Genomic DNA, 118,402 nt, shown 5'->3' with positions numbered 1-118,402 from the left:
AGTTTAATAAAAAAAGAGAAAATAAAACAACTGCCAAATTAGCTGAGGAGGAGCTTGAAACGGCCTTCCGAACCAAATGAAAGATTGCACAAAATAAGAGATTCAATAAAAAAGTGGGGAAAAACTGTCAAATTAGTTGTGGAAGAGTTCAGGTGAGCTCCAAAAGGCCTTCCCAACAAGTTCAATGAAAAAGGAGAAAAGACAAAACTGCCTAAATGGCTGAAGAGCTCAAAACATCCTCCCAACCAATCGTGAAACAAAGAATCTTCAAAAAAAGGTTGTGAAGTCCAACATGAAAGGATGAAAGAAAAATCTACTAAATAGTCTACGAAGGAGCTCAGGGATGCTCAAAATGTTCGTCCTAACCAAACGAAAAACAAAAATTGTATACAAAACGCTATGCAATTCAATATAAAAAGGGAGAAATTACAAAATAGCATAATTGGATGAGGAAGAGCTCAGATTAGCTCGAAAAAGCATTCCCAACCAAACGTGCAACAAAGAATCGGACAACTTATAACTTTAAAATTGTGGACAAGTTCAAGCTCCTTGGCGTCATGTTTGATCGTAAGCTACTATGGAGAGATCACATCAATTACCTGGTTGATTGCGAAAAAGCCATAAACATAATCAGGTGTGTTACTAAAGTTCGCTATGGCTCACACCCTAGCATTGCACTTCTTCTCTATAAAGCACTGGTTCTTTCAAGACTGGATTATGGATCATTATTGTATGGAGATGCTGCACAAATTCATTTGGCTAAATTAGACAAAATCCAGTATAAATCCCTCAGAGTGATCTTGGGAGCTATGAGATCCACGCCAACTAACGCTCTTCAAGTGGAAGCTAAGGAGATGCCCCTCACCCATCGTAGGTTCCTAGTCACAGGTAGATTTTTATCCTCTCGTATGCTAATCGAAAACCACCCCACTGTCCTCCTCATCCGCCAACTTGCTACTGCCTCCAATACCAGCAATTTCTGGCGGAACAAAAAATCCTCCTTGCTATCTACTCTTTTTTTTAAACTTTCCCACTTGATTATCTCTGTTCCTCCAACGTCCAACCACCCGAAGTTCCTCACAAATCAATTTCCACTACTGGTCCCTAACAAATTTGCTATACCCGATCCCCTTTCTATTTCCAACTGGTCCTCCTTCCCTCTATACATTGAGGAGGCATCTGGTAGGGGCTATTGCGAAGAGGCTCTAGCCATTTATTCAGATGGTTCCAAATCCGACCACGGTGTGGGCGCAGCCTTCCATATCCCAGCTAGTTCCTTCTCAAAACAATTCAAACTTTCCCGCATTGCCTCCATTTTCACCGCTGAAGCCCTAGCAACCCTAGAATCCCTAAAATATGCCCAATCAATTAATCCCCATAATCTAATTATCTTTTCCGACAGTCAGAGTGTCCTATCCGCCATTTCCAATATCCACAATTCTAGCCACCCTTTAATATCTCATATATTTAACACCACCATTCAACTAACCAATAGAGGCACCGTAGTGCACATAATTTGGACTAAAGGCCACAGCAACAATAAATTTAATGATGAAGCGGACCGGCTGGCCAAATCTGCGGCCTCCGCTGGCATTCCCTGCTCTATTATCTCCCCTAGAGATCTTAGAGCCCACATAAACAGTTACTGCAGGCAGCACAAAAGGAAAATTTTATAAATTCATCCAACCTATCATTCCTACCTTCCCTTGGTTCCGATCTTACAATAGTCCTCGCCATTCTCTCACCTCTATAATTCGGCTTCGCCTAAACCACAATTGTCTTCCCTCCCACCTCTATAAAATAAATATCCTAGACTCTCCTTACTGTTCCTGCGACCCCTCGTGCATAGCTGATTCCAACCATATTTTACTAGCCGGTCCCAATACCTCCATCAACCGAGAGTCCCTCTACAACACTCTAATTTCTAATAATATCCCCCTTCATACCTCAATATCCGTTATACTCTCTTTTACCTGCAATCCCAAAATAATTTGCTCTCTCTCTAAACTTTTATCCCAAAATAATATAGTAATATAATACAACAAAAGTATACATTTCAATCTTGAAGTTTAGAGACTTGGCCAATATGCTAGACCATAAGGCCCCAAAAAAAAAAAAGAATCGGACAAAAAAAGTTGTGAAATCCAACAAAAAAGGGAGAACGAAAAAACTGTCAAATTGGTTGAGGAGGCGCAGATAGAAGCTAAATGCTAAAAACAAACGTGAAATACACGATGTATAAAAAAAGCTTCGATTGCAATAAAAACGGAGAAAGGAAAAACCTACCCAATTGACTGACTAGGGAGAGTTGAAAAAGGCCTTCCCCACCGTATGTTAAATAAAAAATTTATAATTTCAATTCAAAAAATAGATAGGAAAACTGCCAAATTGGCTGAAGAGGAGATCACGGGAACTGAAAAGGCCTTCCTGACTAAACATGATTTTAAAAAAATGCATAGAAGACTGTGGAAATGCAATAAAAATAAATGAAGAAAAAGTGTTAAAATGGCTGAGGAGGAGCTCGGAGGAACTCGAATGGCCTTTCCAACCAAATATGAATAAGGAATTGAAAAAAGGTTATGACGTTCCATAAAAAATAAATCTCTAATTAAACACCGAATTAAATAAACACCGAAAAAGGATAAAACAACAGTACAATATTACTATTTGTCATAAGAGACAATTTGCTTTTGAAATTAGTCTAAATCTTAAGATATATGATTTTTTTAGTGTAATTTGGTCGTTACCTAGTTTGACCGACCTTTGAAGATATACAGACCAAAATGGTCGGTAACGACCAAATATCAGGTTCACCGTCCCACAGACAATATGGAGAAATCGCCCTTTACTTAACCAAAATTAACAATCGGCCGAAAATAACTGCACGCAATATTTTTAGGTAAACGTTGCAATTTGGTGTATGTAAATGTTTTAGATGATATTATATTGGTTAAACTCTGAAAATTTTTTGTATCCTATTCTTTGACCAAAACAGCAAGAAAAGCCGTCCTTCCAAGAGGAAATCTCACAATATTTATTATTCTAAGACTTTTCCTTAATATTAGGATGCTATAATCAAAGATTAAGCCAATATATGCTGTGGAAAATAGTGAAATATGTTTATGTTCTGTTTATTTGTCAATTCTTTACATATTCACAATTTTTTTTTGTGTTTCAGAATGGAGTGGAAATCATTTGAACCAATATTCACTAAATGACAACTCCACACATTTTAACCCACTTGGAATTAGTGAATTGTCTTCAGAAAGTTATACCAATTGCGGTTCCCATGAAAAAGGGCTGGCGGCCGATATTATAAAAGCAAACTCAAAACCCGACGATGTCGATGTGGATGAAGTTTATCTGAGCTCCGAAATACATGAAACCCGTTTGCCTGTTAGTGACATCCAAGAACAAACCACGGAGACTGATACCACAGAAAATGAGAGCACGGAGGAATACACTACGGAGAAAGTTGTCACAGGAAAAGATTCAACTGAAGAAAATCAGTTGATCAATTTCCTAGAATATTTAAGACTTTTGTTTAACAAGACCGATAGTAATGATACTGGACTAAGTTCGCTAGAAGTCACAAATGATCTAGATACAGAAAATATTTATAGAACCAAAGACCATTCATCTGAAGATAATGATAGTAATAGACAAAATGACCCAGAATATGGAATCTTAGAAGCATCTAAAACAGAAAATTCTGATGAAACAGCTGAAACTAGCGACATCAGCAATGAAAAAGACCATTATCACGCCGCTGCATCTACGATTAAAAAAATTATCGTTTCTAATGGAAACTCTGTCAAAAACGAAGAGAAATCTGAAGAACTAAATTCTGCAAGCTCACAAGTTGATAAGGACGATGGGAAAGAAAAAACAGAGAGTAATGAGAATGTTGAGTCTTCTAAAAAAGAGGAGACACAACAGAGATCCGAAGAAGATAATTTAGAGAATTCTAACCAAAAAGAAGAATTGAATTCTCATCACAGTGTTGACAACTCTGAAGAAAAAAAGAATAATTTTGAAATCGATAGTTTAGTCGCTTCAAAAGAAAAGAATTCTAACGAATTGACTGAAAGTAGAGACAATAGTGAACAAAACGATGACCTTACAGAAAATGAAGAGCCAGTTGATTCTTCAAAAAAAGAAGAAACATCAAATTCTCAGCATAGCGCTGAAACATCTGATGAAGTAACAACATCTGATTATGAAAGCATGATCAAAGGAAATTCTGCTGAATCTGCTGGTATGGCCAAAACAAGCAACCCGAATTATACAAGCGAAGAAAAAGTTCAATATGATATTGCAGTATCCACGAATGTATTATTAAATGAAGGCGATCTTGGAAACAACACCCAAAACGAAGAGAGTTATTTAAATAATAAAAACATAAACGAAGTAAGCAAAACTTATGATCTATCAAAAGAAGAAGAATCATCTCGGCCTGAAGATGGCAATACTGCTTCAGAACATACTAACAAAACAGAAGAATTAAATTCTTATTACATATCTGAATACCCTAAAGAAAAAACAGATCTTGAAATTAATAGCTTAGTCATTTCAGAAAGTTCTGATCAATCGACTAGTCTGGACGAAAATTCTGGCAACGAAAGTAAACAGGAAAATAGCTATAGTGAATTAAAGGAAAAGAATTCTCATGAAGTTAATAAAGAAGAAGACCATTATGCCACAGCAGCATCTACAAATGTATTAAATAATGCTATTTCTAGTGAAAACGATAGTACAAATAATAAAGAGGATTTACACGAAGAACAAAAATTTTCAAGCTCACAAGATGATGGAGAAAGTAAAGCTAATTTTGATTCTCCTGAAGAAGAAACCCCACACGAATCCACAGAAGAAAATAGTATAGAGCATTATAACAGAAAGGAAGAGTTAAATTCCTATAAGAGTGTTGAAACCTCTCAAGAAAAGAATAATTTAGAGACTGCCAATAGTGATATTCATCAATACGATCAATATTATTCAACATCAAGGACAAGCCATAACACAGAAAATCAAGAGAAAGATTTACCCGACGAATATTATTCTGAAAGCTCCAAAAATGGTTACATGGACGATACAGGAAAAAACGAGGAAAGTACAAATGTTTCGAGCGATTTAAAGGAGGAGAATTCCATTGTGATAGTAAACACCAAAGATAACAGCGAAGAAAATTACCATTACGACACAGCAGCATCTTCAAACGTACTAATCGTCCATAAAGGAGAAAACGAACATAAATCCGCAAGCTCACAAGAAGCAAATACGAATGATGATTCTTTGAAAGAAGAACAGACACAGCATGGCTCTGAAGAAGGGTACAATCACTATGGCATAACATCACATGAAAACGATAGCACAAAACGTGGAGACGATCAAAATAAATGCGCAAACACGCATGACAAGAACAAGGACGCTGAAGATTCTTTAATTTCTGGATCTGAAGATGGATACGTTCCCTATGGTACAAGTTGTAATGACAACGATACCACAGAGGATGAAGATGATCAGAATACGTTGTCTGCAAACTCACAAGATGAAAACTCGGGCTACGAAGATGAAACAAGAGAATGCAAAGAGAATGTTGATAGTTCGAATGAAGAAGAGACACAACATGGATCTGAAGAAGGATACCATAAATCTAGCTCAATTTCTATTGAAAACACCGATGATAAAGACAATCAACAAAGCCCTAGCTCACAAGATGAAAACAAGGACAGTAAAGACGAAAAAATAAAGAGTAAAGAAAACATTGATTCTTTGAAAGAAGAAGAACCACAAAGATCCGAAGAAGGAAACAGTATAAAGTATTCTAACGAAAAGGTAGAAGAATTAAATTTTGATCACTTTGGAAACTCTCAAGAAAAAAGGGGTGAATTTGAAATCCATAGTTTAGTCACGTCAAGAGAAATGAATGTTTACAGTAGTAGCAATAACCTGCAAAACGATGACCCTAAATCTAGTAAAAAAGAAAATGAAACGCCTGTTGATTCTTCAAAAGAAGAACAGGTGTCAGAAAACTCTGTAGAAGAAAATGATAGTACAGACGATACGGAAGGAACACAACATAGATTTGAAGAAGACACTTCTAATAAAAACTATAACACCAATAGTGAAAATAATAACGCTAGCATTAGCAGGGAGCCTATAAACGAAGGGACATCTCAGAAAACTCAAGTTCATGACAGTATCGAAACAGAAGAATCAAATTCCAATCACAACGATGGTAAGTCTCATGAAAAAATGGATTTTCAGATCGTTTCAAAAGATTCCAATCATATTGAAACTGTTGCATCTGCAAGTAAATTAAACGTTGCCGCTATTACAAACACCAATGATAACAATTCAGAAGGTTCTCACAATAAACAGGAAATTAGCCTGGATTTTTTAAAAGAGGATAATCGTGAGAAGGATTACAGCCATGCTGCGTCCAACAACGAACTCGTCACAGTGATGTATGTGGCAGAAAATAAAGAAATTATTTCTGACGATACCGACTCGTATCAAACCACACAGGAATTAAACTCAACCGAAGAAATAGAAAGCTGGAGTCCCGACGAACTGACAGTCAAGGAAAATACGGAAGAAAACAAAGAAGGAACTAGCACTGAATATACGAAAGAGGATTTCAACGAAAACGAATCTGTGACAGAAGATGAAACAAATGAGGCGGAGTCATCTGGATCCTTCAGTTTTGCCATTCCAAGGCAGAACTATTTTTCATTTACATTCCCGGACCGGAGAAGGTAGCGATTAATACAAACAATTAGTGAATAAATTTTACCGAGATAATGATTAAACTAAACATGCACAAGTACGATATCAGCTATTCTGTACAAAATATATACAATCTGTCGTAATTAATTTAAATATTTCGTACAAAATTAAGGAGGTTTTGTATTTAAAACAAAAAATCAATATAGGCCGTTATTCCTTCATCCTCCTTCCCACTGTTAAAATTATTATACCTTGTTAATTAAAAACATTGAAATTATATGTAAATAAAAAATTGTACAATTTTAAATATACTGGATTCCCTTCACATATACGTTTAAATTATTTGTTTAATGTTTATGGTTTCTTTTTATTTATTTTTTATACTAAGATTTTTACAACAAGGATTTACTTTATAGATAAAATAACAGACTTAGTTCGTTTCGTGAGAATGTATTTATAAGTGTAGTGCAAGAACGTACGAATACTATGTGCCACATCGACCTACAATTAGTCTAGTTAGTGTGTATACAATTTAAGTACTTTTTTAATGTAGCTTTTTACCTTTGTTGTGCATGTATTTCAAGGTTGTCTTCTTTTAAAAAAAAATGTAAAAAAATCAAATGACTATTCGGAAATCGTGAGATGCGGTCTGGTGTGACGTAGGTTTCAGAAAAACATTTTCTTTATCGTGACATTTCCATCTTTATTGAGATCATCTTCAGGGCCTGGGATTTACAAACATTGTTTACATTTAAAAAATACATGTAGGATGAGGAAAAAATTGAATTTATACAATTAAAATAAATATATATTTTTTACATTCAATCAAAGCATTTCTACTCACTTAAAATGTTTGTTTTCTGTGTAGATGTGTCATTCTTGTGTGTCGTGTTGAGAGTACCAGTGAGATATTGCTGTTTTAGGTACATACACGTTGGATTTTGAAGGGGTGGGGAAGGAAGTCGGGATAGAAAGATATTTTTGTACAAGGCGTCGGCTTCTTTGAGGTGAAAAAAATGGGAAAAATCCTTTCACGATAATCTGGCCGAACCATTACCAACGTTTTTACCATCTAGAGCTATTTTCAACTCAAAGAAGCTGACGCCTTATACAAAAATTTCTTTCTATCCCGAATTCCTTCCCCACCCATTCAAAATTCAACGTGTATATACTTAAAACAGCAATATCTCACTGGCACTCTCAACACGACACACAAGAATGGCACAATTACGCAGAAAACAAACACTTTGTGTGAATAGGAATACATTGAGTGAATATAAAAAAAAATTTTTTGCATTGTATAAATTCACTTTTTTCATTGTATTTGTTATATAGTATTTGTTAAATTTAAACAATGTTTGTAAATCCCAGTCCCTGAAGATGATCTGAATAAAGATGGAAACATTGGCACGATAAAGAAAAAGTTTTTCTGAAACCTACGTCACACCAGACCGCATCTCACGATTTCCGAATAATCATCGACTAACGGTCACTAATCACCACACACTTTTTTTCAATTAAACCAAAAAATTTGGATTTGAAAAAACACTATCCGATTAGTATAAAACAATTAGGTACGAATTTTTACAGCAATAAAAAAATACTTTGTTTGGCTAGATTAGTCAGGGGCTATTTTAAATCGATGTTCCAGACTTAAAACTTTACAACTCCACTGGATTTTATCCAAATTCAATGCTTTTACAAAAGTAAAAAAGCTGAACCCTTCTGCTTTTAGCTATGTCGACAAAGTTTAAAATTACAAAAGAAAAAGTAAGTAATACGTACTAAATGATATTAGATACGTCCAGCTTTTCCACTCTTGTAAAAACGTTGAATTTGGATAAAATCCAGAGTAGTTAAGCATTTTTAAGTCCAGAACACCGGATATCAAGAAAAAAGTTCCTCCCGGTTAATCAGGCTTAAAAAATTTATATTTTTGTTTACTATAAAAATCGTAAATTAAAGGCTTTAAATGGTGTTTTTAAACGTCTTGGAAGTTTAGTTTCATTAAAATCGATGATCTCACGTCACAAGGCTTCCCTTGTGAGTTGAAAAAATTATCTAAAACTATAAAACGTGAAGGCCACACAAACCTATTTTATCTTTTGTCTTTTCAAGCGTGCCGTCGTCCTCCAAATTACCGAGGTACTTTTATCTCTTACTCGAAAGATTCTAAACAGTTTTTGTTGCTTAGCACTTATTTGGGGAGGGACGCTTTGTCCGTTGTTGTTCAAATAAGGGCCCGCAGGTAATCAGTTTTCTTCAAGTCTCTTTTTTTCAATTAATCTTCTTTTACCTGTATCTTTAAATAAATTAATGTTGCAATCGTATAATGAATTTACCGATTTTTTTTTTAAATATACCGCGGTTTAAAGTTGAATCGAAAGTTGTCCTATTTTTTATTGCGTTAAATGTGGGCCTGTTTGAGCTAAAGTTCGTTAAGTTAAAATGCAAAAGTTTAAATGGGAAGAGGGTCATAGGCTATAACACATAAACAAAGAAACATTGTGGAGGCATATTTTTTTTAGAACTCTCTCAGTTTACAAACACCTAAAAGTTTCGCATGTATTTAAACTCTTCTAAAAGTTTCTTGATTCACATGTTGAACTGAATACTTATCTTCTGAAAAACTTTGTTTTCTTTAACACTTCAAACCTGACGAACACATTTTTAGAAAACGTTAGACATTCCTGCTGAATTTTAATGATAATGTATTAACATCTACGTAGAGAATATTGGAGTTATTTGTATTTATATAAGCTCAGATCTGCACATGTGTGTACTTGTATATATACATGAACAGAGTTGAGCCTCACTTCTCGCAGAATCGCCCACCCCGGGTGATCGCAGTCCAGGGTCAGACCACCGTTCCTTCCAGCCAATGGGGTTGGGCACCGGGTGCTGTCGACGGTCAGTCGAGCAACTAACGCATGCAGTTCCTAGATCTAAGTCCATTCACACTGTCAGACATTCTTAAACATATTCTTTCCTACTTACAAACACTTCACTCAATAAGGGTGTACTCGACATTCCTCCAACACCCTCCATACATATTATATAACTAACCTAATTGAAGGTCGATGGGGTACTGAACATTCCGCCATGGATCCTCTCACACTGCACNTTTGGCGTTATGAACTATGCATATTAGCCATGTGACAAATTCGTATATGTGTGTTCAAATTTGGGGGGTTATTGGGAAAAAAGGGCCAGGGGCAACGGTGGGAATCGAACCCACGACCGCGGCGTGAGAGTCTCTCATGCTAACCACTCGGCTACCGCGGTCCCCCACACTGCACATTCACGCCAATAAATACGTTAACTCTCAAATGTGGTGGTACACAAAACTATCAGTACTATATATAATAAAACAACCCTGTTTCCTCCAAAAATCGGAGACCCAAATATTCGCTGCCGAGCTCGAGCACAATTCTATGTGTGGGGACACATCGAGCAACCTTTCTCCGCATGCCGAATACATACTCGAGTTTGGGCCCAAATGTAAGTTTCCATGTGTCAACTGCGTTCCAATTCTAAATCGGGTTAGGATGAACCTAGTTCTCTGATGTTGGAGTTATGGTTTATACTTCTACAGTCACTGGCACATAAAATCGTCTGGACGTTTAAGAAGAGTGTTTAAAGAAATCAATTATGTAGGAAATATAAAAAAGAAATAATTTTACATACCCTATAGGTTAATTACAAAATATATTCAAAATGCATTATAAGAACGTTTATTTGATTTATGTTCTTTCGCTACGAGGAAAACCTTCAGAATTTAGAAAAAGTAAGACTTTATTTTAGCGTAAGAGATAAGATGTAATTTTCAAACTTCTTTCTTTTAGTGCTTCGAAAACATAATAAATATAAAATGGAGCCGGGTTGGGTCCAAACAGATTGTGTATGGGTCCCTGGGATGTTGTGATCGGATTTATAGCACCCGTGGGGTTCTGAAAATCACTTGGACTGTATTGGTCTCTTTCCACTCTGAAGAAGGCCTGCATTAATATTTCTTCTTACTTCTACCTACATGGAGAAACTCATTTAGTAGCTCGTTTATTCAATGCTTTATTTTCTCGGTTGAAGTACGACCTGAGGAAACTCGGAAGAGAAGGAATTTCATCTTTCACAGGATATCACAAAAGCGACATATCTCGCCAATTCCACCTTACACTTTTGCGAAAATCCTCTTTTCGCGAAAAAGTTGGATTTTTTTTTAACATAGCCCCTACCTAAACCAACATTTATTAATAATTTATATTTTATTACTTCAACCTACATTGTGTAATGTAACAACCTTTTGCTGATAAAAGTTATATTAATAGATATATTAATTAATCAAAATTTGCCTATCAAAATATTAGTGCTATGTATGAAATGTCAGTAATTGGGGTAATATTATAAAGCTGGAATCAGTACGATAAATACCTCTTTAACCAATCAAAATATTCTCCATTAGTTGAAATACACTTCTCCCAACGTGCAGTAAGATTTTTTATCCCCTCCTCGTAGAAGTTTGGGGTTCAGATGTAAGGAATTCTTCGATTTCTGTTTTGAGAGCATCTCCAGTTTGAAAAATTTTGTTCCTTAGAAAACGGTTCAGGGCACAAAAAAAGGTGGAAGTCAGTTGGCGATAGGTCAGGTGAATATGGTGGTTGTGAAAGAATTTCAATTTTTAGCTTTTGGAGTTTTTGCATTGTCAATCTAGAAACGCGAGGGCGAGCATTGTCGTGGAGGAGTATAGGTCCCTTTCTATTGACCAAATATGGATGTTTTTCTCGGAGTTTCTGATTTAAAAAAGTCGAACTCTTGGCAATACGAGTTCGCTGTGATAGTTTCACCAGGGTTTAAAAAATTCACATGGATCAAACCACCCATTCCCCATCAATCAGTCAGCATAATTTTTTTGGGATCACAGGTAGTACTTTGCCATCTGCTTCGGCGATCTTTATAATTGAGCTAACCTAGTCTGAGTTTGTCTTTCTGTGGTTCAGGCAATTCGTGTGGTACCCATTTATTCAATTTTTTTCGTTTTCCCGTTTTCTTTTAAATGCCTTGAAACGGTCGTAGCATCTACTCCCAGTTCTTTGGCATATTCCCTACTGCTTTTTCAAGAAGGGACAAGACTCAACCACTGACCTCAGGTGGTGATTATCCAGTTTGGCTTCCGGCCTACCTCGTTCTTCGTTGTCAAGTTCAAAATTTCCACCCCGAAACCGTCAAAACAATCCTGGCATTCTCATAATCCTCCTCAAAACCTTATTCATGTTACCACACCCCTCAGCAGAGATACGGCCAAGTTTAAATTCATACCGAAAATTTATGAGTGATTCCAGTGAGATCATTGTTATTGATAATAATTTATATCTCAGAGAAATTTCACAAATGATAGCAACCAATGACTGAAGAAATAAGATGAATAAAAAAATTCGGTAAGAATGACAGCTATGTTTGTAAACATTGAATTTACAGGATGAAGAAAGAAAGTAAACAAAACTGACATTTCATACGGTACAACCGGATACTTAAATCTGTTCTAAGGAGAAAACAATTTACATCTTTATTTCACTAATTTCGTGGTCCGCTTGACCAATTAATATATTACAATTAATTAAGGTTTTTAGTTCAAATAAAAAAGTCAATGGCACGAGCGGGATTCGAACCCACGATATTCGGCCATCCCAACTTCCCATCTCAATCGTACCTTTTTGAATTTTCCCTCCTTTTTGCCATTTTTTTCGAATCCCGCTCGTGCCATTGACTTTTTTATCTCAACTAAAAACCTTAATTAATTATAATATATTAATTGGTCAAGCGGACCACGAAATTAGTGAATTAAATGATTTAAAATGAAATATACTTCACTAAAGCTCTCCGTGGCCATTTCATTTGTCGTCGAGAATCCAATCCGATTACACGACATTTGAAAAATGGCAAAAAGGAGGGAAAATTCAAAAGGTGCGCTTCTCTCACTCTCACTCTTTCTCTCACTAACTCACACACACACATTCTCTTTCATTCTCTCTCACTCCCACTTTCCTCTCACTCACCACAGGCACATATTCTCTCTCTCTCTTTCTCTTTTATCTCCCATCAAATTGTTTTTTGCTAGTAGTATTTTTGATTGCCTCGTGGCAGGTATTCCAAGTGTTTGTTGTATTTTTTAGTAAAACAAGATTCCTGTTATTTTTTATTCTGGCTTTTATTTATCGAAATTAATTAGGTACTTTAGATTGTTCCGAGGCTTCCTTTTTATCTGGAGTGTCTATTGCCTGGTTACCTAAAATTCCCTCATAACCGACCAACCTTAGCGTCAAGCTACTTGATTATGCCAACTTTTTTGGTAGGGAGGGTTATTTGGGCGGTTCAAGAGCAGTGTTGAGTATATCTCGAAGGCTAAAAAGAAACATGTGTTAAATTTTTGTTTATTGATATATTTTCAAAACTATAATGTATTTATACAAATAAATTTTTCTTTATATTTTTAATATATTCTAATAACTGCATTCAGTCAACATTGTAAACTTCACGAGCTATAATGTTAAAGGGTTCCAAATAAAATTCAATCGGTGATCGAAGCCACTACATTGGATTCAATTTCTTAACAAACTCCGCAACTTCTAATTTTGCAAGTTTGCCTACACGAAAATTATGAATTTAAATTGAAATAGTGATTACGGTTAAGCTGGGTGGTCCAACAGAGAGGATGTGGAATGCAGACAATGGGAGCCGTCACACTCAACTGTAGACCGTAAATCTATAGGGATAATGGGGGAGAGAAGCCGTTGTTTGTATTGCCTAGTTAGCCTACCTTGCCACCTAGACAAATGAAATTATATCTCTACGTCAACTCTCACATGCACTCCTTAATTCAACCAAGATATCGCTCCCTAAAACCATTACCAGCTCTCACCCCTTCTTCAAAATGCTTTATGTCATTACCTCAGGAATAAGTTGGTCGATTAAATATGTAATAATTTGCTTCCCGCTTTTTACTCGACTTAGAAAAATAAAAAGGACAATGGCTTTCCATTTTAAAGCAGGTTCGGAATTAGATTAGAAATGGCTGTTACACAGAACAACTACAACTCAACACTAACACCATCCACTATTACTAATAATACTACATCAAATCTATCAAATACAAACAAACCAACATACATTCTCATGCCATTCATTCACGGCCTATCACATAAATTAAATAAATTTCTCTCGTCCGATAACTTTAAAATAGCTTTCAAAAATTATAAAACAATTCAAACACTTTTTTCTAAAATTAAAGATCCCACACCAATAACAAATAAATCTGATGTAATCTACACAATCAATTGTTTAAACTGTCCGGCAACTTACATCGGTCTTACATCCCAATATCTGGACAAGAGAGTTAAGCAACGTATCTATGATTGCAAAAAACCCAAGCAAAATCCTACAGCACTCACTACCCACCATTTTGAACACAAACACAATTTCGACTTCAACAATCCAAAAATATTACACATAAAACAAAGCAAACATAAACGTAACTTTTTAGAAATGGTTTACATCAACAGAGATAAACACAGCATCAATTACTGAACAGACACATGTAAACTCAGTCGCAGCTACGCCAATATCATTAATCAAATTCAATATCGATAACATACATATATCATCACATCACACAAACCATATAATATAACATATAAAACATACATCACATTCCACACATCAAACATTTTTACATAGTCTAATTTTTCAACAATTTAACTTTCCTTTTCGTGTTTATCCCCGTCTATATAATCCTGAAAGGATAATCTGGCTGAACCATTACCAACGTTTTTTCCCATCGTCGACTCTTTTCTCCTCAAAGAAGCTGACTCCTTATACAAAAATGTCTTTCTACACCGACTTCCTTCCCCACCCCTTCAAAATCCAACGTGTATAAACATAAAACAGCAATATCTCACTGGCACTCTCAACACGACACACAAGAATGACATCTACACAGAAAACAAACACTTTGAGCGAGTAGAAATATTTTGATTGAATAAAAAAAATATTTTTTGAATTATAAGCATTGTATAAATTTATTTTTTTATCTAAAATTTTCTAGCATTATATAAATTCATTTTATTTAATTATTTATTTTTTCTCTAAAATTTCTAGCATTGTATAAATTCATTTTTTCACATCCTACATGTATTTGTTAAATTTAAACAATGTTTGTAAATCCCAGTCCCTGAAGATGATCTCAATAAAAGATCGAAACGTTGCCACGATAAAGAAAATGTTTTTCTGAAACCTACGTCACACCAGACCGCATCTCACGATTTCTGAATAATCAACGACTAACGGTCACTAATCACCACACACAACGACAAAATTATATTGAACATAGTTTTTTTTTTAATGGTTTGAGATTTATTATTAAGGATATCATCTATTTATTATCAATGCTATCCAGGGGTCGTAGGTATTTTATTTAAAATACATCACTTCCGACAGGTGATGCAACTGGCGGGAATGTATTTGGTATATATACACCTAAAACAAAATAGATATTTTTTATTTGTGTTGAACAATTTATGTAATGGAAAGGTCAGATTCAGTAAATAATAAATAAATAAGATACTTTTTTTAAGAAGTGCTTTGAATTTTTTGCATTAGTTTTCATGAACGTCCTTAGAACTTTTGAAATTAAATTATAAAACTTAGTATCAGGTACATCACTGTTTTTTCAAGCCTGTCAAATTTGTGACATCGTCTCTTAGACAGTAATTATCTTTTCCTCACTAGTTTTAAGGCCCGATAATTTCACATGTACTCACAAACTTTAACAAAAATGTAGTGAATAAATGAATAACATTTTATATTTACAGAATAATGGTTAACGTTATTTTGTTCACTAGTAACCCTGCAGTGGAGAACTTTATTGTTTTTCTTTTACCCTATTCCCATTTTCCCATTATGATTTCAGGTTTTCTCTCACTTTGTAATCTGTTTGATCAATATCTTCTTTGTTCTTTACATTTAACTATTGTGTCCAAGATTGTAATTTTATTTACATTAGATTCAATAAATTAATTTGTTATGATACAATTGACGATAAGTGTAAATCCATTATATTTAGTGGCCTATTGACCAAATTACTTCTTTCAATTAATTAATCTTTTCATGTAAGGAGCAATAGCTTCTATAGTCACGATAGCTCAAGTGGTAGAGCAGCGGCGTATTTAGCCGAAGATCGTGGGTTCGAATCCCGCTCGTGGCACTGACTTTTTCATTTCAACCAAAACCTTACATAAAAAGATTAATTAATTGAGATAAGTATAAATTTTTAGAATGTTCAATGAATTATCGAAACTCAGAAAGTCTTCTTTGTATTGGCAGATTAACAATCATCTGACCCTGTTCCTCCACTAGTCAGAATGTGTGGTGTTTAGTGACCGTTAGTTAATGAGTTTTTGGAGATCGTGAGGTGTGGTCTGGTGTGATGTAGATTTCAGAAAAGCATTTTCTTTATCATGCCAACTTTTCGATCTTTATTGAGATCATCTTCAGGGCTCAAAGTGTTTGTTTTCTGTGTAGATGTGACATTCTTGTGTGTCGTGTCGACAGTGCGGCACACCCAACACGACACATTCCTGAAGGATGTGCGTCCATGACAGTTCCCCACCTCCACAAGGACAGTCTGCATTTTCGCTGATGTGCATGGGTTTCAAATTTGCCCTGTTTTTTCCGTGTCCCGAGGGTGCCATAGTTGTCTTGTACGTGTGGTCAAAGATGGTGACACCAGTTCAAAAGGTAGTTGAGGTGGGAAGTTGGTGTCCTGAAGTCATGATAGCTCAAGTGGTAGAGCAGCGGTGTGTTTAGCCGAAGGTCGTGGGTTCGAATCCCGCTCGTGACGCTAACTTTTTCAATTCAACCAATACCTTACATAAAGATTAATTAATTGAAAGAAGTTATTTTGTCAATCGGACCACGAAATACATTGGATTTAAAAATAATGTCTATATCTAGAAAAAATAAAAGTTGTGAGATTTTTTCGTGTGATCTACGGGTTTTAAGTTACCAAAAACTTGTAATTTTGGTCGTTATCATTTCGATCTGCCTATCCTCGCAGGACCTTTCGTCATATTCAGTGGTGAATCTACAAAAACACTGAAGATGACGAAACGCGTCTGAATAACGACCCAGGGAAAATAGGCAGGCCAAAATGATCGGCAACAGCCAAATTCAAAAAGTTTACTCGATACGACAGATAAAAGGCAAAATAATTTGAATAAAACTTAAAAAGATCTCGGAATGGATCATTTTTCAATCAGTTGAACTGGTCAATCATGGGCTATTTTTGAAATACCTCTTTGTATGTTGCTAAACGCTTTCATTTATGAGCGCATTATTGCTCACTTTACACCGTTCGACTTCCTTCATCCCACGAAGAAAAGGGAAAAGTTGTTGATAGAGGGGGGAGGGCGAAAAATTCAAAAGCGAGACACTAGGTTTGATTCAGACTGGGAGAAACAAAAGAATAGGGCCTTGGACATTGTGCTCTGTTTGGTGGTAATTTATATTACGAGGCCGGAACATGCCATTGTCGTCGACCCAAAGTGATAATTACAACCCCCTTCTTTTTCAAAATCCTACAATACCCTCCGACCACAACTTTATCGCCCCATTTAATTCCATTTTAAGTTATCCTTCTTAAACAGTGTCCCTTTTGTAAGTTATCAGCCTCTGGGTAATCTCCACTTTGAATTTAATGTCAGGAAGATGGTCTAATTTATTATACTTTTATTCTTCTTTCTTATTACACCTTTTTTACTTTCAGGCTTCCCCCATGTGTTTTTTTAAATAATAATAAAATAATTATTTTTAGCTTGATTTATATAACAAAACAAGCCAAGTCCGTTTATATTCGCTGTACGTCTTTGAAACCAGACACAATAAATAATTAAAACTTAAAGAAAAGGACAAACATCAGTGCAAGATCAAGTTGATGGAGAAATCAAAATCGTCTGAGCCCGTTATGGTTTCGTTTGGCTCTACCTTCTTTTAAGCCATTTAATTTATTTCAAATCAGTAGGATATCAGCTAAAAAAATTAATAAAACATAACATGAGATCTCAAGCTATATGCGAAAAACAAGGAAAGCTACATTTTGGTTATAAGAAATTAGCTATTTTACACGTTTTGAAAAGGATCAGTAGAATCCCAAAAGCAATACAATCACATTCCGAACAAGTGGTAAAAGCTAGGAAAGTTCACGAACTATACAGATGCTTAGGAATGCGCAGTATATAAAAAATGCCAGAAGGGAAATGCAAGAAGGGGTGCCAGCCTATCTATCTGGAAGCTAAAAATTAAAGCTATAAACCTGTAGATTATACCAGACTGTTGTATAGCTCCAGGATTCTAAAATGGTCATATTACTCACAAGATATGGGTTAGAACCAATTGACGAGGGCTCGGTTGCGATATCCTGTAACAGAGCCGAGCAATTGTGCTAAGAGGAGAATGAATTACGACGCAGTTTTCGTGCGAGTCGTTCTTTGCACTTTGACTGAATTGGATATGGGATTAACTGCATATCTCATCAATCCCAATGATCCACTGGATGCCAGGAGAGCATCAATGACTGGAAAACAAAAATCTATCGGTTCTACCTCTTCAATGATCCACATGTTGACAAACCACATTTGGTACAGATGCCCCTAGGGGACCTAGAAAGAAAGGATAGCAGGAGATTTTACTTGTCTCATCCCCTGACCCAGTGAGGCGGTGCAATGAGGGGTTCAGAGGTGCTCCACGGAACACATCCCATACATGTGCCAGAAAGGCAATTTTATGGCTTCCAGCTATAAAGCAATAAGAAGGCATCTCCGGTTCCGGTTGACCTGGCTGGAGCTAAGATACAAGTCGTTCACAAATCACAACTACTACTATTCTAATCCAGCTAAGAGCCGCTTGGAATTTCTATTCCCATTCTACCCCTGACTGTTTGTTTCTGTTGCCTGAAGGGCGTAGGTTCAGCCAGCACCAAGGAAACGTTGTTACGTTCGTAACATAGTATGCGTGTATTGTTATTGTTTGGCTAGGGATGCCTCCTGAATTGTAATGCCACCTAAACTGGCAGTGGGTTAAGACGGCCTAGGATAGGCTTATGAGAGAATAGAGGAGGGAATAAAACGGAGGACAGTGTGCGTCGAGACGGATATCCCTACGGCCTGGCCGGATCATAGAAAATCATCAATTCATTGATCAACGAAGGCGATCGCGGACCCACTCAACTTCAGAGAAGGTGCTCCACATTCCCAGAAGCGGGGATTTTCAATCGCCTGGAAAAGAAGCATATCTTGACACTGGTTCCCAGGAAAGTTTAGTTTTTAAAGAATGTTTATTTAGATTTTAAGATAATTTAGGTTCATTTAGTGTGTAAGTTTGTTAAAATATTACCCGTAGGGAATTAAGATTGATCTATGTTTAATATTTTAGGTTTCTTTGTAATAAATGTGTTTATTTTTGTTTCCTTATGTAAATATTATGGTTTTTTTTTTAATTTTAGTGTTATTGAATTTTCTTGGATTTATTTCCTTTTCTTTAGGGTTCGCTGTTTCCTTATATATAAACAGCGTGGCACCAATTTTTTTTTTTTTTTTTTTTTTTTTTTTTTTTTTTTTGTTTCCTTATGTAAATATTATTTTTTTTTTGTTAATTTTACTGTTATTGAATTTTCTTGGATTTATTTCCTTTATTTCTTTTTCTCTACGGTTCGCTGTTTCCTTATATATAAACAGCATGGCGCCCATTTTTTTTTTTTTTTTGTTAATTTAATATTAAGTTCATTATTCTTAATTCATTAAGTAAACCCGCGAAGCCGGCGAATTCTCGGCGTAAGATTTTGGAAATGAAAATTATTGAACCTATATGGTGCAATGAAAATTAAACTCTCTCAAACTTTTGTTCAATCATTGTGCAAACTTCATACTAAACTAAAAGCTACTAAAGCGCCTCATAGACGATCAATATTATTGCACAATATTTCGGGTTGTGCAATTTAATTGAACGTGTGTAGACGATATTGAAAGCTTATGCAATACATTGCATGATTGACGAAAAGTTGAAAATATATTGTACAACCTGGAAATATTGCACCATCTGTTGGCATTATTGCGCAATATCAGTCAGTTTGTGAAGTATCAACAGTGCACAAAATATTGCACAAACTTCAATATCGCCTTCATACTATTCAAGTTCATTGCACAAACAAAATTTTGTACAATACAATATTATTGAACGTTAAGGGGCAACCGTCAAATTATTGTGCAATCTATATTGTACAATAATATTGACCGTCTATGGGCCGCTTAAAACTGTGCAATTCATAATATTGTGCAATATAATTGATTGTTCAGAGCCTGCCTAAAGGAAATCATTTCTTTTTGTTTATTTGTAATTTTTTTTGTCAATAAACATCTTTATTATTATTACTTCCTCACCAACTTGAATTTTATATTTTAAAATTTTCTCTCTGTCCATGTCCTACACAAGGTTTTTCTTTTTTTAACATTAATGTTAAATATGTTATTTGTCTTGTCTTGTTATTAATGTCAATATGTTTGGACTTGCTTTCATTGTGAAATGTCTGAGATCTTTAAAGACTAGAACATAGAACCATTGAAACATCAAATTGAAAGTCTGACGTGAAGTTTCATTATCACATTTTCCATGGTTCCCAAAATGTATGAACACCCAGTTTTATTTACTATTTTAAAGTCTAGTAATAAACAAATATGTGTCACATAACATATTTATTTGCGTTCATTGGTGACAATTAATCTTTAAGGAAAATTTTCAACATTTTATAATGTCCAGCAAAACTAGCTAAAAATTTAATAAATAATAAAGGAAATTAAATCATATATACAATTTTATTTGCTTAAATTATTAAAATGATTTTTTTAAAAATACTGCAGAAGTCAGCAATAGAAGTGCAGTATAACACATGTAAAAAAACTATCCAATTATTCTGCAGTGAGCATATCTGGACTGAGCATCAAGCGTACAGAAGAATCCAATGTGCTGATCCCAGCCTTTAAGTCCGCTTCTGTATGAAGTCTATTTACGACTACTTTAATCGCTGGTGGTTGATATGTATCATTTGGAAGGTAAGACGGTATTGCAAACGCTACTCCAAGTGTAAGGCACTGCAATAAAAATTACAAATATAAATCTTAAATTTTCATAATACGAGTCATATTTTTAGAACTTACATTCTGGACAATTTCATCTAACTTTTCTTTGTTTTTTTTGTCTTTCAGCTCCAATATTTTAACGGGGCTCAAACTGGAGCCATTAATTTTAAAATGTTTCTTTATGTTTTCACAATCGTGCAAAAGTTCATTGCACAGTTTACATTTTTCTTGAAGGCTGGTCACTAAGTGTGGTTTTTCTTTTAGGATTTGTAGTGCTTCAATAGCAGCGGTAGTCAATAATGGTGGTAGGGATGCAGAAAAACAATAGCCTAAAAGTATATGTTAATAATTACCATTGTCATTATCGCAAAATCATTCAATAAGAGGATATTTTAAAATAAATTTATTGACTGAATAGCCCAAGATAAAATAACATTCTTTCCCTTACTTATTATACACTTGATGATAAAATGTATTACGAGATATTCTTGTTCTTTCATATATTTTACTGTATTTAAGTTATTTTTCTAAAGAAAATGTAATTTAATAGTGTTATTTTTGTCATATATATTACCTAAGCCTGAAAGACGCTGGTGTTCCACAATAAATGAAGTACCAACACAGAATCCACCAACAGACCCCAATGAATTTTCTAGGCTGCCAATAATCAAATCTATTTCTGAAGCCTGTAAAAGAAAAAATGAGAAATAATATAATTTTTACCAAAAAGGAATGTTTAATAAGAATTCAGTATAATAGTAGTAAAATACAAGTACTTAAAGAACTATGAAAATTAATACCGCCTTGCAATTGATTTAAAAAAATGTTTTATTATAAAATCTGACAAATAATATAAAATTGTTGGAATGTTTTCCAAAATTGTTTTTCAAGAAATAATCTATGACACAAAAGAAACTGAAATATCACAAAAAAATGTAATAGAAGGTAAGAAGGAAAATTTTAAAAAAGAAAATCATGAGCGTAACTTAAGACTTCAGTTAAATTTAATTTCATTTCAACCAAGACCTTACATAAAGAGAATAATTAATTAAAATTAGTGATTTGGTCAATCAGACCACTAGACATAATGGAGTTAAATTTAATGTGACAGATCTTGAAATCTTGGGTTTTAATAAATTTCATCTACTGTTTTATTTATTTATTTATTTTTTTTTTTTGAATACCAGGAATTAGAGGAGTTCCCACTGAGCATTCTAACTTTACAGCTTATTGTACTCCTTCCTGGGAGACCATAACAACATGTGTAAAGTGAGTCCCCAGTGTACTGGTGTTTCTACCATTTTCCATTTTTAAAGGGTGTTGGGATCAAATTCAGGGTCTCTGAGACCTGATTTTGCTGGACCTTCCATTGATGAGTACCATGTTAACTTTCATTGGAGTCACCACTCTCCTTATGCATTAGAAAAATTCTGAGGCAAAGGTGGGCATCAAACCCATGACTGGAGCATCTACTAGCCGAGAGTCTGAAGCCTTAATCACTTGGCTACAGCGGACTGGCCACGAGTATTGCTTATAATTTAATTTAATTACAATTTAGCCCTCGAGCTGATGTACTTCAATGTAGTTTGAGCTTCTTCTCGCATCTAGCTTGTTCGCAGTCCTAGTTTGAAGTGCTGGAAGTCTCTTTGGTGCCTAAAATACGCCAGTGCACTTGGTCATTTGAGTGCAATTTACTATTTTATTATATGACTAATTCTTTATAGATAACCATGTAACAAACATATACTTCTATTTTCATTACAATTATTACACTATTGTGCCCTATTTATTATTTATTTATTGTTTGCAGTTTGCTTACGTACATATATAATATATATATATTTTTTTTGGTACAAGAACAAATTCGTTCAAGAGCAAGATTATGAAAAATACTTCGTGAACTTTCTGATTAAAGGGAAAGTTACAAAAAGTTGTTACACCAAAAAAATACATAAAGCTGTTTTAGTACTTTCATCAACAAACAACGCAGGATTGGTAAACAATGCATGATTCTTGACTACAATATCACCAAACAAGGAGTCGATATCACAGATCAAATGGAATCAAGATATTCCGGACCAAGAGTCTCACAAAGATGGCTGTTTTTTTTAACTTTTTTTTTAATATGAATGTCCAAAAATAGCATCCTTACTAAAGGCATTAAAATATTCTTGTCTAAATCAAAAAGCCGATAAACAATATAGAGAAACAAAATGCTGCATTAATCAAAGGAGATGAGGAAATATAACATGCTTTCTTCCGATCTGCCATAATTACTGCTTAACTTATAGTTCATGAAGTTTTTCTGTCTCTGACTCATGAATTGGGTCAAATGTCCTGAATATGTGTACTATCCAGTTGATTAATTTTGAGATGTTTACTGGCATTAAATTTCTTTATTTTCTAGTATCTGTATTTTGTAGTATGTATTTAGTTCTAGTTCTATTATTCTAACATTAATAGTAAAATTATTAGTGTAAAATTTCTACTATTCCCTACTGGAAAATGGCAGGATTGTAATCTGGGTCATAATATATATCCCAGTTGAAGGAATAGAGACTGGGAGTTTACGGTTAACTGGCGTTCCTAAGAAATGTCCCTTGAATGATCTCTTTCCGGTATCGTGTCTAATGGCCACTGGATCCTCTCATAAAGGGAGTATCGCTTCCCTGTCTCAACTCCTAAGTTCAGTGTGCTGTGGGGTCCCTCATTCTTCAAATAAAATAAAATAATAAGGAGTCAAGAAAGATCTAAGTTTTCCATAGTTTATTCGGAGATCGTGAGATACAGTCTAGTGAGACGTAGGTTTTAGAAAAACATCTTTATCGTGCCAACGTTTCGATCTTTATTGAGATCATCTTCAGGGCCAGGGATTTATAAACATTGTTTAAATTTTACAAATACATGTAGGATGTGAAAAAATGAATTTATACAATGCTAGAAATTTTAGATTAAAAAAAATGAATTTATACAATGCTAGTAAATTTTAGATTAAAAAAAATGAATTTATGCAATGCTAGAAAATTTTAGATAAAAAAATAATAATTTATACAAGGCTAGNTTTTTTGAATCTAAAATTTTCTAGCATTATATAAATTCTTTTTTTTTAATCTCAAATTTTCTAGCATTATATAAATTCTTTTTTTTATCTAAAATTTTCTAGCATTATATAAATTCTTTTTTTTAATCTAAAATTTTCTAGCATTGTATAAATTCTTTTTATTATCTAAAATTTTCTAACATTGTATAAATTCATTTTTTTTAATCTAACATTTCTAGCATTGTATAAATTCATTTTTTCACATCCTACATGTATTTGTAAAATTTAAACAATGTTTATAAAACCCAGGCCCTGAAGATGATCTCAATACAGATCAAAATGTTGGCATAAAAAGAAAATGTTTTTCTAAAACCTACATCACACCAGACCGCTTCTCACGATCTCCGAATAATCACTGACTAATAGTCACTAAACACCACACACTTTTTCATAGTGTGGCTTTTCTTCTAGACAACAGTACCTGGTGGCCCGGCCTGGTAGTTGGTAGTCCTAGACATTAAAGTTTTAACATTTTAAAGTTTAGACCTTTCGTGCAAGTTCAATTTTTGTTCCTAAGATTTCCTTCTCGAATTTGTCCATAAAACACAGTCTGTCAGGCCTAAAGATTCTGGAATAAGAACTCTCATTGTGGCAAAATTTGACTTATCCAGTTTTCCCATTGGGTGAAGAATTGATAATAAAATGAAGAATGTATTGTTTGAAGAATTGATAATAAAATGAAGAATGTATTGTTAAGTGGTCTGACACCTCATCCAGGAATAAATCTTACTTTTACCTTTATTATTTATTTATTATCATGGATATGTTTTTGGGCTGCTACACAACGTTTTGCTTGATGGTTAGGATGTTTTAGGTTATGGTTGTGACATGTTATGTCAGGGAGTGTAGAAAATATGTTATTGCAAACAAAACTAATAATACCTTAATTCCAAAATGTTCCCGTAATCCTCTTCCTGTGCTACCAATTGTACCAATTGAAATACTTTCATCAAGAAATAATCTTAATTTATATTTCTTCCGTAATTCCACCAACTTGTCTAATGGGCACATAAATCCAGTTTTCTGGTAGATACCTTCAACGACTAAGAACTTCCTTGCCCGTGACGGTTTCTTCTTCTAAAAAGAAAAAAAGCAGGTTAAAAATAAAAAAAAATATAAAAAAATTATTTGCTTACCTTCTGCGTTTTTTCCTCTTCTTGTTTAAGAAGCCTTTCTAAATCCTCCATATCATTATGTTTAAAGTAGTGGATTGTACTTCGGGATGCATCAAGCCCTTTTTGAATAGGGTAGTTGGCACATTCATCCCTTCAAAGAAAAAATGAATATATGAATATATTAACAAAATGCAATTACTAATTGAGAATATGGTCCCATTAACCCTAATAACTGCCATTAAAATATTTTAAGTGTTAAAAAGTTGTAAAACCATTTTATGACATGCAATAAATAATGCTTCATTTAAAAGTGTTCTTTTTTTTATATAACTAGTATTATTTTCTTAAACAATACAAATATGTCAAATTTGAATTTTAAATTTTCGATAAAGTCAGATTTAAAAGTTTTGAAAGCTGATCCTATGTAAATAAAATTAGTACACATACACAAAGATTATATCGTTCTTTTTTGAGTAGGCAGGAATGGCACTAGCGATGGTAGAAAACCCATATGAATATACAACTACCTCTTCTGAATCTAAAAACTTGGCTAACTTTTCTTCTAATTCAAGATGAACATCTAAAATACCACATAATAACATTAATGAAAAATACAATATACAAAAATTGGGTATTTGTCAATGTACCAACTGTTCCATAAAAGCCTCTTGGACCACAAGAGCCTACACCGTACTTTTCTATCGATTGAATTGTTTCCTTTTCGATATGTTTATCTTTAGCGAATCCGAGAAAATTTTGAGTAGCCATATTTAAACAAATCTGGTTATCTATTGTGATATATTTTCCTTCCTGCAATGTTAGAACTGGACGATTAAGTAGTCTGTGTTTTGTATCAATGTCTTCGACTAGTAGCCTCGGAGTGTATTTTTCAATTATTTCTTCTTCCTCCTAAAAATAAATTTTTATAAAAATGCCACTGACTTCCTTCTATATAGTGTCACTACACATGTAAATATTAATAATAATGAAAAATGATCTGTGAAAAGTGTTGCCATGTATTATAAGCATTAAAATAAATTAAATGACAATTTTGTAAAGTAAGTACCTTAGACGGCCATGATTCATCAATAGGTGTCGATTTTTTGAACATAATCCATAATACCATCACAAGCAAAATTAATTCAAAATATATAGAAAGGTGGGGAACCTAGAAAAAACAATATATTGCTATTTGATATTACACATTATGTGTGGTGATTAGTGACCGTTAATCGATAATTATTCAGAAATCGTGAGATTCACATCACACCAGACTGCATCTCACAATTTCTGAATAATTACACATTACCTCAATTCATTGAAAAAAAATGAATGTAGATTAAGAAAAACTAAAAGAAATTTTTAGTTTCATCTATCTAGAGATATGCTTTAACAGGTAGTAGTAGTGTTTTATTTGTCTTCGAGGAGATCCCCATACAAAAGAAATACAAATGTTACATAAACAATAATATACCATAATACAATAAAATGTTCCCATAAAAAAAGAAATATAAAAATAATAAATAAAATAGTGTTAATAGAATATTTAGATTCAGTCATGGAGGTGTGAAGGGAAACAAAATCAGACGAGGCAACTAAAGCCGGGGAAGTCCCAACCTCCAGAATTAACCATTGTGATCTTGTGCCCTGACACTAAAAATGCAATAAAAACATGATTAAAACAAAGTGGCAGTGTCGGAGGACCGGCATTGTAGAGAAGCTCTCATGTATCAAGGACACTGTTAATACGTAGCCCTCGGAGGACCACCCATAGAAGAAGGATCATTCACATTAAGAAAAAGACACTTACTTTTGGGCCAAAGTCAATGTATGTGTCCGGCCTGCAGAAAAAGGTTGCTCGACATATCCCACCTAATTGAGGGATGCATTTCCTTGCTCCATAAAGAGAGTGTAGGAATGCCACCTGATATGAGCATAATAGTGAGTATCTGAGTCCACTGTTCCAATGTTTGGAAGAAACAGGGTTGCTTTATTGTATACATTAATGATAGTTTTGTGTCCCTAGTGTGTGCTGAGAGTGAATTTATAATTGTGAATTGAATTTTTGAATTTAATTTGAATTTATGATTATGTGTATTATGAATTTATTAGTGTGGATGTATAGAGCGAGAAGGCTGATTGCAGAATATTGAATACCCCATCTACCCTCAGCTTAGGTCAGTTATATAATAGGTGTAAAGGGTGATGGAGTAATATCAATTACTGAGTGAATGGTATGTAAATAAAAATAATTTATTTAAGAGTGAGTTCTGTGTGCATGAGTTTGGATTTCGAGATTGATTGCGTTGGGAGTTGAAAAGACCTAACTGTTGACAGCTCCCAGCCCTCACCCCCGTGGCTGGACAGACAAGACTGACCTCAGACTGCCAACACCAAGGGTTGGTGATTGTAGAAGCCCCTGCTGGTTATGGATTGTAAATTACAAAACCTAGAATTTCTGGTGGACTAGATATAGGCTCAACTCTGTCATGTGTGTGCAGATGCAGAATTGAGCTTATCAAAATCAGTAATCAGAATATTTAGACATGGTAAAGGCAAATGGGAATAAAACGACAATGAGAAATAAATAAGTGAACGAGAAGTAAAATATTCAATGAGCATAATTATTCATAAGTTTAGGTTTAGTCAATGTTATACTTAATGTACATTATCAAAATACAGCAAATCAAACAAAGCATTTTGGATATTATTTTATTGTTTATAAAAAGACTTTTTAACGAGGGTAAACCGATGCGGCCACTGACGCACAATACTTTTAGGCAGTTAATAATAAAATAAAAGACGAAGTTTTTTAATATTTTGTGTATCGTCTGTAGAAAAAACATGCAAGAACTCATCAAGGGTAGTATTGTTCATCAAAGGTACCTACGTTTTTTTGTAGAACTACATAAACAGAACTATTGCACAATAATCTAATAATCTAAGAGCATAGACAGTGCATATTTTGTTGGGCTTCATTATGTATATTAAGTTTTTATAGCAAATTTTAATTTGATATTTACTGGATAATCTTAATAAAAAAAATTAAGTATAGCAAAAAGTAAATTATTATTGTAGCAGTATTTGGAGGTCAGAATTAATACGTGGAAAGTGACTATATTTGTTTATTTGTTTTAACTTGCAGTCTTCTGCCCTTATATATTTTCATTAAAAAAATATTATTGGGATTTTACTAATTACTGATTACTATTTTATATAAGCTCAAATCAAATAATATCCAAAATGCTTCATTTGATTTGCTGTAATTTGATAATGTACATTAAGTATAACAATTAATTAAGGTTTTTAGTTGAGATGAAAAAAGTTAATGGCACGAGAGGGATTCGAACCCACGACCTTCGGCTAGATACGCCGCTGTTCTACCACTTGAACTATCGTGACCTTGATCCACTCGGACATCAACTCCCCATCTCAACCCCACCTTATGAGTTTTCCCTCCTTTTGACAATTGAAATGGCGACGGAGAGCTTTAGTGAAGTGTACTTCATTTTTAAATCATTAATTCACTAATTTCGTGGTCCGCTTGACCAATTAATACATGACAATTAATTAAGGTGAGTTCTTGAAAAATGGCAAAAGGAGGGTAAACTCATAAGGTGGGGTTGAGATGGGGAGTTGATGTCCGAGTGGATGGAGGTCGCGATAGCTCAGGTGGTAGAGCAGTGGCGTATCTAGCCGAAGGTCGTGGGTTCGAATCCCTCTCGTGCCATTAACTTTTTTTCATGTCAACTAAAAAACCTTAATTAATTGTCATGTATTAATTGGTCAAGCGGACCACGAAAGTAGTGAATTAAGTATAACATTGACTAAACCTAAATTTATGAATAATTATGCTCATTGAATATTATTTTACTTCTCTTTTACTTATTTCTTTCTCATTGTCATTTTATTCCCATCTTGCCTTTATCATCTCTAAATATTCTGATTACTGATTTTTATAAGCTCAAATCAGCACACACATGACAGAGTTGAGCTTATCACTTCTCACAGTCCATCGGCAATTCCAGTTTTTGTAATTTACAATAATTTGCTGTCAGGCCTCAAGAATCACCCACCCTGGGGGTGTTGGCAATCGGGGATCTGTCCTTGATCTTATCCATTTAGTCAGCAAGCAACAGCTAGATCATTTCAGCCCCCAATGCAATCAGTTCGCAAATCCATTCATACTCTCACTCACTCTTAAATCCATTCTTACTTATTTACATACAATTAACACAATTAGAGGGGGTGGAATACTCGATATTACTCCACACCCTTCACACATGCTATTATTACTAACCTAATTGAGGTTCAATGGGGTACTCAACATTCTGCCATCAGCATTCTCACACTACAAATTCACACTCAACACAAAGCTCCATATATGGAGCCAAGAAATAGCACCCTTCGACTAGGTGGGGCACATCAAGCAACCTTCCTCTGCATGCTGGACAGATACGTGGGCTTAAGCCAAAATTCCTAGTGGTGCAGTAAGGAAAATCTTACACCTCATAACTAAAGAACCATTTAAACTGGGCCTAACAATCAAGTTCAATGATGAATGACTCACCAGTCACTGGAGTGCTATAGGAGGAGAATGAGGGATACAATGGCCCTCAAAGGCTGCAGTAAGGCAAATCTTACATCATGCCTTTGACAAACCACTAAAACCGGGCCTAATAATCAAATTCATTGATGAATGGCTCACCAGTCACTAGTGAGCTATAGGTGCAGAACAGAGGATCCAATAGCTATCTAAGTGCCCGTATAGCAAATCTTACATCGGAAGAACACCTAAAACCGGGTCTAACAATTAAATCCCTTAATGCATGACTCACCAGTCACTACTGAGCTATAGGTGCAGAACAGAGGATTGAATAGCTCTCAAAGGATGCAGAACGGCAATTCTTACATCCGAAAGACCAGTACAACCGGGGATAATAGTCAATTTCCTTGTTGAATTACTCACCAGTCACTGGAGTGCTATAGGTAGAGAATGGGGGATACAATGGCCCTCAAAGGCTGCAGTAAGGCAAATCTTAAATCATGCCTCTGACAAACCACTAAAACCGGGCCTAATAATCAAATTCATTGATGAATGGCTCACCAGTCACTAGTGAGTTATAGGTGCAGAACAGAGGATCGAATAGCTCTCAAAGGATGCAGAACGGCAATTCTTACATCCAAAAGACCAGTAAAGCTGGGCATAATACTTAATTTCCTTGATGAATGACTCATCAGTGACCTGAGTGCTATAGGTACAGAATGATTAATAGCTCTCAAAGGGCGCAAATTTACATCTGAAGAACCTAGACTTCTAGGTTGATGAGGAAAATGGCAAGGTAAAGGGCTTCAAAGTGAAAGTGCAATGATGGATTTTGTTTATACTTGTATTTTTTGTTTTCTCAAGGTCGGAAAATAATATGAAATGAACTTTACTTACATAGTAGAAGATGGTTTCGTACAGGTAAGAGTTTTCACGGGTTCTTTCCTGAAATTCGAAGTCCATTTTGACAGTGCTAGATGTAACAATGTGCTGTAGATAGTTCGACCAGAAAAGGCCACAGGAAAAATGTAAAAAGCGGACGCTTTATTCACTGTAGATCCACGAAGGACATCGCAAATCAAAATCTCTTCGAAGTTATAAGTTGATCTGATTTCCTTTCAGAACAGTCGCCACATCGCGAAACAGACCGCTATCTATAAACAACACAAAACAGTCTATTGTCAATAAAAAGCCGGAATTTTCGTAATAAAAGGCTTACAGGATGATTCAGATAATAGATAAAAAACCGCTTTTCCGGCAGATAACATTAATATAAACTTATAATCAATCAAAAGGTACTCGATTGTTACCTTCCATGGAAACATGTGCCCGTTGTGCATGTGCAAAACTATTTCCACGCGCCCCCGCTTCTTCTTTCTTATTAAAGGGAAAATCAATTTTTTTTCACGTGAGTATCTTTCGTTTTAACAACAAATTTAAATATGTAAAACGTGCGCATGCAAAACTCTTTGCCTCTGAGGCGGGAAATTCGAAAAATACGATTGCACTTACAGTCAGTGAAACAAGTCTGGGTTATGCTTATATTCAAAAATGACTTTGCATGTTTTGCATGTTTCTTTGCCTCAAAGTCTACATTTACAGCTGAAGCAAGTCTTGGCCTAATTTTGGCTCTACAGTAAATAATCAATAAGGGCAAAAAAAGTGTGTACTCTACTTTCAATCAGAAACAACATTCATAAGAGCAATTATAATCTTCTAAGCTGTTTTTAGTATTAAATAAATTTAAAAAAAAAGTACTTTGGAAAAAGAAATTAATTTTCATAAGGTAGTATAACACACACCTAACAGTTCTTATAAGGATTGATTACAGAACCTTCTGTTGGAGGTAATAGCCGACTGGAATATATGTACATAATAAAATTTAAGTAAAGAAAATTAAAAACTATTCAAATTCCCCAATAGTACCTAGTTCAACTTGAACAAAGGGTACAAAAACCAGAATATAACTGCCATGACAGATAGCAAAGCAGCCATCAAATCACTATGTGCAAACATCATTAGCTCAAAGATGGTGCTGAATTACAAATCTAAACTAAATAGATTATATATGCAAAACAAAGTCACCCTTTGGGGATCTCAAGACATGTGGGAGTAAAGGGCAACGAGGGAACAGAAGCCCTTGCAAGGAAAGGGGCTGCTATGCTGATTGGTCTTCAGCCTGTTGCATAGGGATTCACACTATCAATGAGTATCTTAGGCAAAAAGCCAAATTTGTAAATGAGTAAACTGTGGAATTCACTCATTGGACACAACAATCCAAGTACATTCTAAAAATTTTTGTAATAATAGAAATAACAGAACGCATCAAAGGAAGCATGAAAACTTCAAATCCTGACAGAATTTTTGACAAGGCACTGCAGACTGAATGGGCATCTGAAGAAGATTGGTGTAATACAACAAGGTGCTGATTCTGCAAAGAAGCAGACACTCCCACTAACAGACTGAGACATCACATTTGCGGAGGATGTGTTTTGGGATGTACAATATAACAGTAGAAGAAATTCAACTACAGAAACTGGGCCTACAATTATATTTCTTTATATGTGTCCTGTAAGTACAGAATGGGGATGCAATTGCTCTCTCAAAGAGTGCAGTATATTGCACACCCCAAACATTACATTTACATCTACACCTTCCCAGTAGTTTAAAAATTAAACTGCTCCATGAGCTCTCTGCAGTACTCCAATGATGTCTTTGTCAAACCGACCGGGTCTGAACAATCAGGGGAATTAAGTTACACGATCAAAACTTTAGCAAAGTCCCAAAAAGAGAACGTAAAACTCTGAAATAATGGAACCCTCAGTCAAAAAATCAAATAGGCCCTCTCTCTTACAAGTGAGTTACACAATAATACAACAGAATCATCTCTCAGAGGAGAATAATCACACAATTTTGAAGAACTGGCATAAATTATTTGGGAACAACTTTAGATTGTAATTGATTAATTACATATAAAAAAGGTAGTGGATTTTCTCCTGAATCTGCACGGTGATCAACCTATAGTTTGATAGTTACCTTTAGTTAAACTATAGGTTCACCACCCTGCATACCACAGGAAAATCTCACAATTTAGCCTAGTTAGCAAAGCTAAGTTTTTGTAATAAAACATGGGGTATAAATCTAAAAATAACCTACTGGCTGTGTAGAACAATAATTAGACCTCTGGATGGCCAAAAACTTTGGAAAAAAGGCACAAAATTAATTAACAAATTATAAGGACTGTTACTGTGTATTTGCCTAATTTCAGCAATGTAAGTGATACTGGGATTGCCACTGTTGCACACATATGTCCAGAGGATAGAATCCAAAATTGCAAACAGTCTCTTAATACAAAATAAAATAAATCCTAAGAGAAAACCAACATAAAATTCTAAAAAGGAAACAAATAAATGAGATAAAAATAGTTGCAGCATTGACCCAAAAAACTAAACTCTTATATTGAATGCTAATGGGGTACAGCCAGATATTTGTTAATAGTTGTAAGAGGATGACACTTTGGACTGTCTTATTATGTTCACATAACTTTTATAATTAAGGTGACCCTAACGTAGCAGGACATCATGGGACAATTCAGACCAAAACCAATTATGACATTATTTTAATTTAATTTAATTAATTAATTAATTTTTTAAACTTTTCTATTAGTTTTAATTTTGTTTGAATAACTTTCGGGCCAAATTAATGAGTAATGATTCATATATGTATTTAGTAGTCATAATTGACCGTTTTAATTATTTTAATTAATCATACTTTTAATCTAAGGTCTTGGTTGAGATGAAAAGTATAATTATCAAAATTAAAGAGTAATGATTATTTGGAGATTGTGAGATACGGTCTGGTGTGACGTAGGTTTTAGAAAAACATTTTCTTTATCGTGCCAACATTTTGATCTTTATTGAGATCATCTTCAGAGCTCAAAGTGTTTGTTTTCCGTGTAGATTCGTGTGTCGTGTTGAGAGTGCCTGGCACTGCACTGTTCTCGGTGGACTCTTTGGTGCCTGCTATCACTATACAGATAGAAATGCGACTCAGTAAACATAACAGCATTCCAACTGGAGTACTCTTCTATGCATTCGCTGCACCACACTATATATCATGAGTTGCTGGTGGCAGCTGTTGCTGCAGGTCGTCTCAAAGGGACATACAATGTGAAGCCAACTTCCCACAAATGATTATGAACCATTTGTGATGATAAAAGCCTTGCCAAAACATCTTGTACTTCATTTAGGATCTGGCGGGCACTATGGAAAAGTTCCGTCTTGCAGCAGTGACAATATTTCTGTCCTCCCTCAGCATCATAATGCACTGATATCCACTATCATGCCTCCTATTGGCACTTTCAGTCTCGTGGAATCAGGCTAAAGCCCAGGAGACCACGCTCTGAGAAACACCAACTGCCTCTGCGATATCCACTTGCCGGTGACCTCGATGACTCATTCTCACAAAATATTGTGAACCTTTGGTTTTTCCATAGTTAAAGAGAATACAACTGGTTTAGAATGGAGAAAATATGAAAAAAGGCTTTTGTTTAGAAAATGAGTAATTTTCATGTTTACTATTTTTAAATAAATCCATTATTAAAAATGAGAATTAACTTCTTTTTTTAAAATCCAATTAGCAAGAATATATCAGTTAATTTAAATAAAATAAATATGATAAGAATAAATTACAAATATTCCTATTCATTTTTAAGTGGTTTAGTTCTGCTTTAGATGGATCACAGAACTCTTGAATGATAATGCATATATTACATTGTAGTGGAGAGTGAAACATTACAATGACCAATGAATATTATATCAAATGATTAATGCAACTTTTTAATGGTATTATTTAAATTAATAGACATTTTGGTATATATTGTTTTCTAATCTTGAAATTTATGCAACATTTGTTAGCTCGATAGATTTTTAAAGTGTCTACTTAAAAGCAGGGAGAACAATGCAATTCCATCAGCTAAAAATTAGTGTTAATATTGTTAGAGGTAACTGTCCTCAAGAAAACTAGAAACTTTGTTTTTTATTGTAAAATTGAAACTCTTGAACCCTCGTCGTTTCCCCCCCCAGTCCGTTCAATTTTCTGACTTTTCCATCCTGTGAAAAATTATTTAGACAATTGAAAGGTGCTTATGATTCGGGAAAAAAATTACTTTGAAAGGATTTTCTACTAAAAGTAGAAAAAAAAATTTATGCCATTCCCATCAATTGATTATATCAGAAAAAACATGTATTCCCAAGAGATAAATAATGAGTTTTCTTTACTATCAAGTAATTTGGTGGAAATAAATAGGTTTTAATAAAATAAAACTAATGCACTATCTTAGGCTCAAAATCAAGGCCAATGAGGTAATTTCTTGGGAGGCCTACAAATGGGCGGTACATTCCTTCAAGAAATACAAGGCAGCCGGGGTGGATGGAATATTCCCTGCCCTCCTTCAACAGGATACACCTAGTCTATCTAGTACAGTGTGGGATCTCCTAAGGAGTAGTCTGGCATTGGGACATATACCAAAATGTTGGAAGGAAATAAGGGTAATTTTCTTACCCAAACCAGGTAAGGCCTCATATCAATTTCCTAAACCTTATAGACCTATAAGTATATCTTCTATTTTCATAAAAATAATAGAGAAAATTTTAGATAGATATATTAGACATGATTGTGGAATTAATACAATGATACATCCCAATCAGTAGTCCTATTTACCAGGAAAACCAGTGAAAACTGCTTTCTGCACTGATAGGCAGGATTGAGAAATCATTATTTAATAATGAATATACACTAGGCTGCTTCTTCGATATCCAAGGGGCGTTTGATAATGCTGATACTTCTTGCATTATATCAGCACTAGATAATTACAATGCCGACCATCACCTTACTAGATGGGTGAAGACCTACTTGGAGGAAAGGATGGTCAATATGTGCTTAGGTATTAGTACTCTTAGAATTAATGTCAAAGGCGGCTGTACATAGGGAGGCTGCTTGTCACCTCTTTGATGGTTAATTACACTAAACAGTTTAATAGAAGTTCTGAATAATTCAGGTTTCATTTTCACTTTCCATTGAAACTGTCTTCTTGGCAGAGTGCTCATCCCTAGGTGAGATTCGGTTATTACATCTCTGCATCTCGGATGTTTCACACTCCCCAGAGTTGGCCCGTTACGGTTTGGCTCATATTCGTTGGCCTTAATGCTAGGCATTCATGAAATTACAGGTATGAGTTAATTAAGGAGTTTAATTTTTGATTTGTATCATATAACTTGTTTTTATTTTTCTTTCTCATTTGTTATTTCTCTTTTGTTACCATTTATTTCCTCGCCTATTATTACTATCTTATATTATATGTTTTTTTTACTTCCTGATTGTTTAACTAAAGACCTCTGGCAGATAGATTCAAGATCCATGTCCATAAATGCTTTGAAAGGACATTTGTCATTTTTCTTAAGTTCAATAAAGCATTATTATTATTATTATTATTATCTCACGCTCAACGAACAATGTTTATCTTTGGCTGAAGGCTTGTAGGAAAATCAGTTGTAAAAAAAAATAATAGACATGTAAAAATACAAAGTTATAAAATTATTTGTTCAAAATGTTTAGAGGGGTGTGTTTATATACATATATATATTATTATTATTTTGGGCGGGGGTGTTTCTTTTTCTATAAATTCAATTGTTTCTCATAACACAAATGTCGGAACTTCTAATTTGTAATTAGTGAGGGATAAATTTGCTTTCCTCGTTGGTATTTGTTTTAAGGATTGTTATTTATTTCTGTATAGTTTCTTCTTTACAGATTTCTTCCGCCGTCTTCAGAGATACCTGAGCGAACACCTAGGGGGGCTAGTTCTCCTTTCGCGCTCCCCCACCACGGTACGGACTTTCGTGAATAAGAACGGGCGCCTACCTAATTTGATAGTGTCTCAGTGAAAGAACCCAAGGTGTACGGTGAGTAGCTCTCCTATTCAATCAAGTTTCGACCGTCCTGAACAAGACGTTCTCCTCACGTTGTTTCTGGGATTCTTACAATTCTAAGGCTCGAATCCATATCTCAAAAAAAAATTCATCTTCTTTACAAATACAAATACAAAAAAAATCATGACATTCTTTTCCAAAAAGTATACCGGTATGCAACAGATAAGCATGGGTAACAATCAAAAAACGAACCAAAAAGAAGTTTAATTAGAACGAAAATTTTTTGACAGGCAAAAGAGTGTTTCTTGAGCCAAATATTTACTAACAGGATAAGGATTATTAACGTTAAAATATCTAAACAAAAAGCCCTCGTTTCCAAACATAAACTACCTAAAATTAAGATATAATCGAAAATTTTTTCAAAAATCCTCCATCCTTGAAAAAATAAAATAATTAAAACGATTCTATCTTTGATAAATGAAGTCGTAGTAGACCCATACAATTGGGGTTGGTTGCAATCTGAAAATTGATCCAACTTGCCAAAAAAAATTCTCACTTATATTATTTTATTATTATTAATATATTATTTTTAATGGTCTGATTGACTAAATTACTTCTTTCAATTAATTATTCTTTTTATGTAAGGTCTTAGTTGAAATGAAAAAGTTAGCGTCACGAGCGGGATTCGAACCCACGACCTTCGGCTTTTATATATAGCTTTTTAACTTCAAATAACCCTTTTTAACTTTCAAATACCCTTTTCTTTAATATTAAAAATTTTAGAAGATGGTTTGAAATAAACATGTAAAGCAAAATTTCTGTATATTTGAGAATCTTTTTTTTTAAATCTGAAATAATTGGGTATTAGAAGACCTCATGAAAATTAGCTACAATTATAAGTAAAAATCATGAAATGAAATATAAATATAAAGGATTATAATTTGAATTTGAGAAATGTGAGACATTGTGGTTTTTACTGCACGATTTATGCTATAATACATTAATTAATAGTAGAGTTAAAAGTAATATAAAATTAAATATAAAAACAAAAAATTATTCATCTATTAATTCGAAATTTTTTTAGCAAAAAATAGTTATTTATAGTCCAATTTTTTTACGTCATATTGACCCTTTTTAACTTCAAATTTGCCTCTTGTAATATCAAATTAACCTTTTTTTTTTTTTTTTACTTTTCAAGTATGTAACTCTTTCTTTAAAGCATGAAAAAACTTACACGGTATGAAATATAAGCATGTAAATTAAAATTCCTGTATTTTTGAGATTTTTTTAAAATATAAAATAATTGGGCGTGTACAAAACTATATGATAATTAATTTCAATTTCAATTAAAAATTATATAAAACAAAATATAAAAATAAATTATTTGTCTTTTAATTTGAAAAATACGAGAAATTGCAGTTTTTAAGAGTCCAATTCATTGATATTAAAAAGATCAAGTTAAAAAAAATTATATATAATATTATATATTTTATGTAAAATTTTACTTAATTTTCATTTGGCCTTGTAAGAGCTTAATTATTAATTTTTTTTAAACTTTTCTAGCATTTTACTTTACATGTTTAAGGGTTAATTTAAAAGTAAAAAAGGTTAATTGAAAGTTAAAAAAGATAAATTTATTATTATAAGAGGTTAATTGAAATGAAAAAAAGGATTAATTTGCAATTAAAAAGGGCTAATTTAAAGTTGAAAAGGATTAGTTTGAACTTAAAAGTTAAGTAAGCTAACTTGAAATTAAAAACAGTTAACTTGAAGTTAAAAAAAGTTAATTTCAAATAAAAAAATCATTTGAAGTTAAAAAGATTAATTTGATGCGAAAAAAGACTAATTTGAAATTAAAAGTGTTAATTTGTCGGGGAAAAGTTGTACAAAAGAATATATTCTGAATATATATATATGTCACGTACATTGTTGTTTTTATATTCCGTCAAAGTAAAGATCGGCGATACGAACATGTGCTTTGGTGACAGCAGTAACAATTTTACTTATTTTCAAGCTCCCCAGTGAGTCCCTGAAGAAAACGTATTAAGTGTGAGACAATAAACGTGGAAACTAGGAAAGAAGTACTAAAGCGTAGTGGCTGACTGGAAGGTAGAAAAGACACTGGAAATCTGGGAGATATGGGGCTTTCACACAATCTTAAGGTTCTTACGGTGGGACAGAAGGAAATAGGGGTGATTATTCATTGTAAACGTTAGGAATACGATGTAAGGAATGAAGGAGGGAACTGGACCCAAAGACACATCTTGGGACTTTATTACGTCTAAGTTAAGCTCATTTTCAGATACCCAGGCACTAACCGAGCCTAAGTGTTTAATACATAACATTGCAGCGTGAAAGTGAGGAGGTGAGAAGGAAAGATTTTTAATTTTCATATGTATAAAGGTGATTAAGAAAGGGAAGTTGCTTGACCCTTTAGGAAATCGAGAAGTGATAGATTTTGGAGAGGATGATGGCTCTTTTGGAACGGAAAGAATGTAACCAGCGGAGGACACTCTTGAGAGAAAGGTTTTAATTTTAATAATTAGGAGGGACTGTATCGAAGTCTTTAAAAAATGGATAAGAACAAGAATGGTTATTTGACATTGATCAATAGCAGTTTGTATGTCGGTGGAATGTTTTTAGAACAGCGGATTTTGTGAAAAAATCGACGGATGCCAGATTCAACGGGAGCAAGGAATTTTCAGTTTTCTAAGTAGGTAGACATTTGTAAATCGACTAATTTTTCAATTAGCAAGAGAGGGTGGATATTGGACGGGTGACATTTTTGGATGTGGGATTAGGAATTTTAAGGGTTTGAGTTAGGTTAGGTTAGCTTTAAGATTTGGGTTAGGTAGGGCACATTCATATCTAATTATGACTTATGATATTAATTGCTCGAAGTTGTAATAAAACCTATCATTATAATAAAATAATGCACCTAACAAATTCAAGGAGGTCCGTTTTGACGTTTAAGTTACTGCCTGCATCCCAGAGAATACAATTTTTAGTACCCGCTACTAATCTACTAAAATATTAATTTATCTCGAACCTTGTAAATCATCAGAAAAGACGATTCAATAAATCCTAAAGAATCTGTAAACGGGCCAAAACTATCAGAAAATTTGTGTAGTGATGTGACTATGTGAAAATTTGAACGTAGTAAAAAAAATTTTAATCGAAAATACTCACTTATAAGCTTGACAGGAGTTGTTTAATTTATGCCGTCTTGTTTTAACCGTTTGGTGGCTGAAATGAAAATTCAACTTAGTCGACCAGATTCCCCTCCTTGAGTCTTTGTATTGCTATACAATACGACCCAGGAACTAGAGAGGGCAACCCTCTTATTTCTGACTCAATTGACACAAAGTAATCTTTGTCTGGTAAAAATAAAGGTCACGGATATAAACACATTTCGAGATAAGAAAAGGCGACTCGATGTTTGTTATAAATATTGCAAAATTTGCTATCGCTTCCACCTAGATAATACGCCTACGTGACACTTAAAATAAATCAATCTTATTTTTATCAATGCCATGATTCATTGTATATATTCATAAAACCAACAGAAAACATGTTGATTATAATGTTCTTGGACATTTTGTAATTAAATAATTATATGCACTTAAAATTCAATAAATTTTTCGACTGGATATCAAATTCGGTAACATTTTTAACAAGTTCTTTTTAACTTCAAATTTACATTTTAACTTCAAATTAACCCTGTTTTTGCACCAAATTAACATTTTAATTTCAAATGAACCTATTTTTATTTTAAATTAACCTTTAATTACTTCGAATTGATCCTTTTTAATGTCAAATTTATCTTGTTTTTGCACCAAATTAGCCCTTTTTAATTTCCAATTACCCCTTTTTAAATTCAAATTAACTTTTTTAATTACAAATGGAACCTTTTAATTTTCAAAATAATCCTTTCTTTAAAACATTAAAAACTGTTTATTTCAAAATTATTTTAATTTTATAAGTTTGAGAAATTGTGGTTTTTAAGGGCCCAATTATTTTTTAGCTTTTCCAGTCAAATTAACCATTTTTTTGCGCCAAATTAACACTTTTTTAATATCAAATGAACCATTTTTACTCCAAATTAACCTTTTTTTAATTTCAAATTTACCCTTTTTTTAAAGCATTAAATAAAGTAAAATTCCCGTATATGTATTTGCGAATTTTTTGTTTTTAATATAAAATAAATGGACTCTTAGAAGACCATAAGAAATCTAATTGCAATTAAAATTCAAAATGATATACAATTACATATACAAATAAAAGTCTTCTTTTAATCTGAGATTTATTTTTGAAATATAAAATAGGTTCTTATCTAAACTACCCCATGCAATTTTATTTTAATTAAGATTAAAATTAAATTAAAATTAAATACAACTGGTTCTTCAATTAATTCAAGTTTATTTTAAATATAAAATAATTGATCTATAAAGCAAGAGTTATATTTTAAAAAAAGTTCGAATTAATAGAAAAATCGTTTGTTTTTATATTTAATTTTATACAACTGTTAAATTTATTTGTAATTAATGTTCATGTGGTATTAAGTACATATAAGAACCAATTTCATAGTTTTTTAATCTCAAATTAAATTAAAAATTCTTATATGATTATTCATAATTAAAAATAATTCATAATTTTAGTTTTAATTGGCATTAATTTTCTTTTAATTTTTTATAGGCACGAATTTTATATTTTAAAAAAATCCAATTAAATTAAAAGTTCTTTATTTTTATATTTAACTTTTCATAATTTTAGATTTACAAATTCTTTATTTTTGTATTTCTTTTTATAAAATTTTAATTGTAATTAAATTGCATATGGTATTTTATGCAAAAACCAATTTTATATTTTAAATAATTCTCAAATTAAAAGAACGCTTTATTTTTATAAAAAACTATATTATCATGAATTGATAATATTTTTATTTCTCTTCATTAGGTTTTTAAATTTTTGTTATATTAATATTTTTTATTTCCATGGATGTGCCTCATTAAACTGGACACTTTTTAATTTACAACGACTGAAATGACACCCCGAAATCCATTCATGTAAACTATTAATAAATAACTTTATTTTTATATTTAATTGTATATAATTCTTATTTTTAATTGTAATTATTTTCCTATGAACTTTTAAGAGGATACTTATTTTATATTTAAACAAAAGTTGTAAATATACAGGAATTTTACTTGGCATGTCTATATCCGATACTATATCCTAAGTTAACGCTTTAAAGAAACTGTTAATTTGAAGTAAAAAGGTCATATTGAATTAAAAAATGTTAATTTGAAGTTAAAAAGGGTTAATTTGAATGAAAACAGCTATGTCCATGGTGTCAACTATCCACCTTCCTATGGTATTCTCAAAAAATACTCAACCCAGAAAAAATTTACTCTACTTTCAAACGCTACAATAAATACTGTGGTTTTCTAGGTTTATATAGTTTATAGCGTGCATAGATTTTTCTAGGTGAGTAGAAAAACGTTAACATTGGAGAAGTTTTTTTCGCAGAATATAGTAATATTTTTCTGAACCGATTTTCAAATGGTTTTCGCCATTTCTCATAAAATCGACTGAGCAGAGTATCATTTATGAACAAACCTTACTGTAAAGAATGTAATGTGAAGTAAGGACATAAAGGGTTTCTCTTTTTCATTTTCGCGTTTTGAGACTGCGCTTTAAATATTTATCAGGATTATCTTTAATCACGCATCATTTTGCACAGCAAGCGTTTATGAACGGTCAGCTCAAAATTGCCTAGTTTTCAACAGTTATCAGTGCAATCGAGTCAAATTCGACGTGGCCTCTTGAGTGTTCAAATTACTGTGTTTTAGTTCCATGATTTGTACCAAATTGATGTCGAGTGGCAGCAGGAAACTATTACGATCGCCTCGTTCAGCTGGCCAAGGGTAAGCAAGTTTACTTTGTACTAACAATAAGTTCCATTTTACATTTCAGTAGCTGAACTTTATAGAACCTTTATGGAAAACGAAGTTAACATGAATCAGTATCCAAAATGTCAACGGTGCGATTCGCGCCCAATACTAGATTTAACTAATTTATTAATAGTTATATTGTAAATCCAAATGTCTCATTTTCATTATTTTTTAACGTTGGCAAATCAAATAATTTTTTTTAAATTTCTATTGATTGATGAGCTATAACAGACTAACCAGAATGATCGGAAACGACCAAACTATTATATTTATATTTTTACTACTGTTTAGTCCGAGGTTAGTTATAACGCAACTTGAAGTACAGTGATGATGACGATGTTTAATTGTATCCTGCGGACAATTTTGAAGGGTATAAGAAAAGGTCTTTACGAGATTTATACCAGGGTCATAATGTTCTTTACGAATTTGAGGCCATTTATGAAAAGAAAATCCTACCTTGTCATAAAAGGATTTCAAATTCATTCTGTTTGCCTGTTTTTTTTTCGGGGGCGAAGAAAAATTCGAATGAAGGGAAAAACCCGAAAAAATATTTTGACGCATATTATTGTGATTCAGTTTTAAACCGAGTCCAAGGTTACAACTCGAAAGACAGTAGAATTTACAGAATCTTTAGGATTTGTTATGACGTCCTGTTTCTGTTTATCCTCTGTTTGGTTTGTTTTTCAAGCGTCTAGATATTATTGTTTTAGTAGATTAGTGGAGGATTATGAAAATTATGTATTCGTTGTAAGAATGATAGTCACGTAGTCTAAATGGGCCTCCTTCAATCATTTGGAATAATTTCGAATTTCACTGGAATTAAAGGTTTGTTATTTCGTTATAATCTGATTCTAAACAGTAAAATGGTTCGATTTATATATTGTCATACTTTGAGCAATTAATCGAGAAAAAATATTTGAAAATAGAAACCAGTTGTTTTTTGTAACAACTCAGTCCTCATATTTTATTGGTGACTCATCGTAAATTGGACACGCAACTTCGTCCAAAACAATGGCCGGTCATGCCGCGGTCAGATTGTTATCGCTTGTATTATAGAATTATTCAAATTTAAAACGATCACCGGAAATAGGAAAAACTGCTTTTCAGGAACTTTTCTATTGGCAAGCAGTTAGTATTAGCTGGGTTTTTTATACACTAACAGGCAAAAAATTCCACCCAATTGTTTTTTTTTCATTTTTTCCATAAAAGAAAATTCTGCCCTTAATTTGTCTCATTGTTTTTGAATCAATAAATATTTGTTTGTGCTATGTTTTAAATTGGGAATATCAATTAGAAGTAAACACACTTAATCCTTCATCCAAAACAAGGATAAAAAAAATTTAAATGTTTACTTTTTACGGAATTTCAAATGTTTATTCAGTCTGATTTGAATTCTGAAGCAATAAATTGTATAGTTTTCATCATTGTTTTCTTAATTTCAATTTTTAAACTTAAAAATGCCACTTAGTGCTGAGGATGTTGCGCGTGCTGTGGCACTTATTGATGATGGACGTTCCATCAGGTGTGCGGCTACTGCCATCGGAGTTCCATACGAAACACTGCGAGACGCCGTTAGACGTTTTCGAGAAACTGGGTCCTACCACAGAAGGCCCGGTTCTGGACGCCCTAGGGTAACAGAACCACAGGACGACCGTTTTTTTACTTTGAGAATTTTGCGAAACCGGCACCTTGCCGTTGTTCAAGCGATTCATCAGTTCCAGGAAGTTCGAGGTGTTCGAATTTCTGAACGCATTGCTCGAAGAAGATTAAACAAGTACGGACCGATGGCTTTTCGCCCCGTAAGAGGACCGGAATTGGCCGAACACACGGAGTTGCACGGCTCGCATTTGCTCGAGAACACAGCCATTGGACTTTGTACGATTGGTCTGCTGTACTTTTTACAGATGAGTGTAGATTTGCTCTACGATCTCCAGATGGATGTGAAATTTTGTAAAAATGGCTTGTAATTTTTCCCAGAGCCAACCTTTTAAACGTAGCTCAGTGATGGTGTGGGCGGGAATTTCGATGGAGAGTCGCACAGAGTTGGTTGTTGTTCGTGGAGTGTCTTTGACGGCCACTCGGTATGTGGATGATATTTTAGAACATCATCCGTTTTCCCAACATCATCTCGATTCCCCAAAGGCTTAAGCAACTTCCCTTTTTTGCTGTTACATTAACGACTCTAAATACATAAAATACTATTACACTCACATTTATGCAGATGACTTGTAAATATTTCCTTCTCACCTCCTGACTTGGAAGCTGCAATATTAAGTATCCAACACTTAAATTCAATTAGCTTTTAGTCCACTAAAAATTGACTTAACTTGAATGTTGTAAGGTCACTGGCTATTGTCTTTGGATCCAGTTCCCTTCTTCATTCCTTACCTCCTATCCTTTGTACAGATGTCTCCTAAATCATTCCTTCTTACCTCCTGACTTCCAAGCTTCAATATTAAGTATTCAACTTAGGCTCAAATAGCTCCTGGGTATCTGAAAATCTGCTTAACTTTGACGTATAAAAGTTTCAGGCTGTTGTCTATAGACAGTTCCCTCTTCCTTTCACATCCCATCCCTAAAATTTACAATCAATAATCACCCTATTTCTTTCTGTCCCACCTTCAGGAACCTTGGGATTGAACTTGATCCTGGAAGCCCCATATATTTCAGATTTCCCGACGCTGCTCTTCCATCCTCTATCGGTTCAGTCGACCTTCTATTCTTTTGTACGCGTAAAGTTCTAGTTTCTCCTTTGGCAAATTGAAGATAAGCTCTCTAATAAATTTGTATGTTTTATCTTCGAGTTCTCAATGATGTGTCTAATGCGACTGATCTGTTTTTATGAAGTGTTATACCCTTCCTACCGCAGTATCCTGGTAGGTTTGGCTTTTAGATTAGGGTCCTCCCGGTGTCAACCCCGTGCTCATGGACTTTTATGGTTTTATGCTCGAATATATGTTTGTAATCGTGCCTCTCTACAATGGATATATTAATCAATATCGAAAACGGACGTTTTGGCCCCTTAACGGATTTCAAAAAGAAGATCTAGCTTTGAGCTTATATAAATATTTTAATAGTAATTCACTTAGCACCGTTTTGTTTATTCTTTTGTATATGCCTACTTCCTTATATTTAATATCTATTTATATTTAGTTGTTTCTGAAGATGGTATATCTGATGTTTTAACGTTTGTATATGCAATCCTGACTATCCAGATTTAGGTCATTTGACCTGTGCGAACTGTAGTTTTAGAAATATTATTTTCTCCTCAACCCAATGTCTGACGAAGAATTTTCATAATTTCCACAATTTGGACACGATTAATATAGATAAATGGTAATAAAAATAATAATTTAAAAAAGTCTAAACAAGCTTAATGGACTGGGTCAATTTCATCATTTTTCCACCCATCGTTGTGTATTGGATGTGCAACGGGCTAATTGGCCGGATATAGGGCGTTCGTATTACCATCGACGGGGAAATTAATAAAACGACAGAAGTTTTGGGCCAAGGTTAAAAGAGAAAACTGCGTTCCTGTAGTTTTCGTTCAAAAGCTGAAAAGCTGATGTGAACCGTGGAATAAAATCGCCTTGAGGTTATCGACGAAAACCGGTAAATGAGCCGTGTATAGATTATTTAGGCAATTCGCTAATAATGGACGGATGAATTTTTTAACCAAACGATCAATATTGCATTCTCAGCATGTCTTAATACAGGCAAAGACGTTTACAATCGATTTCTTTAAAATGGCGATTTTTCCCATTTTTGTGCATTCAAAAAGTCACAAATTTAAAACGCTGAATCTGTTATTTGATCACCATATTGAAACACTTTCAAAATTTTACATTTGAACCTTTGGAGAGTTGCTCAAAGTAAGTCTGAAAATGCCTCACAAATTAAATTAAAAATTTCTCAAATAAGTCATACGAAATAATCCGTTTTAATAGCTGTTTTTTCATGCTAATCCTCGCAGAAATGTTAAAAAATATATATTATATATTTATATATTAAATATATATTTTTTAATTTATACAACTATAAGAACCTAAAGGGCAGACAAGACCAGGAACAAATATTCACAAAATTATTAAAAATAATAATAATGATGATTTTAATTCACTTAAAATTTGTAGTTTTTCTGCACCTAATAATATTTTTAAAAGAAAAATGTAACCACTGGAAGTATTTTTTAATTTTTTTTTTTTTAATTAGCTTTCTAGAAAAATCGAGTATAAGCAATTGAGGCATTTTCTTATTTTTTAAACTTTTTTTCTCTTCAAATTCATTTTTCTTTGCACTATTATTGAACATCTTCGGATTGTTAAAAACTAGGAAACCTGCCCAATTTACAACCGAGAGACATAATTATAGACACATTAAAAAATCACGATTTCAACAGTCAAAAATGATTTCTTTTGGCATTAGAATATTGTTCATGATATTAAAAGAAAATTAACTCTGGAAATGGCTTGATCTGATAATCTTATACAAATGTACACCTCAATAAACAGTACTGTTTTGATTTAGCTGCGACAGAATTGTAGACACACATTTTGTTTACGTTTATTTTATAACTCCAAAGGTTTATTCAGTATTCACTGTACCGTGCCTTAGTAAAGTAATTACTGTGAGTTCATTTGGAGCAATTCAAAGTTATTTTAAAATGCCCGAAGGAAAAAGATTTTCTGATCAGGAGCGCCGGTTGATTCACTTGTTCAATGAAGATGGAATGAGCAGCCGAGATATCGCCCGACGCATAAAACGAAGTTTTTCATCGGTATCGAAGATAATACGGCTAGGTGAAGACTACGGAAGAGGGCATAGCTCTGGAAGACCTTCTTTGACCAGAAGAGACAAATCGCACGTCCTGCGCGTTGCTTCAAACAGCTTTTCGACTGCAAAAGCCTCGCAGAGAAGGCAGGTGTTGATGTTTCCGTTCAAACTGTTCAGAGATTCCTTAAAAAAACTGAAAACAGTCCGAAGAAAACTGAAACGCAAACCAGCTCTGAAACCCCACCACAATCTAGCCCGTGTCAAATTTGCTGAAAACCACATTTTGAAAAATGAAGATGGCGAAAAGTTATTTTTTCCGACGAAAAAAAAATCAATTCGGACGGCCCGGACTGATAAGCATACTTCTTTCATGATCTGACTAAAGAAGAAAAAATTTTGTCACGGCGCCAAATGGGTCGTGGATCTTTGATGATTTGGGGGTGTATTGAGTGTAATAAAAAAGGGAATCTTTGTTTTCTTCCAAAAAAAAGTCAATTCGGAATATTACAAGAAATTACCGGACAAAGAAAAAACTAGTTTCAGCGATGTATGCGAAGGGACCCCAATATTCCACGGACTCCAGGACAACGCACCCATACCCAATGCAAAAATTGTTAAAGAATGGTTTTCACAGAACAGCATTGAAAAACTTGAATGGCCTGCACTCTCACCAGACTTGAACGTTATAGAAAATGTATGGGGAAAATTATAGAGGATGGTATATCAAGACTGTAAGCAGTCGACGAACTTAAAACAGCTGTCACCAATGCCTGGAATAATTTGCCTCAAGATTTTATTCAAACTTGGTACAAAACCATTCCAGAAAGATTACTGGAAATAATAAAACTGAGTGGTAATGCCACAAAATATTATAGCCTTGTTTTAAATTGATTTTATCCCATCGTCGCAGACAAAATCATTTAATTTTAGTATTTTAATAATTTTTTCTCCTATTTACTGAAAAATGATTGTTTAATGAAGAAAAATATTTATTTCATGTGTTTTGAATAAATGTTTGTAGTACAAACCCATTACATTAAAAAATCATAACAATTAGGGGTGTGTCTATAATTTTGTCACTCGGTTGTACGTGTTATCTATAATTAATTTTTGAGCCAAACAGCGCCTTATGAAGGCCTTCTTTTCAGAAGATGTAGAGGATGGACGTTGTTTATGAGTGGATATGTTTAAACTGTAATAATCAGCTTTCAGTTTTTATCGAAAAGCTCCAATAGGTTTAATTAAGGGCCGTGGTCGGTTGGTATTGGGGTTTGGGGGTCTCCTTTAGGTTCGAGGGTGAGGTTGGTTGGGAAAATAAATCGTTGACGCCGAAGTAAAATTATTTCATTTTCTTATTAAAAAAAAGTCGTTAATTAAGGTCCTCTTTTCGGCAGTATTTTGTTTTTCTCTTGCCGTTGCGCTTTGGTTCTTCTCGATTTCTAACCGAAGTCAACGTCTTTCTCCTCAGAAAAATGTAGTCCTCTTTTTATTTTTCAACTTCGAGAAAATTACCTCCCAAGAAGTATGGTCTATGTTTTACATCCAAGGTGTCCACTGCATTTTCCTCATCATTCCCGGCGGAAAACTCTACGGCCTTGGAGCAGACCGACGGGCGTAATCGTTTTATTTTAGTTTAATTTACTTTTTTCATTTAACTATAATAGTCCCATGGCCTAAACATAAATTCCTGTGCTGTTTTGGTCTGTCAGACGCGTTCACGCCATTTTCTATGTGGGGTCTGGACTTAATGAAACATCCGCACATACAAGGACTCAGAACCGAAGATGGCGAGAAGAAACTCGTCTGTCTGCCCAAAATGTTCGGAAACTACCACACTAACGGTTCATAAAGTAATCTCACTATTTTAGATAACATCTTTAAACTTATTGTAGTCGTAATATTGGTGTAAACATTTATTCATAAGCCGAGAGGGAAAAAACGTAAACAATCCTGACATTCCAAGGACCGATTGTGTTTTTTGTCTTTTATTCAATTATAGCTATATCTTATCTTCTACAGGGTACGTAGAGGCACAAATAGAAAATATTAAAAAAGATAAGATTCGGAATTTATTAAATGTTTTTATGTCACTGTTCGATTTGCACTGTTGATTCTAGGTCTGCTTTTTTTTATTTCTCTTGTCAAGAAGATGTATCAAGCGTGTTTCTTTACTCTGTACTTAAAGTCCGATGCACTCGAAACTCAATAAACGATTAAGGAAATTTCATTCATTTCAATCGATTGAAGAAGCTAAATATAAACTGGCTTCTCAAGACATTCAACCTTTAACCACTTCAGAAACGCCATATAAAATGTAAATGCATAGGTCAATTTATTAATTTGTAAAATATTTTAAACAATTTTCGTACAATTGCAACTAATGACTTTTATACAAAAAAGAAGTAATAATACAGAATTAATTATTCAACATTGAACCAGATTAGAAATACTGCGGTTTATCATGACTAATTATTGTGAAAAGTGCATTAGTTTATCTTGTAATCTGATAATTAGTCACATTTTTTATTTTACTTTTTTCTCCTTTGACAAATTTATGTACAGTCAATTTTCTTACTTGTCGTCCAATTTAGTTATGATTTTTAATGCCACATATCACAGTCTAGTCGTAAACAGGACTAGAAGCAGGGAGAGACAAGGACAAAAACTCACCATTTTGGTGTGACAAACCTGCAGCTTGGTCGTTAATGATTATTTTGCTCTGGTATTGTCCATGTTTCAGCTGTGAAGTGCGTTTAGGCTTAGCGCCAGTATCAGTGGTCAGGGGCAAAAGCAGGTAGGGGTACCGACCAAAACGATGTAATTTATTGTAAATGAAAACTCCATATGAAAAATGAACGGAATCAAAAATAGTGCGCAGGTTGGCTTGGCTACCACTCTGATCTTTCCTTTGTCCTTTTGTCCTTTCCTTTGTCAAGATGGCAGGGACACTCAACAGGGCACGCAACTTACCTCATAGCTTAGGGCGCAACTGTCTTACAGCTTGGTCACTCTGACTACTTGTTAAACCCCTAAGCTGTTTTGTTTGAGTTGACCTCTTGAGTCTTTAAATCCGAGTCTTTAAAAAACGAAATCTCAAAACTAACGGAATAAGCAACCAGAACAGAAGACAGTTCAGGCTTTGCTTTACTATGTTACAAATCTGTTAGACGTCCTGCTGAGCTGAACAGACTTCCGAATTTTTCGTTCTGATCATCAGGAACCAACTCAAAATTAACAAATCCTACGGAATGGCCAGAAAATTACAACGAATTTTTGTCAAAGCTTTCTTGTCTTGGCATAGTGCGAGCTAACGACCCAGGTATTATGTTAGATTATCTGTTAACGGCTATATCCTGGTTTAGGATTATTGAGTAGCCAGTAACCCTTCAATTAATCCAACACTGTATTATATAGTTGTCAAGCTTTCGGCACTATATCTGGCCTTCCTCAAGGCAACTAATATTCTCACCAAATTCTCGACCTATGTCGTTATAGAAAGTACAGTGCCGACACTGGTACCAGAGTATAGCCAGGGTTGGTCGATAACCGAATAATCTTTTAAATTGCTAGATCAGCTCTGGAGAGCCGAATGTATGGTGATGGCTGAAGGACAATATAGGCTGAAGGACCATGTATCAAATATTCCCAGACTATACATGACTATTACTACGATTATTTTAGAAGGATACTTCTAGAGCTGTTCGGAATAATCCTGCTTCAAAAGAGCTAGTTAACTGAGGCTTACTAAAATGTCCACCTGTGGCACACTCTTGGCAGTAACTAATTCGACAATGCTTTCGCTGTTCAAACAGCACCCAATGAGCATGCAGCACCCATCTGTTTATAAGTAAGGACTAATAGGCTTAAGCAAGTCTCTTCGAGAAATTATCATGTGCAGTAATGGAACAAGCAGCAACGTAACAACCACACAAGCAAGAGAGTCGTCTCAAAGTACTCATCGCTGTACTTGGCTCAAAGGTGCCCGAGGCACTACAGTCCGTTCGGTCTACTATGGCTTCTGATGATCGGCCGACACTCGGCAGAGGTTGTAAAATTTCGAGGGTTAGGAGACACCGCTCTTGAGAGATTGTAAACGGCCCGTTCTCGCTTTACTTTCCGAGGTTCATGTGTTTTGGAAAAAGACTAACAATAAGAGGGAAGGAAGACATCGGTTCAACTGTTGGGTTGAGACGTGTCAATATACAACAAGATAAGCCTCAGGTAACCGAAATAAACAGCGTAAACTTAGCTTACGGAGAATCCGGTCGAGGCCCAATTATGACCTGTCAAGAGGCTCGAGCCCTATTAAGTGCCCCAATTACAAAAGTGGACATCATCGCCCTACTTAAAAAAAGAAAGTATTTAAGATGTTGTCTATAGGTAAGAGTATTGAGCCTTGAGGACTAAAAAAAGGGTAAAAATACACATCAACAAATTAAGAAGGAATTTTTTTTGTCCTTTTAACGCCTTCCTGGCTTTTGATTAAACTCTTGTTATGTAGGTCTGGTATGATATAGGATGCTGGGAGATATCAGAACTATGGGTTCTAGTCATGCCAAACCTCAGTACATATTAGATTGTCTTTGTGCAGCTGTAAATGATAAATGTTTAAAAATTCAGTTTTTGTTGAGAAAAATCGGGTCACATGGTACATCATTTTAAGGGAATGTCTTCAGCGTTAACATTTGGGTGACTTAAACCAGGAGATTTGATAAAGGTTTTAGAGAATTTTTTCTTTTTTTAACTAGAGTACTTTTAGACATAGAAATTCTTCTCTTCACCATTGAAGAGTGGGGCTTTGAGAAGCCCCCCCTTATTATTGCAAGGATAAAGTTGTGAAACGAAGAACGTGGCGTGGGGAGTTCGTCTCTACTCTCGACTGATAGCCGGTCATCAAAAAAATTTCGTGTTTCATATATTTACTTGTTAGTCGAGACACCCACCGCCGGGGGAAAAATTCTTTAAAAAAAAAGTTTTAATCAGCAGGTTTCCAGATCACGCGTTGTCGGGATCCGATAACGCGATTGTTCTCCTCCTCTTATATATCCAACTGGATGGGACGATTAAACAGTTAGGCTAGACAGCACGTGATGAATAAGATTAACATGGAGGGAGGCCGATACTGACACAAATCTATAGAAACAAGGACGTTCGCGATCGCTGAGTTATAGGACAAGGTCTCGAACCACTTTCGCTCCCTTACTCCCTTCACTTTCTAACTTCAGATTTGGGATTTGTTCTGTTACTGGATTAGGACGAGCTCCTATATTTTTACCTCAGCATGGCTAACTCTAGTAAGTTGATTAATTTTAAACTTTTTTTTCCCAAAAAGTGGCCAAATTTCTCATGTACTAGCTTCAAAGTTAATGATTTTTCCGGATGGCTTCCGTTTGCAGGTTGAACAGGTAAAATTATAAGGTTCGGGGTGCTATTGTCGCAATGATTTCATATGGTTTCGTCGATTATCTTTCAACGATCAAACGCAACGCCGGATACTCTAGTGGATAAATACTGATAAGCTTCACAATGTGATTCTCCTCCTTTTGTCTTAATTTACTTTATTACATCACATGTATTGTTTAACACAAATTATACATTGAATTATAAAAAAAAATCATGACCCCTGTAAAGGTTTGGTTAAAGAATTGTACCACAGTTTTTTTAATGCATAAAATTATACCGTATAAATGCAATTGATATAAATTTTGTAATTGAACAATTACTATATACGGGTGGTATTTTCCAGCCACAAATTACTAGGTTTATTAAACATTAGTAATCATCTAGAAATGTCTTGATAGGAGACACTTTCTAATTTGTACCTTGATGGACACACACAAGAACAAAGACACGAAATGAAATAAGTATTACTCAAGCAGATGCTTCCAAAGCAATGAAAAACCATATATGTAGTATGGCAAGCCATGGACTCAAAATGGTTTTGTAGCTTAGATCCTGTGGTGGCCTGGAAGGCCGGTGGAACTGTTTCCTTCCCACTTTGCACTTTGCCAATTTTACGATGGGACACATGAACCTTGGAAAGTAAAGTTAGAAGAGATAAGAACTCTTCCCCTGAATAAAAAAATAGCTGTGATTAGTTTTGTCTACATTTGAATGTGAGAGCTCGTCAGTCTTGGTTGAACAGGGCATGATGACAATGGTCATTTACCTCTCCCAAATTCATAGGTTAATATCAAGGAGGCTGTATTGACCTAGCCTTGTCTGTCTTTACTTCAACAAACCTGAGAATGGGCCCTTTGATGCGGTGGAGCTGTATCCTTCCCAATTCTCACTTTGTCTTTTTTTTCCAACAGGAAGCATGAACCTTGGAAAGTAAAGTTAGAACAGGCCATATACGAGTTTTCGAGAGCATTGTCCTCTGATCCTTGAACTTCAAGGACACTTGATGGTGAATTGAAAGCAAAAACTTATGCTCTAGTGACCAAGTCATGTCATGGCTCTGTTTCCTTCCAGCTTAGTCTTTTTTCAATAGTACACACAAAATTTGGAAAGTATCGTTAGAACAGCCATCTACTATCTTTCAAAAGCAGCGTCCTCCTGCGAGGCCCGTCGGTTGTCGTGGTCAATGAGCCGGATGGTTGTACTGAATCCATAGCTACTAGGCAAAACAGAGTGTTGAACTGTTGAGAGAACCCTGTTGCTTGTGTACTTGTTACGGTTCAGTGAGACTAGTGAGGGTGGCTTCTTTATATTATCTTTTTGCTACATTAGTGATCGTGATAACTCATCGAACTAAGCCGGCTGAGATCTTACTTTTTTTAAATAGAGGGGGTGCTGCCTGCTCATTGGATGATGGCTGGAAGGGCGAAATCATTGTCGAAGTAATATTGACTGCCAGCAGGTCGCCTTATGTATCTTTACTAAGACGCATGCAGGCACAATAATCAGTTAGCACTCAATTTTCCACGCATTTTTCACTTGTCTCATTTGTTTATTTATTAGTGTCCGGAAAAGAAACCACTGGACGTCTTCTACAGTAAATATAATGGGAACTGAAAACCATAAAACGGTAGCGGGGAAAATTCACTTTCTTGTAGGGCACTCTAATCATGCTGGTTGAGAAGGAACAGCATCCTCCAGACTCATAAGAAGGGACGAGCCCAATCATAAAAAGTGTATTTAGCCCTCCTAGTATGGAGCTTAAGATATACATCAATTTAATACCGTATAATCGTGTAGTCGGCATTATGTTAGATGTGTGCAATAATTCATTTCAATTCTATGGAACTCAGCTTGGAAGATTGAAGAATTGTGTCCCAAGGGTTTTGTCTAGGATGAATTTCGTCCTTTCCACCACTTTTCCACCACCAATATACACAGGCGTTTACTTTACATTTACTACTTTAAGCAATGAAGCAGCAACCAACGAACATTTAGCACTCCTCTATATAAGCACAGGCATTGGGCTGAACCTCCATAAAGTCTTTAACTATATTCGTTGACAAGATATAATCACTAACGAAGCCAGCAGTTAATGCAACTGCTCAGTCTATGTTGATTGATACGAATCGGTTAGAAGGCCTGCTGAGCTGAACATAATTCCGAATTTATCTTCAGGAACAAACTCAAATTTAACAAATCCTTCGGAATGGTCTCAAAAACAAAACAGTTTGGCAAACCTTTCTTGTCTTGGCATAGTACGAGCTGATTGTCAAGTTTTACTATTATGTTACGAAGTTTTTCTGTTATCGACCAATCCCGGCTATACTCTGGTTTGGGATAATTGGATAGTGATCCTACAATTAATCCAACACTGTATTATTCAGATGCCAAGCTTTCGGCTCTATATTTGGCCTTTTTCGGGGCAAATAACTCGCGTCAAATTTTCGACCTGTCTTTGTAGAAAGCATACCCAGTGCTGACTCTGTGGGTTGGTTGATAACAGTATAGCTTCGGAAATTGCTGGGTCAACTTACTAAACTTTTGCAACTTACGGGAACCGTCCTAATGCTTCAAAAGTGCTAGCAGTCAACATTATTTCGACAATGCTTCCGTCTTTCCAAACAGAGCCAATGAGCATGCAACACTCCTTTGTTTTTAAGTAACGGCACTCACTAGCTCTACAACACCCACGATTGGTCACTAAAACATTTATGCTTCTACTTCCAATTCACCTTAAGTTTCCTCATAGTTCGATCAGGAGACACTGCTCTTAAAAGATGGTATATGATCTGGTCCATCTTTATTTACCAAGGTTGTTATATAAGCAAGAGGTTTGGCCTGCTGCTCAGAGGAGAAAATCAGTATTGCCAAATTAGGGGTTGTTGATATAAAGGTCAATACATTCTACTTAGTATTAACTTATGCGATTCCATCCAGACCATGCCCTGCCCGACCTTGGAGATACATACTAAGCCCTTTACGTTTTTCCTCTATGATTGCCACTCCACCCCAGATAAAACTATCATGGGGTTGACAAACACCCTTAAACCAAATATATATGGCTCACCGCCCGCCGGTGGAAGTAATAATCAAAGGAATAATACCGCCTCCCCCGTGAAGGTGGCTCTGCCGCCCAACTATTCCATTACCCACCCCTAGATATGTGGGTGGCTTACCCCTCTCTCCACTCTCTCGGGATTAACCCCGAATGAGATAAACTTGATACAGGAGAAAGAATTTAATATAAAAGTAAGGTTTTATTTTCCGTCTGAGTTTAGCTTACGGAGGCCCGAATGAGTGCATCTGGTGTGTTATATGCAAGTATTATAAATCAAGCATTATAAAAGCATGTTTTTCTTTAAAAAAAAAAAAAAAAAAATGTAAGAGGGTGGATAATGAACACCCGTCATTCTGTTACCACCATCTACCAAAGCCTTAGAAGACGACCTAGTGACCCTACTAACGGTTTGGATCGACCATTAACCATACCTTCCAGCTAAGCTTCAAGATGTCTTAAACCAGGGTTGATGGACTGTTCAACGTCATGGCCGGGGTTAAGATTTGATGATGTTATTCTTCATGGGTTCTTCTACAGTTTAATCATTTTCAATATATCCTATGATCAGAAACGACAAAACTATAACAAATTAAATACGTATTTGTCAATATTTTATATTTACCGAATTTAGCTTATTCAGAAGGGTCCATAACTTATCTAATTATTGTAACTTTGGTGAATTCCTGAAAGTCCCCTAGTTTAAGTTCAAGATTTATTCGAGTTTGAGTTTATTGGTTATTATTGATTTATATAAGCTCAAATCTGCTCATGTACATATAAACACACATGTACCGAGTTGAGCCTATCATTTCTCACACTCCACCAGTAATTCAGCTTTTGTACTTAACAGTATATCAACGGCAAGCCTCAAAAATCACTCATCCCAGGTGTTGGCAGTCTGAAGGCAGTCTCAGTCTTATCCATTCAACCACCAAGGTTGTGCTCTGCGGGGGAGAGAAGCTGTCAACATCTAGATCAATTCAGCACCCAAAGCAATCTGTTCCTAAATCCATTCACACTTTCACTCATTCTTAAATACATTCTACCAAATACATACCATACACTCAATTATAGTGGTGGAATTCTCAATATCAACCCTCTTACACTACACATTCAGGCAAATAAATACATTCACTCAGCACAACCTAGGGGCATAAATTAGCAGTACTAAATACAATAAACAACCCTATTTCCTCCAAAAATTGGAACAGAGGATCGAGATACTCCGTGCTCAAGCACAATTCTCATATTGGGTGGCATTCCTATGCAATCTCCATATGGAGCTCTTTCAGTTAGTTGGGACACATTGAGCAACTTTTTTCTCCATTCCGGACACTTACACGTACTTTGGCCTAAAGTGTCTGTGTGTCAACCTCGTATGGCCTATTATCAGTCTTTGAAGATGACCTTTCTTCTCTAAGTCAGGTGCTACAATGGCCACCTATCGACAGTGCTCTTGATATGCAGCCCACTGATTCTACCACTTTCTTTTAATCACTTACACTTCAGTTTATAACCATATTAATAATTCTGGAGTCTATTTATGTTTTATATAATTATTTTATTTTTAAGATTATTCGGAAACCCTTAACTTAATGAGGAAATCGCTAAGGTCACCAAACATGAAGCAAGAAGGGACCAAGTTTGAAGGAAATGTGCACCACACTTTTATTATTCTCGGTGCATCAGTGAGTAAAGAACAAAATTTTTTTAATTTTTGTATTTTAAATTTATAAACCAATGGAATAATGTGTTTTCTCTATTTCTAGGGAGATCTTGCAAAAAAGAAGACTTACCCTACGATTTGGTGGTTGTATCGAGATGGACTTTTACCAAGTAACATAGTATTTTTTGGCTACGCTAGATCAGATATATCAATCGCTGAATTAAAAGAACGTTGCAAGAGTTACATGAAAGTAAAAATTCAATTAATAAATGTGTTCAATATTTTCAATGAAACTATACAAGGGTGTAAAATTTTAGGTTAACCCTAATGAGGAGAGCCTTTACGAACAATTCTGGAATCTCAACTATTACATTAAAGGTTCTTACACTTCGAGATCTGATTTTGAGCATTTGAATCAAGAAATAAACATACTCGAGCCATCAGCCAGTGCTAACAGGCTTTTTTATTTAGCGTTGCCTCCCTCTGTTTTTGAAAGTGTTACAGTCAATTTGCGTAACACTTGTATGTCTGCAAAGTGAGTTTGGATTTATTTGTTTTTAAGTAAGATATATCTGACTTTATTGTATTATTGGAATTAATTACTTTTCAATAGATAATATAGTGATGAAACGCAACTACTATTTTTGTTGCCTTGACATTTCTTTTATTAAAAAAACCTCTTATATTGTTATAAATTTGATTTATTTTTTAATGTTTTGTAAGTTATTGTTACCTACAAAATATGAAAATATTTTTAAATAGCTTTTCATAAAACAGGGGCTGGACTAGAGTCATTGTTGAAAAGCCATTTGGGAAAGATGCAGATAGTTCTGCGAAATTGTCCGATCATTTAGCCTCGTTATTCAAAGAAGAGCAAATCTATAGAATAGACCATTATTTGGGAAAAGAAATGGTTCAGAATTTGATGATATTAAGGTACATAATCAATTAACTTTGAAATGCAAGTTGAAACTTGTACAACTACTAAATGGAGGTTATGTTACAGATTTGGAAATGGGATTTTTAGCCCAACCTGGAACCGTCTTCACATAGCTTCGGTTCAGATTATATTTAAAGAACCATTTGGTACTCAAGGAAGAGGAGGCTATTTTGATGAGTTCGGAATCATAAGAGATGTTATGCAAAACCATCTCCTTCAAATCTTAAGTTTAGTTGCTATGGAAAAACCTGCAACTATCCACCCTGATGACATTCGAAATGAAAAAGTGAGAAATGTTGATAGCGTAATACATTAATTAATGATGGCTTTTTTATTGTTTAAAGTAGAAGTAAATTAAATAAGAAGTAAAGTAATGTTAATCAGGAAGGCATCACTGATGACTATATTATTTATTATCAAAGATTCTCTGAGGCACTTTAAAAAAACATTATCTTTATTTTTCAATTAATTAATATTTATGAAAGGTATTGGTCGAGATAAAAAAAGTCAGTGTCACAAGTGGGATTCGAACCCAAGACCTTCGGCTAAATACGCCGCTGCTCTACCCACTTGAGCTATCTCGACTTTGATCCGCTCGGACACCAACTTCCCATCTCAACCTCACCTCTCGAATTTTCCCTCCCTTTTGCCATTTTTCAAATGTCGTGTAATCTATTTGATTCTCGGCGATAAATGAAATGGCCACGGAGTTTTCATGAATTACAGTCCACGGTCCGATTGACCAATTAACGTTTTTCAATTAATTAATATTTATGAAAGGTATTGGTGGAAATAAAAAAGTCAGTGTCACGAGCGGGATTTGAACCCACGACCTTCGGCTAGATACGTCGCTACTCTACCACTTGAGCTATCATGACTTTGATCCACTCGGACACCAACTTCCCACCTCAAGCTACCTTTCAAACTGGTGTGCAAGTGGATCGAAGTCATGATAGCTCAAGTGGTGTCACGAGTAGCGGCGTATCTAGCCGAAGGTCGTGGGTTCGAATCCCGCTCGTGACACTGACTTTTTTATCTCGACCAATACCTTTCATAAATATTAATTAATTGAAAAATGTTAATTGGTCAATCGAACCACGAACTATAATGGATTATTTTATTTTATTATTATTTTAAGAAATCAACAAAATTTCAGTTTTTTTACTTGAGCTTTCAACAAATTTTCAGCCTTTACCAGGAACCATTTTTTGTGAAGCACTCACCATTTTAAGCCATTTTAGAGTATTTGGGTTGAGGCCATTTTTGGTTATCAACAAAATTTAATTTTCTCATTTGAGCTTTCGGCAGATTTTCATTCTACATCATGAGCTATTCATTGTGATGCACTCACCATTTTAATCCTTGTAAGGATGTATGTATCACCATTCGATGATAATCCTTTGGGGGTTAGATTATTAGGGTTGAGGCCTTTTTTTGAAAGAAATTAACAAAATTTCATTTCCACTTTCGAGCTTTTGGCAGATTTTCATCCATTGTCTTGAATTGTTTGTTATGATGCACCAGCCATTTTAATCTGTATAAGGATTATTCTGACTGAATTACCCAAACAACCACCAATAATTAAAATCAGTCATCACATCTTAATAAATAATTACTAATTTAGGTGATTAATTGTTTCTAAAGGTAAAAGTTCTGCAATCTATAAAACCATTGAGTTTAGAGGATGTAGTATTGGGCCAATATGTCGGAGACCCAAATGGTACTGGAGAAGCATGCGAAGGATATCTTGACGATCCCACCGTGCCCAAAAATTCAAGGACTCCAACATTCTGTACCGCTGTACTTAAAATTAACAATGAACGTTGGGAAGGTGTACCTTTCATATTAAGGTGTGGGAAAGGTAATTGAACTCAAACAAATTGTTAAACACTCATCTTATAATGAAAAAAATTTTTTTTTAGCATTGAACGAAAGAAAAGCAGAAATTAGAATCCAGTACCATGACGTACCTGGTGATATTTTTGACAATAAATGTAAACGAAATGAATTGGTCATAAGAGTACAGCCAGGTGAAGCCGTATACATCAAAATGATGACAAAAACACCTGGAATGACATTCAGCATGGAAGAATCAGAATTAGACCTAACATACGGTAGCAGATATAAGGTGATTTTCACATAAAGGGTTGATTCTCAATCTTCTGTTTCTAAAAGCGTTTTGACATAAGTTTCCATGTAGAAAAAATATTATTAATTAAAATTGGACCACGAAAACTAGTGGAATTAATTGTTAATTAAATATAATTAGAGTCATTGTGAGGGTGTATCAGCCTTCGATGATAATTTGTAGGTTAGAATATTGTGTTTGAGATCTTAATCACATAACTCTAACCTCCAAATGAATAATTAAAGTTATAGTTAAAGTCAAGAATTTTAGGTAATTAGTAATTGTTTTTCAAATTTTTCGACTATTTATTATTTCCAAGTTCTTATTTATCTACGTTTAAAACCTATGAAATTTGTCTTAAGCTGAATATTAACTTGTTAATTTTAAAGTTTTGGTAATATTACATGTTTTATTTTCCTTTTCCTGTAATAAAATAACTCAACAGCTTAAAATCTCAAGATGAAAATTAAATAAATATTTAACTGTTTTTATTATTTTGTGGAATGCCCAGAGGTGTTCTGGGTGATTGTAAAATCATCTAACTATGCTACATCTTTTTGATATTGTCTAATTATCTGTCTGTCAATTATCTATCAATCTAATAGACAGATTTTTTAAATTAGCCAGAACACCACTGGTTTCTACACAAGTAAGAAGAATTTAGTTATAAGCAACACGAATAAATTTACGACTATAATATAAATAAATATTTCATATTTTCAGGATGTCAAATTGCCAGATGCATACGAAAGGCTTATTCTCGACGTCTTCTGTGGATCGCAGATGCATTTTGTAAGATCTGATGAATTAGCAGAAGCGTGGAGAATTTTTACGCCTCTTTTGCATACTATAGAAAATGAAAATGTCCAGCCAGTCCCATACACGTATGCTATAAATTCATGTTGTTTTAACACTTGTATATTGTTAGTTTACACAAAACCTTCTAAAATCAACTAGTAAAATACTAATAATAACTAAAATACGTCTGCATGTAGCTGGTTATTTTTTTAAGAGTACATTTATATAAATTTAATAAGTTAATATGAAATGAGTACAATTTTGGTAATAATTTTATTTTTGTTTTTTAGCTTTGGATCCAGAGGTCCTGTTGAAGGAGATGAAATGACTAAAAAGTCAAATTATAAATACTACGGTTCATATAAGTGGGTAGAACCGAACAAATAAGTTTAATAATATCATCATTGCATAAACCACAAGTGCCTTATGGTCGGTTTTATTCACCCAGAGTTATTTAATTTTTTCACTGCTATTACTCCTTAAAATATAGAGTAAATATACTTAATAAAATAAGTAGAACTTTCCAAGGAATGTACATTTAGTATTATGCATTTAGTATTATAATATAAAAAAATCATCAGAAAAATATACTACATACAAGTGGAAGGTAGTCAAATTAAATTTGAATATACAGTAGAAATTAAGAATGCAATTTAAAAATCTGTATGCAGATCTGAATCCCTATGTTCCTTGTTCTTAAAAAGAAAATAATAAATAAAAAAATAAAATAAAAGAGTATTAAAAATAGTATTTATAATACTTTAAAAGGTAAACTACAAAGTACACAAATGAGCAAACCATTAAAGAAAATTTTTGTTGTTTTACATACTTGTTTTTAGATTATTTATTTTGTCTTTATTAATTACATTTAAATAAAAAAGTATTCAGTTTGATTTATTATAATTCATTTTGTACTTTACAAATGCATAGTGATAAATATTTTTATTTAGTGTACAAGTAATTGTATTAAGTTATTTAATGGAATTTATATACGGAATCAACAACTAAATGGATATTATTTAGGCTGTGAAAATTTAATTACAAATATGCATTTCCAAACATGACATTATTTTGTGTAATTTGTTTATCATTGGCCAAAAAATGTATTTATTTGATAATAAAACTTTACACATTACACTTGTTTATTATATTAGTTAATTATCCAAATATCGCATATGTACTGACTATATATTTAATTATTTATAATAATTCACAGCTTAAGTCTTTTACATAAATGAGAAAGAAAAACCAGCCAGGTTTCTAATACAAACTTATGAATAAAACTAAATATAAGTTAATAGCAAATAACAATTGAACAATAGTATAATGAACAAAAGTGCAACCAAAATGAATAAATGAGATGAATAATATTATAAACAAGAATTTAAAGAAAAATGAAAATATAACTTAAATTCACTAATTTCGTGGTCCGTTTGACCAATTAATATATTACAATTAATTAAGGTTTTTAGTTGAGATAAAAAAGTCAATGGAACGAGCGGGATTCGAACCCACGATCTTCGGCTTGATACAAGGCATTTGACAATGTTGGTTATTTTCTACTTATCCAAAAACTCAACATTCTTGGAATACATGATTCTCTCCTCAACTGGTTTAGCTCTTATTTTTCACGATAGATATCAAATTGTGAAACTTCTAAGGTAAGTACAAGTGAGTAACTTAAAAAAGAATATCAGTCTTGTTTGGTGAACCTCAGGGGTTGTTACTCAGCCCATTACTAAAGTATTTATTAATGATATTTCTCCTTGTTTTTTGTTTGAAGCTATGGTCTGTCCCATTTTAGAATACTGTTCAGATGTTTGCTCACCATATCATAAAGTGTAGTAATCTAACAAAAAATGAACAGCAATGATTTATTCACACTATCTGGTTTGGAATTACTGGAATATACTTGGGCACACCTTATGAACTTATTATGGAATCCGCAGAATAGCAACCACTACACAAAAGATGACAAATAGTGACCCAGGGGTGCCAGTGGCCGCAACGGTTTAGGCGTTGACATCACTGTAAGGTTAAGGTCCCGGGTTCGAATCCAGCGGCACCTTGAGGGTTAATATAACCTCTGCTGCACCTGTGTACTTTCTCATTACTCATGTTTTACAACTTTCAATCACAGGATAAAAAAGGAAGAGAATAAAGAGAATAAATTGTAACAACGTAAAAAAAAAATTCAAAACAAATTACATTGTAATATATTACGTATTCAATTCTTAAATATTGCGAGTTTGTACATAATATATCAAATGTTTACTTTGTACAATTTTGTGTATAAATTCATTATTAGGAAAATAAATTCATAAAAATTACACACATAAGAAATTAGTATATTTACTTTTTTTGTCCCCTAACATTTTTATACATTTGGTGACATAAAACTAACATATAATCAAAATCTCACCTCCTAAAAAAATGGCATTCAGTTAACTTTGATGTCTTATTTGTAAAAGAGATCTTTAAACTTTTGTAATTACAATTCATTAAATGTTTTAAGCTAACAAAATCTGTCCCAATTCAAAAAAGAAACGTATTCTCTAAGGATGAGACCTGTAGTTTAAATCGCCACTCTATGGGCATTCAACTTGGTTTATTCAAAATCTGTCAGGTAAAATAATCTATTCTCATTAATGAGTGTTTTTAGCTAACTTGTTACCAAAAAAAGGTTAGTATTAGAACAAGTGTGCTATGTTCATAATCACAAGAATTTTATTTTTTAAAATATTTTTTTAATTACAATCTCTTTTGTTTCAATACCACACACACAATTGGCCAATGAAAGTTAACTTATATTATTAAGTTAAGTTATATATATAAATATATATATCATATATACAAATAAATGGCTTAGAAATATTATTAATATAAATACATATGATGATCTTTTTTTTAAAACTTAATATTAAACTACACTAAATAATTTACTTAATATTTATCTCTAACTATTAATTAAGAGGGCGTACAGTTAAAAAGAAAGTCTTTATTTCCATCGGTGAGAGTGTAATAGTAAATGAGGTTAAGTTGGTGTAATCATCCCAAGCATACTTTGTTGTATTGTTATATAATTTTCTCCATTTCATACGTGAATTGCACTGTTTTATTTTGTTCGCCCCAAGTGTCATCTCTTTCATGTCTATCAATTCGAAATTCCTAAAAAGATTCTGAAAAAAAAAATCCATTGATGTTTTTTTAAAGAAACAATGCATAAATGAAATGTAAAAAAATTACATATATCTGAAACGTCGCTGGCATACTGAGAATTGAGTGTTCTTCAACATCATAAAAATGTTCAAAGCGAAGGAGAATTTTGTTAAATGCATACTTTTGCATAGTCAAAATATGAATATTGGGTGGTATCATGTATAAATTGATGTAAGGAACCTGCAAAAGGATGTTTAAAAATATTTGTTTAGAAAATGGTTGTTTTTTTTCAGGTGTCACCTTTTTAGAGTAGGCTGCTAGCCATTCTTGACGACTTAAATGTGTATAGGAGAGCGACATCCATGGAGAATAAGCTATTTCTTGAGCCATCTTTCTGTGACAGTTGGCTATTTTATCTTTGTCAACATTTGAGTGGAAACACAGTATGTGTTTTCCACGAGCAACTAAACCTATTCCCATGACTTTTTCCTGGAGTGGTTCATTAACCCCTTTACCATCATCGTGCATTGTCCTTCTATTAAGCTTGAAACATAGAACATTATTTAATTAGTTTTTTTATTCTGAAATTTTTTATGAAGAGACAAGAAAATCTGATTAATATTACCATAAATTCCAAGATTCCATCTTCGGGACTCGAAGCACCTTGTGCTCTATCGGTCAACACAGTGAGTGTACAGTTTTTATCTGAAATCCGTCCAGCCGAAGTTACAGGATAATAATTAGCTTCTATCTTTTCATGTGGTTTATATGCCCTAGGCATAAAACGCCTTCCATTGCTGTCCGTGAAAAATTTCCTATCGTTCCCAATTGAGGTTATATACCTTGTTACTATCTCTTTTGTCCTTCCATCCCTATAATTGACATGACAGATTCATGGGAATGTTTAGACAGGCCAAACAATTATTGGTTGAGAGGGTTTACATGATAAAATGCAATAAAATAACTAGGGCTGTTTTATTATCGTTACATGTTAATTTACATGGTTAAATAACATATATTTGATGTTATGTCAATGTGTAATTGTGTGACCTCTTTGGAATATTTTGCCTATTGAGAGTTATTGTATCCCCCGTTCTGTACTTATATCCCATAGCAGACAGGTAAGTCCCAGTTCATCAAGGAATTTGATTATTACACTCGGTTTTAGTGGTTTTCTTTTATGGTTACGTTATTATCCCAAAGCATTTTTTCCTGTGATTAAGTGTAGCACTTTGGTTTAATTGTAATCTTTCTCAAGTGCCCATTCAGTCCACAGTGTCCCATTAAGAATCCTGTTAAGATGTTAGGGTAGGATTGGTTTTGCAATTTAGCAATAATATTGGTAAGGCTGGTGAGAATGGTTAGCATAGGTCTGACTATCATGTTGTACAAAAGCTTTTTGTCAGAAGTGCTCATCTTGGACTCCCTTGCCAAAAAAGATAAATCTGATGGCCACCTTCTCTTTGTTTAAACTGCTTTGTATGGGGCAGGCAAATGTTACCTTTTATCTATTACTAGGCCATGGTAAGTAATACAATCAGACAGTAAGCTCTTTAGTAAATGTGGTCTGCACTTTGTAAATAAGATTAAGAAATTAGTGAATTTAATTTTGTATTGAAATTTAATAACATTTTCAAAGGATTGATAGTCAAAAATTTAAATTTCAAATAGCAAAAACTTTATTAATTAACACGTTCATTGTGACTGACTTTCAAGGGAGTCAAAGTATTCCGATCAGTGAGATGGCTAACCTGAAGGCATGAATATGAAGAAATTTTTTTTTCAACGATAAAAACCATTCAGAATGGTGAAAATAGAATTCCAATCTGCATTAATGTGTTAAAGTGTTTGATAAAATTAATTTAATAAATAATTAGTACATCAAATATCATTGTTTAGACCAAAGTTCTTTGACTAGATGTCAAATTGTCTCAAGAAAAAAAGATCTAAATAGTTTTCGCTTTAGTTCATTATCTAAACTTTTGTATTAAGCATTAGAAACATCATAAATTCAATTAATAATGAGTTCTGGTTTGATAAATAAAAGAACTTTTCATTTAATATTTACCCCTGGGATGGAATGGGTCCAATCATCCATTCAAATTCAACAAAAGTACGTCCTTTGTAAATGCGCACAACTTGGGAAATCCATTCAGAGTATTTTTGATGAATTTCAATTAAGTTCTTTCCTATAAAATATGATTATTATTATTATAAGAAACTATTATTTATTGAATTATAAGATTGAGTTTGCATCTGATCCTCTCTGATCATTCTAGTTTACTTGTTGCTTTTGTCTATCAGACCCGATCCTAGATTTTGTCAGATCAAAACACAAACTTACAACTGTCAATACAATATATTACAATGAGTATATTTTGGAAAAAGTTATTGCGATTCACGGTTTACCTTTGTATACTGAAAATTCTATTGGGAATTCAAGCGTAATAAATTTGGCAGATCTAAATATATAAGCTCCAGAGCGTTTATAACTCCAACCACTATCCGATGGTGTATAATAGCCAAATATGTTTTGCAGTTTATGACGTTCATTGTTTACTTCCAAAAACAACAATTCGCCAGAATTGCTGTTTATTATAAGCTTGAAATCCTAAAAATTAAATTAATTTAAAACAATCTTTTATAGTTATTAATGATTATTTATTTATATAAGCTCAATTCTGCACAGGGATGTAAATAACACATGTTTACTGAGCTGAGTCTATCACTTCTTGCAGTCCTCTTGAAATTCCAGTTTTTGTAATTTACAATAAATTATCAGCAGACCTTGAAGCACCCAGTGTTGGCAGTCCAGGGTTGGATGGTTTTACCTGACCAGCCACCTAGAGTGGGTTCCAGGAGCTATCATCAACTAGGTCAACCCCCAACTCAATCAGTCTCAATCCAAACCCTTCACACTCTCACACTCACTCTTTCCCTACTTTAAATGCCATTCTCTGAGGGTGCTGGTGCACTTGATATTCTTTCATCACCCTCTATATATATTATGAGTGTTGATGGGATACTCAATGTTCCGTCACATTCACGCTAATAAATACATCGTGTCATTCTAGGTATCTATAAAGTATTACACAAAAATATAAACAGGGGTGACTCAGATACTCAGTGCCATGCTCAAGCACAATATAGAGCACTAAGGAATAACACCCTGTAATTAGGTGGGATACATTGAGCAACCTTATTGGGCACGTATGTGAGTTTTTGCCGAAATTAAGTGTCCATGTGTCAACCTGACATAACCTTTTCTTATTCAGGTGACCCATTTATAGTCATTCAAAAGCACAACAAGCCAATTGATATTAATCCTTCAAAAATTAAATTTCTAATTAAACATTAATAAAGAAAAGAACTGTGAGAGAAAATCTCATGTGCGACTACCAGCATGAAGGTTAGCCTAGTGACCACTCGTAGGTGACTTGAAGGAAATGGAATTTACATTTAGCAAGCCTTGAAATACAGCTAGACTATTTAATGTATATGAACAATAATTATTATACGATTGTGCGTAATTCTACACTCCAAGGAATGTTGTTTTAACATCTTAAAATTAAGAAATATGGATATAAATAATAATATTACTGCAGTTTTAATATTAAATGATTACCTCAGTAAAATAAAACCCTATCTCTTCCTTGGGTTGATGTTCATTATAACTCTTAAATCTGAGAAAAGTCAGATTCTTTTTTTTATCAATACGTTGAACAAAATATGTACTGAAACTCATCGGCGGGATATTTCTTGCTTCAAAAAGTAGATCTTGAGCTTGTGGCCTTCCCATTCTCTCAGGAAGTCTTAATAAATTAAGAGGTAAAGGAACTAATTCACTTTGAATTTCATCATCTAGAAATCACCAATGTTAATATTTTAAAAAATGTGAAAAGTTTTAGAAAAACATAAAAAAATTAAATATAGTTTCTACCGCTATAAGACCATCTCGAAGTAAATAATAAAGCTGTAATTGTTAATATAATAATAAAAGGGGCAGCCCTCTCACCCATGGGCCCATAATCACAACTAGGTGCACTTGAGTGTGTACTTAAGTTGGAACTGAAAAAATGGCTTGAGAAAGAAAAACTTAAACACTGGACAAATCCACCAAGAATGAGGCAAGCTAAGAGATTTATAAATCTCTCAAAAATGATGTAGAAAAACTATCATCTCCTAACAATCATCTGAAGAAGATGGGCAGAGCAGAGATAGAAACATGCTGATTCGCCAGGAGGAACTACAAACATTCTTATAAGAAACAATTTTACAAGAAAAAGCTCACTTTCCAAGGTATGGCTTTAATTTATAGGCGTTCCTCAATAGATTTATTTAAGTCGCAGTGGAGGAAAGAATTGCCATAATACTAATTTAAAAAAAAATGAAAAAATAATAATTAAAAAAAAAGGTAATATGAGGCAATGTTATATAAGAATATAAGATTTATTTTATATATATAATTTTTTTTTAATGCTAGGCTGTAAATTTGATAGATCAACAACCCTAGCCAACCCTAGGGGGCAAAAGAATGTTTCCAAGAATCTAGTGGGGGAAACATGACACCTGAATGGCTCTNGTGTAACCTGGTCCCTGTATTAGTACGTAGTGAAATAATTGTTAACACGAGGCAATAATGTAAAGAATCTGAATAATTTAAAGAAAGACCAACGTAGCATTTTGGGGCCTTTTAAATAACAAAAAAGACGAAGTTATTTATTAAGGGAAAATTCTCATAAATTTCAGACAGAGCTCATCAAGATAGGGTCATTGTAAATTAGGGATCGTGTTAAATGGATGGGCTTTTGTGCCCCTGCATCTGAGGAGCAAGGTGTTTGATAATGAATGCTCCTAGAAATTGCACTTACAATTGAATATTTTTTGGTTTTATTTAAAAGTGATATCAACAAACACTATTTAATGTATTTGTTAAAGCTTATGACTTATATATAAATAACCGAGCCACATGTCATCCACATAAAGCCAAAAAATATTCATATATATGGAAATTCGTAAGAACTTTGTATATTACCCAAATCGCCATACACGACATAATTGTAATCTATTTGGACTGGCAGTCTCACAAATTTGTGAGCATCTTTGGTAAGCGGGTTGTAAATGTGGATGATAAATTTATTGAATCTTTCTGAAATTTCACATGCGCTTATGTTAGTGTTTAAGCAAAAATGATGCTGTTCACCATGGCCTGTCCAGACTCTGAAATCATAAAGATATAATAATTACACGTTTTATACTAATAACGATTAATATACAATAAATAAACTGAATAATAAATTCAATAAATAATAATAAATTTAACAAGACAAACAGAAAGTAACACTAATGTTAGTTGATAAACTAGTAGGTCAGTATGAATAAAAATAATTCATATTCAGTCCTAAAAATATAGATAAAAACTATAATTTTATATATGATGAAATTAAAATTGACTTATATAGAAACATGGTAGATTGTTTAAAAAAATATATTTTTTCATCTTAAGGTGTCGCAATCGTGCATGGCCATATTTGTTAATCATTTTAAACTTATAGATTATTATACTCAAGTTGAAATAAATATTCTTATAGTTCTGTTGAAGAGGATGTATTCTTCAAAACCTTGGTGAAGGAATTGTGTGTTTTCTTTCAAATTTGGCTCATCCCTAACCATCTTTTAATTCAATGGCGTGCAATAAATTCAGCCCTTGATGTTACATTCCAGAATTTTGAAAGCTTTATTCAAAAAGAACGGTTAGCCCTTCAGTGAAAACAAATACAAGTTTAAATACATCATGTTACTGAAAACTTGCACTCGTATATTTAATCAACAGAAAAAAAATCAAATCTGGGATATGTATTGGGTTGTCCGGAAAATAATGCAGGATTTTAAGTTTTCATTAAAAAAAATCTATATAAAATATTCTGTTTACGTTTACAGGATTACTCATTTGTATGAATGTCAACACTTATTAATCCTCTTCCAAATGATATTGTTTGTTTACCTCTGTAGCATTCCGCTACTTGGAAATAATTCAGTCATCCTTATAATGTCAAAGCGAGAATTTCGTACGATTTTCTTTTACGAGTTTAAACTCGGCCGAAGCGGAGCCCAAACGGCTAGAAACATTAACCAAGTCTGGGGCGAGGGTTGTGTTAATGAGTGCACTGTGCAAAGGTGGTTTAAAAAATTTCGGGAGGGAGATTTCAGCCTTGAAGATGAAGAAGGTCGTGGAAGGCCTTCCTCTCTTAATGATGATGTTCTGCGATCAGTGGTGGAAGAAAACCCCAAAACAACTGTTCGAGAACTTGCAGAGCAACTCAAAGTCAGTAAAACGACCGTCGCTGACCACCTCAAGGCGATTGGAAAAGTGAAAAAACTCGAAAATTGGGTTCCACACTCATTAAACGATCGCCAAAAAAATCAGCGCTTTGATGTTTGTGCATCACTTCTTTGTCGAAACAAAAATGACCCATTTCTGGCCAGAATTGTTACATGTGACGAAAAGTGGATTCTCTACGATAACACTAGACGTTCTGGACAGTGGCTCGACAAAGGAGAAGCTCCAATACATTTTCCAAAGCCCCCAACTCATCAAAAAAAGGTAATGGTTACGGTATGGTGGGCTTCATTTGGTTTAATACACTACAGCTTCTTAAATCCTGGCGAAACCATCAATGCTGAATCATACTGTAACCAAATTAATACCATGCATCAGAAATTGGCAGTAATGAAGCCCTCTTTGGTCAATCGGAAAGGGCCCATTTTGTTGCATGACAACGCTCGACCACATGTGTCACGTGTAACGTCACAAAAATTATTGGAGCTTGGCTATGAAACTTTGCCTCACCCACCCTACTCTCCGGACCTCTCGCCTACTGACTACCATTTTTTTAGACACCTGGACCACTACTTACAACACATAATATTCAAAAATCAAACGGAACTGGAAAATGCATTTATTGACTTTATCAATTCTAAAAATTCTGAATTCTACTCAGACGGAATTAATAAGTTACCAACACGTTGGGAGAAATGTATTGAGAGTATGGGAAATTATTTTGATTAAAGAACATTGCTTTAAAGTAACTAGTTTCTTTTTTTTTGTTTAATACCAAAATCCTGCATTATTTTCCGGACAACCCAATAACTTAGCATGTCCTTAACTCTAACACTATTCTAAACCTATCTGACCTAGCCTAACTTAATCCATCCTAACCCTATCTAATCTAGCCTGCCTATAACCCTAACGCTAACGTAGACCATAAGATATGAACATAGGAGAAGTAAGAATTCATGCAGCCCTTCCTGATTAAAGGTAGAATTTTGAAAGTATTCCTCCAGTATAAACAAGCTTCCTAGCTGGTAGAAAGGATGCCAAGATGATAAGATTTTAATTAATGCAAAAGGAAAAATATGTGCTACTAAATAGGTGAAAACAATAAAAAAAATTTATTTTACACCATATTATCAAAAATGGCACTTTGCACTTACATTTTCTCCGATTTATAGAAAAACATTGAATCTGGAATATTTAACCTAGCACATCCCTAGCTCTAACATAACCCTAAACCTACCTGACTTAACTTAGCCTAACCTATCCTAACCCTACCTAATCTAGCCTGCCCATAATACCAACAAAGCACATGGATGGTGTGTAAGAGCTTCCTCCTTATGAACTAGAGAATCTTGAATGTGTTCTTCAAGGAGAATGAGGTAAATTCCAGCGAAAAAAAATTACAAGGTTGAGTTTGCATCTGATCCTCTCTGATCATTCTGGTTTACTTGTTGCTTTTGTCTATCAGACCCAATCCTAGATTTTGTCAGATCAAAACACAAACTTACAACTGTCAATACAATATATTACAATGAGTATATTTTGGAAAAAAGTTATTGAGATTCACAGTTTACCTTTGTATATTGAAAAAAAATCCTGGCTGGTAGAAAGTATGCCAAGGTGTCTTCAAAATTTAATTAATTAGCCTGAGAAGTAAATCAATCCCAACCCTAACCCTAACGATTATTTAGAGGTCATGAGATGCGATCTGGTGTGACGTAAGTTTTAGAAAAACATTTTCTTTATCGTGCCAACTTTTCAATTTTTAATGAGATCATCTTCAGGGCCTGGGTTTTATAAACATTGTTTAAATTTTACAAATACATTTAGGATGTGAAAAAAAATGAATTTATACAATGCTAGAAAATTTTGTAATCAAAGTATTTGTACTCNTATATATGCTTGTACTTTGTATAATAATGTTATAACATTTACTTGTAAGCTGAATGGAAAAGCGTTTGAACCCCTTCAATTGTCTCATGCAAATATAAAAGATAATCATCAGTGACATGCTGCTTAGCTGTTCCAGATATACCATCGTGATGTTGTGCTAAGGCGACAGCTCTTTCCAGTTTGTTAATACATTCTGTTTGGTTTAGATTCATTAATACATCTAACTGTCTTACCACCTGAAATTCAAACAATGCGTTGAGAACAATTTTATTTTAAACAGTTTATGCCAATATTACAAAAAAAATTCCCATTCCAATTAAATTGGTTACTAAAAAAGAAGGAAATTATGTTCTGAAGTTAGTAATTGTAATTTATTTATGTAAAATAAACCCTGAGATTGCACTGAATATGGCAAAACGCTTAGAAGTGTTCCAACATTAATTAATACATTAAATTAAGGGTGATTGATTATGGCTGGATTTAATTTTATATTTTTGATTAATACTATGAGGATTTGAAATTGAATTTTTCAGTATTATAATCTAGTACCTGTAAGATATTATTAGCCTTCATTGTTAAAAGTTTCAATGATGGCCGCGATGTGTAGTAGCCAGTCCAATACAGACTGTCTGATGAAGAATATGGGAAAAAATCTCCTCCTGTTTTAACTGGCCAAACTTTACCATTAGCATTTAACGCTTTCAAGTAGCAGTAAGGTGTGGAATACAGAAAATGTACGCTGCTATCATTATTTCCATACCTATTGACAATACAGTTAGTATATTTTCAATGTTTAACCATTTTGCAATTAATTATTAGCACTCGATGAAGTGTACTTGCTTTATTAGTTTATCCATATTGACAAACCATGTTCCAGCCATCATGTATGTAAAATCACCTCCCATTGGCACAAGCACATGGTTTGTTCTGTATGAAGTTGCCCAAATTTTAATCTTTTGAATAAACTCTGGCACCTGACGAAAAAAAATCAGATAGAAAATGTAAAACAGACTAATTTTTAATCAAGCATTTAAATTGACACTTCGAGGGAGTGAAACAATCTGATCATACTGGTACCCTTATAATTTCTGATTTTAAAAATATTCATTCAATTTTATTGTGTTGTTTTATAAATTTGTTGATATAACTCACAGAATATTGAAGATGGCAAAACCAGCAGGAAAGGAAGACCAAGATGATCAGAAATAAATAAGCTACAAGAAAATAATAAATAGGAGTGAAGTTTAATAAAATGGGAAACTAATAATATACATGATCAACTCAGAAAAAAAAACCTTTTGCTATAAAATATAGTTACCCATTTGTTTGAATTTATAGTAAGTATTATAATTATATTATAAGAAATTTAATAGCTATGTTATTGTAACAGTAATGGGTGGACTGGACAAGATGTGGCCTTTACATGAGTCTAAAAGAATTTTTGAAACAGAATTGAAGAAATTGGTTGGATACCTGAAGTGGATAAATGCATTTGGTTGTATTATTTGAATATATTTAACACTTGGTTATCCCTTATTGGGTGAATGTATCTATTAGCTTGAGTGTTTTGAGGTTGTGTTGGTATATAGAGTACCCCAAATCAAAATAATATCATAATATCAAATAACTTCATGGTTCCCTATTTCTTTGTATACCGTTTGAAAAGTTATGTTTATACACTTTAGTGTGAGTGGGTTTGTGGCGGAATATATAGTACTCCACATCAAAATAATATCAAATACCTCGATGACTTGCTTTTTATTTTTAACTAGTGTTTGAAATGTTTTGTTTTTGAATGAATGTATTTATTAGCATGAGTCTTGGATTATGTTTAGGTGGATTTGTGGTAGAATATAGAGTACCCCCATATGAAAATAACAACCTTGATGACTTGCTATTTACTTGTTCATACACATAATATACATAAATACATCCATTCAGTACACTCATTCCGTTTGGCCGGTGGAGTACTTGATATTCCTCCACCGACCCTATACTCAAACTAATCTAGATTGGGGTCGATGGGGTACTTTTATAAATATTCCGCCATCGACCCCGAACACACACTCTTACGCTCTCATCGTTCGAGGAGTGATGATGACGTTATATTTCAGCCTCACCCCTCGCCATTCACGCCAATAAATACATGCACTCAGACAAAACATAATAGATAAGACATACTATATACAATAAAAAAAAAAAACCCCAATCTCCCCCAAACTCGCTACCATGTTCGAGAACTCTTCTTAAGTCCGGCGGCATGCCTACACGCTCTCTGTATGGAGCCAAGGCATGACACGCCTCTATTATGTGGGACACATCGAGCAACCTTTCTCTGCATAAGGGGCACCTGCGCGGGCTTTGGCCCAAAAGCAGGTGCCCATGTGTCAATCGGCTATTTACTTTTAACTGTGAATAAAGGTTTTGTTTTTGATTGAATGTATTTATTAGTGTGAATGCCTGAGAACGTGCAGGTTCGTTTGTGGCAAAATATAGAGTAACAGTGCAAACTGATCAAAAGGTTGTGTTGTTTAATGAATGTATTCATTAGTGTGAGTGTTTGATTATTTGTGGGTAGGTTTGTGGCAGAATGTAGAGTACCCGACATGAAAATAATATCATAATATGAAGTACCTTGATGTCTCGCTATTTCTTTTAACTTTGCATAGTGTTTAATGGGTTTTGTTTTTGTACGAAGTATTTACTAGTATAAATGAAGGTGGGATCTGTGTAACCTTGTCATGAATGGAGGGGTTAAAAAAAGTTATAATTAACAATCAGAATACCTTTTTGTCTATATTATAACTATGTAGCTCTTTGTTATCCATCAGTGGTTCATCATTACACATAATATCAAAACAGAAACCAGGCGGCGGATGATAAAGATTGTATAAAATGCCAGTAAATAGTTCAGATTTAGATCCTAAAATTGTGTATTCATATTATTCACTATAATCCGGAAAAATGTTTTGTTATGTTCACCTTTGTTGTCTAGTGGATTTATGTTCCAAATCATTTCCATTTCTTTCATCACTCTCCTTTTTTCGTAATCCCCTTGATGTATTCTTCCATAAAACACTCCCTCGAATCCCATATCTACTAACTGTTGGGCGACTTCTGCTGAATGGCCAAATGGGTCAATTTGCCATGCCACTTTCGGTTTTCCACAAACACCAAATTTATCTTCAAGAAAACTGTAAATCATAAATTTTATTTTAAAAAATTGCATTTTATACAGAAGATTTCAGTCCTGGGATACATGAAATACTATACAATAAGAAAACGGAGTTTATAATAAAATTATTTTACATCTAAACGAATAAATAATTTTACCGCAAGCCCAGCATCATTTGATCGATTAACATAGAGTAATGTGGTGTAGCTTCATCGCTCATGACCCAACCTCCATGTAAAAGTTGTAATCTTCCCTGTTGCACCAAAGTCCTCATTAGATCACGATAAAAACCGTTGCGATCATTCCACCACCTCCATAAAAATGAACTTTCGACATATGCAAATCTGAAACATGTATTATTCCATAAGTTGACAATCGACAAATTTAATCAGACAACTTACCTTCGAGATGGATCAACGTTCAATTCAGCGACTACTGAATCTATTATATGTTGGACTCCACCTTCCGCAAGGTAATTTTGGCCTAATTGATAAAAAGAATACATCAATTACAGATTTTACAGAAGAGGGCTAAGATTATTTTTATTTTTTGTTGACCTTCTTTCTGCACTTCACTTACTCCTGTAATAATACTGGTCAACTGTTTTCAACCACCCTGCATCATCGTGAGTATGAGGCACTAAATGTATATTTAGTTTGTTTGGATCTGTTGGATGACAGCCCTACAAGGCAGAGAAAAACAATTTTGTGATTTTTATTTTACATTTATTGTTGTTTTAGAACTAATTTAAATACAGGTTAAAAATATTGTTATAATCTATGGGAGAACACATAAAAATTATCTTTTAAAAAGTTGGGTACTTATTTATTCCAGATGCTCAAAACTGTCTTCCAATTTCCTTTTGGTGGTACTAAATTTTACAATTTGGTAAATATTAAACTATAAATACTTGAACAATATTTTTGTTTAACCAACATTTATAATTAAATATGTAAAACTAAAACTGTACTGACCTCTAGCCTTCCGACTAATTTTATTGTTCAAAAGTCGTTAGAAAATGCTTTTCCAAAATTTGTTAATAATAAAGACTCAATTCTATTCAGAGGGTATAGAGAAGTTGCCATCTAGTTGGCAGAAGTGTATTGAGAGTGATGGAGCTTATTTTAATAAATCAATTTTTTTTAAAAATCATTTATTTAATTGTTTGTATTTTATAATCATAAAGCTGCATTATTTTCCAGACAACTCAATAAAACACTAAAATCAAGATAAAAAAAAGTAATCTAGGAAAAAAATTCTCAAAATAGTAATAAATAATTATCATCAGAGAATGTTAGACAAAAAAAAATCAAAACTTACTAATAAGGCTAATCAAATAATGTTTATCTTTTGTGGCCGTGTACTTCCTGAAGATTCTCCCCAACTAAATTTATCAATGAAATAGGATTTGTGGAAGGGAGGCTGGATCTAATCGTTCACTACTAACAATTTGTATAAGGTTCAATGAATGATGGACAGATGTCGAGTGATTATTTTTTGCTTATCTTTCAAATTTACACAATTTTTTTTCAAACGGTTTATCTTTCAATCTTTATATTCATTGTTTCTTCAGCAATCAATAAATAAATTTAAAAACTTAGGAAATAGATTATTATAATAGTTGCCAAGCTTGTTTGAATCTTTTTGCGAACTTTAACTCTTGTACTAAGAGATGAATTCCAGAGTTGGGCAAAATCAAACTAATTCAATCATGATTAAAAATTTTGATTGAAGTTTAATCATGATTGGATTAGTCATGAGTAAATTAATCATTATATGATTTAATCATAATTAATTCAATCATGAGGTATGAATAAATCATATAATGATTAATTTACTCATGACTAATTCAATCATGATTAAACTTCAATCAAAATTCTTAATCATGATTGAATTAGTTTGATTTTGCCCAACTCTGGCTCCAATGACCAACTTACCAAAATCCAACCGACTCCGGATAAAAATTTTGGGATGAGAGTCGTGCTCAAGGCCAACCTTCAAAAAGTGTTATCACAAACGAAAACCAAAGTTACATAATTATTCTACATGTCTATTTTATTACAATCAAGATCCCTAGATGGTGTATTTTCCAAATAATGTAGAAATCTCTCCTTTCAAGTGGAATAAATTTTAATTCAAAGAAATATTTTTTCCATTGATCGGTTATGTAAACATAGATACTTACTTTTCAAAGCGTAGCTTGTTCTAGGATTTTTTAAATTTTATTTTATTATTATTATTATTATCATTATTTTTTGGCTTTTTATAACGACGGAGTTTTACTTGTAATTGTAAGATTGATTTTTGTTAAATAAGGTGATGAAGGATTTTCGTTTTGATGAAATGAATTTCTGTTAGAAAATTTTTTAAAAGTGATGAAGTGTATTTTTCATTTTTTGAGCACCCATTTGAACATGATTTATCGAAATTTAGTCGTGACTAACTATATTGTGACTAAATTAGTCATGCCTCGTATTTAATTACTAATCATGCCTAATTTAGCCATCAATCATATATGGCGACTAATGACTAAATTAGTCACTTACTACCAATCATGACTAACGGTCTGAGTGATCAATCATTAATCATTAGACATGACTGATTTTTGCCCAACACTGAATTCGGACCAGATACGACCAGGCTAACCTGTTCACTAGTAGGCCAATCATGAAACAACTTTGTATATGTATAACTATATTGTATATATATNTTGACATTCATACAAATGAGTAATCCTGTAAACGTAAACAGAATATTTTATATAGATTTTTTTTAATGAAAACTTAAAATCCTGCATTATTTTCCGGACAACCCGATACATTGTATTAAATTGTAAATACTGTTACATTCAGCGTTAAATTCATTGCAATGTACTTGGATGTACAACGTTTTTGGTGATTCCATTCGCAATATATGCAAACAAAAATCCCTTGGTTTCCTGGAGGGCTGGAGCATGCGACGTATAACTGTCCATGAGAAAATCGTGATTCTCCAAGTTCAATTTACATAATAGCAATGACCGTCATTGTGATTTGTTTAACATTACTGCAAAAGACAGTTTAATTGGAAACTGCAATCGTTTGAATTGGAAAGGCACTTCTGGTGATATTTTGGTATATATTGTAGTAGCACATCCCCTCCTTTGAATTTTAGCAAGAATATTAATATTATCTCACTTAATTATACTAAGGTCTTGGTTGAGATGAAAAAGTTGATGTCACGAGGGGGATTCGAACCCACGACCTTCGGCTCAATACGCCGCTGCTCTATCCACTTGAGCTATCGTGACTTCGATCCACTTGGACACCAACTCCGCATCTCAACCTACAACCGTTCGAATTTTCCCTCTTTTTGCCATTTTTCAAACGTCGTATAATCAGGATTCGATTTTCAGCGACTTATTAGTGGCCACGAGGAGCTGTTGGCGATGTAATTACTTCTTTAATTATTTTATTAATCCATATATGTTTGCCATAATTGACCCTAGCCATCCGTAACCATTGAATTTAAAATGACTGAGTTCGGTAAAATAAAGTTTATTAATGAAGGTAAGATGAATCGACCGTCTAGATATCACCAGTTACAGTTATTACATTCATCTCCAGGGCTAAGTTACATTGTCTTAATAAATTTGATTACAATATAATATTTTTTAAACCTCTAACAAGACTTTAAAAACCGTAGTTGACAATAATTAAAACCTTAAATTAAAATTAAAAAGCGTGACTAAATTGTTTTTAAAAATATACAAACAGGGTGTCCTTTTTAGATGGCCCGGCTGAATTTCTCTTGAACCAATGCCGCTATCAAAAATACGAAAATTACGTGTTTAATATTTTTTAGTCTGGTTGCAAATTTTTACCTTTTTTGGAGAAAAATTATACAGGGCAAGAGTATGAAATTCTCGGATTTTCTCTGCCTTCGTTCGAAAATTCCAACCGTTTGTATGCCATTAGAGGTGAATTTGGATACATCAGTCTATGAGATGTATGGAAGACCGAAGAAAATTATACAGGGTACCTCAGACCCAGTTCAACGTCAAAATTTCAAATACAACCCTATACATCCTGACATATCATTTTAAAGGATTTTTTTACGTTGAAAAAAATTGGAGCAATCGCATTTTAAATTGGTCAAAAAGTGACAAAGTTATTTCAAAAAGTTTAAAAAAACGCATTTCTTTTGTTTAGTTGTTAATCCCAATAATTCGCTTCTTCGCTAAAGTAAATCATCAAGTAAAGCACCATTTTAAAAACATTTGTTACTACAAGCAAACCTATTGATTAATTTAAAATTAATTAACATTTCCAAGAAAAACACAAAAGAAACAAATTTCACACCATCCTTATAAAGGAAAAATTTATTTAAACCAAACCTCAAGCCTAATAAAAGGTCAAAATGACCCTCACTAGGCAACATCTGTCAAAATAATAAGCCGTTTAATAAATTAGCCTTGCATTTCTAATTATAGGGATAATTAGTTTGGCGAAAATGTTACTCTTTATAAGATGAAAATGTTCATGTATTAATCTAATAGATAATCAAAAGCTTCGTCCATCCTGAAACCCAAGAAACGTTGAATATTCGTTTGAAAGAAGAATCTTCTCGGCTCGAAATCCGTTATGCAACTGAGGAGAACAAGGTGTAAATAACAGATATTTAAAAAAAGTTTATAAATCGCCCATATTTGTACAAATTCAGTCATGAGAGGATCAGAATATATTTGGAACTTAAGCAGTGAAGATGATGCCAGTTGTTCACATAATCGGTTCCATTTGCTCCAATATTTTTATTTAATTACATTCAATCTTATTTGGAAGACTCGAAAAAATTTACAGTAAAATATAAAAATTATAAATCGTTGAAAAAAAGACAAATCAAAATCAGAATTTCAATGTCAAAAAACAGCTATTTTCAAAATTATACAAAAAATATATGCCCCATTCAATGCGGAAATTTTTTTTCTTCAAAGTACAACTCCACATTAACCAAATCTATTATGTTTCAGATAGTAATATGATCGCCGGTAGTCAGAATTTTTTTTTACAATACCAATAGGGAACAACAGCAGCCCCGCTGTCTCCTCTCTTCACCAATACATTTTCTTTTGAAATTTTATGATTGGGTGATTTTTTCCGTTTTATGTTTTTTTGACCTTTTTGGCTGGTTTTAATTGTAGAAGGCAAGTTGAGGTTTTTTATTATTGGTTTAGGTTGAGCCGTATTTTAGATGATACCACCTCATCAGAGGAGTTCAAGAGAAAGCTAATTTGATCACTGGTCTTTCGTTATCAAGGCATCCAATTTGTTATCGATGTTTTCATCAGTATAGTAATTTTCAGGCAACGAGCAGACTCGCGGATAAATTGGCTCATTTTGTTCCAAACAAGCTCAATTATATGAGCTGCGACAAACATGATTTTTCTCTTCATTTTATATCCAAGGAAAAATGTATATTTGTGTGAAAGTAGGACCTTCTCGGCATAAAATACCTTCGGCAACTGAGAAAGATAAAATTTTAATAATAGTAAAAAGTCAGAAAAAGTATGGTACCAATTAGGCTCATCAGCAGTCCCATGGTCATATCTCTTCTCTCATTTATTTACTTTTTAAATTTTTTGAGTGGATTTTTTCCTTTTTGTGATTTTTTACCTTTTGGGTAGTTTTAATTGTGGAACTTGGGTTTGTCGTGCCTATTTCAGACGGTGAACTTCATCAGAGGAGTTCAAGAGTAAGCTGACCACTCACGTCGTACTTTTCAAAACTGTACAAAAAATATATCTGCCATTCGATGGAGAACAGACTTTTTTTAAGTACCACTTTATGTAACCAAATCTACGTTGTCTTAGAAAATAATACGATTACCGGTAGCCAGAAAAAAATGGTACCATTTGCCATTTGGGAACATCAACAGTCTCATGGTCCCTCTCTTCTCTTATTTAATAATTATATGATGATACATATAATTTTTTTTTTAATTTAGTGGATGGTTTTTCCGTTTTGTGCTTTTTTACCTTTTCGGGTAGTTTTAATTGTGGAAGGAATAGATTCAGATGGTTTTGTCGTATATGACTCATGTGATGCTGATTCATGAGAGAAGTCGTTTTTCCAAAAGTGTAATATATACTTTTCAAAAATGTAATTAATATATGTGTATATTAATCTTGTTTCAGAAAATAATATGAATCCTGCTGTAAGAAAAAATTTAAATAATTAATTTTAGACTTTCAAATCAAAATGACATATGAAAATATAGTATTACATTCTTGCGTAAATACGTTTAATTATAGTCGTCCGTTATAAAATAATGTTTTAAACGCTAAAAGATGAATATAGAGTAAAGACGGGTCCAAAATGTCGTGTTGGTATGGGTTCCCGGTCACATATAGCAGGGACCGAAGAAGCAGAAAGGGTGGCCAAAGAAGCCGCCGGAAGGCCCCCACGATTGTACGCCTAGCGGATTTAAAACTATTAATTTCAAATACATTAAAAGGTGAATCGAAAAAGCGCTGGGTTCGTAAAAATAGAAATAGCCCTGCCAATTGTGGCAAGTTAAGAAAGACGTCCATCCCTGGTCCACGGAGAACGTTGCGAAAAGGTAAACGGCCATAATGACAAGACTACGCATAGGCCATACAAGAATAACGAACGGGCACCTTCTGGCCGGAAAGCGACCGCGGAAGTGTCAGTTGTGCCAAGATAGAATAATGGTCGAGCACCTTTTCAATTGTAGAAGTATTGACGTATATAGACAATATTTTGACATATCATCGGACCTGTGCGTAGTCTTGGGGACGGCAGAGGGCACAGATCGCTTTTCCGGTATCTCAGGGCTATAGGGATTTTTAAATGTATACGGGGTGTTCGGCTACTCGTGTTACAAATTTTGTCAGTACAAAAAGGAACCAAAAAGTCCTAATTAACTATGGTCCGAATCTCAACAGTTTCGGAGTTATTCCACTTTTTCTGATTTTTTAAGATTTCACGACCTTGCTTCAAATAAACAATGAAAACTCCAAAACTAAAAGGTTTTGGAAAAATCCGTTAATACCATTGAGAACTACGTTAAATTTGCAATAAGATGTGATCAATACTAAACTTGTAGACCTTCTGAAATAAGCGTTTTAGTAGCGAGATGTTTGAAAACAATTTTTTTTTTTAAAGTTGAAAAATTTACTATGGTGATTCTAAACTACTATTTCCAAACCTAGAGACCAGCAAATTTCGAAAACGTACTACATTTAATATCCTTTTTAGTTGTGTAATTGCTTTTTTAATTGTTTTTTCAAAGTGGAAGAAATTGATGAAGGAAAAGAAAAAACCGTGATTGAAGATTGGTACAGTGGAAAGATTAATAATAATAAAAAATAAAAAACTTAAGGAAATTTTGAATGAATTGATTAAACGTTTATTAATTTTGATTTGAAATGCTCTTGAAATCCAGCGGCCCTGCATTGGAACCCGGGACCTTTACCTTACAGTGACGAACACAGTGTCAATGCCTAAACCGTTGCGGCAACCGGCGCCACTTTTACTAAATTTAAATTTAGGTTTTATATAGATGCTTTGGTAAAAAAGTTTTAAAATTATTTTATAAATTTTAAATTTTTTAAGAAATATTCTTCAGCCAGATTTAATGAGGTCCTTGATAACATTTGAGATCCTAGTTTGGGATGGTACCACAAAGTTTACAATTTCTCCAACAATTACTGCTCAAAGTTCTATAGTAAAATATTACTAACTAAACATAGAAGGTACAACACTAAGCAACTTTACGTCCATTTTGAAGTGTTAAATGTCAAACAATTATTTTTGCTGTATTCATGCCTTCGTTTATTATGCATTTGTTCATTAAACAAGGCGTTCATTAAACAATATAGCATTAAGATGCATTAATTACTACAAAATTGATATAAATTCTTTTCCTCTTATGATAAATTTAATTTTTTTAAAGCTTATATACTCAATTAATTGTACATAATTTTTTTTTCGAAATGAAAAATTTGTGTCACGAGCGGGATTCGAATAACGAATAATTCGTTAATAAAAAGTGTTTCTATATGAAGCCGCGATTTGCTTATAATTAGAATAAAATCGGGTAGTCGAAATGAGAAGTTTGTGGCATGGGCGATCGAAGTCACGGTAGCTCAAGTGGTAGAGCAGCAGCGTATTTAGCCGAAAGTCGTGGGTTCGAATCCCGCTCGTGACACAAATTTTTCATTTCGAAAAAAATTGTGTACAATTAATTGAGTGTTTAATAGAAGCTGATAAAATTTAGTATAAAGCTTATATAATTAAAGAAGAGAAATTATTGTGAGCAACATATTAATAAAATAATTATTTAAAAAGTTACATAAAATGACAATTGTCAAATCAATTGTATATTTATTTCACTATTGTACCACTAATTTGTTTTAATCTTTTTTAGTTTTTTAATGTTATTTTTGGTAATGCATAAAATTATTTGGGAGCTCACAACTCCTGGCCTCAAGCACGAGTTAAACCTTCTGAGAGCAGGCTGTTTATTTTATATTTTATTACATCATTCTGTTCTCCATTATTATTTAAGTTTTTATTCTCAAAAGAATGTAAAATATGAATAACATGAATAGCAAATAAATTCATTTTTGTTTTCTCTTCATTAAATTTTGAACAAAGCTGTTTCATGATCCTTACAATCTCTCTTGTCCCATTTATTTCCTTTTTAAAGTTTCTGGGTGAATTGGAAATTTTGCCGTTTTTTACCCTTCCGGGTGGTTTTATTTATGGAAAGCTTAGATTAAGATGGCTTTGTCCTGAGTATTTTAGACGGTGCTACTTTTCAGAGAAGAGTAAGCTAATTTGATCAATCACGTCTTTCCTTTTTAAAAAAATATATAAAATATACTCCAGATTTGATATCAAAAAGAATATTTTTTGCTTAAAAAGTACAACTCTATATTTACCAAATACATCTTGTCACTGATAGTCAGCATTTAAAAAAAAAAAATCTTGTTTCCCTATTGTGAACATGGAAATATGAGAAAAATCATTCTTTGTACGTTTTATATGTAGTTACAAATTTAAAAAATACAACACTTCCGCATTTTCTACTTCTATAGTGTACTATAATGTTGTTGTGGGTCGTTTCACATGGAATGTCCGATTTTATAATTTCAGAAATTCAGAGAGGATATAGCGGTTTTCTGTTGTTTACTTCAATATTGTTTACACATTGTAATTAAGCAGTTATTTCTCCGCTTCTGTTTATCATGATGAGCTCCCCAATCCATTACACACGTTTTAGTATACTTCTAAATATGAACATGGAAACACGCGATTTTCGAGTAATATTCCTTTATCAGTTCAAACTCGCTCATTTGGCAGCTGTGGCTGCAACAAACATCAGTAAGGCGTTTGGGGAAGGGAGTGTAAATGAACGGACCATTCGCCGTTGGTTTGCTATGTTTGGGGAATACCGAACTGGAAAACGAACCCAGCGGAAGACCTCCAACTTTAATTGTCAACGATGTCCTTAAGCTTCAGGTGGAAGAAAACCTCGATCAAACAGTCAGAGGACTCGCAGCACAACTAAATGCAAGTGCAGCTACCGTGTCAAGACAGTTAAGGAACATAGGAAAAGTGAAAAAGCGTGATCTACGGGTCTCTCATGAGCTCAATGAGCGACACCAATTAAAGCGCCTTGAAAAATGCGGTTCGTCGCTCGCCAGGTCAGTTTTGAACTCTTCATCATGACTGGTCGTGGCAAAGGAGGAAAAGGTTTGGGAAAAAGAGGCGCCAAGCGTCATAGGAAAGTACTCCGTGACAACATCCAGGGTATCACTAAGCCCGCTATCCGTCGTCTGGCCGTCGTGGAGGAGTCAAGCGTATCTCTGGTCTGATCTACGAAGAGACCCGTGGAGTCTTAAAAGTATTCTTGGAAAACGTTATCAGGGACGCTGTCACTTACACCGAGCACGCTAAGAGGAAGACCGTCACTGCTGTGGACGTAGTGTATGCCTTGAAAAGACAAGGACGTACCCTTTACGGTTTCGGAGGTTAAGCCTTATACTTCTGCCTTTCCATCTTTCAAATCCCCCGCCTTTTCTTGAAAGACCAGGACACAAGCCAAAACCAAATTCACACCCAAAAAATTGATGGTGACCGTATGGTGGTCCATGGATGGGATTATTCACTACTCCTTTTTGCATAGAAGTGAAATCATTACCTCTACATCGTACTGCAAGGAAATTGACGGCATGCATAAAAAATTACTCAAAAAAAAAACCTGCATTGGTAAATCGGAAAGGTCCGATACTAACATACTGTAAACAAATTGAAAAACTTGGTATGAAGTTCTTTAGCAGCCACCTTATTCTCTGGACTTGTCTCCAACAGATGTTTAGTAATTTGGAAAAGTTCGTCAAAGGAAAAATTTTTGAAAGTGATGTTCAAGTCCATAAAGCGTTTGCAGATTTTGTTTCATTTCGAAGCTCAGAATTCTTCAGTTCCGGCATAATAAAGTTGGTCACGCGTTGGGAAAAATGTGAAGAAAATGAAAGTAAATACTTCGAATAAAATTATTTTCCTTTTATATTGTAATTTTAGTAAAAAAACCTTTACATTGGAAATGGACATTTCAAACAAACAAAAACCCAATGCAATAAAAACAACCCAATAAAAAAGAAGATTTGAAAGAAATATCGTTTGTTTATTTTTATCATCGTCGCAAACGTTTAAAAACCAGCCACTAGACTCTGAATCACGTCTAAATCAAGGAACACAGCCAGTTAATAATGGTCAATTCCGTGGAAAATTTTCCTCCACAGACGGACAACCGTCAATCGGTGTTCCTGTCCAAATCGAAAATTTCGAACTATTTATATATGTTTTTAACGTCGGGCTGTTTCATATAAAATGGAAAAAAACTGACTGTAACGGCTGGGGTTAAACGATAAGATATAGATAGATTATTGTTTGTAAAACTATTAAATAACAATATCCTATGTAGTAGAAGCAACAAATAAAAAATATTTATATGAGTCGTAAAATAACAATGATATATTGTGTTATCTGTTTTTTTTAAAACGGGGAAATGAAAATAATTTGAATAGAGTAAAAAAAAATCTCTACGCATTTAAATGGACCAAAATGCAAAAATTTTTACAATAAATCAGTAAATAAAATTTTAGAAAAAATGACAAGTCACTGGGTCGGAATGGGAGTGTGAATAATATCGATGAATAATTGTTTACGTTAAGGATATTCGCATATTATAACAAATGCGTTGGAATTTTTGTGCAAAATCATCCTCCTGATATTTTGTCAAAAAAGGGTACAATCGAGGAGGCGGTGGAAAGGGAAAAATTTGATTCTCTGGCAAACTTACGTTATTGCAGTCTTGTTCTGGAGAAGATTGCAATGTCGAATGGAGAGAAAATATGAGCAGAATCGCTTTTTCGACTGGCAATGCAACCATCGCACAAGACAAATGAGAACGGACTGAACCGAACCAAGGGCTCGGGTCTCGTTAACGTTTTGTACTTTTTACGTCAGAATATCTCGGATCCACCCTCCCCACCGGCTCACCAGCCCGCTCTCGTTGCATACATTTAATTGTTGACCCTTTTAATTGTCCTTTCTTGTTGTCTCCTCGTAATAAAAAAACAGAGAGGAACGTGTTTTTCTTTTTAATATGAACAATCGTAAAAATTCAACGTCCTCTGCTTTCTTTCAATCTTGAAATATTTTATCTCCCTGATGAGTGGAGCTATATGCCAAAGAAACTTTTGTGAAAATTAAGAAAATTAATTATTATTTTAATATTATTATTATTAATATTTCGCTTAATTATACGCAGACCTTTAATGTATATATTATTGTCTCCCTACAATTCTATTATTTCGCATTCTTGCCAATGTGCCATAAAAGCCAAAAGAATTATTTTTAGTAATGTTTTATAGGTTTTTCCGCCTTATATTATTAGATTTTTCGTGTAAGATAATAAAATAATATGCAGGATGGATATTAAATGAGACTAAAGTTATAAAGAGTTACAAAAGCCAAAATACATTTAGAATAAAGTAGGTTAAAAAAATACTTTCTCAAAAAACCAAATTGGATTCATTTTTACCACCTTGAAAAGCTATTGATATTAAATGAGATTAAAGATATAAAGAGTTACAAAAGCCAAAATACCTTTAGAATAGATTCACTAATTTCGTGGTCCGCTTGACCAATTAATACATTACAATTAATTGAGGTTTTTAGTTGAGATGAAAAAAAGTTAATGGCACGAGCGGGATTCGAACCCACGATCTTCGGCTAGATAAGCCGCTGCTCTACCACTTGAGCTATCGTGNACATGTACTCACAAACTTTAACAAAAATGTAGTGAATAAATAGTTAACATTTTATATTTACAGAATAATGGTTAACGTTATTTTGTTCACTAGTAACCCTGCATTGGAGCACTTTATTGTTTTTCTTTTATCCTATTCCCATTTTCCCATTATGATTTCAGGTTTTCTCTCACTTTGTATTCTGTTTGATCAATATCTTCTTTGTTCTTTACATTTACCTATTGTGTCCAAGATTGTAATTTTATTTACATTAAATTCAATAGTTTCAGTAAATAATAAATAAATAAGATACTTTTTTTAAGAAGCACTTTGAATTTTTTGCATTAGTTTTCATGAACGTCCTTAGAACTGTTGAAATTAAATTGTAAAGCTGAGTAGCAGGTGCATCACTGTTTTTTCAAGCCTGACAAATTTGTAACATCGTGAGATACTAATTATCTTTTCCTCATTAGTTTTAAGGCTCGATAATTTCACATGAACTCTCAAACTTTAACAAAAATCTAGTGAATAAATAGTCAAAATTTTATATTTACAGAATAATGGTTAACGTTATTTTTCGACTTTGGTTGTTCACTTTTTTTTTTTTTTTTTTTTTAACAGTAACCCTACAGTGGAAAACTTTATTGTTTTCTTTTACCCTATTCCATTATGATTACAGGTTTTCTCTCACCTTGTAATCTGTTTGATCAATATCTTCTTTGTTCTTTACATTTAACTATTGTGTCCAAGTTTGTAATTTTATTTACATTAGATTCAATAAATTAATTTGTTACGATACAATTAACGATAAGTGTAAATCCATTATATTTAGTGGCCTATTGCCCAAATTACTTCTTTCAATTAATTAAACTTTTTATGTAAGGATCAATAGCTTCTATAGTGACGATAGTTCAAGTGGTAGAGCAGCGGCGTATCTAGCCGAAGATCGTGGGTTCGAATCCCGCTCGTGCCATTAACTTTTTTCATCTCAACTAAAAACCTTTAGAATAGAGTAGGTTAAAAAAATACTTTCTCAAAAAACCAAATTGGATGATTCATTTTTACCACCCTGAAAAGCTATTAAATTCGAATTTTCACTGCAAATAAAAAATAAATATTTTTGGGTTGGATTAGTGGTTTGGTCTCTGGTGTCAAGTGTTCTGCTTAGAAATTCATAACTCCTCTGGATGTTATACTAATTCGATGTTGTGACAAAGATGGATTGTTCGTCTTTCAGACAATTACAAAATAGTTTATGTTTTACGTCATTATGAGTGAAAAGAATATGGATGAAAGCAACAAAAACAACTCGAACGTTTTATTTTATATATCCGGTTACAGAAGCTAGGTTTGTGCCATTATGTGCAGTTGATAAGGTTCTAAACCTCTGTTAAGTTTCATACGGATTGGTGAAGTCTTTTCAATATTATCGTTATTTTTCTTATTTTTGCATAAAAATCTTAGCCATATTTTGGAAGGCGAAAATTTTGAGGGAAAAAATATTTTTTGGTTTTCTCAAAAATTTGTATTCGGAGATTTTTCGGGTGTAAAAAGCGAATGTCAACTTTGTTTCTTGTTGAAAAAATATTTCATCTTACTTTCCTAAGTAACTCCGCAACTAGTGGAGCGTCAAAGTAGTGTGTAATTACGTAAACCTATATTAGCTTTTTCCAACAAATTAACCATTTTTATCATCAAATTAACCTTTTTAATTTCAACCGTTTGTAACTTCTAGTAACCCTTTTTAATTTCAAAAGGAGCCCTTATTTATATCAAATGTACCCTTTCGTTAAAACATAACGAAAAACTTCATTTAAAAATTCAGCCTTTCTTTTAAAAATTGCAAAAGCGTAGGATACGGTATCAAACAGAAATAAGCAAGGCAAAATTCCTGCATTTGAAAATATATATATATATTTTTTTTTTCAAATGCAGGAATTTTATCTTGCTTACTTCTGTTTGATACCGTATCCTACGCTTTTGCAATTTTTGAAAAAAAGGCTGAATTTTTAAATTAAATTCTTTGTATATATATATATATACCGGCCTCTTAGAAATCCATAAATAAAATACAGTGACAATAAAATTAACAATTAGATAAAATTTAGTATAAGAAACGACTTTTATTTTAATTTCAAGAAAATTACAAACTGAGTGAATGAATAATTTTCATACAGTCTTCTAAAAGCACAATTATTTTATGCTAACAGAAAATACTTAAATATGCAGGAATTTTATTTTACATCCTTATATTTCTTACCATCGCCTAAGCTTTTTAATTGTTTTAAAGAAACGATTAATTTGATATTAAAAAGGGTTCATTGAAGTTAAAAGATTTAATTTGTAATTAAAAAGGCTGATTTGATGTAAAACGGGTTTATTTTACATTAACCCATTTTAATTTTAAATTAACCCTTTTTTTAGAACACAAAAAATCCAGGAGATGGTATGGTATATAATCAGTAAGCATTAAAAAACCTCCATTCAAAAAAATTAAATATAAATTAATTGGACTTTTAGAAGACCATGCAAAAATTAACTACAATTAAAATTAATAACTAAATAAACAAACCTGGTTGTTTTCTTTTAATGTAAGGTTTTTTAAAATACGTATAATGTATTAGGGCTCTTCAAAACCCCAATTTCACACATTTCTACAAAATTAAAAGTTCATTAAATGATTAATTTTCATATGGTATAAAAATTTATATAAGCAGGAACTTTACATGCCATGTCCTAATCTTTTTAAATTCTTTCAAGCAAGGTTTAATTTGACATTAAAAAGGGTTAATGTTACTTTACATACTTATATTTTATACCATCTCCCAAGCTTTTCTAACGGTTTAAAGAAAGGTTTTATTTGAGATTAAAAAGGGTTAATTTGAAATTAATGAGGGCTAATTTGATGCGAAATTGGTTTATTGCAAATGAACTATTTTTAACATTAAATTAATTCTTTCTTTAAAACATTTGAAAAACTTCGGAGATGGTGTGACAATGTAAGCAGGCAAATAAAATGCCTGCATTAAATAATAAATAATAATAATAATTGGTCTTTTAGAAGACCAGATGAAAATTAATTACAATTACAATTAAAAATAATGTAAAATTAGAAATAAAAACAAATTATTTTTGAATTTGAGAATTTGTTAAATATGTATAAAAAATGTGGCTATTAAAAACGACAATTTCTCACATTTCTCAAATTAAAAGAAAAATCCTTTATTTTACATTTCATTTTACGTAAATATAAATTTTAGTTGTAAATTATTTTTTATGGTCTTCTATGAGCGAATTTTTTTATATTAACAAACCGTAAATAAAGAGAAATTTTAATGCATTTTTAATGCTTTGAAGAATAGGTTTATTCGACATTAAATAGAGTTAATTTGGTGCAAAAAAAGGTTAATTTCAAATTAAAATAGATTAATTTGTTCTAAAAAAGCTATAGCTGAATGTTTACACTTATTCTGTTTAATGTTACTCCCATATTAGCCTATAATCCTTAGCGTGTAGTTTTTTTGTTGTGTATTTTTTTTCTATATAACACCCACTTATTGTATTTATATCGAAGGTTTCGCTTTAAGATGTAAGCGCTTCTCTCTCTCTCTCTCTCTCTCTCTCTCTCTCTCTCTCTCTCTCTCTCTCTCTCTCTCTCTCTTTAATTTCAATAACTCATATTACAAATAGCCAGCAATTTATTTTAATTTATTTTGAAGAAGACTGGACTGAAAGACACGAAGAATCCTACCATCGAGAATTACAATCAATGAGTCACTGACTAGCACTAAGGACACTTCTTCATTTACTGTTGTGTTCATCGGCTGAAATAAAATAAATTGAACTAAGCAATTCCGCTTGGCAAAAAGAAACAATCTCTGGAAGCGGCAGTTTTGATAGTCGAAGCAGTAAGTAGCACGTCTTTCAGTGTTTGATGATGCCCAAATGGTTGGGAGAAAAAGAGAAGATTCGTTCTTCAATTACAGATTACAGACTCTAACTGGGTCTGGCAATGCCACCACGAGCAGTCCTTGTTATGAAAAATATTCGGCCAAGTTTGATTCTTAAGATTTTTCAGAGGTTAAAGCCGATGCCAGGTACATAGATGACTAAAGTAAAATGCTGATTCATAGACTTCTAAGCTGCAGTTAAGAAAATGGATCAAATTCTGAAGGTGGCAGAAGGTAAAGAAAGAAAAATGCAGAATGTGTAGTAATAGTTACATAGCAGGTTTTGGCCTTTGGCCATCGATCGGTTTCCTCTTTGGTAGTTGATGATGCTAAAATATTTAGGAGAACAACAGAGGATGGCCAAAGACAAATCGTGATCTTGTCAGATGTAATTAAGAGAATTTATCAAAATCTGGATGTGGTGATTAAAGTGCAGAAGGTGAAGGATAGATACACAGTAGGTTTTTTGGCATTGATGGTTGATAATGCTGAAATATTTATGAGATTTAAGAAGAAAGTGTTCTTCATTTGGTGATTACCTTCCATAACTGAGTGTTCAATCAACTGCCACCATGACCTTGGTGTATAGAAATGATTAGATCTTTATGATTTGTGATATTTCTCTCGTGTGGTCAGCGAGGTTATGAACCTGTAATTTGGAAGTCTCGGATCATATTGGTCTGTATATGTTCCTTGGGCTGGTCTGCCAGATGAGTTTCGGTATTTCGCCATCTTCGACGTGTCTGTGTCTTTATAGTTTTTCAGAGACCCATGGCAATAGGGTGCCAATGAATTTTATCAGAGAAGCTTCTTAAAGCCACAACACAACTTTCTAATTTGACACGTTTGTGCCATTGAAGGGAAAGGATATAGTCAGATAGTGGTGTATCAGGACTATAAGCAGGGTGATACAAGACTCTGGCTTCTTTCATTTGTACAAATTTATACGAACAGGGTATTTTTTTAATATTCAACGGTCAATCTTTGCTAACCGATTCAATTAACTGGTTACCACTTATCTTAGATTTGTCAGCAGGATTTAAACAACACACATACACTTTTCGTCTTTTTCAATTTGGCTTTTATTTTTGGATTTATGAGACGATTTGTTCGGCCATCGTTAAAATATTTTCAGCAGCCTCTGGCGAGCTGAAATAATTTAATTTTGGCTGGACGTTTAAGAAACCAAAATTTCTCGGGTATGACGGCGACATTCAATTGGACAAATTTCGTCAGCTACCACCATGAGATTCAGCTGTTTTGGCAATTGCACTTTGGGCATTCGCATTTAATTTGACATTTAAAATGCAACATTGTACCAAAGCTAATTAATTTTCCAAACAAAGACTGTTGTAAGCTAGTCGAACTTTGGAAAGTAGTGGAAAAGTTAATATAAAAGCCTTGAAAAAAGATTTCTTTCAGAAATAGAGGTCACATCGGCCTACCTGACAACAATGGGTTATTAATAAGGAAACCATATTTTTACATTCACCTATATTTCGCAAAGGGCGTATTCTCAATAGAATAATAGTTACTAATTATCGAAGCTTTCAACCTTTCAGACAGGCGATCGAACTATTGTAGAAAAGTCTAATTTCATTATAAAAAATCGAACTTTCGTTGTATTAATATTTTGAATGATAAAGAAATGACAAAAAGATATGATACCTTGTAATTATTATTTGACAATATTTCTCAACAACATTCCTATCCATAAAACCTACTGTGGACGCTACCTTGGATTCTATCTTTACACACGCTTAACCAGGAACCGACAAATACAACTACGATAAACTCTCCACTCACCCCAATCCATGTCCAATATAATCCATCCTAATAATCCCATTAGACGACTAAAGCGGAGATGGCCCCGGGACCTCCTCCCCAAGGACTAGCCCTAGACCATTTTCGTGGATTTCTACATCTTACCAGTCCATCAAGATTTAAAGGATGGTACACAATGTACACCCCTACAGACAATCATTATTTCAACTGCCTTGCCCGAACGCTCACTTTGGCTGATTTCCACCTAGTTTCCAGTCTGATATACAATGCATTTTTAGCTTTTCTAAGTCATCAGTTATGCTTTTACTTCAACCAAAATTTCTTTTACTCGACCAAAACGTAAAATCAGAGTCGAACCTGTCAAAATTCATCGAAAAAGGAACACGTAAGTAGGTATCAAAGAGAGCATACTGAGTTTTTTTTACACCCAAGGAAAACAACTCTAATGTATTCTTGGAGCCTGTGGAACGTGCTTTGAGCATCAGTCGGCCAACAGTAGATAAAAGGGATCAACAGTTTCATCGATGAGGGATCCCTTTAAAAAAAATCAAATCTGATAAAACCATAATAAATAGAAGAGGAGATAAAGGTTCTCCCTGAAGCACTTCCTGTGCAACTTCAACGTCTTCATCAAGTCTGACGAAATTTATGCTGAATCTAGCCTTATTTCCACGAATTACCAAGTCGTTAAGCGTTTTTCGTAGTCTAGGTTTTCGAAACTGTACAAATAAGACCGATAGATATTTCTTTTGGATTTGGCTATGTTGTATCAATTAGGTTTCTCTCTGAAAGTCGGTTTGTCTCTCTGGAATGTATTATGTAGTGATATTCCGTCGTTATTCGCATTCCCAACGCTCACACACCTCCCAAACAAATCGCAAACCCCAACAGCTTTCTTCCTTCAATGTCCAAAATCCTTGAAATAATCATTTTAAAGCGGATAATACGCATCCTAGATACTCGTAAAATCATTCCTTCTCACCAATTCGGCTTCCGTCCTCATCCATGATCAAGAATGTTTCGAAATTGTCGACATTATCTCCTTTGCTCTAAAGATTAAAGAATACTGCATGGATGCGTTCCTAGAAGTAGCATACGCTTTTCATAGGGACTGGCACCCGGGCATGCTTTATAAATTTAATTGTTTCCTACGCACTTCTTCTGTTCTTTTGCTGAAATACACCCAAACCGCAATTTTGTCTTCTAATTCGAGTCCTATCCGAGCTACGTCCAACATCCAAGAACACCTTGAACTTATCGAAGACTGGTACAAAACATTGGTGGACAAGACTGAATGGAGAAAAATTGAAAAAAAAAGCATTGCTTGGGTGCGTTCCTCGATGTAGCACAGACGTTTGATAGGGGGTGGCACCCGGGCATGCTTTATAAACTGGAACGCTTCCTACCCACTCATTATCTTATCCAGACACCTGCTTCAGAGTGAGGGGCGGCATCAAGTTCTCGGAGGTCAGACAGATACAAGCCGGCGTCCCACAGGGGAGCATTATTGGTCCATCATTTATCCTGCTGACGAAACTATACCCTCCAATACTTTCGCAGACGATACCACAGTTTTGTCTTCTAATTCGGAACCTATCCGAGCTACGTCCAACATCCAAGAACATGTTGAACTTATCGAAGAATGGTACAAAATGTGGTGGACAAGACTGGTGAAAAAAATGTACGTTCACGTTGAAAACTTTCCAAAACTCTTTCCTGTACATCAATAAAAATGAGATATCGATTTCCATGCAATCAGATACTTAGGACCATACTTGGACAGTAAACTGACGTGAATCCACACATAAGACTTAAGAGACAACAACTAAACAGACGAATTAGACAACTACGAAACTACTAGGACAACTACTAGGACCGAAATCCGTCTTGACCGTCAACAAGACTTTACTGTGACCACTTAGTTAAGTGTGTACTTTATTGAGTTCTGCCAAGCCATCCAACAGCCAGCGCGTCGAATCTTTCTAATCAAAAATCCTCAGACAAATCATCAAAGCTCCTTACTACATTACTAACTTCACTATCAACTACATCAACATTTCTTTTGTCAACGAACTGATTCGTTCCCGATTCTAAAAGTTTCGCACTAACCTCTCGATCTATCCTAACCCTACGGTCATGAGACTTCATTGCCTTTTTATGCTCACACTGAGTGCCAACATCGGCTGGTTTCTCGTGGTTCGTGGGTTACGAGTGCAGCGCAGGCACACAAGAGTCTCCAAGACAAATTTAAACTATTTAAAAATAGGCAGACATGAAACGAACATGGCTGAATAAAGGATTATTGAACGTAAACAATGATATATTACATCAACAAACGTGTCATACACTAGAGATTTATTTTCGATTAGTTTCAACGCACACAAGATTTTGTTACAATCTCTGAAATCTTTGCTTCAAAGGCACAAGAGATATTCGTGAGCTTGACGCATATATTAATTTATTAATTAATATAATCGACATGCACAATGTCAAAACATCTTTTTGCCTCTCGGAAGATAAAATGATAACTGTGATCGCAGAATAAGGAGAAATCTTATTTTTATCTAATTATTTCACATACACATAAATTTTGCAATTGTTAATCCAGGAAGTTGATAGCGGATATCTAAAGTGATGTCATTTCTATTTCTTTTTATCAATCAATTGTCTCTGTAATGCTAAAATCAATTTTTATAAATAAGGGGAAAAAGGCTGGAAATCATTACTGGTATTACTTCAGAGGATGTCCATGGCAAACCTCAGCCGAAACACAGTTTATAACGATTAATACAAAAGCAATTTGTATGTTTGCTATTCAACGCGAACCGAAAATATTTTGGTTAATAATAATATGATTATGGCTAAATCTGTAAAGGTTTAGGCGTCAAATTTTCTTTTTAGAACCTTGGATATATATGCCAAGGTTTCAGGATAAATAAAACTTTGAAAATTGCCAAAAGAAGAGATGGATAAAAAGACAATTTTTGAGTTGTTTTATCAGAAGAAAATCCATCTGTGGCTCAAACGCGGTTTATCAGAGCCAGTTTTCAACTTCGCAGTGTAACCCACACTCGGCAAGCAAAAATAAATTTCAAAAGGTCGCATTCTTATCGATTTGCTTTCCGAGCGCCAAGGTAACGATAGATTTCTTTACGAGGATTCATAGGAACGGCAATAGTGGCAATGGAATTATCGAAAATCCGTCTCGTCCAATTGAGTTTTAGACAATTCCGTCCGGTTGAACATCGGGATCGCGTGAATACACACCGTACACTTAAGAATTCCGTAACAAAAATATGTGATTTAAAACGAAGTGTTAAGCTTTGTCCAAATAAATAGATAATATCGTTTTAACTGAGATATTTCCTTATAAAAGTTATAAGTTGCCTTATAAACGTTCAGTTCCTCATAAAAATGCATAATAAACACTATTGTTTTATATTTCTATATATATTTTCTTTATCTTTCTCTACTACCCCTCTAGCTTAAAAAATATACCAATTAAACATTATAAAAAAAAATAAATGTGCCATGGTAAAAAGAAAGTAAATTTGCTAATTTGTCAGCAATAAAAACTCACGTCCCAACATGTTTGGCACTTGTACCGTACTGATTGAACCAAGTGGCTCAAGAAGAGGATGACGAGGCCGGAGAGGATCATCTCGTCGGTGCTAGCGATGGTCGACTGGAGCAGACTGCACTCGGCGGTTTTGCAGCATTTACGTCACAACAATGTCGTGCCGATGCACTGACCCAAATTAAAGCTTTTCCACCAGTCGACCAATGTGCGAATTATTATTTCCTCTTTTCTTTTAATTGACATTCGACTCTCGCCATCATCGGTGTGTGAGTTAAAACATAAATCGAAATTTAATTTTCGAGAGGAAATTGTTTATAAAACATTTCAGGTTCTTTGCCTTCCAGGCAGAATCTGCCATTTTAAGTTGAAAAAATCGACAATATTTATTATGATGCCGGCATCCCGTGTAAGCTTGAGCTCAAATAATATTTTGAATTGTGTGGTGTTTAGTGGCCGTTAATTAACGATTATTTGGAGATCGTGAGATGCGGTCTGGTGTGACGTAGGGTTTAGAAAAACATTTTCTTTATCATGCCAACGTTTCGATCTTTATCGAGATCACCTTCAGGTTATTAAAAATTGTTTAAATTATACAAATACGTATCAGATATTAATATGAATTTATACAATAATGTACACATATAGAAATTTTAGGTTTAATCAAAGTATTTGTACTCCTCATAGTAAAATGGATTTTTATCCCTACTTTCTTCCCCACTTTTTCAAAACCCAACATATATAAACAAAAAACATTAATACCTCACTTACTCTCTTAACACGACACACAACAATGATAAATCTGCACAGAAAACACACACTTTGACTGATTACAAATGCCTTGATTCCACCTAAAATTTCTATATTGTACACATCATTGTATAAATTCATATTAATATCTGATACGTATTTGTATAGTTTAAACAATGTTTTAAATCCCAGGCCCTGAAGATGATTTCAATAAAGATCGAAACGTTGGCAGGATAAAGAAATTGTTTTTCTAAACCTACGTCACACCAGACCGCATCTCACGATCTCCAAATAATCGTTAATTAACGGCCACTAAATACTACACGTTTATCCTTAGGTTTTAAACACTACGAAGTGCGAATTAGTTATCTTAAATTATTGAATAGTCTTAAATAAGATAAACCGCTTAAATCCATGAACGTTAAAAAGTTAAGTTTTGAGCGAGGATTTAACCCTACACTGCTCGACTAATAGGCGTAATTTTTATGGCAATGGGAAAAATACGATCTCGATCAGATAATCTATTCTCGGGAAAAGATGTATTTTTTCTCCTTTCGGTACACTTTTCTTAAAAACTCTTTTTCATCTTGAAACTATCGTTTTTTCATTTCTGTACATCAATAATGTTCAAACTATTATTTGTTTTGCACAAAAAAAGGTGTCCAATATTGCCGTTTTAGGTAAAAAAAAAAAAAGGAATTACTGTTTTTAAAAACTGGCTACAAATTCATAGTAAAAAATAAAACAAAAAATTGTTATAATAGGCGAAATAGAAATTGAGAAAATGGTAACGATACATGACAAATTTTAAAATTAACGATTCATTAATTTTAAAAGCCATTTGCTTAGTATTGACAATATTCGAAGTTAAAATAAAAAAAAAAGATTGGTGTAATATAATAGACCGAATAGATTTTGAGAAAATCGTACCTAAAAATGACAACTTTTTGGCATCTGTTTGAACTATTAAATTACTTTGAAAATTAAGATAAAATTTTGGATTTTAATGCTTCAAGAGAGTTCAGTCTCTTTTGAAAAGAAAATGCGTATAAAAATTAAAAGCAATCTAGTAGAACTGATGTTCAACAGACAAATAGAAAAAAACCATACGGCCAAAAAACATGCTACCCCTGGAGTAAAAGACCAAACAGAAAAAGCTTTACACAAAATCGTTTTTAACTATAAAAAAGTTTACTGTATAACTGCAGCGTTTAAAAAGACAGAGCTTTTGCGAAAAACCTGTTACTTTTTTTTCTAGGTTGAGTATTTTTTAAGANGAGTGTTGGAAAATGATATTTTCTAATTTAAGTACAATTTTGTCACAAAGAAGAGTCAAGTAAGCCAAGTAAGACAGTTATTAAATCAAAATATCTTCTCTCTGAAAGAATTTGTCTGCTTGCCAAGATGAAATCGAGAGGAGACTTTAGTCTTGAAGACAAAGAAGGTCATGGAAGGATTTCTTTCCTAGATTACGATGTTCTGCGTGCTCAAATCTTCGAACAACTCTTCGAGAGCTTGCAGAGAATATTTCGGTTAGCATATCGACCTTTGCTGACCACCAGGCAATTGGAAAGTTGGAAAATTGGGTCCCTCATGCATTAAACGGCTGCCAAAAAAATCATAGTTATGAAGTTTGTGCAACAATTGTTTGCCGAAACAGAAATGAACCTTTTCTGGATAGAATTGTTACTTGTGATGAAAAGTGGATTCTCTAGATAACAGAAGAGGTTCTGATCAGTGACTCGACAAGGAGAAGCAGCTCTACGATTCCCAAAGCGCATTAAAAAAAAGGTGATGGTGACTTTGGTGGGCTTCATTTGGGCTAATTTACTACAGCTTCTTGAATCCTGGCGAAACAATCAATGCTGAAATACACTCTCAAATTGACACAATGCAACAGAAATTGGCAACGTTGAAGCCATCTTTGGTCAATCGGGAAAGGCCGATTCTGTTACACGACAACCCTCAGCCCCATGTCTCACATATGACAACTCGAAAACTGTTGGATCTTCGTTATGACTTATGAGGTTCTGCCTCACCCTCCCTACATTTCAGACATCTCACCTGCCGACTAATTTTATTGTTCAAAGTCGTTAGAAAATGCTTTTCCAAAATTTGTTAACAATAAAGGCTCAAAATTCTATTCCGTGGGTATAGAGAAGTTGCCATCTAGTTGGGAGAAGTGTACTGGGAAATTGTGCCATTTAAAGGGTTAATCAAAAACCTATTTGAAGAAAAAACCGTTAATAGGATTAGTAATGGCAACTGTAGCATTAAGACATTTTTAAAAGAAAATTTTGATCGTTAGAAATATTCTTATTCAAATTCCACAGGAAATTCAACATATTATTCGGATTAGATAGCATTAAAATATTAAACATTAAATTAGATTTTAATAAGGATGAAATAACGTAGCAAATAAAAATTATCGCATGGTGTACCACGAAATTGATAAGGAACGAGGAGCAGAGGAAAAATCTGTTGACTCGTCAATGATAATCCAACGCACTTCTTCGCATTAGAGGTGGGTTCGGAAAGTATTATTAAAATAAAAATTCATAATATTACTGACGGCGAGGCCGTTCTACCCTTTCACTCTTTAATGAGTACAAACAAATATTCCCGATTTCTGATCAAGGTACAAAATCACGAAGTGTGTGGTCTTATCATCAACAAAAATCATGAACGGGTTATCGAGGTAATAAAAAGACCATTCATTGTAGAAAATGTAAATGATTACGTGGTGCCCTTCGAAAATTTGGAAGGAACTGCAGTCCAATAAAGAAGTCAATTTCTACTTAACTGCTCTTGATACAAACGATAATGTGGTTATTAGAACTGATCATATGAATAAGTCAGAAAAGAACGCCATACTTCATTTGATAAAAAATTCCAAGTTATTTTTCATACGGACAGTCAACCTTAACATTTACAAACAAAATAAAGCACGGAATACGCACCATGTCAAATTTGTACCGCTACTAGCATGCTAGATGGTAACGATGGTAAATATTATAAGGAAATGTTTTACTTTTAGAAGAGAACCAAGTTGCCCTACAAGCTCAAATTTCATCACAACACACCATTAACAAAGAAATTATTGAAGAATTCAAAATACTATTTAAGTCATCAACGAAAATGATAAAGAGCTCAAATCAAATTAAATTAAATTAAACCATGATTAAAATAACTACATAGAACTTAATTAATCAACCCATACTTAACCAATTGGACATTTGTCTTTTCTTATAACATGATCTTGTGAGTCATAGTAGACAGAGAATTCATTAAACTTTTGCAAACATAATTCTGTGCATCCCTTATTTCCACACATGAACTACTATTTCAATTATCTAAAATTTCCCAATATTTATGATATGGAAATTCCATTAGAAATAGAATGTAAAAATATGTTAAACTTTGTGCAAATTATGAGCATGGATTGTAAATTATTGAATAACAAAATTTTATATCTACTTAAACTACCATTGGAAAAAGACTAAATATGAGCTATACTATTTACACTCAATTCCATCACTCTCAGCATGTAACTCCTCCCCAGATCTGCTTGGGTGGCGTAACGATCCGGGGCGTCGACAGCGTGAAGTTCCTTTGTCTCCTCTTCGACGTTACGTTGGCAGACCCACGTCGACGCCATCGAAGGAAAGTGCCAAAGGATAATCCAGCTCCTGCGATTCTTGGAGAACTTTCGTTGGGGGGGCTGAAAAGGAAATATTACTAAGGATATTTGACTCGCTGCTGTGCTCTAATGTTTTACGGATGTATGGCATATGGTTCTGCAAGGAGGTCCCGCCTGACTAAACCCGACCGCCTCTATTCTGTCAGGGTCTTCGAGGGGTGTCAGGCGCCTTCAGGACCACTCTGTTGGCCAGCCTTTGATGAGAGGTGGGTGTCCTCCCGCCGGACCTGAGGCGGGAGCAGCTCTTCTACTGATGGATATGTGGCATCCGTGCTGGCCAAACCGGGCAATCCGCTCGCGGTGATGATCCCGGGCAACCATCACGAGGATAAGTATTCCAGGCTGCCCACCCGACGCGACCTCAAGAAATCCGCTTTGCCCAATCCCTGGAGAGGGAGAATGGTACTGGGGCCGGTTCTTCCGCTGGGTCACCAGCCAGTGCCGCCCTCGACCCTCCCCGCCGTACTCGTCCAGGAGGATATGGCAGCCCTGCCGAAGTCGCGTACCATGCCGCACCAATATAAAGCGGAGTTCCTTGCACCCCGCTCTCGGCTCCCCGGTTGTAAGACCGTCCTCACGGACGGCTCTAAGACCGGGGCGGGTGTGTCATTAGGGGTGTGCACGCGGGAGGAGAGCTCCTCCCACCCACTCCCTAGAGAGTGCAGCGTGTACACCGCCGAGCTATACGCGATTTGGCACGCGATGCTGGGGGTGTCGGGCATGGAGGACGAAACTGTTCTCATATGCACTGACCCCCTCAGCGCGGTGAGAGCCCTGAGATTCCCCTATACACGGGATCTACTGGTCGGCAAAATCCAATTAAAATATGCGTACATTGTTCGCGCCGGGAAAAGGGTGGTTTTAGCCTCGATTCCAGGGCACGTCGGACTGGAGAGGAACAAGAGAGCGGACCTGGCCGCGAAGGCGGGTACTCTCGTCCCTCACAGTGATGATGTTGAGACCACCCCGATTCGGCGTGACGGCTAAGAGAATAGTGAAAAATATGATATTAGAAGAGTGGAAGCGTCGCTGGGCCGACTCGACTTACGCACTGGTGGTCAAGCCGACGGTCTACCGGTGGAGCCCGGAGAGGATAACTCGAAGGGAAAGCGTTGTCCTGACCTGCCTGCGGATCGGTCACAGACGTGCGACTCATGGGTACCTGTTGGTCGTCGCGAGTCGACTTAGGTGCCCAGTGTGCTAAGATAATAGACTCACGTTGTCGCACGTGTTGGAGGGGTGTCGCAGCTTGGCCCCGTATAGGCCGAAATGGAATACCACCGGACTATAGGGAATGCTCGAGCATGGCAGCGAGTTTAAAGAAAAACTTTTTACTTTGAGTGATATTGGGATAATGGGTTGTATATAGTGGGGTATTTATTTCATAGGTTAAAGTTTAGGTTAAGTTTATGTTAGAAGAGGAGTATGCTGGGCGGTGGTGCAGCATGTCATCTCAAGGCTCCACCGCTGCTCAGCCAAGCCGGGACGAGGCAGGATGTCGAGTACTCCCCGACCCGGATTCTAGACAGAGGATATGCATGTGTAATTGGGTTTGTATATAGGAGTATGTAAGTATTTATTTTATGAGCGAGTGTGAGAATGACTAGTTTTAGGGAACGTAAGGGCGCCGAAATTACCAAACAAGTCGATGGTGCCCAATCAGAGCCCAACCTCGGAGTTGCTCAGACACCAAGGTGGGTGACTCCCCCTGATCCATCAGGGATAGGCCAGAGGCCTCCTAGGAGTTCTCATAATTATAATAACAAAATTTTATATCTACTTACACTACCATTGGAAAAGACTGAATATGAGCTATACTATTTACGCTCAATTCCATCACTTTTCAACTCCCAGCATGTAACATTAGAATGTAAAGTATCTCACGAAGAAAAAACATAGAGGAAAATAATGACTCAATAGAAACTTTGATTGAAATTTGGAATATTCAAACTTCAGTTGGATTCATTTGTACCAAAAACAAATTAATTCATACCAATGCGAAATGTGAAAAATCCATTTTGCTGACAGGTAAAACAAATCCATGTTAACTCACTCAAGTAGAGATAAAACACAACAAACTTCATTGGATACCACAATTGATAATTCATCTCAACCAAGACCTTACATCAAAACAATAATTAATTGAAATAATTAACATTGTCAATTAGATCACTAAACATGAATGGATTAAAAATGTTGTTGCATAACTGTAATCTTTGAAAAGGCAGAGTTTTTTTGCTAAAAACCTGTAACATTTTTTTTTTCTAGGTTGAGTAGTTTTTGAGAAAACGAGAGGTACACTAGTAAGTTAACACCCTGTATATATACATATATATCAATAGGATTTTCGAATAATTTAGTGTATTATACTAAGGAAAATAGAGGAGAATCTAGGATTGAAGAGTTTTTGAGAAAATCACTCACAAAAATTGCAACCTTTTGGACTTTCTTTGGACAACTAAATACTTAAAACATGTTTGAAAAATGGTAATTTTTTTAGAGATTGAGGCTTAAACATATACTTCAGATTCACCTAAAAAATAATTTTGTATTAAAATTAAAATCCATGAAGTAAAAGTGGAGTTTGAAAGCAGTTCTTTCGCTAATACATGTTTAATTTTATTTTAGGTTAAACAATTGTTGAAGGATGATGATTCATCATGGATTCAACTAATCTTCAAACAACAGTGAAGAGGGCATTACTGATGTGCGCTTAATAAACCATCCCAGCGAGGATAGGCAGACCAAAATGATCAGTAACGACCAAATTTCAGGGTCATCACACCGCAAACAACAAGGCAAAATTTCACAATATCCTTTACACCAAGACTACTAGCATTTGACTTTATTAGTTAAGACTTTATTAGTTAAGCTATTAGAATAGAATTTTTATTATTTTTAATTTTAATTACTTGAGCTGAACTGCACAATGAGTGTTGGAAAATGATATTTTCTAATTTAAGTACAATTTTGTCACAAGGAAGAGCCCACCCCAAGTAAGATAGTTATTAAATCAAAATATCTTCTCTCTGAAAGAATTTGTCTGCTTGCCAAGATGAAATATAAGCTCAAACAACCACCTACTTGATTTATCAATACTTCATAACTCTTGAATGAAAATCAGTGCCTGGAGAATTACCAAACTATTAGAAAAGTGTCTTCTTCAACTTTTTACTTAATCTTCAACATGTTGCAAGTAATTATTACAACGTTGTGCATACAAGACCTCACTAATTAAAACAAGATTGTAGTAGAACAGAGTAAGATGAAAATGATATACACTCAAAATTGTATACAGGTGGTGTATATTCAAAAACAAGTACCATTCACAAAGAGAAGAAAGTGTATTTATTTCAGATTAACATATTTTATAAATTTAATAACTGGCCTTTTTGGGATGAATTCTTCCTAATGAAAATTTTTTTCTTATACTAAAAAAAATAACTTCCCGACACCCTGTGTGCAATTCAAGGAATGAAGAAGTCTATTTCCATTGTTCCGAAGGGAATCTTGTATCCTTTTACATCTCCCTTTTTCCGTTAAGTTTGGACCAAACTAGTTGGGAAACTTATAAAAAAATGTCCAAGTTTTCCTCTGCTTTTCCTCTTATATCTATTAGACGGTTCGCTCGATTTTTGTGCCTACTTCTGATGTTTTTCTGTTATCGTTTAACCAAACTAAGTAGGAAGTTAGTCAAAAATTTTTTGTGTGTTTTCCTCCGCTTTTTCACTTACATCTCATAGACGACTTGATGAATTTTCTTACATCCAACGTTTTTCTGTTGGATCTGGACCAAACTAGATGGGAAACTCATCAAAAAAATTTCTGTGTTTTCCTTCGCTTTTCCTTTTATATCTCTTAGAAGGTTCATAACCTCACTTTTAATTACACACTATAAAGATACGAATATAATGACAATGATTAGACTATAAATACTAGCTAGTTAATATAGTTACATCGTAACTGCTTATCAAACTTGTAAATCTTATACTTCTATATATTGTTTTCTTACGGTAAATTAAAAAAATGTTATGCAATATTCTGAAAACTTAATAGTTGTTTCCTCGCATCGTTTTTTGATATTAAACGCCTTTTATATATATATATATATATCGGGTTGTCCGGAAAATAATGCAGGATTTTAAGTTTTCATTAAAAAAAATCTATATAAAATATTCTGTTTACGTTTACAGGATTACTCATTTGTATGAATGTCAACACTTATTAATCCTCTTCCAAATGATATTGTTTGTTTACCTCTGTAGCATTCCGCTACTTGGAAATAATTCAGTCATCCTTATAATGTCAAAGCGAGAATTTCGTACGATTTTCTTTTACGAGTTTAAACTCGGCCGAAGCGGAGCCCAAACGGCTAGAAACATTAACCAAGTCTGGGGCGAGGGTTGTGTTAATGAGTGCACTGTGCAAAGGTGGTTTAAAAAATTTCGGGAGGGAGATTTCAGCCTTGAAGATGAAGAAGGTCGTGGAAGGCCTTCCTCTCTTAATGATGATGTTCTGCGATCAGTGGTGGAAGAAAACCCCAAAACAACTGTTCGAGAACTTGCAGAGCAACTCAAAGTCAGTAAAACGACCGTCGCTGACCACCTCAAGGCGATTGGAAAAGTGAAAAAACTCGAAAATTGGGTTCCACACTCATTAAACGATCGCCAAAAAATCAGCGCTTTGATGTTTGTGCATCACTTCTTTGTCGAAACAAAAATGACCCATTTCTGGCCAGAATTGTTACATGTGACGAAAAGTGGATTCTCTACGATAACACTAGACGTTCTGGACAGTGGCTCGACAAAGGAGAAGCTCCAAAGCCCCCAACTCATCAAAAAAAGGTAATGGTTACGGTATGGTGGGCTTCATTTGGTTTAATACACTACAGCTTCTTAAATCCTGGCGAAACCATCAATGCTGAATCATACTGTAACCAAATTAATACCATGCATCAGAAATTGGCAGTAATGAAGCCCTCTTTGGTCAATCGGAAAGGGCCCATTTTGTTGCATGACAACGCTCGACCACATGTGTCACGTGTAACGTCACAAAAATTATTGGAGCTTGGCTATGAAACTTTGCCTCACCCACCCTACTCTCCGGACCTCTCGCCTACTGACTACCATTTTTTTAGACACCTGGACCACTACTTACAACACATAATATTCAAAAATCAAACGGAACTGGAAAATGCATTTATTGACTTTATCAATTCTAAAAATTCTGAATTCTACTCAGACGGAATTAATAAGTTACCAACACGTTGGGAGAAATGTATTGAGAGTATGGGAAATTATTTTGATTAAAGAACATTGCTTTAAAGTAACTAGTTTCTTTTTTTTTGTTTAATACCAAAATCCTGCATTATTTTCCGGACAACCCAATATTATTTTCTCAATTTTTTATTTTCAATCGAATTATTAAAAAACTTTGTTTTTAGATTTGAAAAATAAAATGGTAAATAAAGTTGAATTTTATTCACAGCAGTAAAAGTTCTTATATAATTATTTGAAAACAAAACTTAAAATAATCTGAAGATCATTTACACTCAAATAATTTTTTCTCTATTAGAGCATAGAAATGAATATTGCATGACAGAGTGAACTGGGAATAATAAAGAAATGAAAACATGAAAAATCCACAAATGATTACACTTGTGCAGAGTTGAGCTTTCTCACAGGCCACTGGCAATTCCAGCTTTTACAACAAATTGCCGACTAGCCTCAAGAATCACCCACCTAGGGTGTTGGGAGACTTGGGTCAGATCTCGTCTTCTCCATCCAGCCACTGAGGTTGGCTCTGGGTGCTATCAACAGCTAGCTCAATTCAGTTCAGCACTCAAAGCATGCAATTCCTAGATGATTAATAATAGAGAAATTTTTCTTTGTTATCTTATTATTTTTATATTTCGTAAATGGAGACAAAAATAATAAATATTTTTATGAAATTATCCTTTTTTTGGTTGTCTCCGTCTGTGGAATGTGATAAATAATAAGACAAACAAATGTAATAAAACAACCTATTGAAGGAAAATAACACTAACAATATTAATCAATTTAAAATACAGTTTTCATAGAAAAATGCATATACATATATATACCCATGTATATAAATAAGTTATTTATAATGTTTTAACATAAAAAGCTTTTATTTTTTTTATTTTATTGCTAGATGATATTATTGATTGGCCCTCTCCCTAATTTTGGGTACCTTGTAAGAAGGGGTTTATGTTTAACAGATAAATTTTTATACATTTACCACAGAAACTGGTTGCCTATAAAATTTTAAATGAGTTTCTCCTGATGGCCCAAAGTTTCTGCCACTTGCTGTATATCATCAGTTGTTAAGCTAACATATTGAAGGCTCACAGCTAAGTTTTGTTCCTCTTAGGAGTGTAGGATTGTCAGCCCCACATTCATTTGCAAATTCTTGCATCACAGCTGTTCCTTCAAAGTCAAAAAACGGTCATCCTGTGGTTCTGTTCCCCTAGGGCGTCCAGAACCGGGCCTTCGATGGTAGGACTCAGTTTCTCGAAAATGTGACACACATCACACCCGATGGAACGTCCATCATCCATAAGTGCCACACCACGCGTGACATCCTCAGCACTAAGGGGCAATTTTAAGTTTAAAAATTTAAATTAAGAAAACAAAGATGAAAACTGAACAGTTTATTGCTTCAGAATTCAAATGAGACTGAATAAACATTTTAAATTCCATAAAAAGTAAACATTGAAAAATCATTTATCCTTGTGTTGGATTAAGAATGAAGCGTGTTTACCTCTAATTGATATTCCCAGTTTAAAACATAGTATAAACAAATATTTATTGGTAAAAACAATGAAACAAATAAAGTGCAGAATTTTCTTTTATCGAGAAAATTTTAAAAAAATCAATTGGGTGGAATTTGTTGCCTATCAGTGTATTTAGTCATATTAACGCAATTTTACACATTTTTTCTTATCTCAAGTGAAAAAAAATGTTTTTTGAGCCTACTTTGCAGATAGTGTCTTTTTGTTTTTGTAAACTTTTATGTACCGTATAAAAGGGTTTCTTTGCTCCACTCATTTAAGTTGTACTGTCAAAATGGTTATTACCTAGCTTGTGGTAATTAAAAAAAAAAATTCACCAACATTGTTTAGGGCTTCTACTTACTACCCTCCAAATTGCACTGAGCTTATTTGAATACATTATTTATTTTATTTTATTTTTTATTTTGGGAGCAATATTACATTTACGTTAAATTCACTAATTTCGTGGCCCGCTTGACCAATTAATACATTACAATTAATTAAGGTTTTTGGTTGAGATGAAAAAAGCTAATGGCACGAGCGGGATTCGAACCCACGATCTTCGGCTAGATACGCCGCTGCTCTACCACTTGAGCTATCGTGACCTCGATCCACTCGGACATCAACTTCCTATCTCAACCCCCACCTTATGAGTTTTCCCTCCTTTTGCCATTTTTCAGGTAGAGAAAAAGACGGTAGAGCAGCGGCGTATCTAGCCGAAGATCGTGGGTTCGAATCCCGCTCGTGCCATTAGCTTTTTTCCATCTCAACTAAAAACCTTAATTAATTGTTACATTTACGTTTGGGAACTTTGCGAAAAAACAAGAGGAAACCATATTTATACTGATTTTTGTGCAAAGAAATACAATTCAAGGGTACAAAGAAGTAAAAACTAAATAAAAATAAGAAAATAAGAAAAAAGAAAAAAATTTGCAGCTCGGGCATTGCATACTCTGTTTTATACAAGTTGGGGCGTGTTGATGCTCCCAACAATATCTTTCCAATAATAGCCAAGTAAGTTTTCTTTAGGAGGCCACTTCACATCTTTAGTCATGGTTGAAAGGAGTGCTGTTTCATCTACAGATCTTATAATTTTGCCAGGGTACAGTTCTCCTTCATAGCGTACACAAAATTTCCCAACATCCTTTTGAATAGCTGAGAACTTTCGGTTCAGCTTTCGCTCTTCGTACATTTCTACTCTCGTTTCTTCCTCCATTCCTTCTACCAATACATTTAGGTCTTCAGGATCAGATTCATCCATCACCAGCAAATTGCCATTTATGTCATCATCTGATATCATGTCAGTCATACCATTTATCAGTTCTCTTTTTATTCCTTCGCTTGGAGCCGCTAGTGCCCTAGTACATACCAATATCTGCTGATGTTATGCTTTTACCTGCTGCAACGTCTTATTTCTCCTGAAGAACTGCTTGTGGCAAGATCAACTGACAATGGGATCCGTTTTATTAATTCATTTATGTTGCATGGCACAATCCCACATGTCCTGAAGACCGATATTAAATATTCTATGATGTTGGGCTTACTAAATTCCAACAATTTTTTAAGAAGAGTTGGAATGTCATATTTTCTAAGAGTTTGGTTTACTTTATTTTGTTTCCACTCACACAAAAGACTAGGTCAGTGGGCCTTTACCGCCCTGAAAACACTCTCATCCAAAGGATTGGTTAAAAGGGTGTTATTGGGAGGTAAACAAATAAACGTTATGTTGTTGGCCTCACATAATTGTAATACTTTTATTGAAATATTTGAACTGAGAATATCACAAACGACATTTTCTTTCCACTCAGTTTTCTCGCATGTAGAAGAAAGAGGGACTCGAACCAATCATAGAATACACTAGAGTCAAACCACTCATTCAGACGTTGTTGTAGCGTGTGTTTGAGGTCCATGTCAACCACATTTTTTTAGGATTTAAGTAGGACATATACAGGCAGCAATTCCCCCCGAAGCTGACCCAGCAAACATGACTGATATCCCAAGTTTGGAAGTGTTTTGTATCCTTTCAACATATTTAACTCCTTTGGCCAAAACTTTACTTTCGCCGAGGTCATCTGTAAGTTTGTCTCGTCTAAGTTGAATATGTTGCTCGGGGGAACGCCTTAGAACTCCAAAGCTTTGTAGTTTCGTAGATCATCGGTCGTGATAGCAGCTGTGTTGCGTTTAATATTCGCAGCAAATCTTGTTGACAGTTTTCTGTGTAGCTGTAGAAAACATTGTACCCAGTCCCGCCCCTGCTTATTGTTGTTGAACTTCGGAACATTAAGTCCTATTTGGTCTAGATAATCTTTAATAAGCATTTTCAAATCTAGTTCGGTGACTGGGAAACCGCATTTCGCCATATTAACAATGCACCAGACAAATATCTCTTCTTTATCTGAAGAAAATAATGGGGGGCCCTCGTTTTTTGAGGTGTTTTTTACCCAGTTTATTAATTAACGTACGTCTCGGGATTTTGAAAGTAAGTGAAGCTTGCCTCTGGGTCATCGTGGAAGATTTGATGGCTTCAAGGCAAGCCATTGATGTAGTTTCATCGTAGTTACTGTATGGGCGAGTGCCAACTTCTTTCTTGGGTTTCTGGACACCTAAAGGTAAAAATGAAAGTTTTAAGATCTTAATCATGCAAAACTGGTTTTTGATAACGTAAACAACTGATAACAAACATTTAAGTAATCAAATTTAAGCATTGTTTAACGTAAAAATATAGATTACGAAATAAAGGTAACTTTGTTCAAATTTAGGTATTTTTTAAAACAAAAATACACACTTTTTGTAATTTTCAATGAGTTCAAAATGTCCTTCAATATATAGTGATTAATTGTGAAGAAAGTATACCAGGCAGGTTTAAATAATATCCGTGAACGGAAAATGCCCCGGATGGGCGCCAAATTCGACCACCTGTCGTTTATGACCATTTCCTTTACGCTGGAACTTTCCGTCAAGTGTTTTACGTCACCACAATCCAGTGAAGTCAGTGTTAACATTTTGTCTGTTTGTGTTTCCTCTTTTTAGGGTATTTAATCTCATTTAATATAATCTTACAGATTTTTTAAAGCTGTTTAAAAATTTTAAAAGAATTGAGCATATTTGCAGATAGTGTCTTTTTGTTTTTGTCACTTTGTATAAATTTAATCTTATTTAATACAATTTTACACATTTTTTCTTATCTTATGTTAAAATTTTTTTGAGCACTTTGCTGATAATATCTTTTTGTTGTTGTAACCTTTTATGTATTTAATCTAATTTAATATAATTTTATGGATTTTTTCGTATCTTAAGTTTAAAAATTATAAAAAAAATTACCATACTTTGCAGATAGTGTCTTTTTGTTTTTGTCACTTTTTATATCTTTAATCTCATTTAATAAAAATTTACACACTTTTTTTGCCTTATGTTAAAATTTTTTTGAGCACTGCTGATAATTCCTTTTATAAATTTAATCTTACTTAATACAATTTTACACATTTTTTCTTATCTTATGTTAAAATTTTTATGAGCACTTTGCTGATAATATCTTTTTGTTATTGTTACCTTTTAAGTATTTAATCTAATTTAATATAATTTTACAGATTTTTTCTTATCTTAAGTTTAAAAATTAAAGAAAAAAAATTAGCATACTTTGCAAACAGTGTCTTTTTGTTTTTGTCATCTTTTATATCTTTAATCTCATTTAATACAATTTTACACATTTTTTTTAATCTTATGTTACAAATTTTTTGAACACTGCTGATAATGTATTTTTGTTTTTGCAACCTTTTATATATTTAATCTAATTAAAAGTCCAGTATTAAAAGCCCTCAAAGTCCCGGGCAGGAGAAGCCTCCGCGCCCGGCCACCACTAGCCACAGCCACCCCAATCTCCATTTGAATACTAAATTGATTTAACTGTTGTGTTTTATACTTTTGTTTAAAATTACTAACCAATTAGTCAGAAAACTCTTTCATTTATTCATTTATTTTATCTATTTACATTACACATACATGTACTGATTTTTATATATAATGAATTTAATTATCAATTTATTGTACTCGCTTCGGCGGTACATATACTAAAATTGGAACCGCTCATAAAATTTAATTAACAATAGTTTTGCTCGTAAAATTACACCATTTTGTAATGTCGGGTAGCATCAGAACAAGACACTCATATTTTTTGTAGTTTATTTCAAACTAAGTACATGTAATTTTCTCGTTATATTAATTACAACATGTAATTTTAATGTAAACCAAATTAAACGACATAAAAAATGCATAAGTTTTTATAAACATTGTTTAATTAAGATGGTTAGGAGAAACATTATTTAAAACAATTAAGTTTAACTAGCAATTTATTAGATGGTTGTGCTCATAAAATTTAACTAACAATTTATTACAAGGTTTTGCTCAAAATAGTGCATTAAGAGCAAAAGATGCGTTGCGATTGCGATAAACGCTGTGGACTGTACGCGACGTGTGCTTGCGTCGGATAGATGTGCACACCCCACCAAAACGTGGCAAGGCGTCGGGTAGCATCGGGTAGCGTCGCATGGCGTAGCATCGGGTAAGTGTGTTCCTGGCTTTAGGGCTCGTCTTCTATTTATTAGGACTGATTTGCATTCAGCGTTCCACCAAGGCACTGGGGGCGAGGGCTAAGACCAGTTGATTTCGGGATTGTTTGATTTGCTGCCGCGAGTAATGAGTTGGAAAGATTTTTAATTGCTAATTCGATGTCAGTAGGAGGGTCCACTGCTGGGAGGGTAAGTTTATTCCGAAATAAGTTCCAGTTGACATTTTCCAACACCCACCTAGGTTTTTTCCATAAGTGAAAGTTTTCAAAGTGTTTTTGGATAAACATGGGGGCATGGTCACTTCCATAGTAATTTTCGGACACAGACCAATTGAAAAGGTCAAAAAGTTGGGGGCTACTAAAGGTCAAGTCTAAATTTGAAAAGGTGCCAGTCGCGCCACAAATATGTGTGGGGGTTAAATCGTTTAACAAAATTAGGTTATAATCACTTCTAATTCGTTCGAGTATGTTTCCACGTGAGTTTGTAGTTGACGATCCCCATGCCACACTATGAGCATTAAACTCCCCGACAATTAATGCAGGCTGTGGTAATTGCGAAAATAAGTCTTCAATATCTTGGGAGAGGGAGCCGCGGTAGCCGAGTGGTTCGCGTGAGACTCTCGGCTCGTAGACCCCGCGGTTGTGGGTTCAATTTCCATCGTCGCCTCTAGCCTTTTTTTCATGCTACCCTTCCCCCCAAAACGAATTCGCATAATAACATTGGCTAATGTGCACAGAACATAAAGCCATTAAAGAAAAGAAAAAAAAATATCTTGTGAGGCTATATGTTGATTAGGGGGTAAATATATTGAGGAGATAGTGCATTTGAATGGGGTCTGGAGTGAAATAGCAACGGCCTGTAAATTTGTATTTAGTTGAATTATTGTAGAGTTGAGGGGGACGAGTCCACAAATATTGCTACCCCCCCCCCAGATGCTATAGAGTTTGAAATGTTGTCTTTTCTAAAAACATCAAAATTTTTAAATGTGATTTTGTGATTGTCTTTAAAATGTGTTTCTTGAAGGCAAAGAATGTTAGGTTGAAAATCTCGAAGCAAGATCTTTAAATCGTCTTGACACGTATGGAAGCCATTATGTTCAACTGCACAATTGTGAAAGGTTGATTTGCTGTTATTTTGATCGAGATTGGGGTCTGCTTCCAGTGGACTTAGAGGTTAGTTTCGGAGCAAGAGTAATAGTTATGCTATTGGTAGATTTATTGGTGTCATTAGTAAGATAGGGAATAGTGTCCTTGTTTGGTTTTGATGTGGAGGGTGTTTTGGTATGCTTTTGCCCTGATTGTTGTATGAGTTGGGGGGAGTGGGGTTTTTAGTGATTGGAAGGATTATATTTTTTTTGGTGAACTGCACCAAAGTTTCTGTCAGGAATGATATCTGCGCTGTTAAGTTGGCAATTGTAGTTTTTAACTCAGAGCAAGATGTACATTCTGAAGAGGGTTTATGTTGAACTACGTTTCTGAAACTAATCGAGGGTTTCGTGAGCGGTGGTGGTTGCAATTTTTTATATTCTTTCTTTTCAACTACAAAACATATTTTCTTTTCAATGGATATTTTTAGGATACCCTTTTCTTCAATGTATTTCGGGCACATGCGCTAGGTAGCTGAGTGGTTTCCATTGCAATTGACACAGTTTTGCAGACAGTCATCAGCGTTTTGACGGCTTGCCACAATTTGCTCATAACTCCTCATTGGACAATTATTACTAGCATGTCCAAATTAAGACAGTGTTCACATTATATAAGGACGGATTTTTATAAACAGATAACCTGCTTTTATGGAAGTGGTGGGATGGGGGGTGAAGGTAAGAGTAAGGTATGGGTGCCTGTTGGTATTTTCCCATTATTTTCCATTTTATAGATTCGATGTAAATCCGTGACGAATTGATCAGTTAATTCCCTGTTTATTTCTTCAATAGACAAACATGACAATTCAGGAACATAACTCACACCTTTTGAAAAATTTAGGGATTTATGTCCTTCTAGAGTTATCGGGGTTGTGTGGAGCAAGTTCATACTTAGTAATGATTTGCTTTGTTGTTCATTATTTGCTTCAATTAAGAAAGTTCCGTTTCTTAGTTTTTTAATTGACTTTGGTGGTCCAGCTGCTGCGACAATGAATCGATTGACTACAAAGGGAGAGATCCCAGACAAATTGGATTATTCGTTCTTATGACGAATGACCAAAAAAATTGGAAGCGGCTTTTTTTGTTCCGTTTTACCCTTTGAATCGTTGATTCTTTTTTTACTTTGATTTTCATGTTCATTGGATGCTGAGACGGGTCGTTTATAAGACTGAGTTGGACATTTTAGTGTTTCCATTGGGCTTGGGGGATCTTTTCCTGAGCTAGTTTCAGCAATGACTCTTGTATAATTTTTTCAATTTATAAATAAAAGGAATTGTATTCCAAAAGGGAAATTAAGATAAATTAATTGTAAATCAAAAGAGAGATGGTTTTACTCAATGTCAACAGCGATTGAGACCAGGATAGAAAATCAAGTCTATAAAATGTTTGTACTACGTGATTGCTGGACGTAAATACACACAAACAAAATTATTATTGGGTTGTCCGGAAAATAATGCAGGATTTTAAGTTTTCATTAAAAAAAATCTATATAAAATATTCTGTTTACGTTTACAGGATTACTCATTTGTATGAATGTCAACACTTATTAATCCTCTTCCAAATGATATTGTTTGTTTACCTCTGTAGCATTCCGCTACTTGGAAATAATTCAGTCATCCTTATAATGTCAAAGCGAGAATTTCGTACGATTTTCTTTTACGAGTTTAAACTCGGCCGAAGCGGAGCCCAAACGGCTAGAAACATTAACCAAGTCTGGGGCGAGGGTTGTGTTAATGAGTGCACTGTGCAAAGGTGGTTTAAAAAATTTCGGGAGGGAGATTTCAGCCTTGAAGATGAAGAAGGTCGTGGAAGGCCTTCCTCTCTTAATGATGATGTTCTGCGATCAGTGGTGGAAGAAAACCCCAAAACAACTGTTCGAGAACTTGCAGAGCAACTCAAAGTCAGTAAAACGACCGTCGCTGACCACCTCAAGGCGATTGGAAAAGTGAAAAAACTCGAAAATTGGGTTCCACACTCATTAAACGATCGCCAAAAAATCAGCGCTTTGATGTTTGTGCATCACTTCTTTGTCGAAACAAAAATGACCCATTTCTGGCCAGAATTGTTACATGTGACGAAAAGTGGATTCTCTACGATAACACTAGACGTTCTGGACAGTGGCTCGACAAAGGAGAAGCTCCAAAGCCCCCAACTCATCAAAAAAAGGTAATGGTTACGGTATGGTGGGCTTCATTTGGTTTAATACACTACAGCTTCTTAAATCCTGGCGAAACCATCAATGCTGAATCATACTGTAACCAAATTAATACCATGCATCAGAAATTGGCAGTAATGAAGCCCTCTTTGGTCAATCGGAAAGGGCCCATTTTGTTGCATGACAACGCTCGACCACATGTGTCACGTGTAACGTCACAAAAATTATTGGAGCTTGGCTATGAAACTTTGCCTCACCCACCCTACTCTCCGGACCTCTCGCCTACTGACTACCATTTTTTTAGACACCTGGACCACTACTTACAACACATAATATTCAAAAATCAAACGGAACTGGAAAATGCATTTATTGACTTTATCAATTCTAAAAATTCTGAATTCTACTCAGACGGAATTAATAAGTTACCAACACGTTGGGAGAAATGTATTGAGAGTATGGGAAATTATTTTGATTAAAGAACATTGCTTTAAAGTAACTAGTTTCTTTTTTTTTGTTTAATACCAAAATCCTGCATTATTTTCCGGCAACCCAATACTTCCTTAATAACTGAGAAATTAAATGAAAAAAAATTTTTTTAAAGGTAACCAAAGGGGAACAAAGGTAAGTACTAATACTCAGTTTGGGATTATCTACGTAAACAGTAGCGTTGTTCACTCGACAAAAGTCAGATTAGAACTGTGACTGAACAGGGTGTTCGGCTACTCATGTTACAAACTTTGCCCACACATTCTACATTGAAAAAAAGAACCAAAAAGTCCTAATTAACTATGAACCGAATCTCAACAGTTTCGCAGTTATTCCACTTTTTCTGATTTTTTAAGATTTCACGACCTTACTTCAAATAAACAATGATAACTCCAATACTAAAAGGTTTCGGACAAACCCGTTGATACCATTGAAAATTTTTTTATTTTTTATATGCGATCAATCTAAACTTGTAAATATTGGTGAAATAATCGTTTTAGTAGCCGGAACTATGAAAAATAATTTTTTGTTCAATGTTCACAAACTTACTATGGTGATTCTAAACTACTATATCCAAACCTAGAGACCAGTGATTGAACGTTTTCACTCAACCCTAATCGAACACATCCGACTCCTAAACAATAATCCAAATTTTGAAAATAATACAATTAAAAGTAAAGTTAACTTTTCTATTTTGGCATACAATAACTCAATTCATTCCGTCACCAAACTAAAACCCATAGAAATTATTAACGGTCATATAGAACGAGAATCACCACTGAATATAGATTTAGAAACCCAATTGATTAACAATTATATAAATAATCATAAAGAAAAAGTAAAAACCATTTACCAATTAACTAATGAAAATAATTTGACCAGCAAAGAAAATGTTATTAGTAAGAGAAACTTGGCAAGAACAGAATTACCATAAATACCAGACATAGTTTATGTCAAAAACAAACAAAAACAGAATAAGTTGAGACCACGATTTAAAAGAGAAAAAGTAAAAGTAAAAAACCCTAATTTGAAAACAGCTCTAATAGAAAAATCTCATTATAGCACTAAACCGAATATTCATTTATCCAATATAAAACGTCCAAGACAGTTTCCTTATCAATTTCACAAGAAGAATGATGATGTTGCAGGTTACTCGCGGTATTCGCCTCCAGCTTCGCCTACGACTTCTACCAGTCAGTTTAGGGAACGCGAGATTAGAAATTTCAAAACATACTATGGTGCATTACTATGATTTAAAAGATTTAATTTCAGAAATCGACATACTACAAAAGCAATAT

At 34.1% G+C, this 118,402-nt stretch overlaps 4 protein-coding genes and 2 pseudogenes across 13 annotated transcripts in view; 3 read left to right on the top strand and 3 right to left on the bottom strand.

Annotated features, from left to right (window-relative positions):
* The window catches only part of LOC106665392 (putative uncharacterized protein DDB_G0282133), a 17,032-nt gene extending 9,993 nt beyond the window's left edge, over window positions 1-7,039 (top strand). Inside the window, exon 2 of the mRNA XM_014391791.2 lies at window positions 3,179-7,039. Coding sequence (XP_014247277.1) covers window positions 3,179-6,765 — 3,587 coding nt within the window. The 3' untranslated portion in view covers window positions 6,766-7,039. The remainder of the gene's footprint in view (window positions 1-3,178) is intronic.
* Window positions 7,040-20,626: 13,587 nt separating this feature from the next.
* On the bottom strand, window positions 20,627-39,980 carry LOC106665349 (serine palmitoyltransferase 1). 2 transcript variants are annotated; one of them, XM_014391704.2, is made up of 10 exons: window positions 39,789-39,980; window positions 30,568-30,824; window positions 26,191-26,292; window positions 25,772-26,033; window positions 25,572-25,704; window positions 25,146-25,275; window positions 24,892-25,086; window positions 21,484-21,595; window positions 20,988-21,238; window positions 20,627-20,921 (listed from the first exon to the last, which is right to left on the bottom strand). In XM_014391704.2, the coding sequence occupies exons 2-10, from the start codon at window positions 30,631-30,633 to the stop codon at window positions 20,739-20,741; spliced, it is 1,434 nt and encodes a 477-aa protein (XP_014247190.1). In that variant the 5' UTR covers window positions 30,634-30,824; window positions 39,789-39,980; the 3' UTR covers window positions 20,627-20,738. The 2 variants fall into 2 exon arrangements, with proteins under 2 accessions (XP_014247190.1, XP_014247189.1); XM_014391703.2 differs by lacking the exon at window positions 39,789-39,980 and adding an exon at window positions 30,890-30,981.
* Window positions 36,389-62,355, top strand: LOC106665348 (glucose-6-phosphate 1-dehydrogenase). 5 transcript variants are annotated; one of them, XM_014391699.2, is made up of 11 exons: window positions 36,395-36,632; window positions 42,452-42,526; window positions 57,360-57,475; window positions 57,557-57,703; window positions 57,771-57,988; window positions 58,231-58,389; window positions 58,460-58,679; window positions 60,038-60,254; window positions 60,316-60,521; window positions 61,245-61,405; window positions 61,610-62,355. In XM_014391699.2, exons 3-11 carry the CDS (start codon window positions 57,383-57,385, stop codon window positions 61,704-61,706), a joined length of 1,518 nt encoding a protein of 505 aa, XP_014247185.1. In that variant the 5' UTR covers window positions 36,395-36,632; window positions 42,452-42,526; window positions 57,360-57,382; the 3' UTR covers window positions 61,707-62,355. The 5 variants fall into 5 exon arrangements, with proteins under 5 accessions (XP_014247188.1, XP_014247185.1, XP_014247186.1 ...); XM_014391702.2 differs by lacking the exon at window positions 42,452-42,526 and having other exon boundaries at window positions 36,389-36,632; XM_014391700.2 differs by lacking the exon at window positions 36,395-36,632 and having other exon boundaries at window positions 42,306-42,526.
* A 1,291-nt stretch (window positions 62,356-63,646) lies between these two features.
* Window positions 63,647-97,634, bottom strand: LOC106665323 (lysosomal alpha-mannosidase-like). Of its 5 annotated transcripts, none has more exons than XM_024226917.1 (17): window positions 97,518-97,634; window positions 76,463-76,565; window positions 76,285-76,366; window positions 76,042-76,227; window positions 75,691-75,902; window positions 75,495-75,631; window positions 73,549-73,682; window positions 73,258-73,468; window positions 72,751-72,944; window positions 69,514-69,698; window positions 68,104-68,339; window positions 66,888-67,089; window positions 66,547-66,667; window positions 65,104-65,350; window positions 64,779-65,021; window positions 64,566-64,718; window positions 63,647-64,498 (listed from the first exon to the last, which is right to left on the bottom strand). In XM_024226917.1, the coding sequence occupies exons 1-17, from the start codon at window positions 97,596-97,598 to the stop codon at window positions 64,283-64,285; spliced, it is 2,943 nt and encodes a 980-aa protein (XP_024082685.1). In that variant the 5' UTR covers window positions 97,599-97,634; the 3' UTR covers window positions 63,647-64,282. The 5 variants fall into 5 exon arrangements, with proteins under 5 accessions (XP_024082685.1, XP_024082684.1, XP_024082686.1 ...); XM_024226916.1 differs by lacking the exon at window positions 97,518-97,634 and adding an exon at window positions 87,251-87,373; XM_024226918.1 differs by lacking the exon at window positions 97,518-97,634 and adding an exon at window positions 87,251-87,369 and having other exon boundaries at window positions 76,441-76,565.
* On the top strand, window positions 84,910-86,435 carry LOC106665381 (annotated as a pseudogene).
* Window positions 97,635-110,543: 12,909 nt separating the features above from the next.
* On the bottom strand, window positions 110,544-111,759 carry LOC112126916 (annotated as a pseudogene).
* Between the last annotated feature and the right edge of the window lie 6,643 nt (window positions 111,760-118,402).

This window comes from Cimex lectularius, unplaced genomic scaffold, assembly GCF_000648675.2.
Source record: "Cimex lectularius strain Harlan isolate CLEC.00 unplaced genomic scaffold, Clec_2.1 scaffold9, whole genome shotgun sequence".
In the NCBI taxonomy this organism is placed as follows: domain Eukaryota; kingdom Metazoa; phylum Arthropoda; class Insecta; order Hemiptera; family Cimicidae; genus Cimex; species Cimex lectularius.
Note: the sequence above shows the minus strand (reverse complement) of the source record. Positions and strands in the feature narration are given on the sequence as shown.

Excerpts from the sequence above, each read along its gene's own strand:
- LOC106665349 (XM_014391704.2), bottom strand. The coding sequence starts at position 30,633 with ATGGACTTCGAATTTCAGGAAAGAACCCGTGAAAACTCTTACCTGTAC. Across the intron at positions 26,293-30,567 it reads ACGAAACCATCTTCTACTAT|GTTCCCCACCTTTCTATATA; the intron begins GTAAGTAAAGTT and ends TGTTTTTTCTAG. Across the intron at positions 25,705-25,771 it reads AGGCTTTTATGGAACAGTTG|ATGTTCATCTTGAATTAGAA; the intron begins GTACATTGACAA and ends GTGGTATTTTAG.
- LOC106665348 (XM_014391697.2), top strand. The coding sequence starts at position 43,327 with ATGGGCCTCCTTCAATCATTTGGAATAATTTCGAATTTCACTGGAATT. Across the intron at positions 57,989-58,230 it reads AACACTTGTATGTCTGCAAA|GGGCTGGACTAGAGTCATTG; the intron begins GTGAGTTTGGAT and ends TTCATAAAACAG. Across the intron at positions 61,406-61,609 it reads GTCCAGCCAGTCCCATACAC|CTTTGGATCCAGAGGTCCTG; the intron begins GTATGCTATAAA and ends TTTGTTTTTTAG.
- LOC106665323 (XM_024226916.1), bottom strand. The coding sequence starts at position 87,340 with ATGGTTGCATTGCCAGTCGAAAAAGCGATTCTGCTCATATTTTCTCTC. Across the intron at positions 68,340-69,513 it reads TGTCGTGTATGGCGATTTGG|ATGATGAAATTCAAAGTGAA; the intron begins GTAATATACAAA and ends GGTGATTTCTAG. Across the intron at positions 65,022-65,103 it reads ATGGAATCTTGGAATTTATG|CTTAATAGAAGGACAATGCA; the intron begins GTAATATTAATC and ends CTATGTTTCAAG.